Below are 118,998 nucleotides of genomic sequence, written 5' to 3'. Positions count from 1 at the left end.
TGCCTTCCGAGCTTCCCGAGCTTTCCAGAGCTCCGCCCTCCGAGCTTTCCAGAGCTCTGCCTTCCAGAGCTCCGCCCTCCGAGCCTTCCAGAGCTCCGCCCTCCGAGCCTTCCAGGGCTCCGCCTTCCGAGCTTTCCAGAGCTCAGCCTTCCGAGTTTCCCAGAACTCTGCCTTCCGAGCTTCCCGAGCTTTCCAGAGCTCCGCCCTCCGAGCTTCCCAGAGCTCCACCTCTCGGCCTCTTGAGCCTTCCAGGACTCCGCCCCTCCAGCCTTTCGAGCCCCTCGAGCCTCCCTGGGCTCCACCTCTCAAGTCACTTGAGTCTTCAAGGGCTCCGCCCCTCAAGCCTCTCGGGCCTTCCAGGGCTCCGCCTCTCAAGCCTCTCGAGACTTCCAGGGCTCCGCCTCCCGAGCCTCCTACGGCTCTGCCTCCCGAGCCTCCTACGGCTCCGCCTCCCGAGCCTCCTACGGCTCCACCTCCAGAGCCTTCCAGGCCTCCGCCTCCAGAGCCTCCTACGGCTCCGCCCCCAGAGACTCCCGAGCCTCCTACGGCTCCGCCTCCCGAGCCTCCTATGGCTCTTCACCCAGAGATTCCAGAGCCTCCTACGGCTCTGCCTCCCGAGCCTCCTACGGCTTCTCACCCAAAGATTCCAGAGCCTCATACGGCTCCGCCTCCCGAGCCTCCTATGGCTGTACTCCCAGAGACTCTAAAGCCTCCTATGGCGCTGAATTCCTCTGCTCCGCCTCCTGAGCCTTCCAGGGCTCCGCCTCTAAAGAATCCTACGGCGCCACCTCCCTCGGCTCCACCTCCAGAGCCTTCCAGGGCTTCGCCTCTAGAGCCTCCAACGGCGCAACCTTCCTCGGCTCCGTCTCCTAAGCCTTCCTCTGCTCTGCCGCCTGAGCCTCAAGAGCCTCCCTCAGCTCCGCCTCCTGAGCTTCCAGAGCCTCCCTCAGCTCCGCCTCCTGAGCCTCCAGAGCCTCCCTCAGCTTCGCCTCCAGAGCCTTCCAGGCCTCCGCCTCTAGAGCTGCCTACGGTGCCACCGCCCTCAGCTCCATCTCGTGAGTCTCCCTCAGCTCCGCCTCCTGAGCTCCCAGAGCCTCCCTCAGCTCCGCCTCCTGAGCTCCCAGAGCCTCCCTCAGCTCTGCCTCCTGAGCTCCCAGAGCCTCCCTCAGCTTCGTCTCCAGAGCCCCTCTCAGCTTCGCCCCCAGGACCTGTCCCTGTCTGATGGCCGTCTCCTAGGCCTCCTGGACCTGTCCCTGTCCGATGGCCACCTCCCAGACCTCCTAGACCTGTCCCTGTCCTGTGGCCACCTCCCAGGCCCCCTGAACCGGCCCTTGCCTTGTGGCCAGCTCCTGGGCCACCCAAACCTGTCCTTGCCCGGTCGATACCTCCCTGGCCTCCTAAACCTGTCCCTGGCCTCCTAAACCTGTCCCTACCCGGTGGACGCCCCCCAGGCCACCGGACCCGGTCCCCTTCACACACCCCCAGAGACTGCTTGCCTGCCCTCTCGGCCTCCCAGGTCTACCTGTCTGCCCTTTGTGCCCCCATGGACTGCCTAATTGCCCCTTGTGCCCCCGTGGACTGCCTATTTGCCCCTTTTTTCCCCGTGGTCTGTCTCTGTGTCCCTTGTGCCTCCTTAGTCCGTCTTTGTGTCCCTTGTGGCCCCTTTGGTCTGTCTTTTTTCCCCCTTGTCCAGCCACCCTCTCTTTGAACATTTGTTTATTTTTTCTATTCTGTCTCTTCTTAGGACCGTCTGGAATCCGGTCCTTTTGAGGGGGGGCTACAGTGGGTACGGAAAGTATTCAGACCCCCTTAAATGTTTCACTTTTTTGTTATATTGCAGCCATTTGCTAAAATCATTTAAGTTCATTTTTTTTCCTCATTATTGTACACACAGCACCCCATATTGACAGAAAATCACAGAATTGTTGACATTTTTGCACATTTATTAAAAAAGAAAAACTGAAATATCACATGGTCCTAAGTATTCAGACCCTTTGTTCAGTATTTAGTAGAAGCACCCTTTTGATCTAATACAGCCATGAGTCTTTTTGGGAAAGATGCAACAAGTTTTTCACATCTGGATTTGGGTATCCTCTGCCATTCCTCCTTGCAGATCCTCTCCAGTTCTGTCAGGTTGGATGGTAAACGTTGGTGGACAGCCATTTTCAGGTCTCTCCAGAGATGCTCAATTGGGTTTAAGTCAGGGCTCTGGCTGGGCCATTCAAGAACAGTCATGGAGTTGTTGTGAAGCCACTCCTTCGTTATTTTAGTGGTGTGCTTAGGGTCATTGTCTTGTTGAAATGTGAACGTTCGGCCCAGTCTGAGGTCCAGAGCACTCTGGAGAAGGTTTTCGTCCAGGATATCCCTGTACTTGGCTGCATTCATCTTTCCCTCAATTGCAACCAGTCGTCCTGTCCCTGCAGCTAAAAAACACCCCCACAGCATGATGCTGCCACCACCATGCTTCACTGTTGAGACTGTATTGGACAGGTGATGAGCAGTGCCTGGTTTTCTCCACACATACCGCTTAGAATTAAGGCCAAAAAGTTCTATCTTGGTCTCATCAGACCAGAGAATCTTATTTATCACCATCTTGGAGTCCTTCAGGTGTTTTTTAGCAAACTCCATGCGGGCTTTCATGTGTCTTGCACTGAGGAGAGGCTTCCGTCGGGCCACTCTGCCATAAAGCCCCGACTGGTGGATGGCAGCAGTGATGGTTGACTTACTACAACTTTCTCCCATCTCCCGACTGCATCTCTGGAGCTCAGCCACAGTGATCTTTGGGTTCTTCTTTACCTCTCTCACCAAGGCTCTTCTCCCCCGATAGCTCAATTTGGCCGGACAGCCAGCTCTAGGAAGGGTTCTGGTCGTCCCAAACGTCTTCCATTTAAGGATTATGGAGGCCACTGTGCTCTTATGAACCTTAAGGGCAGCAGAAATTTGTAACCTTGGCCAGATCTGTGCCTTGACACAATTCTGTCTCTGAGATCTTCAGGCAGTTCCTTTGACCTCATGATTCTCATTTGCTCTGACATGCACTGTGAGCTGTAAGGTCTTATATAGACAGGTGTGTGGCTTTCCTAATCAAGTCCAATCTGTATAATCAAACACAGCTGGACTCAATTGAAGGTGTAGAACCATCTCAAGGATGATCAGAAGAAATGGACAGCACCTGAGTTAAATATATGAGTGTCACAGCAAAGGGTCTGAATACTTAGGACCATGTGATATTTCAGTTTTTCTTTTTTAATAAATGTGCAAAAATGTCAACAATTCTGTGTTTTTCTGTCAATATGGGGTGCTGTGTGTACAATAATGAGGACAAAAAATGAACTTAAATGATTTTAGCAAATGGCTGCAATATAACAAAGAGTGAAAAATTTAAGGGGGTCTGAATACTTTCCATACCCACTGTATGTAACGTTCCTGTGTTGTCTGCCCTATGTTCTCTGTTTCTCCCATCACGTTTATGTCATGTTTCCGTGTGGTCTGCTCCGTGTTTTCCGTTTCACCCGTCACCGATCCCGTTCCATGTCATGTTTTCCCTGTTGTCCACCCTGAGTCTCACTGTCTGTGTAGAAAACTTCAATTCCCACAATTCCCGGCCTCCCTACTGCCTGCACTCATCATTGTTCTCACCTGTGTCTCGTTTAGTCTTTATTGTGTCCTTGTGTATTTAAACCCTGTTTGTTCCTCCATTCCCTTGTCGGTCGTTGTATTTGATGTTCCATGTTTCCAATGTTTTATGCCTGCTCTTGTTCCCTTGTTTGATCGTTCGTGGATGTTTCGTGTTCGTGTGTTTATTTCATTTTCCCATCGTGGACCTTTAATTTGTTCCAGTGTTTTGTGTTCCTCTATTATTTAATAAAACCGCATTTGGATCCGCACCTCTCGTCTGTCTTGTCCAGCTTCCACACCATTTGTGACACTAGCCAAGCCAGATAAGCAAAACAGTGAAATTAAATTAAATTACATTATTACTAGAAGTCAGGACAGCACAAAAACTCTCCTTTAAATACATTCAATTGCCCTCTGTTACATGTCTTATGAGAACACATGGAGGAGAAACACGAAAGCAAATACATCAAGGTAAATCAATAGTCACTGTAGGAGCAAATTAAAACTGAGACTATTTTTCCTATAGTAGAGAAATCCTCCACCTCTTTCACATAGTCTTGGCTGTTGCAATACTCTGAGTAATATCTTTTTTTAGTGTTCTGTAGAGTCCAAATATAACACACACACACACACACACACACACACACACACACACACACACACACACACACACACACACACGCACATTAGTGCTCCTATCATTAGGTGGACACTCCATAGACATAATGATTTTTATACTGTACAAAATATATATTCTATCCCCTAACCCTACCCCTAAACCTAACCATCACACAAAACTTTTGGCATTTTTACATTTTCAAAAAACATTGTTTAGTATGTTATTTTTAAGCCATTTGAATCGCAGGGACACTAGGGGTGTCCTCATAATCCACATTTATAGCATAATACCCTCGTAATTACTAGTGTGTAACCTAAAAAAAAACCTCTCTCTCTCTCTCTCTCTCTCTCTCACACACACACACACACACACACACACACACCATAGGCTTCTATTATTTGTCTAAAGCTAAAGTTCTCTGGATCAGGGAGAGTAAAGATAGGGGCAGATGTGAAGAGTCCCTTCAATTTATTGAAGGCCTGGTTAGCTCTGCTGGTCCACGCAAACTGTCTGGTTGACTTCTTAGTGAGTGCAGAGAGAGGCTCTGCAACAGAACTGAAGTTTCTAATGAATCTCCTAAAAAAATTGGAGAAGCCTAGAAAGCAAAGAGTCTATAGTACTTTATACAAACTATAACCCACACCCTAATACTTCACCTAAATGACAACTTTGCAAATATTTAGATTTAAAAAGAAAAACAGTATTTGAATTATATTTAAAATTAAACCTGAAATATTAGTCACTTTTCCAATTAAGGACATGCCCAAATGTCCCCCAAGTGAGGTTTTGTCATATTATGCTAACTTCTGTAACAATTAAATTTATTACAAATAAAATATACTGTATATACAGACTGCATCACATTAAATATACTGTATATATTTAAATATAAATAAATATACTGTGTATTCAGTACTGTGCAAATGTCTTATAAGATAAGATGTTACACAAAAACATTTGTCTTCAGATTGTTATTTATATCTTCAGCTTTAGTGTGTCAATAGGAAACATACATATAAGACTCCAAAACATTCCTTTTGTAAATAGAATAAAATAGAATAGAAGAACAGGGAACCCTGCAACCGATGGCATGGCCCCCACAGAGCCCTCCACTGAACATCAAATCAGTCTGGGATTACATGAAGAGACAGAAGAAATTGAGACAGCCTAAATATATAGAAGAAGCTTGGAACACCCTATCTGCAAAAAAAAAAAAAAAAAAGTGTCCAGGTGAACGTAGGAGAATTGGTGCTTTCCTTGAGCCTTCCATGCCATGTTCTCTCCACTCCTGCAGATGGCACCTGCAGATGGCCTCCAGTGACCAGTTCTCTAGCTAAGTGTTTTCCTTATTATACCCTTTTTGACCCTTGTGTCAGTTTTTGTTTCTCTGTTTTGTTGAAGCTGGGCTTTCCTTGTTTATTTGTACACTAACACTTGAGCACTGCAGACCCAGGTTCGATTCCCGCCTACGGCAGCCTCATTACAGCAAGACTGAACCATGGAATCGAGCCCAGCAGAAGGGTCTTCATCAAACGTAGAACGGATTCTGTCAGCCCTTTCAGATCAAACTATTCAGAGGCACAACCAGGCTCTGTCAGAGATCCTTCACCTTCTGAGTCAACAGTCTCAAGCCGCCTCATCCCGAGACCTACCTCTCGATCTTTCACCAAGACCTATACTTTCTTTACCGTCAGAGCCCAGACTACCAGCCCCTGAATGATTTGATGGCAGTCCTGAGAGATGTAGAGGTTTCATTACCCAGTGTACCCTGGCCTTCCAGCTCCAGCCCAGCAGCTTTCATGCTGAAAGTAGTAAAGTGGCCTACATCAACACCCTTCTCATAGGCAAGGCATTGGACTTGGCCTCAGCCTTATGGGACCAGAGATCTCCACTCACAGCCAACAATCAAGACTTCATTTCTGAGATGAAGACAGTTTCCTCCATCCAGCTAGTAGGGGAGATGTGGATCATCACTTGCTTCATCTCTCTCAAGGTACCCGGAGTGCAGCGGAGTTTGCTATTGAGTTTTGCACCCTTGCCACGGAGAGTGGATGGGATCAACGATCCCTGAGAGATACCTTTCACCATGCCTTGTCTCCAGAGCTCAAGGACGAGTTGGCGTTCCGAGACCCTGCACTTGATCTCGAATCCCTCATTGACGTGGCCATCCGGGTAGACGATTGCCTCAGAGAACGCCAACAGGAGCGACAGCAGGAGTTCAGAATGCTGGAGTCCGCCAGCCCTATTAAACTGCCTTCATCCCCTAGCAACACCGAGGAACCCATGCAGCTGGGTAGAACCAGGATATCCCAAGCAGAATGCAAACCGACGGATGAGGGACAGATGCTGTCTCTATTGTGGCAAGCCAGGCCACTTTCGCTTTGCATGTCCTGAGTTGTCGGGAAAAGCCAACTCTCGTCCAGGAGGAGGGGAGCCAGGGCGAGAATAGGAACCATCCCCTGCTCGGCGACCTCTGGTTTGACCATCTATGCCACCCTTACCCATGGCATTCAACATCATCAAGTTTGTGCCTTTGTAGACTCTGGGGCCGCCGGGAGTTTTATGGACTTTGAGTTGGCCAAGAGACCTTCTATTCAGCCTGCGACCCTTCAGAAACTTAATATTACGGCAGTTGATGGCAGTCCTCTGGGTTCCGGACAGGTTAGTCAATGTACCCCACCTCTCCAGCTAAGGGTGGGGCAACACCAGGAACAGATACAGTTCCTTTTGTTTCACTCTCCTAAGCTTCCTCTAATTCTTGGCTTCCCATGGCTGACCGCTCACAACCCACACATTGACTGGTCCTGAGGGGTTGTTAGAACCTGGGGAACCAACTGCTGTGTCTCAGACATCGCCTTCTGCTGTATCCCCCAATCTGCTAAGATCATTCCTAGAACCTTCGCCAGAAATCTCCAGGTGGAGTTGTACCTCTGTTTCCGAGACCCTGTCCACGGAAGTCATGGCTCCTCTCAAGATGGAGCCGGTGAAACCTAAGTCTCTAACGCAGGGGTCACCAACACGGTGCCCGCGGGCACCAGGTCGCCCCCAAAGACCACATGAGTCGCCCGCAGGCCTGTTCTAAAAATAGCACAACTCAGCTGCGTATAAAATTTTATTTTATTCTGTTGCTATTAATTTTTTTTTTAATCACACTTGCATTTATATAGATTTAAAAAATGAAAATATCTTAAAAATATGTTTCTTATACATGAAGTTTAGATAAGTTTAGGTGAACTCTGACGTACTCCAGTTCGGTCAGTATTGTGCGTGTGACAATACAGTGCTCGTGGAGAGTAGGCTAAGCTAGAGGGCGCAGCGAAGATTGGCGCTGAACGTAGTTTCTTACCCCAAAAACATGGCAGAAAAAGAAAGAAAACGTATCACTTTCACAACGAATGGGAGTCGGGAGTTCTTTTTACGACTGTGAAAGAAACCTGCGTGTGTCTTATATGCGAGGCGACTGTGGCAACGCAAAGCGGCACAATGTGGAGAGACACTTTACTACTGAATCACAAAAACTACTAACTACCCACCGGAAGCGCACTATGGGCAGAAAAAGCCCTTGAGCTAAAGACAGCTTTGGGTAAGCAACAAGCTTTTTTCACAAGGCCGTGAAAAAGTCACAAAAAGCAACCGAAGCCTCTTTTAGAGCTACGCATTTCCTGATCAAGAAGAAGGCATTTTCAGACGGAGAAGTTGTCAAAGAAGCAATGATGATAATTGCTAACACTGTACTTAAAGACGAGAAATATGGAAGCGATGTAATCGCCACTCTCTCCGACGTCCAACTGGGGGCATCTACGATGGCTAGATGAGTGTCAGCTTTGTCCAGTAAATTGGTCGATCAGCTGGACCGGGATCTGGCGAGGTGCAGGTGGTTTAGCATCCAGTGCGACGAGTCCGTGGACAGCACAGCGCAGCTGATGGTTTTTATCCGGATGGTGTTTGAAGATTTCTCCACAAGAGAAGAACTCCTGACACTACTGCCCATAAAGACAACTACGAGGGGAGTTGACATTTATAACACAGTGAAGTGGTTTTTCGTGCAGAAAAAGGTACCATTGGAAAAGCTGGTAGCGGTGACCACATATAGGGCTCCTGCTATGATTGGCCGACATGCAGGTTTCATCGCTCACTGTAAAGGTGACCCAGACTTCCCAAAATTTCTGCATTACCACTGCATCATTCACCAGCAGGCATTGTGTGCTAAAGTGATCGGCTCTGGGCACGTGATGACTCCCGTTGTGAAAATCATAAACAATATCCGCTCCAAAGCAAAACAGCACAGGATTTTCAAAGTGCTATTGGAGGAGATGGCAGCTGAATATGGTGACCTGCGACTACACACAGAAATCAGATGGCTCAGCAGAGGACGAGTTTTACTTAGTTTTTTGTCACTTTTGAGTGAAATCAAAGAGTTCATGCAGTCCAAAGGCAAAGACGTCTCACTGCTAGAAGACACAGAATGGACACTTGACATTGCATTTTTGACGGACATTACTGGGAAACTAAACCAATTAAACTGCGAGCTGCAAGGTAAAGGCAAGACCTTATCCTTGTTAATATGATAAGTGCTTTAAATGCATTTAAAGCCAAAATGAACATTTTCTCTGTGGATCTACAGAGAAAAAAGGTGCTGCACTTTCCCTCTGTGCAGTCAGTGCTGAAAGACAATGCTTCTGCATCTGATACATTTGACAAAGTTGCAGACAAGTACTATGAAGTCATAAACAGACTTGGGCAAGAGTTTGAGAATAGGTTTTGTGACCTAGATCAGCTTGAGCCATGTGTATCATTCATTTCCAATCCTCTCATGAATGTGGACACAACAAGCTTTGCTGAGCAACTAAGTACAACGTTCAACTTGGATACTGGACAGGTGGAGATTGAAATCATAACATTGCAAAATGACCTCCACCTCAAAGCCTACCAGGCTGCACCAAACTTTTGGTGCCTTGTTGACACAGAGAAGTACAGTGGTGTGTGTGTGTACAGCAGCTATGAAGGTTGCCAGCCTGTTTGGTTCTACCTATCTATGTGAATCAGCATTTTCTGACATGAACTTCATCAAGAACAAACACAGAACACACCTCACTGATGCACATCTGAAAGAGTTACTCACAGTTGCAGTGTCAAGTTACACACCAGATTACAATACAATGGTAAACAGCATGCAATGCCAGTCTTCCCACTAACAAAGAAAATTATACCAGATGTCAGTGGCAACATGTCAGTGCCATGGCAAAGTTTAATTAAAATATTGAAGAACTGTTCAATTTAAAATGTGTGTTCATGACATGTAACAGTTATTATTTTATTAAAAATAAAGCAGATTTGGTCATTAGTTCAAAATGTGACAAGATTTATTTAAAAATATTTAAGATTTTTCACTACATTACAGACATTACAATGAACATAATTGATAACTTTTTGAAACATGGTGCAACATAGTTCATGATTTGTTTAAAAGGTTTGTCAGTGGGACAAAAATGGGACATTTTTCCTAAGAAATGTAACGTAAGTGATCATCTGAACATTTTACAATTACTGAGATAAATAGAAATAAAGTGCTGAATATTGATATCTGTTTCCCACCTTGTCATTGTTGGTAATTATTGTGAGAAATCATTAACGTGATCAGAGTCTTTACATTATTAATAATGTATAAGGCAAACTAAGCAAATTTGTTATTTCAGAAGAGTGTATCAAACTGGTAGCCCTTCGTATGACTCAGTACCCATGAAGTAGCTCTCAGTATCAAAAAGGTTGGTGACCCCTGCTCTAACGCATCTTCCCGAGTTATCCTGAGTACCCCCGGAGTATTCGGATCAAGCTGCCTCACTGCCCCCTCACATATCTTATGATTGCTCTATTGAACCGCTTCCTAGTACCTGCCCACCTCGTGAAAGACTGTACTCTCTCTCTGGTCCTGAAAAATTAGCCATGGATAAATACCTCAAAGAATCTCAGGACAGTGGATTCTTCCATCCTTCCGCCTCACCTGCAGGAGCCAGTTTTTTCTTTGTACCGGTACCCTCTCCCCTCATGACCATGGCTTTTGAGATCCTGCAGGGTGCCACCATCTTTACCAAACTAGACCTTCGTAATGCATATCACCTAGTTAGAATCTGTGAGGGAGACGAGTGGAAGACAGTGTTCAACACCCCGACGGGCCACTACGGATACCAGGTAATGCCATTCGGCCTAGTAAATGCCCCAGCCTTCTTCCAGGCCTTTATTAATGATGCTGTCAGAGAGATGCTGAATAGATTTGTGTTTGTTTATCTGGATGACATACTCATATTCTCCCACAACTACCAAGAACACGTTCAGCATGTTCGGCAGGTCCTAGTGCAGTTGCTGAAGCATAAACTCTTTGTGAAACTGGAGAAGAGTGAATTTCATGTTCCGGCAGTCTCATTCCTCGGTTTCTGTGTGTCCAAGGGCAGTATACAGATGGATCCTGGCAAGATTTGGGTAGTCTTGGATTGGCCCTGTCCAACTTCAGTGAAGCAGGTACAGCACTTTCTAGGCTTCTCCAATTTCTTTAGGAGATTCATTAGAAACTTCAGTTCTGTTGCAGAGCCTCTCTCCGCACTCACTAAGAAGTCAACCAGACAGTTTGCGTGGACCAACAGAGCTAACCAGGCCTTCAATAAATTGAAGCGACTCTTCACATCTGCCCCTATCCTTACTCTCCCTGATCCAGAGATGCCCTTTGTATTGGAGGTGGATGCCTCAGATGTGGGGATAGGAGCTGTCCTGTCACAGAGGATTAAGAGTGATAATAAGCTTCACACATGTGCATTCTTCTCTTGTCGGCTTACGCCAACTCAGAGGAATTATGATATTGGGAACAGGGAGCTGCTGGCCATTAAGATGGCATTGGAGGAGTGGAGACATAGGCTGGAGGGGGCCATATACCCTTTCCTCATATGGACGGACCACAGGAACCTCACTTATATCCAGGAGGCAAAGAGGTTGAATTCTCGATAAGCCCGTTGGTCCTTCTTTTTTAATTGATATAATTTCACTCTTTCCTATCGCCCAGGTTCCAAGAATCTCAAGCCAGATGCACTCTCAAGACAGTTTGAGCCACCAGAGGGGGAGTCCTGTCCAGAACCCATTCTCCCCACTTCCAGGGTGGTGGGCCCTCATCCAGTGGGATATCGAGACGGCTGTCAAGAGGGCCCAACTGCAGCAGCCAGGACCAGGTAATGGCCCTCCAGGGCACCTCTTTGTCCCTAACTGTCTGCGTTCTGAGGTTTTGCAGTGGGCTCATGCCTCCCTTACTTCTGGACACCCAGGAACTACTAGAACTTGCAAACTTGTCCAGAGGAAGTTCTGGTGATCTAAACTGCAGAGGGACATCTGGGCCTTTGTCGCTGCTTGCTCCGTTTGTGCCCAGAACAAGGAACCTAGGACCCACCCTCAAGGCCTGCTGCACCCACTACCTATCCCAAGACGCCCTTGGTCCCACATTTCCTTGGACTTCATCACAGGCTTACCACAGTCTCAAGGAAATACGGTAATTCTGGTGGTGGTGGTGGTGGACAGATTTTCTAAGACTTGTCGTCTCTTACCTTTGCCAAAGCTCCCCACAGTAATCCAAACAGCAGAACTGTTAATGAGGCATGTGTTCAGGATCCACAGGTTCCCGCAGGATATGGTTTCCAACCGGGGCCCACAGTTCACGTCACGGTTCTGGAAGACGTTTGGTCGGCTCATCGGATCTTCCATCAGCCTGTCTTCCGGCTTCCACCCCCAGTCCAATGGCCAGACAGAGAGAGTAAACCAAGACATTGATAGGACACTGCCTGGTCGCTGACAATCACTCAACATGGAGCTCTCGATTAATCTGGGCTGAGTTTGCACATCAAACCCTTTACCATTCTTCCCTAGGCATGTCTCCTTTTGAATGTCAGTAAGCTACTTAAAGGCACAGTTAACTTGCAAACTTATGACCCACTGGAATTGTGATAGTCAATTAAAAGTTAAACAATCTGTCTGTAAACAATTGTTGTAAACATTAGTTGTGTCATGCACAACATAGATGTCCTAAATGACTTGCAAAAACTATAGTTTGCTAATATGAAATCTGTGGAGTGGTTATAAAAGGAGTTTTAATGACTTCAACCTAAGTGTATGTAAACTTCTGACGTCAACTGTGTCTGTATATATATATATATATATATATATATATATACACACACACACACACACACACACACACACACACTGAGCTCTTTATTAGGAACACCTATTTATTATACTTATTCATAGGTGTACAGGTGGTTGGTTTGAGTAATTCTGTAACTGATGATCTCCTGGGATTTTCACACACAACAGTCTCTAGTGCTTACTCAGAATGGTGACAATAACAAAAAACATCCAGTCAGCGGCATTACTGCAGACAGAAATGCCTTGATGAGAGAGGTCATAGGGAATTGCAGACTGGTTTGAGCTGACAGAGAGGCTAAGGTACCTCAGATAACCACTCTGTACAATTGTAATGAGCAGAATAGCATCTCAGAATGTACAACACGTCAAACCTTGAGGCAGATGGTCTACTCTACAACAGCAGAAGACCACATAGGGCACTTTATTAGTACTATATAATATTATGCAATCTGATAATTCTGTCCCCAAAATAGATATGCGCCACACATGCACACACACATTTGCCATAGTGACTTTCCCCAACCCAGCCCAACCCCGGAGACATTCCACCGACGCATTTCAACAAAGGGCATTGTGTGGGTTGTCGGAGAGAGGGAAATTTGAAGTTAAATTGGGCTGTAAAGTTTCAAAGAAATAGGAAACAGTGAGTTACATAACTTGTGTGGGATATCTGAAATGACCAGACAAGTGATGAAAAAACCTTAAATGCAGGGGTGTTAATTCCTGGAAATCTTCCTTCCAGCACTGTTTACTTTAAAAGTTTACAACTCAAATACACCAGAACAAGCTACTCAAGGTCTTTGAGTCAACCTGAAAATTCTTGTGTAATAGAGCAAGGATGGAAAAAAAAACTCAGCAGATGGATCTCTAGGAGCATTCCTGCTCAAATATTTACATTCCTGCTCAAATATTTATCCAGTCATCACTCCATTAATAGTACAGTTATTAGAAATGAATCTATATCTAGAGGTATTGATCAAGCAAAAGCAACACTTCATTCATCAAGCACACTGTTAGAGTCATCGCACTGTGCTGAGGTAGCCTATCCATTTTTGTATAGCACAGCTATGGAATGTCATGTCATTTTGTGGTCAAGCACACTCTCCCTTCATTATGTTACCTATGCTCCTTTTTAAGTGTTTCCTCCCAACAAATTAATTCACATGTACTGGCCTTAGTAGACTGAACTAAACTTTGGCTGTTCCCGATTACAAAACACACCTTACTTCATAAAAATAGATATGGTGGCCTCTAGTGGTTATGAAAAAGTAATTCATTTAATCATTCTACCAGTATCGGGAATATATATAAATATATATATATATATATATATATATATATATATATATATATATATATATATATAAATAAAAGTGGTCACAATGAGAACTTGCTTTTAAATAGCAATGAAACAGCAAACATCTTATCTACAAAAGTAATAAATTGTAGAAAATTACAAAATTCAAGAGTTTTGAGAAAGATTTTTGAAACCAACATACAAAAACTCATTGAACACTTTTACGGGATTACAGAATATTAACTTATCACTGGTTTGTAAATACCAGGAAAATTCTGACAAATAGTCTTTGCTCAAAAAAAAAAATCAAACACTGGTGCACTAACAGCTAATTTTTCAGTATTTTAGACCAAATAAAGGAACAAACCTTCAAGGTTGTTTAACCATAACCATTTAAAATGTAATAATTGCGCACGCATGCACACACAAATCTCAAAGGGTTGTTGTAAACTCTTTAATGATTTTTGTCAAAAGTTTACATTGGAATGTTATTCATCAAGAATGCCTTATTCATTATTTTTACAAGATTACAAACAATTAACTCAGGTGTCTTTCTACCTTCCCCAATCCACATTATGATTCCATCAAAAATGAACAAAAAAACAATGAAAAAGATCAACAATAACATTGAATATGCCCATCCCATAACCAAACTATGCAGATGCATTCAATACATTATTGGGAAGAAATAGATAAAGGGAGACCTCTTCAATTGCTTTTCAGTGAGGTTATGTGGGGTTTAATGTGAGATTGATGGTTGAGCTGATGGCTTCACAGACTGGGAATCACTCAATGCTGATTGGAGACCAGAGGTCCCTCCCTGAAACCTATTCACAATCACTGACAGTCAAAAGACAGGTCCTGAACCTCCACTAGCTAAATACAAACATTTCAGATGGAGGGTGAGCTGGTTGCCATTTAGTAGTAGGTTTTAGCAAAGTCAAAGTCTAAACCTGTAGTTTTTTCTTCAATACAAAATATGAAATGAACCAAATTGAACTTTAAGCAATGTTGAACAATACATGCCGTTCAGATAACAGGAAACATTTCTAAATTAATCGTTTTTCTCTGCCTCCAAAGTTTTCAGTTTAGTAACATCCATCACATTATTATAAGAATCAAATCTGATCACTGTAATAAATATTTAATGGCTCTAGATTTTTTTTGCCATCAGAATTGATCAAATTGACATTTTTCAGCATCTCGTATTTTGATACTTAAAAGGCATAGTTCACCAAAAAATTTTAATGCACTCATCATTTATTCACCCTCATACCATCACAGATGTGTATGACTTTCTTCTGCTGAACACAATGATTTTTGGAAAAATATGTCAGCTCTGTTGCTGCAGGTGAACTGTGTCCAGAACTTTGAAGCTCCAAAAACCAAATAAAGACAGCATAAAAGTAACTCCATTGGTATAATGTATATTTTCAGTAGTGATGCAATCACTTTGGGTGAGAAACAGATAAATATTGCAATGCTGTTTTACTATAAATCTCCACTTTCACTTTCAGAATGTTTAAAATAGATGTGGGTGAGAAATGGATCAATATTTATTGTTTCTGGAGACAGATTTAACCACTGGGAGTCACATGGATTATTTTTATGTGATCTTTGTAGCTTGAAAGGTCTGGTCACCATTCACTTCCCTTGTATGGACCTACAGAGCTGAGATATTCTTCTAAAAATCTCGGTTTGTGTTCTGCTGTAGAAAGAAAATCATACACTTCTGGGATGGCACAGGGGTGAGTAAATTACATTTTTGGGTTAACTATCCCTTACTACACTACAACATGATTTAAAAGCAGGAAAACACCAGGCTAGTCAAGAGTAAAAAAAAACAAGTTCTTTAACATGTCAACAGATTGAAACACGAGTAAAATATATATTTCTGGAAAACAACAAGGCTTGAATGACAAAACAGAGACAAAACAAAGACAACAGTGCATGTCAAGATATGGACAAGCAAGGTACAACAACCATGGATCAGACACAGGCTGCGATTAAGGAAAAAAGAAGCCCTTGACTCTCTTCTAGTGTTTTAAAGAAGTTAGTTAAAAAATGTTCAAGCCAAAAACAGAAAAGAAAAACACAAGCAACCTGACTTTACCCTTACAGTGGAGTTATATCAACAGTCAATTTCATACCCATAGAGTATCAGTGAGATGTACCTTATTACTGCCACGATACCTTTAAATAAATAGATCCCCACCTGCCCACACCCTTTCTGATACAGTCCCCAGTTAAGCCCCAAACCTCACTGTCATCATGATTGTTTTTTGTTTTTGCTTTTTTAAACAAATTTGTTACAAGTACAGCTAATACTGCCAGCAAGGGCCAAAAGGACAATGGTTTTTGTTTTGTTTTTTGAAGAAGAAAAAAGGAGAATCCTGATAAAGTACTGCCAAAGATGATAAAGATTGCATCGGCCCTCCATTTGCATGTCTCTCCCTTCTTGTATTTATATGAATGTTTTCAGTCCATTTATTTGCTCTTCTGTCAAGTTGGGTTGAATTGCGTCAGTGATGTTTCCTTCTACAGTATTTCATACTTGTCGACCAAAAATGATGTTTCTGTGGAGAACCGAACCGGACTGTCCCCATCCACCTGAGACACCTTGGTGACCTGGCAAGAGAGAAAATGAACAGAGCCGAAGGTATGGAGGAAGAGAACAGGCAGAGAGAAAAAAAAGTGAGTGAGTTTAAATGTTCTAATACAAGTTGATGTGTCAGAACTGAGATCAAGCCTCTTATTAGACTTTCTGTTCCATGTTCTGAAATTAAGGTCGGTTTAAGAAATATGCTTCATAACACCTTGTCTTACCTGAATGTCACAGAAGTTGCTCTTAGAGACAAATGTGACACTAACAGGGAAAAAGTCATTGGGTTGGCCAGGTATGCTGAACTCAAGGCTACCGGTTTTATTCTTCACATCAATCACAGGCAGACACCACTCCAGAACATTCCGTCTGTTGTCATGACGATATTCTCCATCTAGATCACCAATCACAGGAGCTCCAACCCCTGACCTGTAATAAGATAATTTCAACAACAACAAAAAAAAATATAAGTAACACAAGCCAAACAATCAAGGAGACATAAATGTACTTAAGACTTGAAGATGGGATTTGCTTCAACAAAGCAAACAAAAATGTTAACCTAAATACAATAAAGTGTAAAATCTTGCTGGTTAAAATTAATATGGAGACTCCCAAGACACATGCACAAATTAGGGGTCCAAAAACTAAATCCAATCAACTTGTACTCACGGTACAGGAATAGAGATGGCTACATCATTGAGTTCCAGAGATTCGTCCTGTAGCTCATATTCAATGTTTACATCACAGCCAGTACCACTTTCAGAGGGCCAGCAGTTTACTACACAGACACAAAAAAGACATATATTAATTTGCACAGGTCATGTGACATATGTTGTAACTTTTATTGGTAATATGAAAACCAGATGTTCAGGACTGACTTGTTAGAGGTATAAGAGATTCATCTGTGGTCTGTAGTCTCCATTTGAGCACACCCACATCACTTTTCATTGGGAAGGATTTGTCTGTGTTCTTCAGACCAATCACTGACTCAGCTGTGAAAAGCTTTTTGTCCACATTGGGATGAGTCTACAGGAAAAGAGGTTGAAAGAGAGTTAGAAACTCAGTTAATTTAAAATGCTTTTTTCAACTTTTATTTTTATATAGTTTTAATATTATTTTTCTTCTTTCTTCCCTATTATTATTATAGTTGGCGGTGTATAGCGCAGTTCTGAAAATAGCCAGAGACACGATGTACTTCCACAGAAAGTCATATATTTATTTCCTTACATCCACTCCCGATTACACCTTATTTAAGACTGCCGCAATAATACATTCTCGCAGACTACCGCGATAACACATTCTCTTGCACATGAAGTTAACAATCTCCCTCTCTTCTTTAAATAAAAAAAACAAATGAAAGGATGACTTTGACATATAAAACATTGTCACCAAATACAAACAATTTTCAGAACACAGTAACATTTAAGTGAGCTTAAGTATTTAAACAAACAAAAAAAATGTACCAAGATAATGCTCAATAGTTCAGATATTACAATTTCCATACACCCTCATACAGCGCTTTAAGAAGCATAAGTGAGGAAGCACCTTTCTTCGTCAAACAGTCAGCAAGTTGGGACTTGGCTTCTGACCAACGCACTTCTTTGATTTTGGTAGCATGTAGGAGCTCTTTGACACTACTTATTTCTAATCTTAGTCTCTTCTCTGTGACCTGTTTTGTAGACTTAAGAGCGTCAAACAGGGAATGGTTATCAGTAACACAAATAAGGGGAAGAGCATTAAGATCAGCTTTACCAGTGGTAAGCTCAGAGTAGAGCATAGCCAAGAACATAGCATTGTCAATACCATCTGACATGGCAAGGGTTTCTCCTGCCAGCGTGCTTCTTACCACACGTCTGATTTTCTTCGACTGTCAAAACAGAGGAGAGAACTTTCCTGTTTTTTCCATGAGGGCAAATAAAGCCCCTCCCTGTGTACCTCCATCTGGAAGATTGCCCAGGGAAGCATCACTGAAAACCACCAAACACAAATCATCACTGTTGCCCAAGTGTTGAAACTTAAGTGTGACCTTCTCTGACTTAAGTTTACGGATCACTTTGTTCACTTCATGTATGGACTGGACAGTAGCATTCTTAATGTTGGATGCTAGGCTACATGTGTCAAACATAACATCTGGTCTAGTTTGTTTAGCAACCCACAGAATCTGTCCTATTTTGGACCTGAGTTGTTCTCTTTCTTTCTCGTTTAGTGGAGCCTCTCTCTGTACAGCACGTGCTGCCTGTAAGTGAACTGGTTGTAAGTTTTCAATGTAACTGTGCTGATGCACCTGCACTACACCACCCACAGTAGCAATGTCCATCCCCACGTATGAAAAACCCCCATGCTCTTCACGACCCACATGAAATGCAGATTTAAGTACAGGGATGACATTAGTTACAAAGTGCTCTGAACCTGCCCAAAAAAAATCATCCACATGGCATGCCAGTACTCCTGTCACCTCAGACTGCTCATTCTGCCAATAGAACACTGCAGGATCAACCCGTGACATTTTACCACCACTGTTCAGCATGAGTTCTTTGACCTTGTTGTACCAGTAGAGGGAAGCGTCTGCAAGTCCATACACACATTTCTTTAGTTTCCACAACGCATTGTCTACGCCTGCTTCTGGTGGAGGACGAATGTAAATGTCTCTTGAGAGTTCCATTCCCTGTAAAAAGGCAGACTTAATATCCATAGAATTTACTTTCCATTTGTTTTGACAAATAACAGCTAACAGCAGCCTGAGTGACTCTGATGCACATGTGGGAGAATCTTTTTGTAATTCATGAATATTGACTTCTTCAAAACCTCTCGCCACAAGGCGAGCTTTGGGAACAATACCATTAGACGTTTCCTTCAACGTACAGACCCATCTAGTAGAAATACATCTTTGACCCTTGTCTGTGACCTCTTCATAAACATTATTATTTTGCCAGTTTTCAATCTCTTGCTGTTTAGCAGCATCAAAAGAGATGTCTTTGGTAATGAGTACATCAGCATCAGTGTTATCACATTCAGTGAGAAGATCATCAACATGTGACATGTCTAAAGCTTCCTTTTTACCCTCGCTGCCATTTGGTTCAAGATACTGCACGTTGTACCAGTTTTTATATTGTCCTTTTGCTTTTCCTGCTCTGCCTAAAACTCTGGCAGTGTGCTTAGTACCATCATCTCTGTTTGTAAATGTCACTGTCTGACCTGTTCTCAGTTTGACACCAGTGGAACCCACTGTATTAGTAGCATCACTCTCTGTCTCATTAGTTTGCCTCACGTCTTCTCTATCATCTGTTTCTGCGTTTTCAGAGATTTGCACGTCTCCATTAACACTCATTTCATCATCTGAATTCTCTGACACATTCGTGTGTATTACATTATCACTTTCTTTACTATTTTCAGGAACATCAGGTAGTACAGGTTTATCCTCATCCTGTGCATTGACTTTCTTCAGCCTGGACTGGTGTACTCTGACAAGAATCCCACCATGTCTGATAAACACTACAGAGCCATCCTGACCGATAACTACAGCAGGGCCTTTCCACTCTGTACTGTCTGCTCGTTTGTAGTACACTCTGTCTCCTGTCTCATACTTTTCATCTGTAGCCCTGAGCTGCTTTCGTAAAGCTGTTCTTATTCTTTCTGAACATTCCACCTCTGTGAATGCTCTTCTGGAAGCATGCAATGCTGCTAGGTGCTGTCCTACTCTAGTATACATAGAAGTGCCCTCTAGAGCAGGCAGTTTATCAACCAAAACGGAGGGAAGATTAGGATTGTGACCAAACACAAGCTGGTGTGGACTATAACCATGCACATTGATCATACTGTTTTTGGCCATTAGAGCCCAGTCTAGAGCAGCCTGCCAGCCACACCCGTTTTCCCTTTTCACCTTCAGGAGGATCTCAGTCAGTGTCATGTTGTGTCTCTCCAGCAGGCCATTGCTCCAAGGACTGTATCCCGCTGTAGTCTTCACCTCAGTGTTGAATTTTTCTGCCATCTCTCTTATCTCCTCATTGTTGAACTCGCCACCGTTGTCTGTGTATATTCGTTTGGGGGCACCATGAACACTTATCCACGAGTGAATGAAGGAGTTGACAATCTCCGAGGCTTTCTTTGTTCTCACAATGTTTCCAGCGCTGAAGCGTGTGAAGTGGTCGATGATGTGGAGGTACCATACGCCAGGCTCAAACTCATGTAAATCCATTGCCACCGTCTCATTGTACTCTGAGGCTAAAGGCAAACCAACAGCAGGCTTGGGCTTGGTCCTGCTATATCTTTGACATACCTCACAGTCACGGATGATCTCTTGCAGAATAACTAGACAGTCTTTATCAGTATTTCCAGAGCTGAGAATGAGCCTCTGCAGCCGGTCTGCGGAGGCGTGGCCAAACTGCTTGTGGAGCTTCAGGAGAACTTTACGCTTCTCTTTTGTAGACATATCTGCTGTAATGACAAGGATTTCACTTTCATTGGTGTCCACTTCAGTATTACCATCTCTAATGTCAACACAATAGTGTCCTGAACTAGTGAGCTCAAGAGGCACTGGTTGCTTGAACATGACAACTCTGTCATTCTCCATGTCTAAAACAGTTCCTGCTCTCTTTAGAGACATTTTGCTCAGCAGTAAAGGAATATCAACAGGAACAACTTCCGTTTCAATGTGACATTTTGTTAGTCCGATCTTAGCGGGAAGCTTCACCTTTCTGTTGGAGTGTACCACCTGACCATCATCAAATCTGAAAGGTCTGAAAATTCTGTTTGCAGCAGTTCGTTTATTTGGCTTTGGCTCAGGTCTTTCATGTAACTATCCAGCCACTTCTCACCACAAACAGTACGTGTGCATGCAGTGTCAATGATAGCTGATCCCAGTGATTCAGTTAGGAAGATCTCAGAGTCCGTCATGACTTTTGTAAATAGTGTAATATTACACTCTTCCACATTTTCATCTTCTGCTAGCTTTACTTCATTTCTCCGATGAGGACAGTCTTTAGCCCAATGGTACGTGCTCTGACAAATGACGCATTTTGTTCTCTTACCATATTTGTCGAGTGGGTTTGTACCTTGCTGTGACTGCCGCTGTCTGCTCTGTGACGGGCCGTTGTTCCATCTGAATTTGCCCGGTGGCCTCTGCTCCGTGAAAAATGCAGCATCTTGAGTCTCGCTGCCGCCGCTTGCTCCACTGGTTTTTCCTCCGAAAATCCGCTTCAACGCTGACTTCATGGATGCGAATGTCAAATCCGTGCACGCTGTAAGTGCTAGCTGCCTACTCTTCTCCTCGAGACAAGCTGTGTCCAGGAGTTTAAACGCTAACACGGCGTCAGGCAGGGTCATGTCGTACTTCTTCATGCTGTTGTATCTCTGCTCAAAGTCTATGATGTAGTCCGTCATGGACACCGCGCTGTCTTTGGAAATCGAGTCGAAATGAGAGTATGCTTCATAAGCGCGGTCTTTTTCTTCTCTCAAGAATATCGCGTCCAGCTTAGCTAGCAAGGTTTCCATACCATCGTCTTTGTTTAGATCGTTCGCGGGTATTTCCAAAGCAGTCTCTCTGGCTCGACCCTCGAGGCCCAGCAAATCCACTCCCGATTACACCTTATTTAAGACTGCCGCAATAATACATTCTCGCAGACTACCGCGATAACATATTCTCGCAGACTCCCGCAATAACACATTCTCTTGCACATGAAGTTAACAGTTCAGCTTGTGGTCCAAAAACCCAGAGAAGAATTGGTCATGGGTTCCCTCTGGATTTTCCAATGGGGTTTTTGAACATATGAGTAAAATAAGGTCTGTGGTAAACATTATTAACGATATGTGGATGTTTTGTTCTACAACATAAATTATACACTTTCATACCTCAAATGTGAATTTTGAAGCCATATTGAAATACCCAAACCTTATTTTAAACAAAAGTTGAAAACCTCCATTATAAAAACCCATAGGAAAATCCTGAGGAAACTCCTGGCGAATTAAGACTTCCGGGTTCACTGTATTGACATCGCAGTTGAACAGTTCTATTTGCGACTTGTGCAGCGATCTCGTTATAGATACTCCCATTTGCCAGAGTCACCTTGTAAATGCAGTGCCAATGTTCACTATGGTTTTACTCCCTTCTCTGTCTCTTTTAGCAAGTCTTCAAATTTTGGCTTCAACATCTGTAGAGAAATCTAACTTTCTTTTCTATATTCTCCCAGCTAAACAAGTACGCCTGAACGCCTCAAACTAACATTACAGGTTGAACTAGATATAGATGGATGGAGCTGAGAGAGCCACTCAAAATCCATGTTTTGATATTACTTGGGAGGCTCAGTGTTAATACTTTTGGGTGAACAATAAACTGGGATAGTAGAATGTATTTTGACATAAAAATTGTTACATATTTTACAATTTAATGTCATTTATCTTTCATAATTACACTGTTCGCTTGAATATCTACAATTAAAATGCATGACAGTATCTTTTACACAACGAAATTGTTGATTATTACCAGCTGTGTTTCAATGCGCAAGCTCATTATCATGTCGCAGATAATTGAGTCATATGTGTCCCAATTTTCATTACATGAACCTCCTTGTCGGAGCCTGATATTTTATATTTGATGTACCTTAAATCCTGTCTTTAACAGTGCCACCAAACTTCGAGCAAAGATTAATCTAGCTTCCTTAACTAGTCTAGGCTTTAACATAACTTTCGAGGGCCTAAAGCCAGAAAACCTCACCTGCAATTGAATGCCCCTCTTGTCGTTATTGTTGACATACAGCCTAATCCGCCCATTCTTTTCGTCAGACACTCTGAGAGTAATCATCCCAAGCACTTCCATGTTCTGCAGGCCACCATCGCGCCCACATGTCAAGGTGATCTTGTCCTCCACTCGCAGGTGCACACTGAAAATGACATAGAAATGTTGGTTATGCTGAGAAATTATGCAGAACAACTGACAATTTATTTATTTATTTATATTTTTGATGCCATATCAGCAGCAATGGCTATATTCATGGCAAAATAAACAATGTTTAAAATAGTTTGACAGACACAAAATAATAATAATTATATATATATATATATAACTAATATAACAGTAGTAATAACAATTATATTGAGTTTTTCAGTTTAGTATGTGAAAGGAATTCTAAAGGTTTTCCTGGAGAGACCTTTTTAAAAGTATCCATCAATGTATTTTCTGAATAAAAGTGTTTTCTAATATCATTTAGATATGGACATTCTATCAAAATATGTTTTATACTCAAGAAAGTCTCCCATATATCACAAACCGGTTCCTCTTCACCTTTCAATAAGTATGAATGAGTGAGTCTTGAATGACCAATTCGACATCTCATATATACATAACCTGGTCATATCTATTTTCAAAGAGGAAATAATAAACTCCTTGATTTAGTACTGGGTTCACATCATGTAGTTAGTTATATATACATTAATTCCATTCCATTTGCCATTTGTTGTGAATGTACATATTCAACATGGGTTTAATATCAGATGTTGGCATATTACATACTGTCATGTCCAACTGAAGTGCTTCCTTAGCTGCTTTATCTGCCTGTTCATTGCCAGCCAATCACATATGGCCTGGTATCCAACAAAAGACAATATTAAAATCTTGTTTTTTTTTATGGAGTTCAATTTTACTATTATGCTAATAATTGTAGGGGGTTCTGTTTTCAGAGCTTTGAGTGCTTGCAGGCAGGATTTTTAATCTGTACCAACTAGAAAGTGATTTTACTGTTCCTTTTCTATTTGTTCTAAGGCTAGTAATAATGCACAAGCTTCTGCTGTGAAAATTTATCTTTGTACAGGAATACACTTGCCAAAACATTTTGGACCAATCACTACTGCAGCAGATACAAGATTGTCTGACTTAGATCCATCTGTGTACACTGGTACATGACATGGTAAGCTACATCTTATGTCCTGGAATTTCTCCTGGTAGACATTTGGATGGTTTATCTTTTTAGTATTCTGAGCCAGGTTTTTTTTTTAAATATTCCAGGGCAGTGTAGGGCACAGATGTGTCGATGTTAGGGTATCCAGATTTATGTCTATGTTCTCCAAGTGTGGGTTTATGCAAATTCCAAAAGGACTGATGTACCTGTGTCTGGCTTCATACAGGTGTGAAAGTTGAGGATGAAAGGCTGAAAAGATATGCTGGGTTACTTTAATTAGCTTTTAGTTTGGCTGCATAGTTAAGGGACAATTTCAGCCTTCTGTTATATAGTGATGGTTCTCTTGCTCAACTGACAATTTATCTATCGTTTATGCATCTTTAGCAAGTACAAATTGTTGAAAAACTCTTCCTTGTATGACATGTATTTATATTTTTACATTATTTTAAATACAGCCCAATAATGCAACGTTGGCTATACTTAACATGATTTTCATTGTATGTGTCTTGCATTAAAAATAAAGTACCAATTCCATGGAAATATCAAGGAAATACCATGGATAAATCAAGTTTTTTTGCTAAGGAACAAAAAAGGTCTATACTTCACTGTACTGAAATGCTAACCAATTTAAGAAAATTGCATAATCCACCACACATTTGAAATCAATATTAAAGCAATATTTTTAAAACAACCACACATCCACAAAAAAAGGAAATGTCTATCATGTCCATTTTAGTCACATCATCAAAAAAAGTTTATTTCCTGTTTGTGATTACACATTCAAATAATTAAAAATACTGGAAATTAGCAATTTCTCTGAGAAAATACATTTCACACTTTGATTTCAAAAGTCCCATCCATAATGCTAGGTTGCCCAATCTCATTACCTTTCTGTGTGTGTTGGAGCAGGTAGAGATTTGGATGCATCTGAGGGTCTTTTGCCTGTGCCAGACAAGATGATATTCTCTCCCTCTGACTTGAGTTTGTCCACAAAGTCATCCACTTCCTTACCCTTGCCAACCAGTTTAAGTGCTTTACTTGGTCCACTGGACCTAAAACAAAATTGCATAATTACAGTCTTTAGCTTTTCTTACAAATATAAAGGACAACTTTTGTCAGTCCTGCTAAATACTATTTTTTAACACAAAAAATACAAACAAACAAAAAGTCAAATTAGAACTATAACTGCTTAAACGATCTACAAAATAATGATATAGGACAGACTTTGTGTAGCTAATTCCTTTCAAATAGAAAAGGTTAAACAATCACCAACTGGCCAAAAATACTGTGGAGCTTTCCTCCATTACAGTATGTAAGTGTACCTGACAGGTGCAGAGATGGGTTTGGGTTTCTCAGGCTCAATCAATGTGTCTGTGATGACGGCTGTGCTGCTGTTGCTCATGCCTGAGCTGCCGAATCCACCGAAGCCCGGACCCTTTTTTCCCCGCTCGACATCACGCCGTATTTGCTGAAGCTCTTTAGCCTTCCGTCTCATCTCTGCCTTAGCCTCGCGCTCCTGCGTCTGAGAGAGAAAATATAAAATGAGCAACTGAGAGAGAGAAGATGAGGTACAGTAATTTACATACCACCTACTGCATTTAAAACATAGTGTCCTCTGAGACCTCTTCCCAGTATGTTATTAATACATGTCTGTATTGGATAGACAGGCAAACAAATGATTGGGATTAAGCCTATAAAAGGCATTTTTAATTATGAACACTGCATGCGGAGCATCTTCCTGTGTGAGCATTACGAACTTATCGATCCTCTTCCTTTGCATCAGCACTTGCACCCAAGCAAATCTAGAAGATTGGAGCCAGCCACATATATCTTTCTCAAGAAATGTCTCTCTCTCATCTCTCTCTCTTACCTCTCTGACAGCACGGAACACCTTTTCCTCATGAGAGTCCATCTCAGTGAATGTCCGTATCTGAGCCAAGTTGACATTTTCTCTGTAACCGAGGGCGACAATTTCATCAAAGGCGAAGATGAGGTCAAAGCAGTGCTCAGAAATCTCACTCTCCTCCAGGACACGACAATATTCAGGAATCTAACAAAGAGTAGAAGTGAGACCACAATCAAATCAGCTTCCATTCATGTATAAGATTAAATGTTATATAGTGAAATCAACAAAATAAGCTATAAAATTAGCAGGGGAAAAAAAAAAAAACGTATACATTTTCATTGCTATTACAATGTATAAAAATTTTTATTACATATATTTTGTTTAAGGCTAGTAAGTTAACACAAAGGTAAACCATAAATACGCAAGTGATGAAAAAGCAAAAACTTGATGTATTTGCAGTTTTAGCAGTGGTCTATATAAAATGTATAGAATTGTATTTAATGTATTCCTTTCATACCACACGTGAGAAGAGACGCAGCGTCTCCAGGTCCTCCAGTATGTTACTATTCTTGGTGGTAACCAGCACCATGTAGAGCTTCTCCAGTGGCTGGTAGACGTAACGCACACTCTCTGTCTCCACAAAAGTATGCTGCTTGCCTGTGTTCATCAGCTTGGGGAAAGCAGCCAGCAAACCCTCAACTCGTGTCCGTGTCATCTCCACAAACTGCCGTGACACCAGGGCTTTTCCTGCCTTGGTGCACACCGCTGCTGCCAGCAGCACCTATAGTAATGTAATTCAACCAGCTTGGTGAGACAATGCAAACTTATTGTAGTAAGTAAACTTCAGAGAGGAGCGTACAGAATACAACGTTGAGCTATCGTGTCTGCTGCACTTTCGATGTTTTACTTAAAAGGAATAATTGGGTTTAATATACACTCACCTAAAGGATTATTAGGAACACCATACTAATACTGTGCTTGACCCCCTTTCGCCTTCAGAACTGCCTTAATTCTACGTGGCATTGATTCAACAAGGTGCTGAAAGCATTCTTTAGAAATGTTGGTCCATATTGATAGGATAGCATCTTGCAGTTGATGGAGATTTGTGGGATGCACATCCAGGGCATGAAGCTCCCGTTCCACCACATCCCAAAGATGCTCTATTGGGTTGAGATCTGGTGACTGTGGGGGCCCTTTTAGTACAGTGAACTCATTGTCATGTTCAAGAAACCAATTTGAAATGATTCAAGCTTTGTGACATGGTGCATTATCCTGCTGGAAGTAGCCATCAGAGGATGGGTACATGGTGGCCATAAAGGGATGGACATGGTCAGAAACAATGCTCAGGTAGGCCGTGGCATTTAAACGATGCCCAATTGGCACTAAGGGGCCTAAAGTGTGCCAAGAAAACATCCCCCACAGTGGTAACAAGGCATGATGGATCCATGTTCTCATTCTGTTTACACCAAATTCTGACTCTACCATCTGAATGTCTCAACAGAAATCGAGACTCATCAGACCAGGCAACATTTTTCCAGTCTTCAACTGTCCAATTTTGGTGAGCTCTTGCAAATTGTAGCCTCTTTTTCCTATTTGTAGTGGAGATGAGTGGTACCCGGTGGGGTCTTCTGCTGTTGTAGCCCATCCGCCTCAAGGTTGTGTGTGTTGTGGCTTCACAAATGCTTTGCTGCATACCTCGGTTGTAACGAGTGGTTATTTCAGGCAAAGTTGCTCTTCTATCAGCTTGAATCAGTCGGCCCATTCTCCTCTGACCTCTAGCATCAACAAGGCATTTTCGCCCACAGGACTGCCGCATACTGGATGTTTTTCCCTTTTCACACCATTCTTTGTAAACCCTAGAAATGGTTGTGCGTGAAAATCCCAGTAACTGAGCAGATTGTGAAATACTCAGACCTGCCCGTCTGGCACCAACAACCATGCCACGCTCAAAATTGCTTAAATCACCTTTCTTTCCCATTCTGACATTCAGTTTGGAGTTCAGGAGACTGTCTTGACCAGGACCACACCCCTAAATGCACTGAAGCAACTGCCATGTGATTGGTTGATTAGATAATTGCATTAATGAGAAATTGAACAGGTGTTCCTAATAATCCTTTAGGTTAGTGTAAATTAAGCTCAATCAACAGAATTTGTGACCATTTTGATTTATAATTTGAGCCGTACAGTTATTTACATTGTTGTTTACTAGGAATACAGGAATAGGAATACAGTTAGCCCCACTCACTTCCATTGTAAGTGCTCCACTGTAACCCAGATTTCTGTTTTTAAAGAAAAGGTGGGACAAGACAAAATACATTTTTGTGGTGATCATCAATGTCACAAATGCTGCTAATTGAGTTTAAGCCACAAAACAAACTTTTGTACACAAGTACATGAATGCAGAAGCATCTTGCAACACAAACTTGATTTCACACGTCTTTATGTTCTGAAACATGTCAGACCATGTTGCATTCTCAACATTGCCACAATGGGCGCTATAGCAAGATTAGTTTGAACTGCCTGCTTCTATGGTGCATTTTCTCTGTTTGAGAACATTACTGAGCAAGTTAAAGTCAATATATTCATAGAAAATTACCTGAATAATAACATATCCAGTTTAATAACAGAGCTGTTTAAAAGTAACTTTATTGTCACTTTGAGTGCTGAGGTTTTGTCCGGCCACGGTAATGCAAGGACGCATGATAAGGCGGCGTCACATAGCCGTTTTTAAAAAAACTTGAATTTGGACAAGGTTGTCACACTTGCCAACTGTTTTGCTGACATCTCACTGTCTTCAGTGGGAGGTATGACACACTTGCTGATACAGAATAGTGGACGGGTGACAGATAAAGCAAATCTCACTCCAATTATCGGTAACATGGGGCTCACCAAAATACCAACAGGAGTACCAAGTGAACATAAATAATTGTAAAAGAGTGATTTTGGATGTGAATCATGGAGTACCTTTAGGCAAGGCAAGTTTATTTTTATAGCACACTTCATACACAATGGCAATTCAAAGTGCTTTACATATAAATGATAAAGAAAATACAAGATCAAATAAATGTTAAAACCAATTAAGAACAAAAATGTGGTGCAAACGGAGTGGTGGTGGTGTAGTGGTCTAAGCACATAACTGGTAATCAGAAGGATGCTGGTTCGAGCCCCACCGCCACCACCATTGTGTCCTTGAGCAAGGCACTTAACTCCAGGTTGCTCCAGGGGGATTGTCCCTGTAATAAGGGCTCTGTAAGTCGCTTTGGATAAAAGCGTCTGCCAAATGCATAAATGTAAATGTAAAAATAATACATTTAATTAAATAAGTACACATTTTTTTAAATGAATAAAAGAAAAAGAATACAGAAATAAAATAATGCAGCACAACCAGTGAGTGCAGCACAGTGCTCAGTCATTAAATGGACAGTTAAACAGATGTGTTTTCAGTCTGGATTTGAATGTGGCTACTGTTGGAGCACACCTGACCTCTTCTGGAAGCTGGTTCCTGCTGCGGATGGCATAATAACTAAAAGCTGTCTCACCATGTTTTGAGTGAACCCTCTGTTTATCTAACTGACTTGATCCTAATGATCTGAGATGTCCGTTATATTTATATTTAACAGGCATATCAGAAATGTATTTACGTCCTAGGCTATTAAGCATTCTATAAACGAGTAACAGTACTTTAAAATAAATTATAAATGTAACTGGAAGCCAGTGTAAAGACACGAGGAATGGAGCTATATGCGCTGATATTTTGGTTTGGGTGAGAATCCTGGCAGCGGCATTCTGAATGAGCTGCAGGTGCCTTATGGTCTTTTTGGGAAGGCTGGTGAAAAAAAAATTTCAGTTGTCCACCCTGCTGATGAACGCATGAAGTTTGTCTCTGGCTCCTTTTCATAATTTGGCCTACTGGGAGCATAAACAGGTTGAACAGGAGCAGTGCAAGAATCCACACATCATGGATGTCCACTCAGATTCATAGTTGCCCTTGTGCACATAGAAACCCCTCCCTTCTAGATATGACCTGAACCATCTGAGGACCGTCAAAGAGAACCCCACCCAGTTTTCTAGTCTGCCAAGGAGAATGTTGTGGGCAACAGTGTCAAAGGCATCACTGAGATCTAGTAATACAAGCACTGATATTTTGCCTAAATCAGTATTTAGCCAAATATCATTAATGAGTGCCGTCTCTGTGCAATGATGCATTCGGAAACCAGACTGGAAATTGTCCAAGTAGCCATTCGAGATTAAGAATTTGTTCAGCTGACTGAAAAAAATATTTTCAATGATTTTGCCTATGAAAGGCATTTGGTCAATATTGAGTTATCAAGGTTGCTCATTTTAAGAAGTGGCTTGACAACTGCAGTTTTCAGGGACTTTGGAAACGTGCCTGAAAGAAGTGAGGCATTGACTATTTCTAACAGATCTTTTTCTAAATAGTTAAACACATTAAACTCTACATAAATGCAGAGATTGTGTCAAGACAGCTGGTCGACATTTTAGGATGCTGTTCTATTTCTTCAAGGGTTTTACCGTGAATTGCTTCAAAATCAGACCTAGTGTCCATTTTATTAAGTTTTTGTTGTGCGTGCTGTCTGACCTCAGTGAAACATGAGGACGAGCTGATCACCATTCCAATATTATCAAAGATGCAAACTCATTGCATTTGTTGTCAGAGAGCATTTAACAAGGAACCAGTGTTGGGGGGTTTGTTAATATCTCTACAGTAGCAAAAAGATTATGCCGGTTGTTTATATTGCTGTAAGGTCTGCCTAGTTGTGCCTAGATCCATACTGAATGCATGAATGCTGTCTTTATAGATATTATAATGGACTTCAAGTTGTGTTTTTCGCCACATTCATTCTGCTTTCCTGCATTTTCTTTTTATGTTATTCACTGCTGTTGTGTTTCTTCAAGGTGCTTTGCACCCAACAGTGATCATCCTGATCTTTACAGGAGCAATGTTATCAATATCATTTTTAACTTTGAGTTAAAGTTATTGAGGAGAACATCAACACAGTCTGCGGATATACGCCGTTTCAAAGATATTGCCTTGATAAATTGCACACTAGTGTTCTCATTTATATAACTCTTTTTGACAGAGACAGATCTAACTTCAGTGGCAGGAGAAATCAATATTTCAAAGAAAATACAGAAATGGTCAGATAGCGCGACGTCCTTAATAATTGTGCATGAAATGTTCAGACCCTAATGAGCAGATCAAGAGTGTGTCCGCAATTGTGTGCGAGTCCATCTACATGCAGAGTCTGATCAAAAGGAAGTTCTTTTGCAGTGTTGTGTTTAGAATTATCTATGAGAATGTTTAAATCCCCAGCAATAACAAAACAGTAAAATTTTGAGAAAAATGTTGATAAATGTTTGGTAAAATCATCAACAAAGCCATATTTTGGAGGCCTATAAATAATTATAAATAGAATGTGTGGAGCACATTTTAGTACAATACTTAGATATTGAAAGGTCAAGTAATCACCAAGTGACACTAGCTTGCATTGAAAGACATCTTTAATAATGCAGCTAATCCTCCACTAGTACTGCACGATAAATCATATCGCAATCGCGATGTCAGCCTGTGCGATTATGACGGCAAAATGCTGCGATTATATTAAATAAATAAGTGCAGGTGTGGACATGACAGCCCATTTTCTACACCGCTAATAAAGATGACCAGTCAGCAGAGCCGGATTATCCATAAGGGCACTTGGGCCAGTGCCCAGGGGCACCAACCATTCACAACCACTAGGGGGCACCACATGACACAAGCTTTAAAAATATTTTTCGTAAATTGTTATATTATTAACTTGAAATTCTTGAAAGACCATACATAACTTGTTTATGAACACTAATTTAACAATAATAATAATAATAATAAATTATAAATAAATGAAGATTACATGACCACTATCACTCCCCCCCTCCCCAATCTGTCACAGTTGAGTTGGTCCACAACAATTACATGCAAATGTGTCATTTTTTTAATGGCTACTACAGAAAATGAATCAAAATCCAAAATGGACAGACGGCAATTGAGTGGTTTCGCAAAAAGAAGATTAAAGAAAGAGAAGGATGCTAGACGTTTAGCTACAATAAAAAATGTTCCAGGGATCGACACATTTTTTGTTAAATCACTAGTTTTTTGGGAGAACACGGGAATTGCAGACACCAGCAGCACTAAAGGTGCGTACACACTGCCAGCGACATCGCGCGCGACGGCGACTCAATACCATTCATTTTCAATGCGAGCACAGCGACTTCCGGCGACACGAGCTGTCGCGACCGTTGGCGCTAGATGTGGGCGTGTCCAGCGACGCGACAAAGTTGAGAAATGTTCAACTTTGGAGCGACTAACGGAAGCGACAGCCAATAGGAGAGACGACGGGAGAAATCACGTGATCCTTCTCTCACTCTCAGCTCCTGCAGTAACGGAAAGATGGATGAAAGGCTAATTCTTGCTGTTAGAAATGTTCCAGTGCTCTATGATATGTCTCTTCCCACGTACAAGGACATTTTTAAGAAAAATCCTGCGTGGAAAGGTGTATCTGAGATCGCGGGAATTTTATGGACTCAGACAGACCGGCATTTACATTTTCGCCGCAGATAAACAGCCGCTCTGGCAAACAGCACGCCTTGTTTCTCATTCATCTTTGATATAAAGCATTTTATGTACTGATTCCATTTATATTTAGTCTTTTCCCTCCAAAATGTTTGTTTTTAGTGGCAAGAAAAGAGATTTGCTGTCAACAGCAATGGAATGACATCCGTGAATGTCATTTACAAACGTTACTAGGCAACCAGTAGTGGGAACACCCACTAGCGACTTCACCGCCAGCCACTGGCGACCTGCAGCGATAAAGTCGCTGGCAGTGTGTACGCACCTTTAGTCTGACACCGCTGGCGCTGCTAGCGGAGGAGATGCAGCAGCTGCTAATGTTAAGGTGCGTACACACTGCAGCGACTTTATCGCTGCAGGTCGCCAGTGGCTGGCGGTGAAGCCGCTAGTGGGCGTTCCCACTACTGCGAATCTCTTTTCTTGCCACTAAAAACAAACATTTTGGAGGGAAAAGACTAAATATAAATGGAATCAGTACATAAAATGCTTTATATCAAAGATGAATGAGAAACAAGGCATGCTGTTTGCCATAGCGGCTGTTTATCTGCGGCGAAAATGCAAATGCCGGTCTGTCTGAGTCCATAAAATCCCCGCGATCTCAGATACACCTTTCCACGCAGTATTTTTCTTAAAAATGTCCTTGTACGTGGGAAGAGACATATCATAGAGCACCAGAACATTTCTAACAGCAAGAATTAGCCTTTCATCCATCTTTCCGTTACTGCAGGAGCTGAGAGAGAGAGAGAAGGATCACGTGAGCTCTCCCGTCTTCTCTCCTATTGGCTGTCGCTTCGTTAGTCGCCCAAAGTTGAACTTTTTCAACTTTGTCGCGCCGCTGGACACGCCCACATCTAGCGCCAACGGTCGCGACAGCTCGTGTCGCCGGAAGTCGCTGTGCTCGCATTGAAAATGAATGGTATTGAGTCGCTGTCGCGCGCGATGTCGCTGGCAGTGTGTACGCACCTTTCGTCAGGGCGTCGGCGATGACCGCCAGGCGAATGAGGATATTCTCCTTGTCCTTGGGGGAGACAGGAGCGAGGAAGACTCGGGTGAGGAAGAGGACATTAATGAAGATAAATATTAGGGGTGGGACGGTACATGTAAGTTATTTGTATTGAACCGAAACGGTACGGGCGTCACGTCTCGTTGCACGAATTTACACGGAGAATACACGGTATAAAAATAAATAAAACTAAATAGCGATACATATCGCTCTATTTCGCATAATGAACAGTCTGATCAAGATTGCAATGCTGGAGTGTGTGTGTGTGTTTGTGTGTGCGCACGTGTGATTGAACTTTTTTTTGGGGGGGCTTTTGAGGTATAGTGCCCAGGGGCACCACACTGTCTTGATACGGCCCTGCCAGTCAGTCTCTGAGCGGGAGTCGAGACCGGGAGAGATTTAAAGTTCTGCCGGGTGATCTGCACTCTAACACGGAGACGCTCGTCTCTTACCCCCGCTGTCTGCAGCTTGCAACGTATAGCATCATCGATGAGATCATCATGATAAGATCAATCTTATGTGAAAAATAACAATTAAATGACAACAACAATGAAATATGTGTGTGTGTGTGTGTAATATACAGATATATATATATATATATATATATATATATATATATATATATATACACACATACATACACATATATACACAGGTATATATACACAGGTATATATATATATATATATATATATATATATGTGGCAGCGGGGCGTGGTCAAGCGCTCGTACGGGAGAGAAAAGCGGTAAGGCGCTCTCACCTGAGCTAAATTATGTCTAACACCTGTCTCTAATTACAGTAGAGCGAGGAGAGCGGATAAAAAGCCAGCAGCCACAGAGCAGAGGGAGACGGACGTACAGCAACTCAGCGTTCCTGTGCTTACGTGTGTGTGTGTGTGTGTGTATGGTTGCACATTATAAAGAACCATTAAAAGACTTACCTTGTGCCAGATCCCCAGTTTCCCTGTCCTCCTTGAGAAGGTCGTTACACTGGTGCCGAAACCCGGGAAAAATTGATGATGGAACAGAGTCGCCCCATAGAGTCCTCCCAGCTGACGGAAGTCCTCCAGTCCCTCGCTACACTCCATCAGAGCCACCAACAATCCCTGCTTGAGCTCCGGCAAGACCAGGATCGTCGGTTCTTCGAGATCATGCGGGCTCAAGCAGAGGACCGGCACGCCATCCGGAGCCTCCTCAGCCAGGAGGCCGCTCCAGCCGCAGCCGCGACCCCGGACACCCGCGCCACATTGCCCCCACCCGCGTTACAGAAGATGGGGCCGGCAGATGACCCAGAAGCATTCATCGACCTGTTCGAACGAACGGCGGAGGTTTGGGGGTGGCCCCAAGACCAGTGGGCAGCCCGGCTAGTCCCTCTCTTGTCCGGGGAAGCACAGCTCGCGGCGCAACAACTGCCGGCAACAAGCCTCCTGGTTTATCCCGATCTGAGGAAGGCCATCTTGCAACGGGTTGGTCGAAGCCCGGAAGAAAGTCGCCAGCTCTTCCGGGCCTTGAAGCTTGATAAGTCCGACCGCCCGTTTGCATTCGCCCAGCAGCTCCGTGATGCTTGTCGGAGGTGGCTGCTCTCGAGGGACCGCGGCGTCGAGGAACTAATCGACCAGGTGGTACTGGAGCAGTTTGTTCAGCGTTTGCCCCAGAAGACGGCCGAGTGGGTCCAGTGCCACCGCCCGGCATCGCTGGAGGAAGCCGTCCGACTCGCGGAGGACCACATGGCGGCGATTCCGAGGGCGGATGAGCCCTCTCTGTCTGTCTCCCCTTTCCCTGTGTCTTCCCCTGTTTTTTTTCCCTCCCCTCTTCCCTCTCGCTCTGCTCTCTCCCCAGGGTCCGTTCCTGCCCCCCGCAGGCGTGGAGCGTTCGCGCGCCCAGCTCCCCGGTCTTGGGAACGCCCACCAAGCCCTTCTCCATCCTTCAGCCGCTCTCCTCCTCAGGTGGGGGCGCCCGCCAGCACGGGTGCGGCCGCAGCGTCTGGGCCGGTCTGCTGGAGGTGCGGAGACCCGGACCACTTCCGGGATCAGTGCCCGCTGATGGAAATAGGGGCGGTGGTACGGGTCTCCGATGCTCCACAGGCTGCCCCCGATCGGGCTGGAGCGTACCGGATTCCGGTAAGAATCCAGGGGTACATACCAAGCTTTGTTGGATACCGGCTGTAACCAGACCACCATCCACCAACGCTTGGTTCAACCCGGGGCTTTGGGCTCAGCTAAACTGGTGAGGGTAAGGTGTGTACACGGGGATATTCACAAATATCCCGTGGTGACTCTGGCGATCAAATTCAGGGGAGAAAAACATAGTGTAGAGGCAGCGGTTAGTCCCCGCCTCACCCATCCGCTAATTTTGGGTACGGATTGGCCGAATTTTAGAAAGTTATTGGAGGGAGTTTGTGCGGATGGGTCCTGCGCGAGAGTGAAGGGGTGTGTGATGTGCGATGCTTTGGCGGGGAGGCGGAGCCAGGGCCGTCCTCGACTGCTCCGAGTGACGTGGGAAGGGGCGAGGTGGACGCTCCTCCTCTCCGGGAATTCCCGGAGGGGGACTTCCCCTTGGAGCAGTCGCGGGATGATACCCTTAAGCACGCCTTTGACCAAGTGAGAGTAATCGATGGTCAACAACTCCGGCCGGGTGTCGCCGTCTCATATCCGTATTTTTCGCTTATTAAAGATCGCTTATACAGGGTGACGCAGGACGCCCAAACAAAGGAGGAAGTAACACAATTATTGATTCCACGGAGCCGTCGGGAAATGGTTTTCCAGGCGGCTCACTATAATCCTATGGCCGGTCACCTAGGGGAACGAAAAACACTTCTCCGTCTAATAGCCCGCTTCTATTGGCCGGGCATTGGCGGTGACGTCCGCAGGTGGTGTGCGGCGTGCCGCGAATGTCAGCTGGTAAACCCACCGGCCACCCCAAAAGCGCCTTTGCGCCCTCTACCATTAATCGAGGTCCCCTTCGAAAGAATTGGGATGGACCTCGTCGGGCCATTAGAACGGTCAGCACGCGGACATCGCTTCGTGTTAGTCCTAGTGGATTACGCGACGCGATATCCGGAAGCAGTGCCTCTGAGCAACATCTCCGCACGTAGTGTTGCAGGGGCACTCTTCAAGATAATCTCCCGGGTGGGGATTCCGAAAGAAATCCTCACCGATCAAGGCACAACTTTTATGTCACGGACACTTCGCGAACTTTACGAGCTCTTGGGCATTAAATCGATTCGCACTAGCGTTTACCATCCTCAGACAGATGGCCTAGTGGAACGGTTTAATAAAACGCTCAAAAACATGATTCGTAAATTCGTGCACGATGACGCTAGAAATTGGGATAAGTGGCTAGACCCCCTGTTATTTGCGGTACGAGAGGTCCCGCAAGCCTCCACCGGGTTCTCCCCGTTTGAGCTGCTGTACGGGCGACGCCCCCGCGGTGTCCTCGATGTCATCCGTGAAAATTGGGAGGAGGGACCTTCTAATGCCAAAAATGAAATTCAATACGTTCTTGATCTTCGAGCAAAGCTCCACACACTGGGGCGATTAACACAAGAGCATTTGCTCCAAGCTCAAGAACGCCAACGCCGGCTGTATGACAGGGGTGCTCGGCTACGGGAATTTGCACCGGGAGACAAGGTACTCGTATTACTCCCAACATCGAGCTCTAAATTACTCGCCAAGTGGCAAGGACCCTTTGAGGTCACACGACGAGTGGGGGATCTCGATTATGAGGTTATACGTACCGATAGAGGGGCGCGCGTCAAATCTATCACCTCAACCTCCTGAAATTGTGGAGGGAGGAGGCGGCCTCTGTGACGTTGGCCACGGTAGTTCCGGAGAGGGCGGAGCTCGGACCGGAGATAAACAAAGACTACAATCTCAACACTCCGGTCACTTGTGGAGACCAACTCTCACCGCGGCAGCTCACAGAGGTTTCTGAGTTACAAAAGGAGTTTGCGGACGTGTTTTCCCTCTCCCGGGCCGTACAAACCTCATACAGCACCACATCGAGACCGAACCGGGCGCGGTGGTGCGTTGCCGCCTCTATCGCTTACCCGAACATAGAAAGAAAATCGTTCGGGAAGAATTAGATGCAATGCTTGATATGGGCGTAATAGAGGAATCCCACAGTGATTGGTCCAGCCCGGTTGTTCTTGTTCCTAAGAGTGATGGGTCTGTTCGGTTCTGTGTGGATTACAGAAAAGTCAACGCGGTGTCTAAATTTGACGCGTACCCAATGCCCCGTGTTGATGAACTGCTCGATCGGTTAGGTACTGCTCGATTTTACTCGACCCTGGATTTAACAAAGGGTTATTGGCAGATCCCCTTGACACCAATGTCCCGCGAGAAAACAGCCTTCACCACGCCGTTTGGATTACACCAATTCGTAACGCTTCCTTTCGGTTTGTTTGGGGCACCAGCCACGTTTCAGCGACTCATGGATCGGATCCTCAGACCGCATACCGCGTACGCCGCTGCTTATCTAGATGATATCATCATTTATAGCAATGATTGGCAGCGGCACATGCAACATCTGAGGGCCGTCCTGAGATCGCTGCGGCGGGCGGGGCTCACAGCAAACCCTAAGAAGTGCGCGGTTGGGCGTGTGGAGGTACGGTATCTGGGGTTCCACTTGGGTCATGGCCAGGTGCGTCCCCAAATTGATAAGACCGCGGCGATTGCGACTTGCCCTAGACCTAAGACCAAAAAGGGGGTGAGGCAGTTCCTGGGGCTGGCTGGCTATTACAGGAGATTCGTGCCTAATTATTCGGACGTCACCAGCCCGCTGACTGACCTCACTAAAAAGGGGGCTCCAGATCCGGTCCAGTGGTCGGAGCAGTGCCAACAGGCGTTTACGCAGATTAAAGCTGCACTTTGTGGGGGGCCGCTTTTGCATGCACCTGACTTCTCTCTCCCTTTTCTATTACAGACGGACGCTTCAGACAGAGGGCTGGGGGCCGTACTCTCGCAGCTGGTGGAGGGAGAGGAGCGCCCGGTGCTGTACATTAGCCGGAAGCTCTCCCTAAGGGAGACTAAGTACAGCACCGTGGAGAAGGAGTGTCTGGCCATCAAGTGGGCGGTCCTCACCCTCCGGTACTACCTGCTGGGGCGGGCCTTCACCCTCTGCTCGGACCATGCCCCACTGCAGTGGCTCCACCGCATGAAAGATACTAACGCCCGGATCACCCGTTGGTATCTGGCCCTCCAGCCTTTTAAGTTCAAGGTGGTCCACAGACCGGGGTGCAGATGGCTGCCGCTGACTTCCTCTCCAGAAATGGGGGGGGAGTGGTAGGCAGGCCGGATGACGCCCCGGCCTGAGTCGGGCGGTGGGGGTATGTGGCAGCGGGGGCGTGGTCAAGCGCTCGTACGGGAGAGAAAAGCGGTAAGGGCGCTCTCACCTGAGCTAAATTATGTCTAACACCTGTCTCTAATTACAGTAGAGCGAGGAGAGCGGATAAAAAGCCAGCAGCCACAGAGCAGAGGGAGACGGACGTACAGCAACTCAGCGTTCCTGTGCTTACGTGTGTGTGTGTGTGTGTGTATGGTTGCACATTATAAAGAACCATTAAAAGACTTACCTTGTGCCAGATCCCCAGTTTCCCTGTCCTCCTTGAGAAGGTCGTTACAATATATATATATAGGTTTTGGATAGAAAAGTTTGGCAAATGCTTATCAATAATACTCTTATGGCTAAAATGTTTACAGTGTTCAGTGGCTAAAATATCAATATGACCAAATGTTACTAAAATATCAACAGTTTTCATTGACTAAAACTACATTAAAAAGCCCAGTAAACAAAACAAAGCACAATTACAGATGTGTTTGCGAGTGTCACGCCATATGACAAGTCTTCACAGAGATATAAAGAGATATGATGCACCGTTAACAAAGTGTGATTTCAGAAAATGATCAACACACTGGACAAGAGGTACCAGCGATAAGTAGAACTTTTTAGAAAGAGGATTTGGAAATACCAGTTGGTCATTAAAAAAAAAAAAAAAAAACACAACAACAACAGTTTTAGTGGTTTGAGTGAACCACACTTTTATATCCAGTTTCCTTTTCAAAAGAGTTTATAGAAAGTACATGTTACATCCTGATTAAATGTCCCTGTTTGTTTGGACAATCTTATTTTCATTAAAATGTGTATGTTCTTATTTATTGTTCCATTTTATTTAGGTGTAATATTGAGAAAATAACAAGTTTGCAGTAATGCAAAGATGTTTTTTAATTTTGTAAAAATATTTTCATTTGAAATCACTGTGCATTTATAGTTGTTGCTAGTTTGTATGTTTGTGTTGAAAAATACGCATTATCAGTTATCTATTTGTGCATTTTCCTTGATAACCAAGCAAGTTGACTCATGTTACCATTTGTTTATTATATCGAAATCGCAATTGCATATCGCAATATGACATTTTCCCCAAATCGTGCAGCCCTATCCTCCACCTCTCCTAACAGCTCTACAGACACTCATAAAAGTAAAGTTTGGAGGGGCTGATTCATTGCGGACTGTTGCACTGCAGCTGTTATCTAACCAAGCCTTTACTTGGTGAATTCTCAATTCTCCGTTGATCTGTTAAGAAAGCTGGTAGCTAGATATGAAAAATTGGGGAATGAGAATCTTGGTGCTGCAACCTCTGATCTGACTAAGCAAAAATCCACCTTTGACCTTGACCCCACCTCAATCCCCAGTTGGCCCAAGGGTAATTGGCAGACCAAATGCCATTGGCCCAGACGCCAAGCTCCGGAAGTGATAGTGGAAACATAACTGGCCCTGTCACACACTAGGACGCCCTCATTTGGCATTATAGTCTAAACAAGTCTAATGACTCCCTACTATGGTTAGATTTAGGGATAATGACCCTAAAAAAAACAGTGCAAGGCCAAAATGACACACTTCAACTTAAAGACAGTTGTTAAACCCTTACAAAAAAAAAAAAATCTTCAGGATAGCATTGAGGGAGTCCATCTCTCTATAAAATAAAATTTAACGAAGCAATATGTAACATTTGTATCAACCCAAGCATTTAAAATGGGTACTGCAGTCCAAATTCAAAATATTGGAGAGAGTCGTCTCCCCCGCCCCCTCCTCCCCAGACTCGAAGGTTGCTAGGTTAAGGACATGCAACAGGAACGAGCAAAATTACAATATAAAGTGACGAGCCTTAGCCTACACTAAGTAGATCAGCTAATATATATGTTTGCAAATTATAAACCAGCTCATGTGGATTTTGTATAACTCAGTAAATGTTAGCTAGATTCTGAAATTCTGGTCTGGAACAGACAGTAAGACATCAAAGAAGAATATAGTGGCTGTAGCATTGTTTTCGGAGAAGCCAGTAATTCAAATAAGCATGTTTCATAAATCTCTGATAACATATTACGATAATTCTATGCTTTTGTACAGTAAATTTGCATATTGCTCCTTTAACCTTTGACTGCAGTAAATGATTAAATGTCTGGATAGAAAACGTTGCAAATCAAAATACTACAAATGGAACCCTCTACAACATAAGCTTTTTAAAATTACACAACACTGAGAAATCTGCGTTTGTATGATACATCTAACTCTATCAGAAACATTTAGATTTAAAATGAATTTACAAAATATCAGGTAAGAAATGACACAATTTGACTCACACAATGCAGCTTCTATCTACAATTATTCTCTGCAGGTTCCCTAGAGTAAACATTAACCACTTAAGAGGTTTGTAACTTGACTTTTTCTTTCTGATGCTCTGTCTTCTAAGCCATGAATACAAATTTCAATTCACCAGAGCTTTATATGAAAGGAACAATCTGTTCCAAAGTACCCCAACTGATTTAGTGTCACATAAGACTAGCTAGCAGATTTGACATGAACGTAAGCAAATAATAATAATAAACTGTGTTAAAATGGATCCCAGTTGTTATATTTTCTACGACAAATTACTCTTAAATTAGCCTAATTGTTCCACTAAGGTTTTTCTGGATTACAGAAGCAAATGATGTTACAAATCATGTGTACTAGCTATTTTTGATTAACCCACTACATTAGAGTCCTACAGGTATTAATCACATATTTACATAATGCATGTATTATCATTGGCACATAAAGAAAGCCGACCTGTATGTCAAAGGCCTGCAGCACAGTGAGTATTTGTCTCTCACCAGCTCACTGCTCTTCACACTCACAACAGATCAAAAAGTGGGCATTTACACTGCGTTACCATACTACTTCACAAAACGTCAATTTAAACGTTCCGATTGAATGTAAAGGGATATTAAGTCAGTAAATGAGCCTGCGGTTCATATCATTAGCTAATCTAGCAGCAACCTATCCAATAAAAAAACGGAACCCATCGTGCATATCACTTGTGTTTCCATGAACGAATGAACCTGAACTCACCATTTTCAGTGTCTGTTTTCTTTCCCGCGTTTAATGTTCTCGATGGCGGTTGTGTTGTTGTATAAATGCTACGGAGTAATAAATATAACAGGTATTTTTCTGCAAGTGCACTGCTCCGCGGCTCAATATGGCAGAAGTATAAGCCACGTCTCCAACCGGAAGCGACTCGTCATCGGGGTAAAAGGGCAGCGCAACATATGTGGAGGATCCAACATCAGCAGCTCAGCAAAGACCAACCCTCAGAATTCTGCAGACGACAAATGATAAACAATAATCACTTGCATCGTATACATTTAGCTCAGAAATCGTAGTAACTTTGTATTCTAAGGAATCACATAAGACATGACATTCATACTGCTTTCTTTCCGATGTGTCTTAAGTCAAGAGTATCTTAAAGGTAAACTCAGTAACTTTTGTCTTTGTGTCAAATGGACACCTAGCGGCTTGGATGCAGCATATTTTAAAACAAATTCAGCCATGATTACTTTAATCAATGAGAAAAAGTCTCAAATAACAGGACGGTTACTGATATTAAGTGAGTAGTATTCAGCTGGTCATGTGATCCAAACATGGCAGCCCCCATATGCGGACCCTCTCCATGTAAAATAAAACCGCTTTTATACAGTTATGTGAGTGGTTGCGATTTCCTATGTATACTGCAAAATTGCAATTTGTGTTTTTAGTTATGAAACTTTTTTTAATGAGGAAAAAATACTGAGTGCACCTTTAAACATGTAAAATATTTTGATCAAGTGTGTATTTATTTTAAATACACTACATAGAACACTACATACACTATGCAGAGGTACTACATAGAAATGCCAGTGTACTTGTGATTAATTTATCAACCGTTTTGCAGTAAAATTTTTTATCAAAACAATTTTCAAATAACCATAACATTGTGATGTCAGCAGTACACGCTAAATTCTATAGGGTGATCAAAACACCTTGGGCAAAAATATTCTTAAAGAAATATTCCAGGTTCAATACATGTTAACCTCAATGACAGCATTTGTACATATTGATTACCAAAAAATGTATTTCGACTTGTTCCTCCTTTTCTTTAAAAAAGCAAAAAATCATGGTTCCAGTGAGGAACATAACAATGGAAGTGAATGGGGCCAATCTGTAAACATTAAAACATTCACTGTTTCAAAAGTATAGCCACAGGACATAAATAATATGTGTGATAACATGATTTTGTGTGATAAAATTGCTGCAATTACAACTTTGTTGCCATGGCGATATTACAAACACTAATATGACTGTAAAAATGAAGATTTAAACAACTTAACATCTCAAATAATACATGAGTTTTAACAGAACAATTAATGCAAGTATTTTATAAAATGTTAAGATTCACATTTCTGTTTAAACCCTCCAAAAATTGTCCCCATTCACTTTCATTGTCCCCATTCACTTACATTATGATTGCCTCACTGCAACCTCGATTTTTTTTTTTTTAAAGAAGGAATACATTTTTGTGGTAATAATCAACATTTTGCCACAAATGCTGTCGACTGAGCTTTTAATTTGTATTGAACCTGGAATATTCCCTTAATGTAAGTGCTTTTATAAAATGATATGCTTCACGCTTCTGTCTCTAAAGCCTCCAAAAATGTACCCATTCGCTTCCATTGTATATGTAAATGTAACCTCGGTTATTGTTTTTTTTTAAAGAAAAGGAGGGACGAGTCAAAATATTTTTTGTGGTAAACTTCATATAACAAATGCTGTCGATTGAGCTTAACTTGTATTGAACAAAGTTATTATAGTTTTGAATACAACATATTCTTAAAGTTTTTCTTAAGTTAGAAAATAACAAGAAAAGACTAGTTAAGAAAAACTTTATCTTAAGAATGTTTCGTGAATCGGGAAATTTCGGGTCGTCAGGCTATGTATGCGCAGCACAGCGTTGCATGATGCGCTTCAACCTACCAATACGAGTTCATGGCACACGGAAGTGTCGTTCCCGTCACACGCGCGCAGTTGAGTATTTTTGCAGTCAGTCACAACCAAAACTATTGCGTAAACGAGTAAAAATGACTGATGATATAAATCGGGAACGTTCTACACTGCATACCGCTCCATTTCCTTAGTGGAAATGTCTAGGAACGTTAATATTTCTCAAGTAAGTGCAACTATTGTACACGATTAAATGGGAGTAGGATATGGTGATCTTTCATTGGCTCGTTAAAATACAATTTCATCCGCTCTGTCTTACTATTGGTGGATCGGATGAGTTCGATTAGTTACGTAGGCGGATGTAGAAACATGTGGTTACACAAGGAGCACATTTTTGTTTTTGTGAACATTTCACGTGATGATAAAACGTTGATAACACCAGTTCGTGAAACCAAAAGAGCTACATGATTTTAGTGAGTCAAAATTTAAGCAACGACCAATGTCCAGTCTCATGCTTAACAAGCGCTTAATAAGTGCAGTCAGACGTGATATATGAACGTCATTCTAGTCAGCGCCTAGAAAAAATATCTCTTTGTTTTTATAATCTTGTCTAGTTACTTGTAATTCATAATATAAGCATGAAATGTCATGCATTTTAAAAGTTTCCACTGGGGGATTAATATTAATATTTAAATGTTTCTCCAGTCGTTTCTACAACAGTGCTATTCAGAATACGCTATATGTATGTATAATATGCATACATACACGCACACAACCTTTTTCTTCTAGCTTCTTCTGTTACAGTGTTTTCTGAATAGCATTGTTGTAGAAACGACTGGACAAACTGTAGTTGAGCTGCCAACGCATTTCATGCAACATATTATTGGCGCCTTAAGTTTATCAGCAGTGCCCAGAAAACTCAGGGTGTTGTGAATACTGCTGTACAGGATAAAATACTCTCTACTACTACCACCTCATTCATTATGCCTTGGAGCAGCCACATCTTTTCCTGCAGCATAAACAGTAAAAATGTTAGCAAATAACACGGAAGGACCATTCAAGTACATTAGAGTGAGAGTTTGATTAAGCTTATTTTTGGTGTTAACATTTGCAGGAGTTTAAATCAACACTGATCTGAAATGTTGTGATTATTTTCTTTATTTCAGGAAGAAAATGGCAATGTATGTCGGGTCATTCACATGGGGACAAGGAAGAGCCATTTTAATGTACCTTGAGTCATTCAGTTACGCTTTGTTGTTATTAATTCTTCAATTATTTTTATCAGTATTTATTGCTACACATAATTTTAAACTTCAAATGTTAATTTTAACATATATTGCTTATATAGAGAATAACAAACTTTAACCATATTTTTCCATTTTGTAATAAGTACATTAAGGGTGTAAATTAACCGAATAGAGTTGATTCTTTATACGTTGTCATTGAAAGGTTTATTATGACATTTTTGGATCTTCTTAACAACATAGGACATTATATTAAGAAATGTCCTCTTTTTGACCCCAAATGAAATTAGCAATGGAGCCAGTGAAGTTGTTAATAGAGAAACATGAAGTATAAATTAAATTGCAAATGTTGGTGGGTATATTTAGATTTGTAACTTTAAGAAACCACTGTAATAGGCAGATAATGAAATGGAAATGGGTGTGTTAACTAATGTGCACTGATCAGATGGAAACCGATCCTCAATGTCACCATTGTGATTGCTGGGAGTCGCTGCTACTATTTTTTTCTTAATAATTGAACATAAAGTTGCAGTAGATTGGTTTCTAGAGGTTAGCATTTAGCAACAGCATTTTGAGGTTAAATATTAAAAAAAGAATATTTTTGTCTCTGTTCTGAGAGCAGTATTCTCAACATTTATAGGCAAAGTAATGCATGCATTTCCCTTATGTATTGCATCAAGGCTTTATGGCATTAATGAAATGTCATTGTCAGTATACTTAATATTCAATTATGTTGCTGTGTTTTCCTCTCAGCTGGCTCGTATCCAAACAGACAGTGTGGCCAGCAGACTGAAAGAGCTTTATCCAGACCTTTATCTAGAGATAGGTAAGTGAGAAAATTATGTGCAACATTTTACAAATTCTGTTATATCAAGTTAGATTGTATTTGTGCTGTGAAAAGTAGAGAATACTGAGGTCTTCGCATAGATTTCCAACTGTAGATCTTGTACCCCCCCACCCTCACGCACACGCATACAACTTTTTCTTTTCTTTTCCTCATGCACTCACAGCTTGTCCAAGAACAGAGAGGGATTGTGTCTGCAGATAATGTGTAATCCATACCCCTTCTCCACTTCTGAATCCTACTGTCTGTGTGAAAAGAGATGAATGATGATGTCAGAAATGGAGCCAGTGTGCACAACTGTTTACCTTTTTGTCAACTTTCTGTGCATTTCAGTTGCCATGTCGACAATAGGGGACAAAATTCTGGACACTGCATTATCAAAGGTAGAAATCCATCCACAATTTCAGTTGGGAAATGCCTTTGAACTGCTATGTACTGCCCGAGATGACTGAATTCTTTATAACCTATCAAATGGATTAGTTTGATTACAAATTCAAAGTTGGGTGGATTTTATTACATAAACCATTTAAACATGTATCTAATAAATCATAGACACTTGGTCTTTATATTACAATCTGCTAGGGCTGCACGATTATGACGATTATGATCATAATTGATGATTATTTTACTTGATATTATAATTGTGATTATTCATATTGCTTAAAATACGTTGTGGGGCAACTGCATGCCATATTATTTATGTAGGCAACACATCCAAAACAAGCTGAAAATTGTTCCTAATTGCTTTATTGCATAAAAAATAAGTGTTTTCAAATTTTGTTTACATTTTGAATTAATTTTACATAAAGTGTTCAAAACAACTATATTAAATACTAGGTTGTCGTTTCTGATACTAATAGACTAATTTAAACAGATTTTCTGATTGTCTATTGCATTCATGAACACAAAAGAACAAAAACAATTTGTAAATAGAAAAACACTACACTGACATTATCTTAACTATAATTTGTATGCAAACAACACACATTTACATCAACTCTAAGTCACATATCTTTCAAATTGTATTTCTGAGATAAAAACATGGATGACTCACAATTTCCTTTGTCTTAACAATAATAAGACTGTTTCTGGGGGCTGGGTAGCTCAGCAAGTAAAGATGCTGACAGCCACACCTGGAGTCGCAAGTTTGATTCCAGGGCATGCTGAGTGATTCCAATCAGGCTGCCAAAGCAACCAATTGGCACGGTTGCTAGGGTGGGTGAAGTCATGTTGGGTTAACCTTCTCGTGGTTGCTATAATGTGGTTCTCGCTCTTGGTGGGGCGTGTGGCGAGTTGTGCGTGGAGCAGTGTTTCTCTCAACTGCTGGGTCACGACCCAAAAGTTTGTCACAGGTCTATTGGGACTGGGTCACGGATAGCAGGGAGCGAACATGCCGTTCTCACATTTTTGGCGGTCACCCAAGTGAAAGTTATGGCTGCTGAGGCAAATCTAATGATTATCTCCAATTTCTCTTTCAGTGCTTTATTAAGCCGTTAAAGGCTTCTCATCTGCAATGTAATGTTTTTGCTGTGCAATGAAGCTTTGTTTGTGAGTGTCACAGACGGAACCACTCAGCTTGCGCCAATGATGTGCTCTGCGTCTCTGCATGTCTGCTCAAAATATCTTGCGTGCACGTGTCAGCCGGGCTTTCCTCGATATTAAAGGTTTGATATTAAAAACTGATGTGACACATTTTCATTCTAGTGAGATTTTTCTAGTTTAAATCGCTATTGAAAAAGTCAAACCTCTCAAACAGTGGACAGCCCGACATTATAAACAGCAGAGAGGTGGAACAGAGCAACGCTATGCGCAAAGATATATATATCATGGCTTGTGCTGTTTCAAACAAGTTATTGGATAAACAAGGGTGTGTGTGTGTGTGTGTGTGAGCGATAGAGAGAGAGATGGAGCTTGTGCAATCACCTTTTGCCACTCCCAACCAGAGATGCTGTCAGCTTTCTCAGTGGAAAAATAACAGGATATTTCTCCCTATTTTGCGGTAGCCTTGTGATCACTATAGAAACTGCAATGTCCTCCGCCATTTTAAACGGCACTTATTGTGTAATTAATCAGTCTGATGTGTTTCAGCTGTGATGAGCCGTAATGCTAAAGTTGTTCGTTTAAAGATATTTCCTAGATTTAGTAGTGTAGAAGCGATTATGAGCTGTTTTATGTAGACATTGGCTGACACGGATTAACTTCATGCCATCTAACTGGCTCATATTACACACAAAAATTATCTTTTGCCACCACCTGCTGGCTAACATGTGTAACGTCAAAAACAAAAAGACAAACAGTAGCTTTTAACACATACACTGCTCTTACACTTTAGTTTATAACGGCATGAACACAAGTGGAGTGATACACACAGTGAGGCGTTGGAGTGCTGATGGTATCAGACCATCAGTGCTCATGGAAAGTCTCTCGTCCAATCGAGGACATTAACTAACTTGTGTGTTATATATATATATATATATATATATATATATATATATATATATATATATACACTCACCTAAAGGATTATTAGGAACACCTGTTCAATTTCTCATTAATGCAATTATCTAATCAACCAATCACATGGCAGTTGCTTCAATGCATTTAGGGGTGTGGTCCTGGTCAAGACAATCTCCTGAACTCCAAACTGAATGTCAGAATGGGAAAAAAGGTGATTTAAGCAATTTTGAGCGTGGCATGGTTGTTGGTGCCAGACTGGCCGGTCTGAGTATTTCACAATCTGCTCAGTTACTGGGATTTTCACGCACAACCATTTCTAGGGTTTACAAAGAATGGTGTGAAAAGGGAAAATCATCCAGTATGCGGCAGTCCTGTGGGCGAAAATGCCTTGTTGATGCTAGAGGTCAGAGGAGAATGGGCCGACTGATTCAAGCTGATAGAAGAGAAACTTTGCCTGAAATAACCACTCGTTACAACCGAGGTAAGCAGCAAAGCATTTGTGAAGCCACAACACGCACAACCTTGAGGCGGATGGGCTACAACAGCAGAAGACCCCACCGGGTACCACTCATCTCCACTACAAATAGGAAAAAGAGGCTACAATTTGCAAGAGCTCACCAAAATTGGACAGTTGAAGACTGGAAAAATGTTGCCTGGTCTGATGAGTCTTGATTTCTGTTGAGACATTCAGATGGTAGAGTCAGAATTTGGCGTAAACAGAATGAGAACATGGATCCATCATGCCTTGTTACCACTGTGCAGGCTGGTGGTGGTGGTGTAATGGTGTGGGGGATGTTTTCTTGGCACACTTTAGGCCCCTTAGTGCCAATTGGGCATCGTTTAAATGCCACGGCCTACCTGAGCATTGTTTCTGACCATGTCCATCCCTTTATGGCCACCATGTACCCATCCTCTGATGGCTACTTCCAGCAGGATAATGCACCGTCACAAAGCTTGAATCATTTCAAATTGGTTTCTTGAACATGACAATGAGTTCACTGTACTAAAATGGCCCCCACAGTCACCAGATCTCAACCCAATAGAGCATCTTTGGGATGTGGTGGAACGGGAGCTTCGTGCCCTGGATGTGCATCCCACAAATCTCCATCAACTGTAAGATGCTATCCTATCAATATGGGCCAACATTTCTAAAGAATGCTTTCAGCACCTTGTTGAATCAATGCCACGTAGAATTAAGGCAGTTCTGAAGGCGAAAGGGGGTCAAACACAGTATTAGTATGGTGTTCCTAATAATCCTTTAGGTGAGTGTGTGTGTATGTATATGTATGTATGTGTATATATATATATATATATATATATACATATATATATATATATATATATATATATATATATATATTATTATTATTATTATTTTATAATTTTTTTAATTGTACATCACTAAACTGTTTCACGATTTTTCAGTAGTAACTGTGATATTTTGACAACAATGTTATAGTTTCATATGAAATAATATGTTGGGTAGAATCTATTATACCAATTGTATCTATTATATTTTTATTATAAAAATGGCAGTTGTATTTAAAATTTCTAATTGTGATGTGGCTACTATTTGTTCATAAATTCTATAATTTAATGTTGTTATTATTATTATTTAAAAGACCAGCTACATTGACCTAACCATGGTAATGGGGAGTCATCTGGTTTTAACCTGTGCTTATGACATTTTAATGTAAACATAAGGGCAAATACATAAAGGGCTTTAAAGGAATAGTTCACCAAAAAATGAAAATTTGCTGATAATTTAGACGGCTGATAAAAAGACTGTTAGGATTTAATTTCAGACCTTATCCTTCAAACAATGCAAGTGAATGTACAACATTTTTTGACGGTCCAAAATGCATATTTAGGGTGCATCAAAATAATCCACACAACATATGTTCTGTTAGAATGGTGTTTGAAATTAGGAAACAAACTGGAAATAAATTTAATGGGCTCAAAACCTGTTGAGATCCACTGCCGTGGAGAATAGCGTGAGCGTCCACATGCGCTATGTCGCCGTGGTAACACGCTCAACAAGCCATGTGATAAAATGCACAGATTGACGTCTCAGACACGGAGGCAACTGAGATTCGTCCTCCACCACCAGAATTGAGGCGAGTCACTATGCCAAATTGGGGAGAAAAGGGAAGAAGAAAAATAAGACTGAAATTATGCTTATTGGCGCTCCTCACCAGCTTCTTAAAGCTGACTACTCAACTGTATCTGTTGATGGCTCTGCCTTGGATTTTCAGACTGAAAAATCTTGTAGTTATCTGGAGTTATGTTTGTAGGGTTACCCTACTGTTAAAACATCCTTTTTTATATCAGAAATATTGCAAGATTACGCCCTATGCTATCTTTCTCTGTCGCTGATCAACACTTCAGTTTTTTTGCACAGTGACTAGGGCCAGGACAAGAGATCACCTCACTCCTATCTTGGAATCCTTGCGCTGGCTCCCTGTCAGGTTATTTGTCTGAGCTTTTAACCCTTTACATCGCAAAATGTAATCTTTTTTCCTCCCAATCTGGTCTCTTGGTTGTCCCTCAGACTCGTCTACATTCTATTGGTGACCGGGCTTTCTCTTCTTATGTTCCTAAATTGTTGAACTCCCTTCCAGCTGATATCAGTGAAGCAAACATTTTAGGCATTTTAAAATCTTTTCTTAAAACATATTTCTTCAGGATAGCTTCTACTTGACTCTTTTATTTTTGTATTCTGATTTATTATTATCTGTGTTTTGATATGCTTGTTAATATACTTTATTTGTTTTTATGCTTTTTATTATTATATGCTTGTGTTTTTACTGTTTAATGCACCTTGAGAAGCTATTTTAAAGGCTCTATATAAAAATTATGTTTATTATTATTACAGGAATCTGTAATATTGAATGATGTAATTGACACTTTTCAAGATTAGTTAATTTCAGCAGCAGTAATTGTAATCTCAATAAATTTTTTCTATTAATTGTGCAGCCCCTTATTCTAAAAAGCATGTATTAAATCAGTGTTGGGTTTTCTTAGATTGGCGAAAAGAGTCTCTTCATCAAAGAGCTGGAGAATGCCCTTGAGAGAAATCAGTAAGTTTGATCAATCAATACTAAACTTCTTTTAGGATTAGGATCCAAAATGTCTTTTCTCATGTCATCATTTTATACTTCGGTTTCCAATCTTTGAAACATCTTTAGAAAACAAAAAAAGACTGTTGTTCAGTTGATTTTGATATAAAGTGCTGTAATCATTACACATTTAGTTTAATTGATATGGCATTTGAGATACCTCAACCTCATGTGCTCTTGGACATACTGCTTCAGCAAAACGGTTTCGCACACATTTACTCAAAACACCTGCTGTCTGTTCTGAGGCTGATCTCTGACTGATTTTCAAAGCTCTCTAATGGCAAATAACTTATCACTAGGCATTTAAAATGGCATGTGCATTAGATACAGTGGTGATAGTTGACTTGTCGACTTTTGATACAACTTTGGTATACTGTAAGTATGTGTTTTGAACAGAAACCGATTTAAGCACATGTGATAAAGTAAATACAACGAAATGCACAATGCAATAGAACAACATTTTCCTGTTGATGAGTTGGTGATATTTTTGTTATTTATTTTATGTTTATTCACTGCTAGAGTGGACATTGTGGTGCACTCACTTAAGGATTTACCTACCTCATTGCCCCCTGGATTTACTATTGGAGCCATTCTTCAGTAAGAATCTTGAACTCTCACAAATATTTAGTTGTTTTCTTTCCCAATGTTTAATAACTATACAAGTATGAAGTTTAATGACAGGGTATTGTAGTAGTATATACTTGGAAAACCTATATTAGAGCTGTGTGTGATATACTTTATATTGCTTTGTGAAGGCGTGAAAATCCATGCTGTTGTGCTTCATCCAAACAATGCTTGATTTACCTTGGACAGCCTTCCTGAGAAGAGGTAAAGTCTATTTAAGGGCATCCTTCAGTGTTCATTGTTTAATGGTCTATTCATGCTGTGCTATTTCAAATTGGCGCAGAAAGAATTTGATTGATTGATCCAATAATAAAGGGAAGTTCTGCCATAGATGTCATGTTATGACCACCTTTTTTGCAGTTATATATCCAAAGTTGTCAGAAACATTTGTTTCAAAATATTTTGACACCTCTCTGTGTTCAATTGCAGTGTGATTGGCACAAGTTCACTTCGCAGAGCTGCTCAGCTGAAGAAAAGATTCCCTCAACTGGAGTTTGAAAATATTGTATCCTGCATTTTCTTGTGCTTTATGTTTGTGAATGTTTATATATTATTAATGGAAGCAGCTTTATCTTTTATTCTATAGACAAGCCAAAATAAGCAAGTACATATTTCCTGGGTGTTTATACCAAAATGTTTCCCTATATTGTGTATAGCATTATTGATGGTATAAGAACATTCTTCCTTGAATTTATTGCTATAGAGAGGGAATCTAAACACTCGTCTAAAGAAGCTGGATGAAAAAGATGACTATGCTGCTAATGTCCAAGCTGCAGCAGGCCTCAAACTTATGGGCTGGGAAAGCCGAATCAGTCAGGTATGATTAGTGTTAAAACCGTTTTAATTTGACTGTCAATAAAGCAAACGGTTTATGAATCATTATGGTTTACAGAGTATGGCTGTATTCCATACTAACAACAAAGGTATTTTAGATGAGATGTAACATGGGTTTATAGCAAGATTTTAAAGAAATAGTTAACTTAAATACAATAGTTCTCTCATCATTTACTCACCCTAATGACATATCAAACTCGTATGACTTTCTCATGTAGAACACAAACAAAATATTTTCAAGGATATATGTTTGTGTCAGTACAATGCAAGTCAATGGAGTCCAAAACTTTCAAGCTCCAAAAGTGACATAAAGGCAGCATAAAAGTAATCCATACGACTCCAGTGGTTTTATCCGTGGTTTTTGAAAAGAAACTGACCTAATTGTAACTCAGTGTTGTATACATTTTCAGAAGTGTCCTTCGGTGCTTCGTTTATGAGAGAAGCTCGATTACACTTGCACTTAATGCATGTTTCAAGCACAAGAAAGTGTAATCAAGCGTCTCTCATTTAAAAATCATCCATTGAAAAGCCTGTATTGACCAACCAGTAATCTGAGTATTGGGCATCTATTGTAGTTATGGCCCTGGTTTATAGAGATATTTGAAATGTAGTTAATTTAACCATTAACTGTTCTATAAACTCATTGCAGATTTTGGGCCCTGAAGATTGCATGTATGCAGTTGGTTAGGTAAGTGTGTAAACATGTACCATAACAGCATAGCATTAAGTGTGCATGTACTCTATTTGAAATGTCTTCAAATTATTTGAAAATGCAAGGTTGTTTATAACCTTCATGCAGCTTGGCAGTTATTGTTGTGGTGTTCATACTGTTGTTCATGCGAGAAAAGAAGCACCTGCAGCAGCAACGTTGACTGTTTTGCCACTGCACATAACAAACACTAAAGGAAACACCTGTCTAACAATTTATGTCAACGGTTACAGCCATAAAAATTCATTTTTTTGGTGTATGTTACATACATGTATGCAGATAGTACCATGCTTTGTAATTGAACTGCTGTGAAACTACTTGTATGCATACTGTATACTTACACTCACAACTTTATTAGGAACACCTGTACACCTACTTATTGTTGTGAATATTTAATCAGTCAATCACATGGCCGCAGTACTATACATAAAATCTTGCAGATACGGGTCAGGAGCTTAAGTTAATGTTCACATCAACCATCAGAATGGGAAAAAAAAGTTAATCTCTGTGATTTCAACTGTGGCATGATTTTTTGTGCCAGACAGGCTGGTTTGAATATTTCTGTAACCGCTGATCTCCTGGGATTTTCACATCTTTAGAGTTTTAGAGCACATTACTCCGAGTGGTGCCAAAAACATTCAGTGAACTGTAGTTCTGCAGACGGAAACGGTTTGTTGATGAGAGGTCAACGGAGAATGGCCAGACTGGGTCGAGCTGACAGAAAGGTTACTGTAATTCAGATAACCACTCTGTACCATTGTTGTGTGCAGAATAGCATCTCAGAATTCACAACAAGTCGAACCTTGAACTGGATGGGCTACAACAGCAGATGACCACATCGGACACTTTAGTAGGACCATAGTGTTACTTATAAAGTGATCAGTGAGTGTATGTTATGCGTGTTTCAAAGGACAGGAGTCATTATATCAAAATATTATATATATTTTACCTTTTATTCTAAGGGAGCACTGGCAGTGGAAGTCAGAGCACAAGACAAGGACATTCTGGAAATGGTGTCTGTCCTGCACCGTCCAGACACAGTGTTGAGATGCATCTCCGAGGGAGCTTTCCTTAAACAGCTGGTGGGTTCCCTTGCATACTTCCTGGAAAACACTCAGATGAACTAAGAGCTGTTTGAGGTGCTACATTTAAAAAATCTAAAGAGAGAGTTCACACAAAAGTGAAAATTCTTTCCTCATTTACTCCATCATGTCGATGCAAACCCGTATTAATTTCTATATTCCTTCTGTGGACGCAACCTCAGTCACCATTCACTTTCATTATGTGGAAATAAGATGCACTTATAAGACACTTAGCAGAGCATGCAGAGTTTTATGGTTTTCACACTACCGTCTTCCTGTGCTTTTAGGAAGGAGGCTGCAGTGTGCCTGTTGCTGTTCATACTGAAGTGAAGGCATCCATGGTAATACCAATGAAGGACTCTACAAAAGTTACTGTGATACATTACTAAAAGCAGATTGATCACAGTATGCATTTAAATGAGTGTTGTTGATGTTTGTACAGCTTGAGTTCAAACAAACTCTTTCCTTGTTTCAGTTGTATTTAACTTGGGCAGTTTATAGTTTGGATGGAGCAGATTGCTTAAAGGATACTATGCAAACATCTGTGGAAATAGACAACAAAGTAAGGGTGACACAGGATGTGTTTTTTGGCGGGGGGGATCTTCGTAAGATGGCACATATGAGACTTTAAGTTAATATTTAAAAATGACTTGCATGTGACAGTAACCACCAACCTTAACTCTTTTTCCTATCTATCAGGTGAATGAGAATGCACAGGAGTGTGGACACACTGGAGTGACTGCCAACAATATATCATCATCAGCCCTTGACGCTGCAGAGAAACTTGGGATGGATCTGGCGAATCTACTCCTTAATAAGGGGGCCAAAGACGTTCTCACAACAGCCAGAACACTAAATGATGCTCGATAACCAGTTTATTTTCTTTTTTACTTCTTGCATTGCAGTGTCTAGACCAAGTGCATGACCTTTTGACATGCTGTTAGCATGGGAGAACATTGTGCACTCAACCATGTGCTCTCTATCCAAGTCTCAAGAACTTAAATATAGTGTTTGAATGACTATATCAGTATAACTAGAAACTGCCAGTATACCTCAGAGCCTCTGTTTAAAAACACAAGACAAATTATTTTCTCAGCAGCTCACACAAGACACTGACATAGTGAACTGTTTTGACTGCCTCCATCATCTCTCAGGCACAGACTTTTGGAAGAAAATAGTCTAATAGTCTTCTGTTTATTCTGATGTTGTCAGGTGGCCCTTTTTATCTATAGGCCAGATTAAATTTGAATGTGTGGCTTTGACATTTATGTACATCACAACCTGTGACATACTGGTTTTAAAACTCCAAAGGATGTAATGTGACATCAATGTTGAATATCTAGTACGTTGAACTCATCACTGTGGAACTGTACAAAACATATCACAATATTAAGGTGCTAGTAAGACATTTAAGTGAATTTATGAATATTTGGGCTTCATTACAACATGCAAGATCCTTACTGCTAAAATGGCAGTCTAAAAAGCTGTATTTTTGCCAGTTTCTAATCAGCTTGTAAAATTGCTCTTGGTTTAAGATAAAACAAAAGCAGTTTTCCATAATGTGCCTCTACAATACGTAGCATGATTAAAGCAATTTCGTAGACCAGCCACTGAAATGTTCTTTGCAAAAATGTGTCATGTGACTAAAAAGCACACTTACAGCTACCATTGTTCATTTCCCTCCCCCCATAGGTACACTGATAGGTCGTAGGCCTGTGGTTTTACTAATTATTTTAAATGAGTAATTTGACCGAAACAAAATGTCTTATTCATTGCGAAGCTTCAACAAAACACAGAAGACAAAAGTGTATAAAAACATGAATCTTTATTTGTAAAATCAAGCCACGAACACAAGCTATATAACGGTCAATGTGGAAGCGATGGAATAAGCTCTTTTCAGACGAGTTGGGTGGCCCTTGAAAGGGCCGTTGGTTGAGTTTAAAGACAGTTCAAGACAAGTCTACATATTTAATACTCCTGCGACTGGGAAGATGATTTCTTTCCAGATTTCCCTGAGCTGGCAACAGCCTGGCCAGTCTTCTTGGGCAGAAGTACAGCCTGGATGTTGGGGAGAACACCACCCTGGGCGATGGTCACGCCGCCGAGCAGTTTGTTCAACTCCTCATCGTTACGAACGGCCAGCTGAAGGTGACGAGGGATGATGCGAGTCTTCTTGTTGTCTCTTGCAGCGTTTCCCGCCAACTCAAGGATCTCAGCTGTGAGGTACTCAAGAACAGCGGCCAGGTAGACGGGAGCACCGGCACCTACTCTCTCAGCATAGTTGCCTTTGCGCAGAAGACGGTGAACACGGCCGACGGGGAATTGCAGACCAGCGCGGGAACTGCGAGTCTTAGCCTTGGCGCGAGCTTTTCCTCCAGTTTTACCTCTTCCAGACATGTTAATTGCGTAGAGTTCTTCTTTACGATGTAGAACAAATCAGTTAGGTGTCCTGAGGAGCTGCTGCAGTATTTAAGGGCTGGCTGAACGAGGTCTTTGTAGCTCCGCCTACAGTTATGATAGGCTACCCGTTGTAAAACTCGTAACTGATTGGCTTATAGAGCCAAACCTAGAGCGGATATGATCTCCTATTGGTTCAACCTCTCCATGCATAAAAAGCACAAACAAAAGCACCAATCGGAGTGCCACTAGGTGTGCGCAAGCTCATTGGTTTGTATGTTTTCTCTGCGCCGCCAGTGGTAACTTTTTCTGTCAATCAAATTTCGGCGGCAAATTCAAACAAATTAAACAAATTCCCTCTGAATTTTAATACATATAAAGAATATTCTGTGTTCAATACACGTTAAGCTCAATCGACAATATATATATATATATATATATATATATATATATATATATATATATATATATATATATTTTTTTTTTTTTTTGGCGTAATAAGGAATGATCCTTTTGATTTATTGTCTTACGTCAAGTTAAGCTCAAATGACACCATTTGTGGAATAATGTTCAGTACTACCAAAAATTAAGTGAATGTGGCCAATCCGTATAATTTAAAGCACTCTTTCAAAAGTATAGCCATAAGATGTAAACAATATGCTTTTTAACATTATTTTAGTGTGTTAAAATGACTTACTAATATTTTCTGTGTCAGTATTACAACTGTGTTGCAACAAACTCGAAAACCCTAAAATGACTCTAAAACTTACAACTTTACAGCTTAAGTTTTTATGAGGAAATAATGTAAATATTTTTACAAAATTATAAGATTAACGTTTATTATTTTAAACTCTCCAAATAACTGGCCACATTCACTTCTATTGTAAGTGCCTAACTGTAACCTCGAGCATAAACTCATGGTGTTGTTGTTGTTTTTTTTAAAGAAAAGGAGGGAATAGGCGTAATACATTTTTGTGGTAATCACACTGATCTATATATAACTGGATAGCTCATGACGTCACAACAGTGAAGCTACTGCGCCGCCATCTTGGTATTCCCTAACGTGTGTGTGTATTCCTATGGGTCTCAATGGGAAATCGTCTGTTTTGGTAATTTTTACCTATATATATATATATATATATATATATATATATATATATATATATATATATATATATAGATCAGTGGGTAATCAGCATAATGCCACAACTGTGGTCGATTGAGCTTAACGTGTATTGAACACATAATATTCTTTTTTATTACATTTATTTTTATATTTAGGCGATTTGTTGGTTGTTAAATCTTAAACTATATAAAAGCAATTATAAAATCGTGCAAAGTATATTTTCCTGATACTTGCCAGATCCCCTTGTTATCATATTTCTCTGCAAAGCGAAGTATAAATCCGATCCTTGATCTTATATCTAATTTGACTTGGGGAGAAAAAATGGGTAGAAAAGAAAGAGGATTTTCAAAAATTATTTATTCAGAATAAATTAAACATCAAATTAACCACAATAACAATATGAAGCTCCGAATACTTCGGAAGGTCCACTACCTCAATTTCAATTTGTTCGCTTTTATTGCATTCTGGTCATATTATAACTTTACTCATGCTTTATTAGTTTCCAGGCTCAAATGTGCTCCAGGAGTTCCAGCAAACAAGTGCTTTGCCAACTGTAAACTGCGAGAAAAGCATAAAGCAATTGTAATCCAGATGTGTGGGCAATTTAAAAACCTGTTGTCTTTTAACAGAGCTCTGATCCGTCAAATATTTGATCAATCGAAATGCTGATACATGCCATGAGTCTTGTGGAATAGGGGAGGGTTATGGGTAAAGTGTTAATTTGTAGTTTACATGAACATAAAACAATAAACTTCAATCTCCGTTTTATAATAAAAACAATCTGTGGTGTTCCTACGATTCAGACTAATGCTCAGATTATTGGGGGTGGAGATCCCTCCTCCAGAGTAATCAAACCCCAGCCCCCCTTACTGATTATACAGACTAGCGCTGTCACGGAGACCTGTGTGATATTTTATTGCAGCTATTTAATTGATATCTTTCCGGAAATCATTTCATAAAACAAATCGCGTACAGCACCTTTAAATAAAGCACACGTGGACTGCCGTACCTCTGGATACCCCGTACCTCTTGATACGTTTATTGCAACTAAATGAAAACAGGAAGAAACGGGATAGTATACTGAGACAATGGAGGTTTAGTTCAAGCGATATCTAAAAAAACAACTAATAAATAAAGTGATTTAATATCTTTTCCCGCACCTTTTTTAGTATCCCCTGAGTTTAAAATAGCACGTTTCACTGCAAATTCAGCCTGATGTAGATTTACAATGTGAAATAATTTATAAATATACACAAATGTAGTTTAACTGTAGTGTTTCCCTTTTGTCATAAGGGCTCGTACTTTTCAACTAAAACACACAAACATAAATTAGTGCGATATACCTATAGTTATGATTATTTTTCCAAAAACAATAGAAACATATAAAAGATTATTAAGTCAGAATAAAAGTCAAACTCTACTGCTATTTTAAAACAGGGCATATTATCGTTTGATCTAAAATGCTATCGCAACAACAAAACGAGAACAAAGCTCACAGTATGTCTTAGCATTTCACACCCTTGAAATACTCCTATCATGATCTCAGGAGAAATAAATCAGTGCCGATAACAGTAAACGATACACAAACATGATAAAAACGTCACAAAAAAAGAGCTCCCCAGCATTGTAAACAATCAGTTTAAGATCCAAAGTGCAACTGATGAAATAAAATAAATAAGAAAAACAACACAGCAACAGTGTTGGAGGCAATAATAGTCTCTAGTCTATGTCGCCCCCTTGTGCTCAATAACCATCAACACATGACCATCTCCAGTATTCTCACGTTTTCTCACGTTTGTTCACACTTAATCATCCCATAAATTTAAGAACAACAACAAATCCACTTATTTTCCATATATAGTTGATTTTTCCATCCTGAAAACTTGTGGGCACGCCAAAGCAAAGCTGGCTACCTGGGACAATGTGGTCTGAAGTAGGACATAACCCCTGATTGGTGGGCACTCAGTATATAAGATAAATAACTAATTCTGGAGCCAATTCCACACTCATTTTACTTTATTCCACACTCATTTGACTGGTGCCTGCACCGTCTCTCTCTCTAAATTTCTGCTTTAGTTGTCTGTTGCACTAGCCCCTCCATTGGCGGTGCTAGATTTGCCCTTTGTCTTGGATGAACGGAATGAGAAGCGTTTTATGAGGCGACGAGAGAAGCTTCCAGACTTCTTACGGCTGGTGGGGGAGCAGGAGGCTGTAGAGGAGTCATTGTCCAGGTTGGAGACATCTTCATGGGACTGACTAAAACTGGGGTCTTTCTCTCTGTGTTTCCTGCGGAACAGTAGCTTGGTACCACTGCGAAGGAATCCCACTGAAAAAAACACACAAAAGCAAAATTTTCAATGTTATGAAATATAAACACATAAAACAGTAGAAAGAATATACATACATTTTATTTAAATATACCTTGGGGAAAACAAAACAATCCATTCAAATCTGATTGGCTTCTATACCTTTGTGGTCTTTGAGGCTGCGTGTCTCTAGCGCTCCAGTAGATCCCGTCTCTGACTCCACATCATCCACAGACGGCCGCTCTGACACATCAGACGGAGTGGTTTCATCTGTTTCCCGATGCACGGAAGCTCCGTGGTTGTTCGGGGTTCCGCTGGGAGAATGTCCCCCCTGTAGGGCTGCATCCATGGCTGCAGCATAGCCCACTGATAAGGCTGAGTCATCCTCAGTAATGGGGACCTGTGGGAAAGACAGAAAATTTGTTTTTATGGCATGTGTACATGTCCTGAAGGAACCTTTGAGACAGATCACACTGACTGAAAAACCATACAAAATTAAAGAACAAACAGGTGTGACATCATTTAAAACAAAATCTGGCCAAAACGAAGGTGGTTTTGAGTTCACCAGGGCGAACTTTCACGAAAACTTCTAAACACCTTACTTGCATTGGCCCAATTCACAGGTAGGTGTGACATGAAGCTACATCCACTTTGAGGCCAACTGATTTTTCAGTTATATCGTTCATGTAGTTAAGATCAGTCAACATGAGCACAACAATGAAAATGTACCTACATCTGTACAATTGTTTGAATGGAGAAACTTTCCAAGAACATGTCATGCAATTTTTTTGTTTAATCAGTCTACTAACAGAATCAAATCTACTCGAATACTCGTAAGTTCCCATTCACTCTGTTGTTTGATATGCGAGTGGTGGTGGCACAGTGGCTAAAACACAGGGCTGTTAATCAGAAGGTTGCTGGTTCGAGCCCCACGGCCACCACCATTGTGTCCTTGAGCAAGGCACTTAAATCCAGGTTGTTCCGGGGGGATTGTCCCTGTAATAATTGCACTGTAAGTCGCTTTGGATAAAAAAAAGCATCTGCCAAATGCATAAATGTAAATGTGATATGCTGCTTCACTCATGTGTCGTCTGCAGCTGAAAGCCATTCATACATCTGCCTAAAATTAGATATGCCTATCATCGTTCTTTTGTCTGTATTTTGCTCATTAACACTCTTTCATACACCCATCTTTGCAGTAGTATCAGTGTCATAATAAATTACAATAACAGAGTGTAACTGGTTCATATTATGGTATTAGCACCATGAATGTAGAATGCAAACATAACAAACTACACATGATCTACTGCATATATGTACAGTATATATTACTTTAAATAATCATTGAGTGGTTAAAACAGCATCTTTTACTGATATCATGAGAATTCTACTCATAGAATGAGGCATAAAGTCATTGATAACACATTTTAATGTGACATTAGTTAAGGTTTTACATGTAGTCTTGAGCACCCTTATATTGAAATACTCCTCTACAATGGCATTGCCGGTGTCTTAACGTTCACAAACAGTATGCTGTTTCTCAGCTGCTTCAAACTTCTTTTTTGGCAAACAACGAAGAATCACTAGGCCATGCGTATGTCGGGGCTTTTAGGTGGAAGTGTATTTACAGAAGCTTCGCTGTCAGACTTTCTGATAATTAATGATATGTGAGATGTATATCTATGTGATATGAGTAGACTGAGCTTGTGATGACATTTACATTAAAACATTTATTATAGATTAAAACATTTAAAACAAAGTTAATATTAGTTAAATGTGTTATATAAATGTTATAGACTTCATAGCATTGCCTCAAGGATGTGTTTGTGAGAATTTCATAGCAAAAGGTATCCTACAGAATATTACATCAAGATAATAGTCAAGAGATGGCTAAACAAACAAATTACCCAGGGGACCGTTCTGGTGATCATTTTCCTGGATGTTTACCTCATTGTAACCTCAATGTTTGTATGACACCGATTAGAAATTTCTATTTAGATGATGTTCAGACTGACCTTGGACACCCCAGATATGATGAGAGTGCTGCGTTTAGAAGGCGTTTTATTGGGTGCCTTACAGGCCGACTCGGTCAGTTGCCGGATGGCTGTTTCAGCAACGGGATCCAGCCCATTAGGGAGTGTGCCTTCTGCTTGAGAATAGCATCATGGTTATAAACTTCCCTAGATTCATTCATATGTTTTACCATTGCAAAAATAACAATAAAGCAAAAAAGTGTGAAAATCATAATTGTTTTGTGAACATTCCACACCTTTTTACTGTCTTAATAGTTCATGAAGAATTTTTACAAATCATTTCACAGAGATATAAACTCACTCAAAGAGTAATTTCTAGCCAAGAAATTTTAAGACTTTATTAATTTCCATGGCTTTTCCGGCCTGGAAATCATACTCTTTTACTTTTTACTGATATTTCCAGGTTTTAAACAAAGGGATTATAAGAGGTGCATTTAATCATCGCAAGGCAAAATGTGAATCTGAATGTAGAGCTCACTGGTGGGGGTAGGACTGGCATTAGTACTCTGCAAGCTGTTGATAAGTACAGTGGGAGCCTTTTCAGTCACCTCCACCTTTGAAGGAGACCTAGACGGAGAGTCTCCTGCAGATAAAAAGGAAGAAACAGGATATGGTAAAACTGCTAAGTCACTTCTGTGGTACTGGAACATTTCAGACATATAACGACATTGGTATGTATTCTCATTGGTCTAGAGTGAGGTGGTCTTTACCTAGTTTATGGTCCAGTTTTAGTCGTGACTGGATGGTGGTCACTGTGGTGACAATAGTGCCATCAGGCATGATAGTACGGTCTACATCCACCTTCTTTGATGGGGTGACTGAAGACCGCAGAGGAGTTGTATTCTGACATGCACCCAAATCACTGGACTCCAAATACAACAGCTATAGAGGCAGAAACACATGATCATTGCCTTAAACACTCAGAAAACATGATTTCGCAGAATATATTTATTAAAAAAATATTCCTTTTTTTGCATTTACAGAACAGATAAACTACTAAACTATAAAGGTTATTGCAGCCACAAACATCACAAACACAATGATTACTCCTTGGTTTTTAAGATTATGTGTGTAACAATTAATGTATGCACTGAAGTACTAACATAAATAAATAATCTGGTTATCGAGTTAATCAGAGACTAGTTGAGTGCTTAGTTCACCATTGTAATAAGATATGTTTTCTAGTAAATAATTCACATTGACATTAAAAACAGGCACTTATCAGTGTTCCGAAAAGTGAACAAAGACTTCATAGAAGTCCTTAACAGAACTGCAAAAAAGCTCTGCATTGTTATAATGTAAAGTACATGTACTGCATCCTAATTTTCTATCCAACTGAGTTCTAATTAAAGATGCAGCATACCTCTAGTGTTACGATAGCAGTCGGAGCCAGACCGTGACCTGGACCGATGGACAGCTTGTGTTGTCCGTTGGGATTTTTTTTAGAGCAATCCAGTGATAAGGAAGCATATCCAGGTAAATACTCTGTCAAATAGGCAAAAAAGAAACCCAGTTATTTGTCAAGCAACCCAAAAAATGACTTCACTGACAGAAAACATTAAGAATATCATGCAGTGAAAAATAATCTTGGATGAACTAATGAATGAAAGCATTAAAAGGTGACTCACGCTCTCCTTTGCTGTTTCTCTCCACAAGCCTTACTATGAGCTCTTTGGTTTCTGGTCCTAAATCCCTAATAGATAAGACAAATTGTTAAAAATGTACACAATTAAACTTATCTTTCTTATCATTCTTATTTGTGATCCTGAATTGGAGATGAAGTTATATTTTTAGAAACAGTAGCAGACTGAAGTATGCCAGCTGGAATTGGATTTTCAGTTATGAAATGACTGCATAATGCCAGTATGTAGTAGTGCTATAGACTACTAATCCCTTTTGGCTCCACAACATCTGTATGGTGGCCATTAGATATAAATTGGCCAAATCTGGTAATTGGCAACATAGGAAATGGTGATGTGATGGAAACGGCGAATAATCAAATGTGCTAAATAGCTCTTTGTTTCCTTGGTAGTTGTCTGAACGCATTCACAGAGCCATTGGTGGAGCTGCTAAGGGATTCACACATGTATTTATTACAAAAGGACAGCCAATATTCACCATAGTGGTTGATGTTGATGTGTTTAAGTTGACCTTTAAATTGATGGTGCTTGTTTAAAAATAGTGCAGTTTCAAGTAATTGGCTGAAAGAATATGACATTATTCGAGACCTTTCCTAGTTACTTATTACTGAGTGTCAGATATGTCAACACTTCACTCAGAAAGTTCCATTCCACAGTCTTTACATTGATCTATGGTATATGAGCCTTTATTTACAATCAGTAACGGAATGGTAGAATAATTATGTGCTTACAGTGTAAAGTTGTCAGTCCAGTGCAGGGCTGCTCCAGGACAAGGGGAAGGAGAAAGAAAGCCTGTTCTCCGTTCACTGGAGGGAGTGTCCAGACTCAAAACACAACAAAGCTCTCCTACATGAGTCTGACAACCTGGGACAGGGTAAAGGAAATAATTTGTGAGAAAACGACAACTTGCATCATAAAAGTGCAGAGACTCCACAAAAACTGGTAAAATATTTATACTGTAATATACAGTATATGTACTGATAGTTTTATATATTAATTTGTGTGATTTACAATCAGATCTATATGTGATTGAAATGTGATTGAATAAGCAGGGTACGTCGGCCCAGGGGTGCACAACGCAACTAAATTAACAAAGCAAACAAAAGTTGCAAACACAATTGGAATAACCACAGCACAACGAAACTAAGCAACAACAAAATGGAAATAAAGGCCAATTCACACCAAGGCTGAATTTTCAGTGTTAATTTTAGTTTCAAATGAGCTTTTGAATAGGAAAAAAGGATTCCAATGGTGCTATTCACACCGGGATAGACAAATCATCCGCCCACGATCTGAATTATTTTACAGAGGTGCGATAAATACTGACTGACCAATGAGAAGAGCTTTTTGTCATTTTTGTCCTGAGTCGCTGCTGCTGCACAATCCAGCACGTTGATGGCACTAAACAAGTGGCAAACACAGGTGCTGTACTCGTCTCACACACAAATACTCTGAATTCAATGCAAATATGCAGTAAATAAATAGTATAGAAGGTGTAAACACATTCTTTCTTTTTTAGAATATTTTTGTAATGTGCTGATACCTTTTTACCATTTAATATAATATACCTGGTGTTTTGTCTAAATCTACATTATTTAATATGTGTAGGCCTATTACTGTGCCTGATATATTTTCCTAGCATTAAAAATAGCTATGAGGGTCGGCAATTCGTTTGGACTAAGCTCATATAATACATCACATAAAAAGACTTTTTAAAATGCAATTCTTTACTACGAGTGAAGAAAAACGAATTGCCGAATCTCACAGCTATTTTTATTGCAAGAATAAAATAACACAAAGTATTCCTGTAACTGTGCTCTTTTTCTCACCGTGCACAAAACAACCTGTATTCAATACAAATATGCAATAATTAAATAATGTAAAGACCATTAGGTCGTGTTTCCTTTTATATTATTTTTAACGTTATGCATCATAATTTATGCTATGCACATGTATTTATATCACTGTAACTTGTGTTATACTATCCAGGCATAAAAAAAAAAGAGATGCTGGGTTCGGTAGTTTGTTTGAAATATGCTTGTAGCAAAATACATGCATAACTATAAGTACAGAGGACACGGGACATATGCAGGGCTCTTTATTCATCTCACTCACACAAAAAAACACATATTCTATACTCCTCTAAGTGAATAAAAAACTTGGAAGCAACATATTGAAACAGATATGCCAAAGTAGGTAAATCTGCATTAAATATATTAATCTCATGCATTGAAAGGTGAACGGTCAAAGATCCATGCAACAGAATAAATGCTTTTAGAACCGCTCCACCTAATGTACAGGGGCAAAATTGTTTTTCATTTTTATTTGTTTTGTTCTCGGTGTGAATAGACCTTTCGTCTTGCAGTTCGTCTTGCAAATTAATCACAAATTCAGTGTGAATAGGCCTTATAAGACACAACACAACAGAAAAACCACTACACAATGGAAATATACAATTAGCATGGAAGTTATGACTCAATGCAGTCGAGATCTTGATTTCAGTAGATATTAATTCCATTGTGTTTTGGCTTATTTCCAATATGATGTGGCTAATTTCCATAGCGTTTTTTCTTTTCCATTGTATTGTGGCTAAATTTCATTGTCTGTGGTTTATTTCCATTGTGTTTTCAGCTTTTTTTTACTTTGCTAGTTTTGCACCCTTGGGCCACCATAGTACAGACCTGGAGATACAATATTATATCAATATCTGGGGTCACGATCAGATATTATTGTGATTCTTTATGTTTAGTGTGAAAATTGTGATATATTGCGATCTTTATCACTTGTTTACTCCCATTGATCTGCAGTGGACTATTAAGCACATTTGGAGTTTGGATTTTGCTTAAGTAGAAATAATTAAGTATGTTTTGCCTTTTCATAGACTTGCTCTGGGTGGTGGTCAATTTACATTTTTCCCAAAAAGTATGAATGTGATTTTTTTTTAATAAAATATTGATTTTTGCATTGTGAATATCGATACAATATTGTGAGGTAAAATATCACAATACTTTAAAATATAACATTTTGTATACCTTGTTTGACATTGGTTGCTCTGAGTTGCTGTACCAGAATCCTTCTGACAAGAGTGCTCTGAGATGGAGAGTTCAGAAAACCAATCTGCTTCTCCCTGGGAAACTATAAATAGGAATATTAATGTTTTATAACATGGAAGTCACATGTGTATTATTGAGTTTTCCTTCCTGTTGTTGACTTTAAATGTATGTAATTTATATTTTGTACAGACGTTTTTACTGATGAGGATGTCAAACATGCAAAACAAGAATCTCATCAAACCAAAACATACAGTAACCTCATGGATCTGTCACTGTGTACAGTTTCAAACACTATGGTCAAAGCCCCTGCTGTTTGATAAAGCAATCGATACTGGTGGAGTGTTTTAGGTATTTTACCGCAGGGCTTGATACACAGGCTCTCAGGTTTAGGATCATAGCAGGGTGTGTTGTGTACAGCGTGTCCTCAACCAGCGTGGCAATCATATGGCTGTCCACCTCTACGTCAAATCCCTAAGAAAAAAAACAAACAAACCTCTACCAATGACCGTAGACATCACACAAAAAGCGTAGTCATTTCTAGGAATTATTGATTTCAGTTTATTTGCTTTCTAAATATTAGAGGCCCTGTCTTGAGTTCTAAAAGTATATTATTTCTATACCATTTACAATTGTAATGTGACAATTAAGTTGAAGGAAACATTACCTACTGTATATGATGGAAAATACTCTCCTACCTCTTTCTGGAATCTTTGTCGTGGTGTTACAGTTAAAGACAGCGGAGGCTGCTTGGAAAAAGTCCAGGACACAAAGAGACCCTCTTCCTCCACCTCCTCAAGGCAGACTTTTAACTACAGCAACCAAACAAGACATATTTAGAATAGTGTACTCATATTCCACGGTGCATTTAAAGGGATAATTCATCCAAAAATAATTTACTCATCATCATGTTCTTCCAAACCTTTCTTTCTTTGGTGGAAAACAAAAGGAGATGTTCATCCTCAGTCAACATACACTTTTATTGTACCTTTTTTTCCATACAATGAAAGTGAATGGTGACTGTCATTCTGCCAAACATCTCCATTTGTCTTCCACTGAAGAAAAAAATGCATAGAGGTTTTTATTTTTTATCATTTTTCATTTTTGGGTGAACTATCCTATATACTATTAAAATACTCCATTTGCAAAAGCAATATATTATTTGATGGCTGCTCCACTATTTACTACCAAGAGATAAAACATTAAACTATGGCACTGCACAACAAGTGCCATCATTTGTTTGAGATTAGTATCACATGCAATATTCATAACCATTAAACCTCCAAATCTACATTAAGCTATTGAGATGAAAAAATTTGCCAAACTGAGAACCTCATTCATGCTAGTAGTGGCAGGAGACATCAGACAAATGAAATGTGATTGTGCAGCTCTGCAGACTGATGCAAACTTGCAATGCAAATTCACGTCATTTGTATTTTACCTGAGCCTGCATGGGCTGCATTGTGATCTGGTAGGTATCCATGGAAACGGTGGCAGGTGACTGCTGAGTGACTGTCACAGGAAACGTAACAGTGTCAACAGAACAACTGCACTGAAGGACCTGGAAGGGTTTAAGAGTGTTATTGACAGATAATGACAAGATGGGAGACAAAATATGGTCTCTGAAAATTTAGGGCATTTGTAGTAATAGACCACACACACATAACATTTCTATCGTAGAGTACAAAAACACATAATACTATGTTGTATAAATACACACTGAGGCTTGATTGAGAGGAGAATGGACACCTATTAACTACTCTAAGGGTTTGCAAACTTGACAGCATGTGCAAAAATGCCTGAGCTGATCTACTTATGTCACCTACTGATGATTGCATGATGAGAGCAAAATGGTTTTTGTGGATTTCCCTAAACAATAAGGAATTTGGGTCATGCCTCCATTCACACACAAAATAAAGGGCAGTGTCGATGCAAATGCATTAAGTTTGACTGAAAGGCATTTCAGAATTTGTAAGTGCAAATTAATATTACTGGCAATTGATTCACATGTGCACTATTGTTGCTGTCATTGACTTTGAGAAAGGAGAATACTTAGAGAATCCTAATGCCACCAGGTTACTGAAACACAGCATGATACAAAAATTGTTTTATTTAAAATTATTTTTAGAACACACAATCATAACAGAACTTAAAACATTGGGGTCATATTCAAAGTTATAATATACTGGATACTATAACTGGCAATATCCTCAAACTTCCTTATATCATTATCAAACTTAATTATTTTTTTTTTTTCAGGACTGGCTTCTCAGGTCCTGCATCGATGTTCAGATTTCATTTTGGTAAAAAACACATTTTCTTCTTTGTGATTTATGTATTCAGGTGAAACCATTCTGAAAACTATTAAAGAGTTTCATACTCAGGTATTTTGATTAATTGTTTAGCACAAACAGCGGGCTCTCACTAAATACATGTGTTTTTTACAGTAATGATATCATTCATGAATACAATTTTGAACATATATGCCTATATACATTATAGTAATCATATTAGAGCTGGGCAATATGATGACGTAATTGGAAATCGACAATGTCTTACAAAGATCCGGATGTTGATTCCGAACAGACATGATCGACAATTTTGGGAAATGGCAAAACCATGGATCTGGGAGGATGCAAAATATACAGTATTAAACAGTGACCAGGTTTGAAACTAGCACCCGCCCCCCTCCAAATGTGACAAGGCTGAATCCACTTTGCAAACTCGTCCAAATGTATTTCATGCGTGGGTAATTTTGCTGATCTATCTGTAACCGGTGGGCGACCTGTATGACGTCTCCGAGTGACACATGACAAGAAATACTGTTAATCACAAAGACATGCGCTTGACGAAACATTATTTTATTTTTAAGAACAGACAAAAGAAAAGTAGTCAATAGCTATGTTTCCATCAACGCTTTTGTATGTGCATTTTAGGATATCGCATAAAATCTGCTGGTTGGAAACACCTAGATGCAAATAAAATCTCCAAAATACTCATGGAAAACTTAAACACTTGCTTGAGGTGGATAATTTTTTTTATTGGATAAGAAGAAATGCGCATAAATGATGATGGAAACACATTTACCGAATAAACACTATTGAGTTTAACAGGAATACAAGATGCGCATAAAAAAAATTATGTGACTGAATAATTCATTCATAATTCGACGAGCCAGAGCACCAATCATCGCAACTGAATTGTTGCACAGGTCATTCTGAAATATAGTGTCCAAAAAATCCAAAGCCTGCATAGAGTTTAAGTAGAGAATAAGTTAAACACAAAATTGCACTTTTTCCAGAAGAGCAGATTTATTGATACTTATATATGAATATAGATCCACAGCACAAAGTCATGATGGAGGAACGCACACACACATATTACTACTAGAACTGTGTGATGCGCTGTCATTTCCAATCATGAAACAAGTCCTAAACCGCAAGTACTTTATTAAGAAAATAGCAAGAATAAAGTAATCTATGAGAATGCTGAAATTATCTCAGATCATCTCAGGAGGTTAGTTTAGTTAACTCTGCAGGTTCAGTAATATATATCTTTGCATTAACGAAACAAAGAAAAAAGTGATTAAATCATAAAGGAATACAAGACAAGTTCACCTTGCACCTAATATTGAGTTTTATTTTATTTTCTTTAGGCAGCATTAACGTCTTGGTTACTGTCGTAACCTCCGTTCCCTGATGAAGGGAACGAGATGTTGTGTCGATGTAGTGACACTAGGGATCGCTCTTGGGAGCCCCAAACACCTCTGATCTTTGAGAAAAGGCCAATGGGAATTGGCGAGAGGTATTTGCATGCCACTCCCCCGGACATACAGGTATAAAAGCAGCTGGCTAGCAACCACTCATTCTATTTTTGACAAGGTCCCAGACATTTCAGCGAGTAGTACAGCATTGTGGCAAGAGGGACACAACGTCTCTTTCCCTCCATCAGGGAATGGAGGTTATGACAGTAATCAAGAAGTTCCCTATCTGTCACTCACTCGACCATGTGTCAATGTAGAGACACCAGGGTCCCCCTATATGAAACAGCACAACTAGCTGAACTGTGTTACGTGGAGTTGCAGGTCCAGGTGCAAGCATGCTGCTGCATGCCAAATAGCAGGTGCATTCGGCCTGTACATAGCCTCCCCCAATGCCCCAAAAAGGTAGCATAATTCCTCACACACCGTGTGTATCTACTATGGGAACAGGTGTCGCTGACAGAGAATGCTTGCAGATCCCAAACTCTATTGATAGACGGGAGCGCAGTCAGGAGGGCAGCCTTCAGTGAGACCGCCTTTAGCTTAACTGACTCTAGGGGCTCAAACGGGGCTCTACGCAGGCCCAGGATGGCCATGGAAAGATCCAACGAGGGAAAGAGGCGTGGCCTAGGAGGATTCAGCCTCCTGGCGCCTCTCAGGAAACTGATGATCAGGTCGTGCTTCCCCAGGAACTACCGTCCACCTCGCCATGGTGTGCTGCTTTAGCGGTCACATACACCTTCAAGGTGGAGGGGGACAGCCGACCCTCCAGCCTCTCCTGCAAGAAGGAAAGAACTGACCTGACTGTGCATCTCTGGGGTCTTCGCCTCGGGAAGAACACCAATTTGCAAACAAATGCCACTTTAAGACATATAGCTGCCTCATAGATGGAGCCCTGGCCTGAGTGATCATGTCCACCACCACCGGTGGTAGGCCACTTTGATCTTCCGCATCCCGTCCAGGATCCAGACATGGAGGTTCCAGAGGTATGGGCGTGGGTGCCAGATGGTGCCCCATCCCTGAGAGAGGAGGTCCTGGCGGTCAGCTCCACATCGGCCTCAGACTGGGCGGCCAGACACGAAGGTGGAAGCCCAGTTGAGTCAACGTCGCTTAGCCCAGGCAGGCGCCTGGTAAACTGAATCACGTAGCCGAGTCGGATGGACCTGGCCAGCCATCGTGATGGGTTTGAGAGCACTAGCCATGCCTCCAAGCTCCGGGTAAGGGGCACCAAGTGGACAATCACGTCTAACATACCTGCGAGCGGGGCGGAGCAGGAGACTTACCTTGCTCCACATACTTACCATAGGACCGGTCAGCGACGGGGGAGGAGGGGGACCATACTCGTGACTCCTCACAACCGCCTGGCCATGGGTGTGAGTGTGCCGTGGCTGGGCGCACAAAGGCGTGGTTTGTAGCAGCCTGGCCGCAAATGTTTGGCTCGTTGACCCAGGGAGTCAATCGCATGCCCAAAAGGAACACAAGATTCTCCTCCCGGCCCTCCACCGGGGGACAGAGTGGTCTGGATACCAGCTCCAGGGTTCCAGCGGATGTCTTCCTCCCTGGGTCGTCCATCTCTGGGGAACTTGGGGGCCTACCTAGGGCTCTTAGCACCGGACCATGAGGCGGGGTGGCGTCAGCTTCCTGCGGGGCTTCACGGCAGGGCCGAGTGGATGGCTCGGATTGTGGTGGAGCCGCCTGAGCTGCAGCCGCAGGGGGATGACCTCTGGGGGACCCGCAGGGGACCCACAGGGGAATGACATCTGCGGCAAGCAGATAGGGTGCAGGACCTTGAACCATGCTGGAGCAGGATATGCTGAATAGCCTCCGTCTACTTCTTCACTGCTGAGAACTGCTGGGCAAAGTCCTCAACAGTGTCACCTAATATGCCGATATGGGAGATGGGGCATTAAGGAAGCAGACCTTGTCGGCATCCTTCATCTTGCAAAATTCAGCCATAGGCAGTGCTGGGCGACTTTGCATGCACGAGTGCACCGCAACCTCCTTATCCACCTGAGGAATCTCTGTGTACCCCCGCCGTCAAGGGTAGTGAGAGCGGATGATCTCAGAAGTCGGGTCAGAGCAGAAAAATGTGCCCTCCACGACTTTGTGATTTCTTCGTGCACCTCCAGGGAGAATGGAACCGAAGGTGGAAGCCCAGTCAAATCCCCAGCGTCCATCTGCGCCAATCCGCTCTCCGATGCTGCGATTGAGAGCTCATCCTCATCCATCAGAAGGGAACTGTATTACCAAAACCCAATACAAACTCAAATTCGATAAGAACACACATTTGGTAGCATTATTTTGGGAACACAAGGGAATTTATTAGGCTTATTTATTTTGATTATCATTGTCTTTACATTTATGATTGTCTTTAGTTCTTAATCTGTAGGGTATTAGTAATTTTCCATCTGGTGTCATTGATGGATGCTTAAGTGATGGCAAATGGAGCCATTGGAGATAGTAAATGTTTTGATTTGGGGATGTAGTTAAATGAGATTTTTTGATCACTTCATTATTTTAATGCATTTTTTCATTTTGTTTAAAGTGCAATTTGAATTTAGAAATGTCTTTTGTTTAAGTTTTTTATGTTTCAATAAATGAATAAACATTTTTATGCAAAATAATAAAGCAAAAAAATTCACCGACCCTCAGCAGGTGGGTTGAAAATGTAATCGAATATATTTTTTAAGGCAATTATCGCTAAAATATTTTTTACATATCGCCCAGCCCTAAATCATATAGCTCTTTATACTAGAAAAACTGCCTTTTACTTAGAACCCAGAAAGTGAGCTGTTTTAGGTACAATTGCCACATTTATTCTTTGTCAATCACCCTTAATACACCTATGAAGCACTCATGCAGTTTATTCGATTGCACAAGTAAATTAGAACCCTTTAAATAGCTACTATACTGCATATCATTAAAAAAAGTGCCTTGGGCTGCATACCATACTGCATGCTGATTGGTCTGTGCAAGTCACATGGTCAATGGAACCAGAGGTTGGATGATGAAGGCTGTCATCAAAGGTGATTTGAATGGAGCTCTGAGAAGAAATAGAAATTGTCAGTTAGTTCATCTGCTCTTAAATTACAGAAAAGTAGTTGAACGCTGAGTGTCATCACTTTGCATGCTTCAGATACATTATGTCTCTTGAGCTAAATATCTATTTGCATGTTTATATAGCAGGGCACCCATAAATCTTTGTCTCAGCTTCAAAACATGGGCTCAACAAAATCTCACCCACCTAGGGATAAAGGAGGATGATAAATAGGCAAAGGAAACACTGCAATATCATCTGCTTTACTTTCCCTGCAGTGCGACTCTCTCAATTATGTTAAGTGCCACTGCAGAAAAAAGACGAGCCTTCTAATTAGGAAATCAATAAGCATGAAGAGTGGGTATTGATATGTAAAACCAGTAGAGTTCTTGAGGAGAAAATAGGTTCCTCACTCATTTAACTTCTCTAAGTGTGTACTTACAGCACGGACGGATTATGACTTGCAAAAGCCCTGGGGCCAATTACAGCAATAATTTTACAGCAAGGCGGATACGTTAGCCAAGCAATATTCGCAATAGAGAGAAGTGTGGTAATTGAAAAGACAAGTGTAACCACATCAATGTGTGAAGAACTCAATGTATGCTGCATCAGCGGTTGCTGCCATTGATGGAAATAATAAGATAATCATAGCCATGGCCTTCAGCATAAATTATTTAACTTGTAGTGAGACAAGATGAGGGTTTGTAAATAATTAAGTTTGTTATCCTCACATTGACATGACTGATCATCTGACTACAGCCATAATAGATTTGTCACATCAAGAAAATATTCAAAAATGATGAGAAACACCTTTCAGCAATTTTTAGATAAGGATGCATCCAGGCTCATGCTCTAAAATCACTGCAGAAAAGACTGAAAGAATGTTTCTCTTAACAAACAAAAAGTACCATGGTATTACCATGATAATTTACACAAGGTTTATTTCTATTTCTTCTGCTCCAAACTTACTTCAAACTTACTTCTCTGTTTGCTCATATGAATGTAACACATCATAAGAAAGTTTCACCGCTGTTCAAATGCAATTTGTATCGCCTAATTTATATGTATAAATGTTTCCATCTAAAAGGACTAAATATTAAATGAAACAAATGAGAATAAAATGTAAATTAATCTCTTCAGTAATCAAAGTACTTTTTGAATGCAATTGTATTCTAATGAACAATTATTTAAATTGTAACTGTAGTGGAATATAGTTACTTATATTTTGTATTTTAAATACGTAATCCTGTTATATGTATTCTGTAACTCCCCAACCCTGCCCATAAATGTGGCATTGCTAGTGTCATGCTCTATCAGTAAAGCATTAGGAATGTTGACAAATATGGGTAGATAACACATATGAATGACTTTCATTCTCGGAAATGAAGGAATTTAAAAAGTGAGTGTGATGGATGGCATTGCTTTCATTCATGAAGCAATGAGAGAAAGGTAGAATGCATCAAACTACATACCAAACCCCCTGGTATGCAGTAGTTGTGAAACTACTTAAGTTTTAAGAGAGCTGTTTACATCATTAAACTGAAAGTATTTGCTTTTAGGGGCAAATCCCTTGGGCTAAAGTGTTATAATTCCTTTTAATTTGAATTGAACAAGTTGTAAATATTCAGAGAAAATAAAGACAAGGTGAAAATCGTACAGAGTAAGGGCTTAAGTATGTCAAAGCTTTTATATGAGAAGAGCTCAGCACAATTCACTGAGGTTCCTATCTCTCTCGCTGTAATTCAGCTAATGGGATTGCAGGACATGTTTGACTGGGAAAAAAGTAACAGGCTCTGCCCCGGAAATCTTGGAGAGGAGGAAGAGAGAACACAAATCCCCTACCGTAGTAGCATATGTTCTTTGTTTCTAACACCTATCTCCATATTACTCACTCAAATACATTTGAATACATGATTCAAAATGTACTGAAAGAGCTATAAAGACAGCTTTTGGAGGCATAGATACATAGATTGGCAATACACTCTGTGATGTTAGTTTAGTTATTCAGTCTTTTCTATGCATATGCACACTCTTAAACACATCTAGGAATGCCGTTATGCGTTTACATGGCCACATAAGCCATGTGCTCACTGTGAGGGTTACTGTAGGTTCTCTGCTTTCTCTTTATCCTTTAACTGACGTTAACGGATAAAGACAATTTTTCATCAAAAGCAAGCAAACAGTCAAATTAGAATCAGAATCAGCTTTATTGCCAAGTATGCTTACACATACAAGGAATTTGTCGTGGTGACAGGAGCTTCCAGTGTACAACAATACAAAAACAATACGAAAACAGCAGCAAGACATAGATAATAAAAAAAAATAAAAAAAGATTAATAAAAATAACTAATTATACATATAAGTACATACACTCAGACACACACCTTCATACATACCTACATACACACACAGAGTGCAAATCTATTACAAATCCGTTACATAAAGAACGGAAATACAGTATATTATGTACAGTGCAATGTATGTAATGGCAGAAGTGGATATGTTGGATAATATAAATAGACTTAACTGTGTATTGCATGTAATTATTGCTCAATGGGGCAATTTAACTGTTCATAAGATGGATAGCCTGAGGGAAAAAACTGTTCCTGTACCTGACGGTTCTTTTTCCTTTTTCCTCACTCTGGAAGTGTATAGTTCTTGAAGGGGGGCCAGGGGGCAACCAATAATCCTCTCAGCAGTCCGAACTGTCCTCTGTAGTCTTCTGATGTCTGATTTCGTAGCTGCACCAAACCAGAAAGTTATTGAAGCGCAGAGGACAGTCTCTACAGCTGAGTAGAACTGTATCAGCAGTGCCTGTGGCAGGTTGAACTTCCTCAGCTGGCGAAGGAAGTACAACCTCTGCTGAGCCTTTTTCACAAAAAGGCTCAGCAGAGGTTGTGTGGGTCTCCCAATTTAGGTCCTGTGAGGTGGTAGTGCCCAAGAACCTGAATGACTCCACTGCTGCCACAGTGCTGTTTAGAATGGTGAGGGGGGACAATGTTGGGGTGTTCCTCCTAAAGTCCACAATCATCTCCAACGTTTTGAGCGTGTTCAGCTCCAGGTTGTTTTGACTGCACCAGACAGCCAGCCGTTCAACTTCCTTTCAATATGCAGACTTGTGAATTGTGAATTATGTCACAATTTCAATATTTTGCTAGATCATTTAATTGTCAAAGCTCATCCATGGGATATGGGGCCACTTTGTTTGCATATGCTTGGTTGATACTTTTAACGTCTCCAGAGTAAATACATAAATACAAAAGTAGTTAACTGTCTTAAAATATAAAATTTATGTTTTATTCATTGAGTTTATGTAAGCTTTTGGATATATTTTCAGAACATATTGCCTTATTATTTTTTCTTAATCCTATGGTGTGACATATATTATTTGGTGTAGCATTCAAAATAATGATCAAAATATGTTCACAGTAAGAAATACTGTATATGTACTGTATGGGAAAGGCTGTCACCATCAGTCACAAAAATTGTGTTTGTTTTTAAATTTGAGTTGCTTTGTGTTGTGTTGTAATAAAAAAAAAATCAACATATGCACAATAAATATACTTAATCAAAGTCATAATTACAATAAATGATTGGAATTGTGACTTTAATTTTTTGTAAATACGATTTGTCACACCATATGACCATATGTTTTGCTGTGTACACTAGAAAAAATGTGACAAAACTATGATAGTCAAAATAAAAAATGTAAATTAGTGTTATAAATAATTGTAGAACTATGTGCAATCCATCTATGATTAACAGCATAACTGATTTTGTGTGTGACACAATGACAAGAACCACTAAAGCAGTGTGATGCAAGAAATCCAGTTCAAATGCGTGCTGCTGATCATCATGACTTTCTAATTCTCTCCCAAGCAACAAATCACCACAATACATGTCATTTGCATACACTGACAAATCCTTGTCATTTACATCACACATTTGCATGATCATCTGTGCTCTTACACGGCATAATTTCGTGATACACACATTACAAAATGGCTATTACCCACTCCACGTAGCAACATCGTGCCAGAAGGACATTAGTAGGGATGGAAATTGTAAGGAATTTAACGATTTTGGTTCCGATTATGATTCCTAAAGATTCCGGTTCGCAGTACCTAACCCTATACATTATGACCATTTCTAGATTCAGTAAATTCATTTATTTGCTTGGGGTGTTTGGAATGGGAAAAACCAGCACATCCAAATACAGGACTGTGGAAAGCTTATTCTGTCTTTTGTATCAGCAGTTTGTTTAGGTTCCATCAGTGAAATCAGATTCCGCAATCAAAAAAAAGGTCCAGTCCATCCCCACTAAGCACACTCAAGCATTTAAAACATGACCTCTTTTGTCAACAAGGCATTTCCATCCACAGAACTGCCACTCAATGGATATTTGACAATAAATAATAATTGTATTTATAACCCCAGTGAGCAAGCCGAATGTGACTGTGGCAAGGAACACAAAACTCCATAAGATGTTGGTTAATGGGAGAAAAATAACCTCAGGAGAAACCAGACTCACTGTGGGGGCCAGTTCCCCTATGGCTATGAATATAATTACAATATTACTTATGTATAGTGCAAGTTATGGTTTAAAATTAATAAACTAAGTAAGTTTAAAGGGACAGTGTTTAAACATAGATTTTGTATGAACTGTAAGGTTAATGACTAATGTCTTTGAAGTCCATCGAGGTCGTTCACAGAGTGCAACATGTCAGGGTCAGGACTACTGGAGAACTTGCAGGAGGGCCATGGCATGCAGGGCAGAGCCTACAGGATGACGTCGGACATTTCTGGACATAGGTAAATGGTCTACACTTTTTAACCTTAGAGGTTACCAAAGTGCTTTACACTGTGTCCCATTCACACACTCACACTCATACACCAATGGCGGAAGAGCTGAGAAGGAGAAAGCCACTGATACACGCCCTAGATCCAACAGCAAACGCTCTACAGAAGAAGAAATCTGAATGAACAGATGCACGATTCCCTCCTTTTATACCCGTATGTCCGGGGGAGGGACATGCAAATTCTGCCTGCCAAATTCTCATTGGCCTTTTCTCAAGTTCAGAGGTAACCGAGGCCTTCAAGAAAGTCCCCTAGTGTCGCTTCATTTGACACAACGTCGAGTGAGTGACAGATGGGAAACACTGATTACAAATCATACTGGTTAATTCATTGGTTTTACAACATGGATAAAACATTACACGTTATAAAAAACCTGATTGTTGGGGTATATTATCAAGTTAAGCCTTATAGTTACCATTTTTAGTAGAATGAGATGAATCATACAAGATTATAATCATCGATTCGTCTGTAAGTGATTACAAATCAGTACACATATTTTTATTTTTGGCACCATTCGGTGTAAACTCTACAGATTATTGTGCATGAAAATCCCAGGAGATCATCAGTTACAGAAATACTTAAACCAACCTGTCTGGCACCAACAATCATGTCATGCAACAAATCACTGAGATCACATCTTTTCCCCATTCTGATGGTTGATGTGAACATTAACTGAAGCTCCTGACCTGTATCTGCATGATTTTACGCACTGCTGCCACATGATTGGCTGATTAGATAATCACATGGGTGATTGATGGTTCCAGACGGGCTGGTCTGAGTATTTCTGTAACTGCTGATCTCCTGGGATTTTCTCGCACAACAATTTACTCCAAATGGTGGCTCGAGGTAACAAAGTCTATGGTAACTCAGATAACTGCTCTGTACAATTGTGGAGAATAGCATGATGCGGGTTGGCGCTGTTTTGGCAGCACGAGAGTGACCTACACAATAATAAACAGGTGGTTTTAATGTTGTGGCTGATCGGTGTATGTGGACAGTGGGACTAAGTTATGACATTTTAAATAACAAGCTATAGAAAATCAGATTTTTTTTAAATAAAATTGTTTATTATGTTTTCAGGGGTGTTGGTTATTCATGTTTTTGAGATGTTACAGACATTACATTAGAATTTAGCATAATTAATTTTGATTCAAAGTAATGGCCAGCATCATCCAATTGCAGCCAACAATGTTAAAATAACATTTTTACATAAAGAATTCTGAATCTGTGTACTGATTATCATTGTTCCATGTCTGCCAAACATGTTGAGTGGTTTAGACGACATCTGCAGCCTGAAACTGAACTTTTGGTCGGATTTTAGGAGTGAATACAATTCACTGGTTAAAGAGCTAAAGGATGCTCCCTTACTCCCTATTTAGTGAACTGAACTGAGATCAGTCAGTTTAAAATAATTAAAATTATGCACTGCGTGCATAACGAAGACAAAATACAATGCCCACATGTGTAGGCGGGGTCGCATGAGGTTAAACAAGTGTACAAACATTTTCATGCAGAAATTATCAAGTTCTTCTATCAAGTTTGTGTGTGTGTCTCAGTCAAGGGGACATGTATGTGTTTGTATGGAGAACGGAGTGTATTCCTAGCCACACTAGTATAATGCCACTCTGCATTTGTGCCACTCAGCGTTGAATCCCCCACTGGCCTCTTCAAACACACCATTTATATCTTTGTTCAGACACCATGACGCAACTTGTTCACAAAAACTAAGCATCCATGGATTCCTTGGAGCAAATCTCACTCTCTTGGTGCCAGCACCTGCAGGAAGAAGGCAGGATGCATCACAAAAATCAATGACAATGTTGAGACATTGTAATGTGCAAACTTTGCCAAGGGCCTTGTCATATCCTGCAGTGTCGAGCTATGACATTAATTGATATTGATATCTGTAGGGTTTGTTGCCCTACAGTCTATTCCCAAGCCAATGTGATATCAAGGTGAGGCTTGAATAATCATTTTAGTCATCAAAATAAAAAGAGAGAAAACAGCTATTTAAAAAAACAGTACTTTGCCTTATATGGGGCATATGTGAAACACAAACTACTGCTCATATAGTAGCCTGATTATAATCAGCACTTCATTTCAAGCCACCTTGAAGAAAAAGAAGGAGAAAAAGATAGAAAAGAGAAGGAGAAAGGCCTATAACGAGGCAGAATAAAACAAACCAGTGTGACCTTGAGCCTGCTGCTATTCCCTGCATGTGCATGTACACACACACTGTGCTATTCTGTTCACTGCAGGCATGACAATGTGCCATCCTACATTCCATGATATGCACAGATGCCACACACACTTTACGCTTCCACCCAGACACACATGCCAGAAGGGCTGTGCCATATTGGCAATGGCCAAACTCTCAGAACATTGACAGTATCAGACAGGCCAGCTGGGAGAGCAAGAGATGTCTAAAAACAATCTCAGCGACAAGAATGTTATCAGACAGTTATGAGTTTTTAGTTAAAATTTACAGAATATCTCAGCTCTGTAGGTCTACACGATGCATGTGAATGGTTACCAAAACTTTGAAGCTCCAGAAAAAACAAAAAGGCAGCATAATAGACTCCACTCTATTGATCCATGTCTTCTGAAGTGATCAAATCGGTATTGGGTGAAAACAGACAAAAATAGACTTTTTCACTACAAATCGTGATCAGTAGTCTCCTTGGCGATCATGATTTCAAGCTCGATGACACTTCTTATAGCACCATCTAGCACTCCGCTCAAGAGTCAAGCACTAGGAAGTGTAATCAAGCTTAAAATCATGATTGTGACCATAGACAGCAATGACAAGATATACACTGAAAAAGGAATTATATGTCGGTCTGTTCTAACCCAAAATCGATTAGATTTTGACCACTGGAGTCAAAGTTTTGGTCACCATTCAAGTGCATTGTATGGAACTACGAGTGGAGATATTCTTCCAAAATATTTTGTTTGTGTTCTGCAGAAGACGAAAGTCATACACATCAAGCATGGCATGAGGGTGTGTAAATTATGAGAATTTTCATTTTTAGGTGAACTATGCCTTTAAATAAAAGATCTCATGCTGAATATGAAATATTACCTTACTGTCTGCATGAGACTGTGTTTGGATCTGCAAATCCTGTCAGAGAAATAAACTGATAAACGTATCACTTACTAATATGAGTCATATTACATCAAAGAACTGTGCAGTTTTATATAAATATTACATGTTTATTAGCTAAAAGTGTTTAAGTGTGTGTATAGTATGTGTGTGTGTGTGTGTGTGTGTGTGTGTGAGAGAGAGAGAGAGAGAGAGAGAGAGAGAGAGAGAGAGAGAGAGAGAGAGAGAGAGAGAGAGAGAGAGAGGACATCCTTCTATTGTCATCGTCACATTATGTCAGCTGTGCAGATCCCCCCAGGTCAAATCCCTGGATTACTGGTGGGTGTGTTTAAAGTGTGTGTGTGTGTGTGTGTGTGGATTGGGGTCTGGGGGGTGGGGTCATCATAATGACAAGCTGGTTTTTCAGAAGGTACTGATAGAGTAGAATACATTCATTTGTTTTCTTGTTTTTGCACTAAAAAGGTAGCTCGTCCATAGCCTTCTAAGTTAATATAGGAACAGACACACTTTATGATTCATTTTTTATTATTTCACTTTCTCCCCTTTTTCTCCCTTTCTCATAGACACTTCACCACCAATCCCACACTCTTTGTAACAGTCAGCAAACCGGTAATCTTATTATAATCCCACTGTGTGTGGAATTGTGCAGAAGAGATTAACCAATGGTCAGATAATCTTCCACGTGGGAAGTTATCTGGAGACATTTTCTTTCTAGTGATCCTAATTAAAACGTTCCCAGATTCCATCTGGAATGATAAAAAAACGCTATACAGTGCTGGTACAGTGTTATCAATGCATTTCTCTCTCAATGCCCCAGACAACCCACGAGTCACTGGCTAAAAGCACATGTACACACGCATAGAGCCCTTAATCTGACCTCTTCCTTTCATTTAGCTGTCACTCACAATAACCTTACTGTGGCTGTGAGTCTGAGACATATGTGTGGACACACAAGACTCTTGTTGGCTTTTTCTTACCCAATCTATATCTCCTTTGTCTCTACACAGAAAACAAAATTTAAATCAACTGCTGTAATCTGACATATTTCTGAGTGAAAAAGCATTATCTACAAGGAAATTATGGTTTTCTCCATCGCAAATTGTAAGTGTTACATTTAAGAATGGAGCCAGGAGGTTGGAGGAAGGGGTTAAAAATAAGAGAGATTAGTGATGTGATCCGAAATGTAAAGTTATTTTTAAGTTGTTACATTTTGATGAAAGATTACAAAGACAATTTCAAAGACACTTTGTCTTCAGAAACATTTGCGCCGGTAAATTGTTAATGCACTACTGTGGCGGAAACAAACCTCAGTACTCCAGGGGGCGATAGAGATAGTTTCAAAGTCTGTGCAATTTCATTAAAATTTGTATTATTCATGTAAGTTGCACATTTTGAAACACACCAACACATGAAATCAAGCTTGAAGTGTCTGTGTTCATGTACTTGTATAGAGTATATGTTTTGGCCTTAAGGCCAGGAATATGTATTCATAAAGTAAATAGGGTCAATTTAGACTTCATACTGGAAATCAAGAAATTATGATTCCTTTTATTTTGAACTCCTGTAATTGTACCTAGAGTATTACTCTAAAATAAATAAACAAAAAGGCTGGGGAGGTTCAAAACTCTCACTCTTAACTGAGAACATGAGTGGTGCTCATGCTGGGCTACCACGGCTTAAGCTATAAGAATGTTGTCCATAAAGGCCTTGAACTAGGTTGTAGATTCCAGGGGGGATGGGGGGAGGTAAACCAATAATCAAAACAAGCAAGTTCTACCCCTCCCACCCCACCCCCAATATTTATACCATGATCAATGGAAACATGTAAATGCTTCACTTTAAATTTAGCAATATACAGTGTAATGTATAAATTAATGACGCGTGTCTTTCTACAATATTGATAACACCAAATACAGACTCAATTCACTACACACACACTTGTCTTGTAGGCAGCTGTTTTCCAGCACTCATACATGTGCGCCCATGCAAGAAGACAGCTTGTGACACACGATTGCGGCTGCGTGTGTCTGGTCAACATTCCTGTCTTGGTGTGATATAGGAATCTGTTGTGTTGGTCCATCCAGATATAGACAGTACCAAATATTTAGATATACACAACCGGTCAAATGTTTTGAAACAATTACTCATTCTTTATTATAAATGTTTTTATTTTTCCACATTTTAGACTAATAGTAAAGTCATCAAAACTATGGAATAACATAAATGGAACTATGGGAATTATGTTGTGGCTAAAAAAAACATTTTCTCAACCAGCTCCCAGCTATGTTGGTCACTTATTGGCTGCTTTTCTTTATTATTTAGTCCAAGTCATCAATTTCAAAAATGTTTTTTATTATTCAATTTTAGTTTTATAATGAAATAAATTAATATGGTTGCACAGTTACATTTTTGTCTACAAAACGAATTTAAAAAATTTAAGCATACGCCTTTTTAAGAGCATGAGAAACATTTCAGTCAAGTGTTTCAAACTTTTGACCAGTAGTGTATAAACCTGAAAACAAAGAGTAATATTTACAGATGTACTTTAGGAATTTGCTCATTTTTATTGACGAGCCAGGACATTTGTGTTTTTTGCAAAACTCTTATTAAAAAGCAATAAATGATGGAAAGATGCAATAAACCTTGCAAACTTTGACAAATCTAGCAACTACACTCACCGAGCACTTTATTAGGATCCTACTTATTAATGTGATTATCTAATTAGCCAATCGTGTGGCAGTTCAGTGCATAACAATCATGCAGATATGGGTCAGGAGCTTCAGCTAATGTTCACATCAACCATTAGAATGGTGGAAAAAAAATAACTTAGACTGTGGCATGATTTTTGGTGCCAGGCTGCTGGTTTAATTTTTTCTGTAACTGCTGATCTCCTGGGATTTTCACACACAATAGTCTCTAGAGTTTACTCAGAATGGTGCAAAAAATAAAAAAAAAACATCCAGTGAATGGCAGTTCTGGGAAGGAAACGCCTTGTTGATGAGAGAGGTCAAAGGAGAATAGCCAGACTGGTTCGAGCTGCCAGAAAGGTTATTGTAATTCAGATAACCACTCTCTACAATTATAGTGAGAAGAATAGCATCCCAGAATGCACAATACGTCAAACCTTGAGGCAGATGGGCTACAACTACAGAAGACCACATCTGGCAATTTATTAGGACCATAATATTCCTAATAAAGTGCTCATGAGTGTATTATTTCCTCATAATTACCATTTTAAACCTATATAGCCTGCTATCTTCTAAACTAACTTAAGCACCCGACGAATCAATATAAAAATGTACACCGTACACAATGTGCATGAAACATTGGAAAGTCGAAAGGGGCAATATAGTGTTCTTTGTTTTTAAATCAAGTTTGAAAATACAGTGTTAAAAGCATGCAATTTCTAATCTTCAAGCATGTCTGGGCCTAAAAGTTAGTGGGAAATTTTAGTTTTAGTTTCAGTAATATTTAAAGATTTATTATATATATGACACTTCAATCTTTTAAAAATAAGTGCATTATATTCCGACATTTCTTCCACAGAGGTCTGGGCTAAGCCCAGAATATTTAGGGCCCATGCTTTCCATGATATGGAAAACACAGACATAATTAGCAATCTTACGAGTGCTGTTGTATGGAATAAAAGTTTTCATCAATGCTTTCATTAATACTGTGATGCTCTGCTGTGAAGCACTGTATATAAACCACACAAAAAAACTCAAATGTTGTGTTTTAAAAAATTAAGGATTTTTTTTTTTATTTGTTTAGATTGTGCTGTCAGGATCTGTATAGAAGCAATTCATTTTATAACATTTATGTAACTGTATGTTTAAAAGTAATTATTCTGTTTTTCATTTGATTAAAATGATATGCATTCATTTAATTAGACAGTTTTTTGATAATAATGTTGAATTAAATTTAATACATGGAATACAGAAAAATAAAAATGGAAAACAGAATTTGGGAGAAAATAAAAAGCATTTCATAGCACCCTAAATATCCACTGACCCTAGAACCATCTATGCCTGATCCTATATCTGGTCACCATGGCTTGGGCTGAAACCATGGTGTTTGTTTTAATGTTGCCGTGCCAACTATGTTTCAGAGGGGCTTAGCAAAAGTCGTTTGATCTCTTTTGCTCTCGACCTGAGCTCACACAAACACAAAACTCTCTGACACACTGGAGCAACCCCTCTGGCAGGTTTTTCAGGTCAGAAGAACTTGAGATAAACAAGAGTAAAATGATCCGGCATACTGAAAGACCAAATTACTAGTCTGCTTAGAGACAGAATATAGATCAAAGCTTCCAAAATGGGAACTTCTTCCCAAAGGCCAGTCTAACACAGGAATACATAACTAGAACATGGAGGTCACCTTTAAGGAAGAGTCATGTGATCAGCATTTCACCATGATATGAAGGGACTAAAAATTCCTGCAGAAGTTCCAGTTTTTGTACATTGATAGACTTCGAACTGTCTACTAAATCCATTTTCTGTTAATTCAAGGTCCAATCATCCACAGGTTTTACATTTCAGAACTTTTCCATTCCCTGGTCACTTTTAATTTGAGCCAGTTAATTGTCTTCTCTCTGCTAGTCAATCTTCTTTCTGAAACATCATTGCCACTGACTTTAAAACTATCTTTGAGAAAAAGACATGAATGGTTTCCTTACACAAAGGTGTAAAAATAACTTAAATGGAGCAGAACAATTAAACTTAACTGAAAATGTCAAACTCAGCTTTGAAACTCATAGTTCAGGCTCCACTGCCTCAAATAATTGAAACACAAACTGTGAACTGTGACAATAAGGAATTAGAAAGACGTCTGACAAATCTTTCTGTACCAATAAAGGGGACAAGGCTTAGTAACAAGGCTATATGATGTAGTCTGTTGAAAATTGATTTTTTAGTTTTTAATGTTTGGTAGTGAATGGCAAAAGGATTACACTCCTAGTTTGTATTAGCTTGCATCACCAACAGCTCATTTTGTACCAATATAACCTGTATGTTTACATGCAGTCATGAAAATATCAACCCATCAGTTTTAATAATGAAGACTACACCTTCCATAACATAATCACAAAACTTTATCATTAAGGGACGATGATTCCTTGAACAAAATTGGCAGAATAATCTGTGAATTTAAGTGAATTTACTTTCTAATCTGAAAACCACTTCAAATGCTAGGGACTCAAAGTGCATTGGACTGCACTTTGAGTCCCTAGAAGTGATTTTCAGATTACATCAACTCCTTTAATTCACGCCCACATGGGTATTCTTAATGCTAAGGACATTCATTAGAAATATCAAACCCTGATATCAAACATACATAATCTTTGCTCTAGGTTTCTAAAAATGGCTTTTTATTAGCCTCTATCTCCTTTCCTTTCACAGAAAACACACAACCATGAAGACATTTAAGCTAAAGGACACAGCTATTGCATAACTGTGTCCTGGAGCCTTCCCTTCCCCCCACTTTGACAAACCTGAGAAAATAACTAGGCTGCTGAACTGGCACAACTATTGGCTGGAGACTATGGGAAGGAAAAAGATGGAATGATATATTTCTTTTTGACTTCTCTCTGTAGCTCAGGTGCTAAAGCAAAGTTCACTATTGCAGTCAAAATCCATTGAGCCATGCGAGGAACGGGCTCACATATGCTGTAATACCCGGCAATACATGCCAAACAACACCATGTCTAAATTCTGTTCATATCTCATCCGTCTAAATATGCAGATAGCCATCGCTTATAAAGCTGACAGGCCTACTGATAAACTGATCTCCAAACGTATCATCGTGTGAAGGTTGCGCTGGGCATTTTGCTAAATTTGGCAGCCGTGCTTCAGCCTGACCTCACTGAGAAGGGTGACTGCGGAGGGGATGGGTGGACATCGTTCATTCTTTCAATATGCCCCCACAGGGAAGACTGTGGCACTGACCTTTGATATCCACACAGATCAAATAGAGTAAGAAATAAATATAGGACTGGAGACCTTTACACAAACACCAGCCCTCAAACATACTCTTAACCGGACAAGGGGATACAAAGGAAACTGAGTTGCTGTAAATACTTTTAAACCCAGATGTGTGATTGTGTATTGCAGTGGTTCTCAACTGGCTGGTCAAGACCCAAAAATGGGTCGCAGATCTGTTTTGATAGGATTGCGGACAACAAGTAAAAATTGCTAAACAATTGCTAAATGTAATAAAACTTTGAAACTAAACATACATTATTAGGATAGTAAAATAGGCTAAATAGGCTTATCAACTTTTAAAAGAGAAAAGACTTTCCATATGTTTCAAAGGCAGTGCTTTAATCAATTACTTTGAGCCAGTTGTAGTTTGCTGCAAATTACTCTGTAACGTGGTAGGGGCAAATGGTAAATGGTAAGTTAACCTTAGCGAAATTCAAAGCGCTTTACAATGCATCTCATTCACCCATTCACACACTAATGACGGCAGAGCTGCCATGCAAGACGCTAGCCTGCCAGATGCAGTGTCTTGCCCAAGGACACTTTGGAATGTGGAGTCGTGAAAAATGGACAGGTAGCGTGACATGCCCTCATTATCTAAAATCATGAACAAAACTATGCAAAACGATAATAAGAAAATACAACACAGACTGCATTAACCATAGGTTTACTTGCAACAAGAAGCCGACCATGTTTTTATTTTATTTATTGCCTACAGAAATGTACACTCACTAAGCACTTTATTAGGAACACTATGCTCCTAATAAAGTGCCCAATGTGGTCTTCTGCTGTAGTAGCTCATCTGCCTCATGGTTTGATGTGTTGTGCATTCTGAGATGCTATTGTGCTCAGTACAACTGAGTAGTTATCTGAGTTACAGTAGCCTTTCTGTCAGCTCGAACTAGTCTGGCCATTCTCCATTGACCTCTCTTCATCTACAAGGTGCTTTTGTCCACAGAAATGCCGCTCACTATATGTTTTTTGTTTTTGCCACCATTCTGAGTAAACTCTAGAGACTATTGTGTATGAAAATCCCAGGAGATCAGCAGTTACAGAAATACTTAAACCAGCCCGTCTGGCACCAATAATCATACCACGGTCGAAATCACGGAGATTTCCCCATTCTGATGGTTGATGTGAAAAATAACTGAAGCTCCTGACCCATATCTGCATGATTTTATACATTACACTGCTGCCACACTATTGGCTGATTAGATAATCGCATTAATAAGTACTGTAGGTGTACAGGTGTACCTAATAAAGTGTTCAGCATGTGTAGTTGCTAGATTTGCCAAAGTTTGCAAGGTTTGTTGTCTTTGTGTCAATTATTGCATCTAAATAAAAGAGTTTTGCAAAGTGATGTAAGTGACTGTACAATATTTTAACGTCATAACATTATTATAATATTATTAATACTACTACATATAACAAATAAATAAATAATAAGTACATTTTCTCTACTTTTGGACAATAAACAATTTTAGTACTGTGTTGGGACACCACTTGATATCAATGTAAAATCCGGGTCCTGAAGCAAAACCAGTTGAAAATTACTGGTTTAGTGATTAGGATAGGAAAATGATACAATCTAGGATTGGTTGTGGAGCTGCAGAGGTTCTGATTGTACAGCAGATACTGAACAGTTTATAAGTCATAATAATCATATCGCTAAACAGTGTAATTATGATAAATAAGGAGAGCCTATTATTCTTAAATATAAAACAACTAAACTTTATGAACATAGAAAATAAGAGCATCACATATTATGCGTGTATTTTAGGACAGCCATTAGCAAATCCTCATGCACAAATGCTCACTTAAACTGATTAGCCTAGAAATTAAAGTGCAACTTTGGCTACATTAAATAATGCCTTTGAGGAAAAGGAATATGGAGACATGCCATATGCAACTACAGAGCAGAATTTAGGGAGGATGACATAGTGTGTGGTTGTTACACAAGAACCTGTCTCTCACTCCTGCATCCCATGACTCTTTAACACCCACACGTTCACTAACGAGGAGTAGCCAGGGCATGATATTATGCCTACACGCACTCACAGAGCCTATAAATAGTCTTACACGTGTATAATCATGCATGGAGCAATAAAAACATATGCCGATGTATACACAAAACCTCCCACACTAGTGTCTAATGATAAATTCAATTTTGCTACTCAGATCTAACTCACCCCTTGCCTGCAGGCCTGCTCGTTGAGCGCACGCACCCAGGCTCTCTGCCAGTGTTCCCTGAACGACTTGAACACAAAGAGCGAAGACAAAAGACCTTTGAAACCCGCCTCAGTGTCGCTCCCTGTCCCATCTCGCCCCAGCCTCAGTCTCAGGAGGGAAGCCCACACGCCACCCGTCGAGGTCTGGTGGGTGAGACTCAAGGGCAGCTGCCAGGGGGTCTCCCTCTTGCCCTGGACCCTGTCACACCACTTAGGGTGCAGAAAGGCCATTGAGAACTGAACGAGCCAGGCTAGTACGACCAGCAGCGAAGCGCAGAAGAGCGCCACCTGAACCAGCCAGCTCACATCCTGGAAAGTCATCATCTCCCTAATCACTTATCACTTTAGTATCATTTTTACGAAGGGTTGAAAATCTTGACTCACGAAGGTTGGAACTCTGGGGAAGGGTAGAGAGAGACAGAGTTAGTAGACTGGAAAAAGATTGGAAGCAGGGAAATAAAGCCATGCAGCACTAACAAGACATGTTACATCACATTAGAAAATTCTAAGAACATATAGAATAAAAACATAAAGGTGAATTTCAAGATTATTCACAGATTGGAAAAGTAAACCATATGAACAATGAACATATTATAGATATTCCTCTAATTTATTACATTATATTTTTGGCCAATGATTTCAAAGAAACTTTACCATAGTAACCATAGTTTCCACCACAATACCTATTTATTGTTATTATTGTAAAAACCATTGTGAATTCATTTGTATTATCCCGTTTTTATTTCAAGTTATATAATTTATTTTTGTTGTTAATGACAGTGGTGGCTAATACCAAGTTACCACACTGGATTACTGCAATAGCAATACAATGTTATTTTAGCAGAAACAGCGGTTACTATAGTGACTTTTTGTAAGGGTTACAATACGCGTTCTCATCTAAGAGACTTACAAGTGCGTGTAGAGCGTCTGCATTACCACCTGTGCTTAAAAGTAAAGCAAACTGATTAAGCATGTCGGTGAAAGTGTGACATTCAATGCCTGCCCTGAAACCGGAGAAGTCCATATCTTCTTCCAGAAAACTAAGATCAGCTTGCTTTCAGTTGAGTCTAAGGGGCCGTTCACGCCAATTGTTTTCGTATGTAAATATGCGCTAGGCGAACGTCGTTGACCATTGCGCCACGTCCAGCTGTTTCTTCTGCGTCTCGCGCAGGATCTCCGCGTTTATTTAGACGAAGGTCAACTTTCAGTCTCTAGACACCTGCGTTCTGTTCTGTTCATTGAACAACATCTAGCTTTATAAATATATAGACGTTCGGCCTGAACGGCCCCTACTATAGTACTGTGCGAATCATATCTCAGACATACACCTGCCAGGTCCATTTATGTCACATAAAGTACAGCAGCCGTAGGCTACTCTGGTTCAGTGCGGAATTGCAGCGTCGTGCTGGCTCATGGATTCATTCTAAATCTAGTGATGTATTTACATTTACATCATTTTGACAGAAAAGCAAAGATACTTATAATGGTATAGCGTATATTATAAAATCATGCATTTCATAGTTTGCGTCGCCCTCACTGATCACCGTTGAGAAGCACAGCCTGTGTTTTAAAACAGTGAGTTGCTTACTTAGAATTTTGTGGACATCATAGGCACACGAGTCAGCTCAGATCATTAAACCGTTAATTTCTGTTAAAAATATAATGCAATGTGCTTGCAAAATATAGTTCTCTGTGCTCAAAACTTACAATTACTCGCTCAGGAATGAGGCACATATATAACGCCATAAGAACGTGCCTATTATGTCCAAAAATGCTGTCAATGTAGGCAGGTTCTAAACCTTCGTGTCATAATAACACCGAGCGTATACACTGTTTAAAAAAGAAGAAGAAAAAAGGCCGTAGAGGGGAATTATTACCGATCGGATGAGAAGCGCAGTCATTGGAAACGGAGACACGGTGAGCACTGTTAACGCTAACTACAGATTCCCAGCATCATGTCTTCGTAATCCCAACACCAATCTTCAGATCCAGTAGCTATTCCTAGCATATTCTGCAATCAGACCGGAGTTGATTGGTACATGGCGTCCCTTTGGCCGTGAATGTTTAGCATTGTAAAAATCACACATTTATATCTAGTGCTGTCAACGCAAAAGAAAATGCATCCCCTTCCCTCAGTCGGTGTCGGACGGTCTACAATGGTATTGCGCAGGTAGCAACACAAACTCACGCCGCACGTATTTAAAGAGACACGCACGGTGTTCTCGAGCTGCCGGAGTTGCGCATGCGCATTGTCCTGCCTCGGCTCAAATAGATAGTTCACCACAAAATAAAAATTCTCCCCCTCATACTATCCCAGATGTGTATGACTTTCTTTCTTCAGTATACAGATAAATATTTTTAGAAGAACATTTCAGCTCCGTGAATGTGTGCCAAAATTTTGAAGCTCCAAAAGTATATAAAGGCAGCATAAAAGTAATCCAATCCAAGTCTTCAGAAGAGATATAATAAGTGTGGATGAGAAACAGAACAATATTTTAGAATTTGTTTTTTACTATAAATCTCCACTTTCACTTTCACATTTTTCTTTTGTTTTTGGAGATTCCCATTCTTCATGCATATAGACTTCTGGTCAGGGAGGAGACTTTATGGTAAAAATAGATTTAAATATTGATCAGTTTCTCACCCACACGAATCATATTGCTTCTGAAGATATATTTAAACACTGGAGTCTTCTGGATTACTTTTATGCAGACTGTATGTGCATTTTGGAGCTTCAAAAAGTTGGTACCTATTCACCATACCTACAGAGCTGAAATATTCTTCTAACAATATTTGTTTGTGTTCAACAGAAGAAAAAAAGCCCTCACTGAGGACTTTAACATTATGTCATAAAGTAAGAGTTGTTAAATTGATCGAGCATAGCCTGTCTGATTGTCATATCCATGTTATCAGGAACGAATTTATTATCTCATTCATAAGAAGCCCCAAAGCCCTTTACTGACTTTTGTCATGCCCTACACTTCAAAACGGCATTTTTGTGTTGTTGCTTTTTAAATGAGACACTGTCAAAAATCTAAAATAAATATTTAATTACAATATCTGAAATGAGAATTAAATTTTAAACCATTTTTAAAAAGTTTGTTTTTATGATTTAACAGACGTCTGTTATTAAAATCAATTTACTGTTAACATACAACATGGACAATCACCCCCACCCAAAATTAACTGTAAATTGTCAAAATAAAATGCTTCGCTCAGGGCTTTGAACAGAATACGTAATATCTGCTCAGAGTCTTGTAACCACTACGAATGTTTTACAAATATTAGTTACGTTCAGTGTGCTTAAACATCTGGAAACGCACCGTTATTGCACAGAATACAGAATACTTTTTAGAAAGGCATAAATGTTGGTATGTAATCACTGTATGAAATAAATGCTATTATTTTTTGTTACTTTGTGATTTCAGAAACTGTAACATGGAGTAAAAAAATCATAGAATAGTTCAAATTACTACTCGGATATATATATATATATATATATATATATATATATATATATATATATATATATATATATATATATATATATATATATATATATATAGTATATATATTGAGGTGAACCACTATGCCACCATGAGGATTTCTGAACGCATTGGGAATTCCAAATTGGGGTGAAAAAACAAGTTTACATTATATGTTAATTTTATGTGGATAATATAATAAATAAAACAAATAATAATAACAAATAAATAATAATTATATATATATATATATATATATATATATATATATATATATATATATATATATATATATATATATATATATATATATATATATATATATATATATATATATATATATATATATTATTATTATTATTTGTTTTATTTATTTTTACTTCACGGAAATAGGACCTTTAATCTGCTCCTCTCTCGTTGGTTCCTATTGTGTTACAATTTAAATGTTTCGACTGAAACCTTGATGACAACAAATATATTTATACATTCTCTGATCAACGCTATCCTGAGCACTATAAAATCACATTATTTAGCTATTTTGCGCTTCAAATCTTTTAATTTCAGCCATACGAACAGCTTCTTAAAGTACAGAAAATAACAGAGTTGCATTTATGTAGGCAGTCGGCGGAGGGATTATGTTGACGGAAGTATACGTGGATTTGATGATGAGATCAGAGGCAAACCTCCAATGCAAACTGACATATATGTACCGTTTGGACGTTAAAGCTGCTTACATCGTGGCGATTATTTCCTAATAAACATGACTGATCGTTATTTGTGCTCTAGATTCTCTGTTACTTATCCGACTTTATAGAAATCTAGCTTTCAACACAAAGCCAAAACATAATGTTTATATACTGTAAACAGGTCGGTCGGTCGGTTTGAAGCGAAGCAAATGTAATTTATACTCGCGAGTACTTTCAATGATATCAAATAAACTTGTTCAGTTTATGACAGCTTCACTGTGGATATAAAACAAAAACTTAGTGAACGTTTGTGACATGAACTGAATGAATTTCATGCATTGGCAGATTGACAAATAGTATTTTATATATATATATATATATATATATATATATATATATATATATCTATAGTGTAGTAGTTATATAGTAGCTGTAGATCGAATTAGAACATGGAGAAAATGTCTCCTATTCCTGTTCTTCCTCTTATCATCAACTGTTGTATGTCTGCACTGGGGTGCATTGCAACAGTCAAGCTTATTCCAGCTTTTAAGGATCATTTCATATCTGCACGACTCTATGGCATGGACCTCAATAAAACAACAAAGAAAGAGGTGTAAGTGTTTTTGGGATTTTTCATTATTGTGCACATGGAGAACTGTATGCATTTTAATATGATGTCTGAAAGCTGACCTAGGCAATCACTATTTTTTCTGTCCTTACTGACCAGGCCAGAGTCTCAAGGTGTAATCAGTGGCACAGTCTTCCTCATCATCCTCTTCCTCTTCATTCCAGTCCCCTTCCTCAGTTGCTTTGTGGGAGAGCAATGTAAAGGGTTCCCTCACAACGAGGTGAGCACTGAATCCTGCTAAAACAATTGAATGTGCCTTTATAATAAACACATACAATAAAAACTCATAACATTGTTTTCAGATGAACATTTTAAGGTGTTTTAATAATAGGATTTTCCTGTCAGTTTTATCACATTTCTTTACTGACATTTCTTTCAAATGTGTTTTGTTTTTTCATTTTTCCTTCATCAATGATACGTCCATGTAGTTTGTGCAACTGATTGGTGCATTGTTGGCCATCTGCTGTATGATATTCCTGGGTTTTGCGGATGACGTGCTGAACCTGCGATGGAGACACAAGCTACTGCTGCCCACTATGGCCTCCCTACCTCTCCTCATGGTCTACTTCACTAACTTTGGCAACACCGTCATTGTCGTGCCCAAACCTTTCCGTGCCCTGCTGGGGATGCATCTGGACTTGGGTGAGTTTGACTGTCAGACAGTCTGATAAAATGCTTTGTGCTTGACAGAATGGGGGGTTATTGCCCTCTTGTTTTAAATGTAAGTTTTTTTTGTGATATTCTAAGCATTTGTTTATAAAATGTGTTTCAGGCATTCTTTATTATGTGTACATGGGAATGTTGGCTGTGTTCTGCACGAATGCCATCAACATCTTGGCTGGTATCAATGGCATTGAGTCAGGGCAGGCTCTCTTCATATCTGGCTCCATCATCCTCTTTAATTTATTGGAGCTCAATGGTGAGATAAAAGGCCAATTTCAACCAACGGCGCATTTGCTATTTAACCCTTCTGTTGCCTTAGGGTAATTTTTGACCCAGCGCAGGTAACGTATACGTTATAAATATTGCCGTTTTTGGTACTGGAACCAAATGTTGTGACTTTGTCAAGACTATTAAAACACACAATATAAAAAAAATTAACATTTATTTTTGTACATAATTGTTGAAGTGAAATGACTTTTTAATACCAATTGTTCCTTCCATTGTCTTAATGGGACAATTTTGACCCATATGGGAAAACCCAGTTGTGACCTTTCACCTTCTTACTTTCTGGATGTTATGCAGATTTAAATATTTTTTTGTACATGTATGAATCAAATTTGACAACAAAATATTTAAGATTTTGTCCATGCACACAAACACACACAGAGTATTTTTAACAGTTTTGAACAGGTAATATCTTAGTAAATAATTTAACTAACAAATTAGTGGGAAGGAATGGACATGCAAAGTTTGCCCATATTAAATGCTGGGAAAGGCAACAGAGATTCATTTGTAAAATTGGCATACACTAAAATTATAACTCTAAAATGTACACTGTTGATTTTGTACAAGAAGAATACATCAGAATTGTTGTGATATAGTTGAGATAATGTAAAATGCCTCAGTGTTTCTCATTTCTCATGTGTTCATCATTTCAGGTACAGTTTCTTAAGACAATAGGATGGTTAAATCCAAATCCCCCTTTTTTTTGGCTCCCAGATCTATATACAATGTCAGGAGAAAAAAAATTACTGGAAAGTAATCTTAATTTATAGTGGGTCAATTAAATAATTTTTTTAAAGGCTTGTGGATAATCACTGACATTTGTGGAGTGTAGCAATATACCTTAACATAAATTAACATTTCAGGATGTTCTTATAACTATTTTTGTCTTTCAGGTGATTACAGGGATGACCATATCTTCTCTTTGTACTTCATGATTCCCTTCTTCTTCACCACGTTAGCCCTCTTCTACCACAATTGGTTTGTTTAAAATCATGTTTTTAAGTATATTAAACACATTTCAATAAAAGATATTAAAAATCAAGCCTCTAAAACATTGAACTTATCAGAAAGTCTACAAATTCTATGCATATTTGTGTTCAAAAGTTACTCTTTTTGACAGTTATCTCACACCACAAATACAGATCCTAATCTTAACTATTAAATAAAGGAAAAAGAAAACAAGGCAACTATTTAAGAAACAACCAACTGGCACAAACTGCCTTTCATGATGCATGTTTTCTTTTTTAATACACCCCCTCAGGTACCCATCCTCAGTGTTCGTGGGAGACACTTTCTGTTACTTTGCTGGAATGACGTTTGCAGTGGTTGGAATTCTCGGCCATTTCAGCAAGACCATGCTGCTTTTCTTCATCCCCCAAATCATCAACTTCATTTACTCTCTGCCTCAACTTTTTCACATCATTCCCTGCCCCAGACATCGCCTGCCAAGGTGGGTTAGCTTAGAAATATTTTTTGTATCATGCATTTAATATCTCAGACTAATAGTTTATTTGGAAAAGTATTTTCTAAGGCTGAACACTCAACAAAGAAAGGGTTAGATCACTAACTTGCTCTTGAATCAGAACACTTGATGTCTTCTGAACTGTGGTCAAGTAATTTTTTCTCCGTGTGTTCATTGTTATCAGTTACTTATAAGTGCATGCAATATGGATAGTATTTAAACCGCCTGACCTCTTATTAATGCAGGTTACAGTCAGACACAGGAAAGCTTGGCATGAGCTACTCCAAGTTCAAACAGAAGGACCTAGGCAAATTAGGGCAACTTATTCTAAAGGTAAAAACACATGCCATCATCAGTATTTCAACAAAAGATGTTGATCTAAAAAAACATCCTACTTAAAATCACTGTCACGCACAATGTCCTGCAGGTGGCAGAAATGCTATGGCTTCTGGATTTGCATAGGGGCCAGGAGGGAGATGATGAGTTTATTGAGTGCAACAACATGACCCTTATCAACCTGGTACTGAAATTTCTGGGACCTACACATGAGAGAACACTGACTACAATCATGCTGTTGATACAGGTGGGCCTACATTATAAATCCCTTTAAAATGGGTTTGAGCCAGGAAAGGGGAGATATTGATCCCTACAGACTCACTGTCAATGTATGAGCAAGCATCTATTAGATCATTATCATCAGTGTTATGTATGATATAACTGTTGTTTTGGTGAGATTAAATAATGAAAGATATCTTTCACAGGTCTTGGGGAGTGCCTTGGCATTTGGAATCCGGTATCACCTTGTGCGTCTTTTCTATGATGTCTAGACCCATCGAGCTCAATGTGTAAAATCCCAAGAGACTTCACAGTTTGTTGCTTCCATATGGAAACAACCATAGTCGCCCGACTAAAAGATTTGTTATAATGATCGCTAAACTACCTGTCCTCTATAAACTGTTGGATCTTATTAGAGTACTGTGTATTTCATCTACTCTGTCAATACATTTGCATGTGAAGGGTCAGTCTACACATATGTCCATAATTCAAAATGGACTTGAAACTTCTGTAGATTATGGACAACATGTATTTGCCTTTCTGTAAGAAATAACAGCAGTCTGGGGGGACCTGAAAATATAGGCCTCTGATTTGGAATGTGGTTGAATGGTTCAATTCAGGGATAATTTAGGCAGTTGGGGGAATTTTTAAGAAAATCACTGAAAGATTACTTGATAAATGCATTTTATATATTTTTCTGTCAGATCTAATGTTATGCCTTTGACTCATTTGAATAAACCAATGTGACAATGGACACACTGGCCTCTGGGATGGCAAATGAGTGTCTCTGAAAATATTATGTATGTACTGCTCTGTACTTTGACCTGTAATCAAACAACCCACATTAATTATATTCCATAGCTTTCATTTAACAGACACTGATGTGATTTGACAACATAATGACACATTCTTTAAGGTTTTTTGGTGTGACAATTAAAAAAAAAAAAAAGACTACACTGTCCTTATCCACATAAAATGAACATATAATGTAAACTTGTTTTTTCACGCCAATTTGGAATTCCCAATTCGCTCGAAATCCTCATGGTGGCATAGTGGTTCACCTCAATCTGGGTGGCGGAGGACGAATCTCAATTGCCTCCTTGTCTGAGACTGTCAATCAGCGCATCTTATCACGACTTGTTGAGTGCCTTACCGCAGAGACCTAGACTATTTTCTGCTGCATCCATGCACAACTCACCACGCGCCCCACCGAGAGCGAGAACCACATTATAGCAACCACGTTAACCTAACGTGACTCTACCCACCCTAGCAGACAGGTGTTTGCGACTCCAAGAGGAAAGATAAACTATGTTTGTCTTTCCTCTGTGAATAATACTGACGACCCTTTAAAGTAATGCTACAAGTATTATGTGAGATAGTTTATGCGATATCAGTCAGCTTCGCAGTTATCTGCAATTAAAATTAAAGTGTGTGGCAGGGCTACGACGTATTTATTTATTTTAGGTATACATTTGTTCGAGTAAATTGAGTGGCGGAACATTTGAACAGGTTACGATGTCCGGCGGAATGATCATTTCGACGTACCACATAGGTGTAATTTGACTGGTTGAGATTTGAAGAGACGGCGCAAAGGTGATTTCTGATTGGTTTAGTTGTTTCGTGCGATGAAGTAAGGAAATGTTAGAAGTATCGTCAAAAGGTGAGTTGTTTATCAAACGTTTTAACAACATTCGAATTTTTCCAGCACAAAAAATCCCCAGTGAATGACTATGCTAACCCATAGCCAACAAATAGCAACCAGTCAACAAAACGGAGGCAAAATATGAAGTTATCTTATTGTTTCGCTAAATAGCTATTTCTGATACTAGGTTAGAACTGTGGCTATAATCCACTAGCTTTGCATTTACTTAGTAAGAAGTTTGCATGTGATATTTAATAATTTAGGCGCTGTTCATTTATCATGGAAGCTTGTCGCGTATTGCAGTTAGAAACAAGCTGACAGCTATGGTAGACGGATAGCAAGTTGTGTTGTTTTGTTTTTTGTCATTTGGTGTCATTATACATCTTACATGTTATTTTACGCTATCTTTCAGAGTTCTGGAGGACCACACACAGCGCTTTACATTTAGTGGTGCATGATGCCCTCCTCCGGCAAGCGCGCCCCGCGTAGAGAGGAGCTGCTGCTGGAACTGGCGTGCGAGTGGGGCTCGTGTCAGGAGACTTTTGAAAGGATGCAGGAGTTCTGCCAGCATGTGGAGCAACATTATAAAGCTACAGTAGAATGTGAGAACTCGGATTTACCAGGTGCGTCCTACACACCCCATAAGTTAATAACTACATTATTGCTATTTCTGCTTTTCAAACAGCTATACCTTATTTATACAGTATATATAAACGATGAGGATCTCTATTAGACTGACAGGCGTCATCAAACTTGAATACATTCATTTACAGTAATTACAAATATTAAAGGTAAAAACATCCTAATTAATATAAATGAATTGAAAACCATGGCAAATGCAGTATTTAGATACATTATTGAGTGATGAATCAGAATCTGTGTATATGGCATCAGCTAAGAGAGGCTCGCACACTTACTTTTTGCTCCATAAATTCTAAAGAAAATCCTTATGATGGTCAAAACTTTAACAACTAGCCTACATGGTTATTTATTAAATATCACATTTGGAGCATAAAGCAAGCATGCAAGCCTCTTTTCTCACAGTTGATGCAATAAATAATGTGACATAGAAAACATTGATGGATTGTTTTTTCAGTGTTGGGATCCAATTACAAAGTAATTCGTTAATGTAATATAATTATTTTTAGTCATAAAAATAGCGTAATGTATTATATTTTAAATTCTTGTAATCAGATTACAGTTACTGACCTGCAATGAAAGTAAGTACTTTTAAGTCCATTACTTGTGCCAAAGTAATATGTATAATACATTTAAAATGTGAATTCATATGTTTGTCTGTTAGCGTTTCTGTGACAGCTGAAGGGTGGAGATATAGGAGTTTCTTGAATTTGAGCAGAAAACCAAAAACTTTTGTTGGAAATGTGATTTAGAAGGTAACATAATTAGTAATGTGATTTCTTTTTAGATGAAGTAATCGGATTACAATTTTAAAGAAGTAATTGGTCATTTGTAGTTGATTAATTATTTTGAGTAATTTACCCAGCACTGTTTTTTCCAACAAACCCAGTTTTGTTTTTTGGACAAAATGGCTTGTTACAGGAAAGTTCTCCAATACTGGATGACAGTGCTGTTCTATATTGTAGGCCAAGCATTTATTTCATGTCTGCCTGCATGTTTTACAGAAGAGGAGCATAACTGTCTGTGGCGAGCCTGTGGCTTCTGCTCAGTGGAAGGTGATGGGGAGCTTCTTAGACATATGTTCTTCCATTGTTACCACACCAAGTTGAAGCAGTGGGGAATTGCTATACTCAAGGGCCACAGCGAAATGGGCACCTGCTCGGTCGGCCTCCACACCTGCAACATTGTTCCTGAGGTCCAAGAGAACTTCCTCTGTCTTTGGGAGCACTGCGAGGTAAGGAGGAAATTCTGTTGTGTCGAGGTTGTGGCAAATCATGTTCCTTTATTGTAGATCTTTTAGTCAAATAAGGGAATAAAATCTTAGGTGTGTTTGTGTGAGGAAATAAGGATGTGGGATAAATGGAGTCCACATCTTATTGTATTATTATCTGTATTCTGTTTGTCAATGCCATAGTTGTCTATTTAAAAAGAGATAAATGACTCCGCTGATAATTGTTCATGTGTTCAGATGTCTATGGATAATCCAGAGTGGTTTTACAGACATGTAGAGATGCATGCCCACTGTCTCGAAGCTAATGAAGAGAGTGTGTTGTTCTGTGGCTGGAAAGGTAAGAAATGACTGTCCTAAAATTATGCATTAAGGGGTTACAATTGTGATAAAAATTGTGCGCTGAAAGCAGAATATGAATGAATATCAGTTATTCTTTCATGAAGTCCAGACTTTGTAGACAGTACAGCTGTAAGGTACACTACGTGTTTTTTTTGTTGTTTTTTTTTAAGTTTTACACCTAAAGAATTTACTTTTTACAAATATTGTGTATTTAAAATGATGTACATTCACTTGAGCGCTCTGGAATTGGTGCGAGCAGCAGAGAGGCTAATGCTTTTGAATTGGTTGTTTGAGAAGATGAATAAAAGTAACTGAATAATGTATTTACTTAATATATTTCATTTCATTCAATGAGCCTGCTTTGAATGTTACCACTATCAGCTTAGCTTACGTCAGAACTTTTTGCATTACTGCATATAATTTCATAAATCTTTTGGAAGCCATATTTATACTACCTGTTAGAGGAAACTCTTGAAATAATAGACATTGAGCATCTTCAATGTCAAATGTTGCAGAACGGTTTAGACTCCATATCATGATTTAAAAGACTCTTTTGAGAAGACATTCCCTTTCACACTCCTTTTGCCTTTATAGATTGTGAGGCCTCTTTCAAGGGCAGGTTTAAGTTGCGAGAGCACATGCGTAGTCACACGCAGGAAAAGCTGGTGGCATGTCCTACCTGCGGAGGAATGTTTGCCAACAACACCAAGTTCTTTGACCACATTCGACGACAGACCTCCATAGAAGGTGAAATAGTTTGTATATTTATATATACATACATACATGTATATAAACATACAGTACTGTGCAAAAGTCTTAAGATGTTTCACAAAAACCTTTGTCTTAAGATTGTTAAAAAGATAAGAATAGAAGAACAGGGAGCCCTGCAAGAGATGTCATGTCCTCCACAATGCCCCCCAGTGAACATTGTGTCAGTCTGAGATTACATAAAGAGATGGACGCAATTGAGACAGCCTAAATAAATAAAAAAAACTAGTGAATTCTCCAAGAAGCTTTGAACATCCTATCTGCCAACAACCAAGAACAACTGTGTCCAGGTGTGCCTAGGAAAATTGGTCTTGCCTAGGGTATCACACCAAATATTGATATCACTTTTTATGTTTACTGGACTTTGTATGACATTAAGTGATAAATTAAAACTATTTATGTCATTATTTTTGAAGACATCCTCGCTATGCAACATTTTTCATAAGTGCCTAAAACTTTTGCACAGTACTGTATATAATATTTATATATGTATGTATGTGTGTGTATACATGTATTTATTTATATTTATGTATATTCATATTTATATCAGACTTAAATTGTTAAATCATGCATATTTGTTTGTGTGTAGGTCAAAGATTTCAATGTTCTCATTGCTCTAAACGTTTTGCCACTGAGAGGCTGCTGAGAGACCACATGAGGAACCATGGTATGGGTATTTTTATATGTTGTGTCGTAAAGGTTGTACTTTGCACTTCTATAGTGATCAAGTTCTGCTTTTTCTTGGAAAGTTGTCATAATCAGTATGTAATCTGTAGCAATGTTCAGATCAATAGTCTTTACTATCTTGAAAGGAGTGACCTATTTGTTCTAATGATGGGTTTCTCCGTTCTGTGTTCAAAGTTAACCATTATAAATGTCCACTGTGTGATATGACCTGTCCATCACCCTCCTCACTGAGAAACCACATAAAGTTTCGCCATTCCAACGAGAAGCCCTACAGCTGTGACTACTGCGAGTACAGGTGAGATTATTTCACATACTGCAGTAAATTGCTGAAAGGAGTAGTTCACCCAAAAAATAAAAAATTAAAAGTTCTCATAATTTACTCACCTTTATTATATGCCATGATGGAATACTCTATTCTGATTGGTCAGTTGCACCATCTTGTGGTCTGATATGGCTAAGTAACATCTGCACATTGAGATGTATCAGACCGGTCATCCGGGTATTGCGAGTCATCTTTTCTGCAGTCATGTAATAGGCTGGATAATGAGGAGGCAGACATGCATTTTCAAAAAATAAACAACAGAACTCTGATGCTACCGGAGGTGCAAATCAGCTGTTCAGCAATTATTTCTTCTTACATAATTACATAATTTCAATGCAAATATTTGATGTCCATTTATTTATTTACTTGGTTAGTAGCAGTGTAACAATGCTTTGAATTGAGGTCCTGATCACCATGTCGTGGTTTATTTTAATAATAACAACCGGCTGAGAACTGGCTCTGTCTCCTGTGGAACACAAAGATATCTGCATCAAAGATATTTTGATGCAGATACGAGGTGTTTTTTTCCATACAATGTAAATTGATTGGATCCAACACTTTCAAGCTCCAAAAAGGTTAAAAGGTAATATAACTGAGGTGGTTTAATCCATGTCATCTGAAGCGATTCAGTCAGTTTTGTGTGAGAAATGAACAAATTCATTATAAATCTTCTTCTGCATTCTTCTTGGCATGATCATGAGTTAAAAGGGTGGTAAATGATGAGAGAATTATCATTTTTGGGTGAGCTATTCATTTATTTATCACTGGCAGTGGTTTGTAAACCTTGAAATACCATATTTATAATTTTTTAGCTTGCTATAAAATTACAGGTGCTAGCATTTTAGACATGTTTGGTTAGGACATCATTGTCTGTCTGTCTGTGTGGGTGTGGTTTTCAGCTGTAAAAACCTGATAGACCTGCGGAAGCATTTAGACACACACAGCAGTGAGCCAGCATATCGATGCGACTTCCCTGACTGTAACTACTCCACCCGCTCTCTTTACTCAATCAAGAACCACTACAAACGCATTCATGAGGTGAGCCAATCGGAATACGGCAGCCACATTCATATCTACATACACTCACCTAAAGGATTATTAGGAACACCATACTAATACTGTGTTTGACCCCCTTTCGCCTTCAGAACTGCCTTAATTCTACGTGGCATTGATTCAACAAGGTGCTGAAAGCGTTCTTTAGAAACGTTGGCCCATATTGATAGGATAGCATCTTGCAGTTGATGGAGATTTGTGGGATGCACATCCAGGGCACGAAGCTCCCGTTCCACCACATCCCAAAGATGCTCTATTGGGTTGAGATCTGGTGACTGTGGGGGCCATTTTAGTACAGTGAACTCATTGTCATGTTCAAGAAACCAATTTGAAATGATTCAAGCTTTGTGACATGGTGCATTATCCTGCTGGAAGTAGCCATCAGAGGATGGGTACATGGTGGCCATAAAGGGATGGACATGGTCAGAAACAATGCCCAATTGGCACTAAGGGGCCTAAAGTGTGCCAAGAAAACATCCCCCACACCATTACACCACCACCACCAGCCTGCACAGTGGTAACAAGGCATGATGGATCCGTGTTCTCATTCTGTTTACGCCAAATTCTGACTCTACCATCTGAATGTCTCAACAGAAATCGAGACTCATCAGACCAGGCAACATTTTTCGAGTCTTCAACTGTCCAATTTTGGTGAGCTCTTGCAAATTGTAGCCTCTTTTTCCTATTTGTAGTGGAGATGAGTGGTACCCGGTGGGGTCTTCTGCTGTTGTAGCCCATCAGCCTCAAGGTTGTGCGTGTTGTGGCTTCACAAATGCTTTGCTGCATACCTCGGTTGTAACGAGTGGTTATTTCAGGCAAAGTTGCTCTTCTATCAGCTTGAATCAGTCGGCCCATTCTCCTCTGACCTCTAGCATCAACAAGGCTTTTTCGCCCACAGGACTGCCACATACTGGATGTTCTTCCCTTTTCACACCATTCTTTGTAAACCCTAGAAATGGTTGTGCGTGAAAATCCCAGTAACTGAGCAGATTGTGAAATACTCAGACCGGCCCGTCTGGCACCAACAACCATGCCACGCTCAAAATTGCTTAAATCACCTTTCTTTCCCATTCTGACATTCAGTTTGGAGTTCAGGAGCTTGTCTTGACCAGGACCACACCCCTAAATGCATTGAAGCAACTGCCATGTGATTGGTTGATTAGATAATTGCATTAATGAGAAATTGAACAGGTGTTTCTAATAATCCTTTAGGTGAGTGTATGATCAACCAACTAGAAAAGGACAACACAATACATATAAAAAAAATAGCTCAGCTAGTCAAAAAATGACAGCTCTTTAAGCACGAGGTGTCATCTCAAAAGTACGACAACTGAATTACAAAAAGTTTTATGTATAAATTTTACTGTAGGCACATATTGTGCTTCTACCAACAGATTAATTAATTAGTTTGTTAAAATGTAAACAGGCAAACGTAACATATTTTATAGACTGTCATTGAAGAATATAACTGTTGTAATAATAATGTTTGATCTCTAATAAATGATATAATGTGTAAAGATCCATTGAGACATAGCATCATGCAGCAGCACAGTATACAGGTATACATAATAAAAGTATAACATTACAAAAAGTGAGTCACGGCAAAAAAAGTTACAGTGTGAACATATATGAAAACAAATATGAAGCTAATGGAATTTACATTGTAACAAATAAACTCAGCAAAAAAAGAAATATCCCTTTTTCAGGACACTGTATTTTAAAGATAATTTTGTAAAAATCCAAATAACTTTTAAACCCTTAACAATAAAGATCTGTAAACAAAGTTTTCATGCTTGTTCAATGAACCATAACCAATTAATGAACATGCACCTGTGGAATGGTCATTAAGACACTAACAGCTTACAGAAGGTAGGCAATTAAGGTCACTGTTATAAAAACTTAAGACACTAAAGAGACCTTTCTACTGACTTTGAAAAACACCAAAAGAAAGATGCCCAGGGTCCCTGCAATCTGCGTGAACGTGCCTTAGGCATGCTGCATGGAGGCATGAGGACTGCAGATGTGGCAATAAATTGCAATGTCTGTACTGTGGGACACCTAAGACAGCACTACAGGGAGACAGGAAGGACAGCTGATCGTCCTTGCTGTGGCAGACCATGTGTTACAACACCTGTACAGGATCGGTACATCCGAATATCACACATACAGGACAGGTACAAGATGGCAACAACAACTGCCCGAGTTACACCAGGAATCCACAATCCCTCCATCAGTGCTCAGACTGTCCGCAAAGGGCTTGTAGGCCTGTTGTAAACAGGTCCTTACCAGACATCACCGGACGCAACATCGCCTATAGGCACAAACCCACATTTGCTGGACCAGACAAGACTGGCAAAAAGTGCTCTTCTCTGACGAGTCGCGGTTTGTCTCACCAGGGGTGACGGTCGGACTTGCGTTTATCATCAAAGGAATGAGCGTTACACCGAGGCCTGTACTTTGGAGCGGAATTGATTTGGAGGTGGAGGGTCCGTCATGGTCTGGGGTGGTGTGTCACAGCATCATCGGACTGAGCTTGTTGTCATCTCAATGCTCTGCGTTACAGGGAATACATGCTCCTCCCTCATGTGGTACCCTTCCTGCAGGCTCCTCCTGTCATGACCCTCCAGCACGACAATGCCACCAGCCATACTGCTCGTTCTGTGTGTGATTTCCTGGAAGACAGGAATGCCAGTGTTCTGCCATGGCCAGGGAAGAGCCCGGATCTCAATCCCATTGAGCATGTCTGGGATCGGAGTGTGAAGGCTAGGGCCATTCCCCCCAGAAATGTCTGGGAACTTGCAAGTGTCTTGGTGGAAGAGTGGGGTGCAGTCCATGAGGAGGAGATGCACTGCAGTACTTAATGCAGCTGGTGGCCACACTAGATACTGATTGTTACTTTTGATATTGACCCCCCCTTCATTTAGGGACACATTATTCCATTTCTGTTAGTCACATGTCTGTGAAACTTGTTCAGTTTATGTCTTAGTTGTTGAATCTTTTTATGTTCATACAAATATTTACACGTGTTAAATTTGTTGAAAATAAAAGCAGTTGAAAGTGAGACATTTTTTTTTTTTTTTTTTTTTGCTGAGTTTATATGGTGACTCATATTCTGCTTATATCTTCAAAGCAGTTAAGTACGTTAATGTGCTGTTTTGCATTGTACATTTAGGGAGATTACACTCCTCGCTATAAGTGCCACGTGTGTGAGCAGTGTTTCACCCGGGGGAACAATCTCACTGCCCACCTACGCAAGAAACATCAGTTCAAATGGCCCTCAGGACACCCCAGATTCAGGTATGAAGACTTACTCCATTGTTTTACTCTCACAAAGCCAAACTTTTGACTTCAGACATAATGTCTGGTCTACTTAGCAGCTTATTCTGTCCATTTAAGGTGCAACCACACTAGATTTTGTGTAAGTGGAAATCCAAGCTCATGTGAAGAATTTTGGTGTACGATGATGACCTGCGAATTCACAGACCAGAAACTCTTTTGACCAATAGAGGATCTAAATATTGTATTGCTCAATGAAAAGAATACAAACTTGCATGGTTTTGCCATTTTGCGGGAAAGTATGATATATTTGAACACTTTGTATTCATTATATCTTGTTATACCACAGGGCTGTTGAATGCTTGATTCTAAATGGTTGACAGAGGTTTGAAGGTGTGCAATTATTTTATTTTAGTAAACGCACAGCGAAGTACCATGTCTTGACTGCAACAGTTCCATTTCACTTTGCCAAATTATTTCAGTTATTTCACAGAGCAGTAAATGCTACCACTAGGGATGCTCGATCAGGATTTTTACAGCCGATAGCGATCACCGATCTTCATTTCACCTGATCGGCTGATACCGATCATTTCACCTTTTATCAGGATCTCTGTGTTAACTGGCTATATGTAAGCTTTTTGCACACTGTCACTATTAATTAAATTTTCCTCTTAACTGTAAAAACACTTTGCGGATAAAAACAGTAAAAAAACAGACTTTAAATTAAGTATAGGCTAACAAAAAATTCTCTGAATGTATATTTATATTTATATTTATATATATATATAAGTTGGATGATGGTATTAATAGTTTATTTTTCAATTGTTGCTGCTTGAACTTTAATGAGGGAAAAACGTGCTCTCTCATGAGCGCAAGAGAAGAAAGATTGCATGTTTCTTGACTCTACGGGTGCTCCAATTGTTTATGCCTTTTAATTGGGAGGTATTTAGTAAAGATCTTTGAATTACACATCTTGTATCTCACATTATTACTGAGATGCCTATGCCAGATGGAAGCTGCTGCCTTGAACGATAATAAGGACCATTTCACAGCTCACATTGTTTTCCCTTTGCTTGTCGTGTGTGAAACGCCACATTAACAGTACACAAATTTTTCATATTCGTCATACCTCTCCCACTGCCATCCTGCTAAAGTCTTAAAGAAGCAACGCATCTTATGCAACATGAGCGATCGGTTTATGTGATCGGCAAAATTACAGATCACAGATAGAGTCATAGGACATGAATATTGGCAGATCGATTGGAGCATCCCTATCTACCACAGCAAAATGACCAAATAAAACAAAGACATTGGTTAAATAAGTTGTAGAAGAATGACAAACAGTGTTGATAATATCCTATTACATTTTATTTTACCTTTATTACAATTTTTGTTGAAAAGCAACCTTGCGCTCCCTCTCGCTCTCTTTCACTCTCAGCCACATTCACACACACTCACAAACACTACCACGCTGCTGTTGAGAGGTATGTAAACTTGAATCGTGGCGATTTGAAACGATGACAAAAGTTACAGCAAACAGAGGAAGGCTCACACGTGACCTCTGTTTCTGTTTTTCTCTCTCTCGCTTGCACACACACTCGCATAGATAAAACCATGAGCGACGTGTTAAGGTGTGGTAACCGTGGTATAAACCGAATAATTGACTCCAGCCCATTGAATTATCAAAAAATATTGCACACTCAACTTTTAAAAAATTCAACAGTCCGTAACCAATTGTTCCTTACTAATTAGAGCATAGAGCATTACATCAGATCCTGTTGCCGATATTCATTGCACACTCAAGTAATATTTTCAGCACACCTTTAGACAGGAGGCCATTTGAACAAAGCCAGCCAATCACATTGAAGCTTTTGAATTTAGACATCTGTTGTCAATTTTATGTACAATGTGCGTATGTGCAATCTGTCATTCTCTTATGAAGTTTTTGTTGTAATTTAGGTTTGTTTTCATGACCAATATCCTCAACCTAACTAACAATAAATTCCATTGAACCATCTAATTGTCCTCTCAGATATAAAGCGCATGAAGATGGGTTTATGCGACTGCAGCTAATCCGTTATGAGAGTGTGGAGCTGACAGAGCAGCTGATGCGGGAGCGGCAGGGGGAGGGGGACAGCAGTGAGTCCACCCCACGGGACCTCCAGCCTGGTGAAGAACCGGAGGAGACTGGGCCCGTCAGCACCATGGGTGGAAATACAGAGGCAGGAATAAGAAAAGCAGCAGCAGAGGACTGCAGGACACAGGGAAATGGAGAAAGTGTGCTCCTGGTATTGACAGCAGGAACATCCTCAGAGACTGACTCTACAAGGGAGGAGTCAGTGATGCGTCAACTGCAGGACACCGCCCAACAGTTGGGCATGGAGGTGGTCTAACTCCGCCTCTGATTATTGGAATTCCCTAATACTGCTATATCAGACATTAGAAAGACGTTAGGACATGCCTACTAACTCTTTGATGAAATTCACTTTACTATGAAACTAACAGGGGACCAAAGCTGGGCTTGAGTGTTCTAGGATTTTGTCATGCTGAGTGAGATCCATAAACCCAACACTGAACAGAAAAGATGAATTTCTAAATTGCAAGTTGGCTCTGGTGATGTACTTGAGTTTGTGTGTGTGTGTTTGTGTGTGTGTTTGTGTGTGTGTGAGAGAGAGAGAGAGAGAGAGATAGGAAATCTGTTTAATCCTACTGAAAAATGTAATCAGCTTTGTTTGACTCTCCTGGTTTAGTCTTAAGCCTCAGTGACACTTGACTTCAAGTACGCTAACTTATTTCCGACATCGCAACGAACCAGGATTTGTCATGCTTGAGGGCTTCTTGTTTAATAAATAAATAATAAGTCACAAATAATAATATATTATAAATGTTATAATATACCCTCTATTCACTTTCCAGCAACAATAGAAACATGCAGCTTTAAAATATGTATTCTTTGAATTGAGCTAAGTGGTAAGGGTCCAAAATTGTAATCTTTTATTCGTCATACATCTTCTCGTCATCCAAATTCGCAAGTTAGAATTTGCTAAACTTTTGCTTGAACGTTTCTCCATGAGCTTGCATTACCGATCTCGCACGTTCTGCATTTAAATGGGAGTGAATAGAGCTCGAAGTCTAGTCTGACCGCCCCTGAAGGGAGGACTAGTTTCAGTATAGTATAGTTTTATACAAGAAGACTATTTTCTCTTGTTTTAAAGGTTTAATTGGAAGTGCACTTGAACTACTGTTTAATTTATTTTTCAACTTTTTTTATTGACCGCAGTTTATGGTCATGCCAATCTGTTGATGTTTCCATTTCTATAGTATATTTAAAATGGATTCATGGGTTTTTTGTCTCCTTTAAAATAGTTTTGGCCTCCATTAAGATAAGTCTCTTACAGAAGACTTTTGTTGTTCGTCATTGAGTCTTAATAATTTAATTGAGAAGGAAGAATTCATTTAAAGCAACCCGACTCACATGAATGGCCTAATTTGATTTGTAATAAACAATGATATTCATTTCAGTAAATTGTTGTCCTCTTTTGTTTTTCTCCAATTTGAATTAACTTGCAAACAGTATATCATTCATGTGTTTGTACAAACTAGTGTGTGTGTGTGTGTGTGTGTGTGTGTACGTACACACACACACACAGTACTTAAAAACAACACTAATTCTCCTAGGTACAACTGGACACAGTTTTTCTTTGTTGGCAGATAGGATGTTCCAAGCTTCTTGGAGAATTCACCACCGATCTTCTAACTATTTAGGTCTCAATTGCTTCTGTCTCTTCATGTAATCCCAGACTGACTAAATGTTCAGTTGGGGGCTCTGTGGTGGCCATGCCATTTGTTGCAGGGCTCCTTGTTATTCTATTTTATTTGCAAAAGTAATGTTTAGGAGTCTAAAATCTACATTTCCTATTTACACATTTAAGCTGAAGATATTTACAGTAAATAACCATCTTAAGACAAATGTTTTTGTGAAACATCGTGTGTGTGTGTGTGTATACAGGCGTATGCAAAAGTTTAGGCACCCCTGACAATTTCCATGATTTTAATTTATAAACAATTGGGTGTTTGGATCAGCAATTTCATTTAGATCTATCAAATAACTGAAGGACACAGTCAAATTTCAGTAGTGAAATGAGGTCTATTGGATGAACAGAAAATGTGCAATATGCATCAAAACGAAATTAGACAGGTGCATAAATTTGGGCACCCCAACAGAAATATCACATCAATATTTAGTTGAGCCTCCTTTAGCAGAAATAACAGCCTCTAGACGCTTCCTATAGCCTGTAATGAGTGTCTGGATGATGGTATTTTGGACCATTCCTCCTTGCAAAACATCTCCAGTTCAGTTAGGTTTGATGGTTGCCGAGCATGGACAGCCCACTTCAAATCACCCCACAGATTTTCAATGATATTCAGGTCTGGGGAATGGGATGGCCTTTCCAGAACATTGTACTTGTTCCTCTGCATAATTGCCAGAGTAGATTTTGAGCAGTGTTTTGGGTCGTTGTCTTGTTGAAATATCCAGCCCCTGCGTAACTTCAACTTTGTGACTGATTCCTCTACATTATTCTCAAGTATCTGCTGATATTGAGTGGAATCCATGCAACCCTCAACTTTAACAAGATTCCCAGTACTGGCACTGGCCACACAGCCCCACAGCATGATGGAACCTCCACCAAATTTTACTGTGGGTAGCAAGTGTTTGTCTTGGAACGCTGTGTTCTTTTGCCGCCATGCATAACGCCCCTTGTTATGACCAAATAACTCCATCTTTGTTTCATTAGTCCACAGCAACTTCTTCCAAAACGAAGCTGGCTTGTCCAAATGTGCGTTTGCATACCTCAAGCAACTCTGTTTGTGGCGTGTGTGCAGAAAAGGCTTCTTCCGCATCACTCTCCCATACAGCTTCTCCTTGTGCAAAGTGCGCTGAATTGTTGAACGATGCACAGTGACACCATCTGCAGCAAGATGATGTTGTTGGTCTTTTGGAGGTGGTCTGTGGGCTGTTTTTGACCGTTCTCACCATCCTTCGCCTTTGCCTTTCAGATATTTTACTTGGCCTGCCACTTCTGGCCTTAACAAGAACTGTGCCTGTGGTCTTCCATTTCCTCACTATGTTCCTCACAGTGGACACTGACAGCTTAAATCTCTGTGATAGCTTTTTGTAGCCTTCCCCTAAACCATAATGTTGAACAATCTTTGTTTTCAGGTAATTTGAGTTGTTTTGAGGCCCCCATGTTGCCACTCTTCAGAGGAGCGTGAAAGAGAACAACAACTTGCAATTGGACTCCTTAAATACCTTTTCTCATGATTGTATGCACCTGTCTATGAAGTTCAAGGCTTAATGAGCTCACCAAACCAATTGTGTGCTCCAATTAATCAGTGCTAGGTAGTTACAGGTATTCAAATCAACAAAATGACAAGGGTGCCCAAATTTATGCACCTGTCTAATTTCGTTTTGATGCATATTGCACATTTTCTGTTCATCCAATAAACCTCATTTCACTACTGAAATATTACTGTGTCCTTCAGTTATTTGATAGATCAAAATGAAATTGCTGATCCAAATACCCAATTATTTATAAATGAAAATCATGGAAATTGTCAGGGGTGCGTAAAATTTTGCATACGCCTGTGTGTCTGTATGTATGTATGTATGTATGTATGTATGTATGTGTGTGTGTGTGTGTGTGTGTATATATATATATATATATATATATATATATATATATATATATATATATATATTTATATAAAAAGAGAGCTAGCTGTCAGAATGAATGCATGCCATTAATTGAAGTTTAGCGTATTATTTTTTTCTTAATAGCGATAACACATTTACTGTTAATACAGTATAAACACTGGTTGGAAGGGTGGAAATGGGAGTCATTACACTGATGCACACTTCAAAACACACAATAGTGATTGGGAGATCGGATCATTTTACCGACTTGAATCTTTGAGTCTCGCTCAGCAAAGTGAACGAATCTTATTAATGTAATTTTGTTCATTTGAGCAGAATTAAATGAAAATTTTACATTGTCAATAGCCAAATACCCCCAACATGTCTACTTATGCTAACTTTGATTGTAGTCACAATAAGGAAAAATGTATAATGCAGCCAAGGACAAATTATGAGAAACAGAAAGATTAGTTTGCCTCTGTAATAGTTTGTAGTAGTAAATAGTAAGTATTTGCGTATATGGCTATCACATGACAAAAGAATGAACAACTCGGACCGGGGTAGGGTTACACCAGCTTTGTGTAAGTTCTCAAGTAAATTAGGACATCAAGTTCACACTAAGGGCTTTCTGCGATCAACGTACAACTTACCACGCGCCCCATTGAGAGCGAGAACCCCTAATCACGACCACAAGGAGGTTACCTCATTTGACTCTATCCTCCCTAGCAACCGGGCCAGTTTGGTTGCTTAGGAGACCTAGCTGGATTCTAACTCACGACCCCAGGGGTGTCCGTGTCAAGACTCGCTGAGCTACCCAGACTACCCCTCTCCATGCCTTCTTAAACAAGTTTTCATGAGTATTAGTTCCAGTGTAGCAGCTATAATTAACAGCTCATTAGCAAGTGAAGTTGTTCCAAGTAGTTTTAAATATGCAGTTCTACATCCTTTGTTAAAAAATTGGATCCTTTTTTGGATCCTTCAATACACAACAATTACAGACAATCTCCAAACTGCCTTTTATTTCCAAGATTTTAGAGAGAGTTGTTTATTCGCAGCTCTACTCCTATCTAAATACATTTAACATTTTAGATACATTTCAGTCTGGTTTCAGACCCTTGCACAGCACTGAATCTGCATTGTTGAAGGTCACTAATGATATTTGACTCTCCATGGATTCAGGTTCACTTGTCGTCTTAATTTGATAAGATCTCAGTGCCGTGTTCGACACTATTGACCATGATGTTCTTCTCAATTGTCTAGAATGTATGGTTGGCATTCAGGGTATGACCCTTCAGTGGTTTTCATCCTATCTAAAAGAAAGTACGTTCTATGTAAAGTTAGGTCATATTTACCTAACTTTACATAGATCAAGGGTTGATTTTAGGACCCTTGTTATTTTCCCTGCTTTCTCTGTGATCTATTTTTCAAAAGTACAGCATATCTTATCACTGTTATGCTGATGATTCCCAATTTTATTTCCCAGTGAGTGTAGACAAGAATTGTTCATCTGCGAATGTCCTAAATTGCTTCAAAGATATTAACATTGGCTGGCAAACAATTTCTTACAATTAAATGAAAGCAAAACCGAAGTTCTGATTTTAGGTTCATCCATGTCCTCCTTACCTGGCCTGGTTTTCCAGTTAGGTCCTCTTTTGTCGAATGTACAAGATCATGTGAGGAGTCTTGGAGTGATTTTAGACTCCTCGTTACTCTTCAATAAGCAGATCAGTGCTGTTGTCAAGGGTAGATTTTCCACCTGAGATATATCGCTAAAATAAAACATTTTCTTTCCCATAAAGACTTGGAAATTGTGATCCACTCACTTATTACATCAAGGTTAGATTATTGTAAGTAATTGTACATTGGTCTGCCCCAAACTGCATTTTCCCTCCTACAGCTAGTTCAAAATGCAGCAGCTAGGCTTTTAACAGGGTCAAGAAAGAGGGATCACATTTCCCTGTTTTTAGCATCTCTACACTGGCTTCCTGTGAAATTCAGATTTTTGTCTATAAGGCACTTATCTGGTCTCCTACCCCAGTATATCAGTGATCTTCTACACCCTTACTCCCCCACCAGAGCGCTCAGGTCTTCTGATCAACTTCTATTGAGGGTTCCTCGTTGCCACTATAGATCTATGGGTGACCGTGTCTTTTCTGTAATAGGTCCTAATCTATGGAATAGTCTCCTTTTCCATGTGAGGTCAGCTTCATCATTAGCCATTTTAAAATCTTCTTTACAAACATAATTTTATTCTGTAGATTTTGAATAGATCATTGAATAGTTTGAAATGGATAAATACATGATGTTGTATTTTAAATGTTGTTTATTTTATTATGTTTTATATTTAACTTTAAATCAATCTGTTTTTATATCACTGTCATTTTGTTTGTTTGATCTGTAAAGCACTTTGGATCAACATCTGTTGTTTTTAAATGTGCTCTATAAATAAAGGTTGGCTTGACTTGACTTGGTACAAAAAACATCCAGTGAACTGTAGTTCTGTGGATGGAAATGCCTTGTTAATGAGAGATGTCAATGGAGAATGGCCAGATTGGTTTGAGCTGACATAAATGCTACGCTAACTCAGATAACCACTCTGTACAATTGTAGAGAGCAGAATGGCAACATGATGAACCTTTAGGCGGATGGGCTTCAACAGCAGAAGACCACATTGGGTTTAATTTCTGTTAGCCAAGAACAGAAAACTGAGGCTGAAGTGTACATCAGAAGAAAAATCCAGATTTGTCAGATCAGGCGATGTTTTTCCAGTCGTCAAATGTCCAGTTTTGGTGAGTCTGTGCCCACTGAAGCCTCAGTTTCCTGTTCTTAGCGGACAGTAGTGGTACCTGGAGGGTTGTTCTTCTGCTGTAGCCCATCCGCCTCAATATTCTACATGTTGTATGTTCAGAAATTGTGTTGAATGCTGAGAGAACTGTTGTGTGTGAAAATCTCAGGAGATCAGCAGTTACAGAAATACTCAAACCTGCCTGTCTGGCACCAACAATCATGCCATGGTCTAAATCACTGAGATTGCATTTTTCCCCATTCTGATGGTTGATGTGAACCTTAACTAAAGCTCGTGACCCATATCTGTTTGATTTTATACATTACACTGCTGATTAGATAATCGCATGACTAAATAGATATACAGATGTACCTGATAAAGTGGCCGGTGAGTATATGTGCCTACAACAATATCTACAAGCCTCTCTGCATTGATTAAATGAAAGTTTGTGTACTATGTGAGATAAAGTGAGAGTGTGTTTGGGGATAATCACTTTTTCTTTAGTGGTCCTTTGTGTGACTGTGAGAATGGTACTTGAGAGTATGTTTGTTTGAAGCTCTTATGGCAGGAGTCAGCAGTCACGTTGTGCTGTTTAGGCACTGTTATGGTTACTGCTGTTGTCAGAGGTCCGTATTTGAATCCTTTTCACAGATCTGTGTGTAATGCACTACAGATCTCAAGCGCATTTGCAACTCAACTCAGAAGAAACACAGAAGCAAATCGGGCCGGATTAATCTCTTAAACATCTTTAAATGTGAGAAACATTAAGTACGATTTCAACATAAATGAAAGTGACTCCCAATGTCTCCCTTCCTTTCTCTACAATATGTTTCTCTCTGTTCTGATTATATTAGCTGTGTGTTACCTGATTTTAAAAGATTTGTTTTCGTTGAGGACTTTAGTGTAAGCTAAGACACACTGCTTTCTCTCTGCAGGTAGGTTCTTAAAAATAGCATTGCAAACACCACAGAAAAGGATTTTTCTAAAAAAAACAATTGTGAAGATCTGAGACACTTAAAAATAAGACAACAAAATGAGGAAACAATGAGTGGTTCTGTTGTTGCCGCTGTTGCTATTTCCGGGGCCCATGCAAGGGGTGTTCACTCAAGTGCCTGTAATTGCACTTACTGAAAGAATAGCTGTGGAGGAAGATCGAGGCAGTGGTACGAAAAGTGTTTGTTAATAGAGTATGATTTATTTGTTTTGTATGTTTCTTTGCCTACTGATGCTGAACCAATGATTAAAAAAATTTATTTTACTTTGAAATGTCTGGCTGATAAAATAGATGTAATTATGAACAATGAAGACTGCAGTATGTGCCTTAGGTCTGTTTGGGGTGGAACAGGAAGATGAGCTAGCAGACACGTACTGGTCTGGAACAGCAGACCCCCCCCCCTTAGGGTGTAAGGTTAGAAACAGGGAGCTGAAGAGAGACAGATATTCTGAGTGCTGCTGGGTGGGCCACAAATCCTGATTATCATCATAAGTGTTTAGTATCCTAAAGGCCTTCTCTGTGCTATGATATTGTGCTACAAACATTTTGTCAGCTTTAAAATGATCATAACAGACTTCGGGGTGTTTCCAGAAATCCACAGATCAAATATTTCTGATATACACTCACTGACCACTTTATTAGGTACACCCGTATACCTACTTATTCATGCAATTTTCAAATCAACCAAGCTTGTGGCAGCAGTGCAATGCATAAAATCATGTAGATACAGGCCTGGAGCTTCAGTTAATGTTCACACCAGCCGTCAGAATGGGAAAAAAAATGTGATGCACAACACATCAAACCGTGAGGTGAATGGGCTACAACAGCAGAAGACCACGTCGGGTTCCACTCTTGTCAGCCAAGAACAGAAAGCTGAGGATGCAGTGGGCCACACCAGGCTATGTTTCCCCAGTCTTTAAAGGGGTCATGAAATCAAATTTTCCTTGATATTTAGACATATAAGAGGTATCTACTATTAACATGTACTGTATATTTCAGAACTCAAAACTTCCTCTCCAGTCTTAAAAGAGCATTTATACTTGCTACCCTGCTGAAACGTCTCATTTAGAAATCTCTGTGTTAATGACGTCACAACACATTGCTCATTTGTATTTACACATCCCACAACATGTGTCATTGCACCCTTAGCCCCACCCACTATCATGCAGTTCAAGTCCAGATGGCAGGCCTTGTGTGACACCAAAGGGGACCCATCTGGGCTATTTTTTATTATTTTGCATATAAGCATGAAATACACAGACTCTATGACCGCTGCCATGAATCTCACCACTTTTAAAAGATGTGGTGTCAAGAATAACTCTGAAAGGGAGATATAATTCTCTCATTCAGCTGCGGCCTCTTGTTTATTTGAGCACAAACACATCATGGACTTATTCTTTTGCCC

General features: G+C 39.8%; 6 protein-coding genes and 1 pseudogene across 6 annotated transcripts; 4 read left to right on the top strand and 3 right to left on the bottom strand.

Annotated features, from left to right (window-relative positions):
• Positions 1-14,158: 14,158 nt before the first annotated feature.
• On the bottom strand, positions 14,159-42,249 carry LOC127627448 (coatomer subunit delta-like). The gene is made up of 10 exons (XM_052103829.1): positions 42,069-42,249; positions 26,570-26,833; positions 26,077-26,256; positions 25,529-25,728; positions 25,094-25,258; positions 23,027-23,192; positions 17,196-17,343; positions 16,987-17,095; positions 16,542-16,746; positions 14,159-16,343 (listed from the first exon to the last, which is right to left on the bottom strand). The coding sequence occupies exons 1-10, from the start codon at positions 42,069-42,071 to the stop codon at positions 16,254-16,256; spliced, it is 1,530 nt and encodes a 509-aa protein (XP_051959789.1). The 5' UTR covers positions 42,072-42,249; the 3' UTR covers positions 14,159-16,253.
• On the top strand, positions 34,462-39,299 carry LOC127627454 (zinc finger protein 174-like). The gene is made up of 2 exons (XM_052103841.1): positions 34,462-35,803; positions 39,115-39,299. Exons 1-2 carry the CDS (start codon positions 34,700-34,702, stop codon positions 39,115-39,117), a joined length of 1,107 nt encoding a protein of 368 aa, XP_051959801.1. The 5' UTR covers positions 34,462-34,699; the 3' UTR covers positions 39,118-39,299.
• Positions 42,250-44,043: 1,794 nt separating the features above from the next.
• On the top strand, positions 44,044-56,486 carry LOC127632640 (porphobilinogen deaminase-like; annotated as a pseudogene).
• A 228-nt stretch (positions 56,487-56,714) lies between these two features.
• On the bottom strand, positions 56,715-57,366 carry LOC127631031 (histone H2AX). The gene has a single exon (XM_052108979.1). It carries the CDS (start codon positions 57,281-57,283, stop codon positions 56,855-56,857), a length of 429 nt encoding a protein of 142 aa, XP_051964939.1. The 5' UTR covers positions 57,284-57,366; the 3' UTR covers positions 56,715-56,854.
• A 1,388-nt stretch (positions 57,367-58,754) lies between these two features.
• Positions 58,755-92,536, bottom strand: LOC127627342 (phospholipid transfer protein C2CD2L-like). Its single transcript, XM_052103692.1, has 15 exons — positions 92,276-92,536; positions 90,360-90,795; positions 74,146-74,241; positions 68,880-68,999; positions 68,137-68,250; positions 67,799-67,912; positions 67,421-67,523; positions 65,120-65,252; positions 64,377-64,441; positions 64,112-64,233; positions 63,459-63,630; positions 63,227-63,331; positions 62,731-62,861; positions 60,878-61,115; positions 58,755-60,735 (listed from the first exon to the last, which is right to left on the bottom strand). Exons 2-15 carry the CDS (start codon positions 90,720-90,722, stop codon positions 60,482-60,484), a joined length of 2,130 nt encoding a protein of 709 aa, XP_051959652.1. The 5' UTR covers positions 90,723-90,795; positions 92,276-92,536; the 3' UTR covers positions 58,755-60,481.
• Positions 92,537-94,348: 1,812 nt separating this feature from the next.
• Positions 94,349-99,080, top strand: LOC127628971 (UDP-N-acetylglucosamine--dolichyl-phosphate N-acetylglucosaminephosphotransferase-like). Its single transcript, XM_052105975.1, has 9 exons — positions 94,349-95,182; positions 95,297-95,417; positions 95,626-95,839; positions 95,970-96,116; positions 97,039-97,123; positions 97,407-97,595; positions 97,853-97,940; positions 98,035-98,190; positions 98,369-99,080. The coding sequence occupies exons 1-9, from the start codon at positions 95,019-95,021 to the stop codon at positions 98,432-98,434; spliced, it is 1,230 nt and encodes a 409-aa protein (XP_051961935.1). The 5' UTR covers positions 94,349-95,018; the 3' UTR covers positions 98,435-99,080.
• A 634-nt stretch (positions 99,081-99,714) lies between these two features.
• On the top strand, positions 99,715-111,635 carry LOC127628002 (histone H4 transcription factor-like). Its single transcript, XM_052104654.1, has 10 exons — positions 99,715-99,822; positions 100,217-100,427; positions 101,448-101,677; positions 101,912-102,011; positions 102,608-102,760; positions 103,371-103,448; positions 103,643-103,763; positions 104,690-104,828; positions 108,016-108,140; positions 110,152-111,635. The coding sequence occupies exons 2-10, from the start codon at positions 100,259-100,261 to the stop codon at positions 110,510-110,512; spliced, it is 1,476 nt and encodes a 491-aa protein (XP_051960614.1). The 5' UTR covers positions 99,715-99,822; positions 100,217-100,258; the 3' UTR covers positions 110,513-111,635.
• The last annotated feature ends 7,363 nt before the right edge of the window (positions 111,636-118,998 follow it).

Source organism: Xyrauchen texanus, chromosome 3 (assembly GCF_025860055.1).
Source record: "Xyrauchen texanus isolate HMW12.3.18 chromosome 3, RBS_HiC_50CHRs, whole genome shotgun sequence".
Classification (NCBI taxonomy): Eukaryota; Metazoa; Chordata; class Actinopteri; order Cypriniformes; family Catostomidae; genus Xyrauchen; species Xyrauchen texanus.
The sequence above is the reverse complement of the archived record's forward strand: the minus strand, read 5'-3'. Positions and strand labels throughout refer to the sequence as shown.

Excerpts from the sequence above, each read along its gene's own strand:
- LOC127631031 (XM_052108979.1), bottom strand. The coding sequence starts at position 57,283 with ATGTCTGGAAGAGGTAAAACTGGAGGAAAAGCTCGCGCCAAGGCTAAG.
- LOC127627448 (XM_052103829.1), bottom strand. Across the intron at positions 26,257-26,569 it reads TGCGTCTCTTCTCACGTGTG|ATTCCTGAATATTGTCGTGT; the intron begins GTATGAAAGGAA and ends ACTCTTTGTTAG. Across the intron at positions 16,747-16,986 it reads GCCATCTCTATTCCTGTACC|GTCAGGGGTTGGAGCTCCTG; the intron begins GTGAGTACAAGT and ends ATCTTATTACAG.
- LOC127628002 (XM_052104654.1), top strand. The coding sequence starts at position 100,259 with ATGATGCCCTCCTCCGGCAAGCGCGCCCCGCGTAGAGAGGAGCTGCTG. Across the intron at positions 102,761-103,370 it reads ACGACAGACCTCCATAGAAG|GTCAAAGATTTCAATGTTCT; the intron begins GTGAAATAGTTT and ends GTTTGTGTGTAG. Across the intron at positions 104,829-108,015 it reads ACTACAAACGCATTCATGAG|GGAGATTACACTCCTCGCTA; the intron begins GTGAGCCAATCG and ends TTGTACATTTAG.
- LOC127628971 (XM_052105975.1), top strand. The coding sequence starts at position 95,019 with ATGGAGAAAATGTCTCCTATTCCTGTTCTTCCTCTTATCATCAACTGT. Across the intron at positions 95,418-95,625 it reads AAGGGTTCCCTCACAACGAG|TTTGTGCAACTGATTGGTGC; the intron begins GTGAGCACTGAA and ends ACGTCCATGTAG. Across the intron at positions 95,840-95,969 it reads GGGGATGCATCTGGACTTGG|GCATTCTTTATTATGTGTAC; the intron begins GTGAGTTTGACT and ends AATGTGTTTCAG.
- LOC127627454 (XM_052103841.1), top strand. The coding sequence starts at position 34,700 with ATGATGGAACAGAGTCGCCCCATAGAGTCCTCCCAGCTGACGGAAGTC.
- LOC127627342 (XM_052103692.1), bottom strand. The coding sequence starts at position 90,722 with ATGATGACTTTCCAGGATGTGAGCTGGCTGGTTCAGGTGGCGCTCTTC. Across the intron at positions 67,524-67,798 it reads CCTGTGTATCAAGCCCTGCG|TTTCCCAGGGAGAAGCAGAT; the intron begins GTAAAATACCTA and ends TCCTATTTATAG. Across the intron at positions 64,442-65,119 it reads TGGACTGACAACTTTACACT|GGATTTAGGACCAGAAACCA; the intron begins GTAAGCACATAA and ends CTTATCTATTAG.